Source organism: Talpa europaea, assembly GCF_964194135.1.
Source record: "Talpa europaea genome assembly, chromosome: 11".
Taxonomy (NCBI): Eukaryota; Metazoa; Chordata; class Mammalia; order Eulipotyphla; family Talpidae; genus Talpa; species Talpa europaea.
This window is the reverse complement of record NC_140078.1, coordinates 50,862,565-51,004,871: the sequence shown is the minus strand read 5'-3', so window position 1 is coordinate 51,004,871 and position 142,307 is coordinate 50,862,565. Positions and strand designations below refer to the sequence as shown.

At 49.0% G+C, this 142,307-nt stretch overlaps 5 protein-coding genes across 9 annotated transcripts; 1 reads left to right on the top strand and 4 right to left on the bottom strand.

Moving 5' to 3' along the window:
- Window positions 1–22,423: 22,423 nt before the first annotated feature.
- Window positions 22,424–29,416, bottom strand: POLM (DNA polymerase mu; the record flags this gene model as incomplete). Its single annotated transcript, XM_084247476.1, has 11 exons — window positions 22,424–22,510; window positions 22,714–22,797; window positions 22,890–23,135; window positions 23,215–23,317; window positions 23,463–23,595; window positions 24,890–25,010; window positions 26,807–26,878; window positions 27,544–27,714; window positions 27,861–27,959; window positions 28,746–28,929; window positions 29,238–29,416. 11 exons carry the CDS (start codon window positions 29,414–29,416, stop codon window positions 22,424–22,426), a joined length of 1,479 nt encoding a protein of 492 aa, XP_084103602.1.
- Window positions 29,417–49,404: 19,988 nt separating this feature from the next.
- AEBP1 (AE binding protein 1) lies at window positions 49,405–59,694 on the top strand (the record flags this gene model as incomplete). 3 transcript variants are annotated; one of them, XM_084248372.1, is made up of 21 exons in its annotated part: window positions 49,405–49,657; window positions 51,235–51,583; window positions 52,431–52,504; window positions 52,631–52,696; window positions 52,882–53,016; window positions 53,096–53,173; window positions 53,917–53,994; window positions 54,272–54,346; window positions 54,431–54,481; window positions 55,165–55,274; window positions 55,351–55,490; window positions 55,778–55,862; window positions 55,959–56,103; window positions 56,203–56,288; window positions 56,598–56,721; window positions 56,991–57,187; window positions 57,345–57,524; window positions 57,728–58,076; window positions 58,158–58,297; window positions 58,456–58,555; window positions 58,861–59,694. In XM_084248372.1, 21 exons carry the CDS (start codon window positions 49,405–49,407, stop codon window positions 59,457–59,459), a joined length of 3,414 nt encoding a protein of 1,137 aa, XP_084104498.1. In that variant the 3' UTR covers window positions 59,460–59,694. The 3 variants fall into 3 exon arrangements, with proteins under 3 accessions (XP_084104498.1, XP_084104497.1, XP_084104496.1); XM_084248371.1 differs by lacking the exon at window positions 52,431–52,504 and having other exon boundaries at window positions 51,235–51,604; window positions 52,590–52,696; XM_084248370.1 differs by lacking the exon at window positions 52,431–52,504 and having other exon boundaries at window positions 51,235–51,641; window positions 52,594–52,696.
- A 191-nt stretch (window positions 59,695–59,885) lies between these two features.
- On the bottom strand, window positions 59,886–66,658 carry POLD2 (DNA polymerase delta 2, accessory subunit; the record flags this gene model as incomplete). Its single annotated transcript, XM_084248252.1, has 10 exons — window positions 59,886–60,077; window positions 60,422–60,523; window positions 60,983–61,110; window positions 61,347–61,504; window positions 61,637–61,717; window positions 61,922–62,120; window positions 62,358–62,472; window positions 62,743–62,866; window positions 63,067–63,184; window positions 66,435–66,658. 10 exons carry the CDS (start codon window positions 66,656–66,658, stop codon window positions 59,929–59,931), a joined length of 1,398 nt encoding a protein of 465 aa, XP_084104378.1. The 3' UTR covers window positions 59,886–59,928.
- A 34,836-nt stretch (window positions 66,659–101,494) lies between these two features.
- On the bottom strand, window positions 101,495–103,595 carry MYL7 (myosin light chain 7; the record flags this gene model as incomplete). The annotated part of the gene is made up of 6 exons (XM_084247342.1): window positions 103,470–103,595; window positions 103,272–103,347; window positions 102,885–102,989; window positions 102,342–102,420; window positions 102,093–102,141; window positions 101,495–101,596 (listed from the first exon to the last, which is right to left on the bottom strand). The coding sequence occupies exons 1-6, from the start codon at window positions 103,503–103,505 to the stop codon at window positions 101,495–101,497; spliced, it is 447 nt and encodes a 148-aa protein (XP_084103468.1). The 5' UTR covers window positions 103,506–103,595.
- A 3,007-nt stretch (window positions 103,596–106,602) lies between these two features.
- Window positions 106,603–141,956, bottom strand: GCK (glucokinase; the record flags this gene model as incomplete). 3 transcript variants are annotated; one of them, XM_084247075.1, is made up of 10 exons in its annotated part: window positions 106,603–106,747; window positions 107,051–107,284; window positions 107,821–107,976; window positions 109,008–109,191; window positions 110,996–111,095; window positions 111,277–111,372; window positions 112,495–112,614; window positions 113,583–113,847; window positions 114,789–114,976; window positions 141,912–141,956. In XM_084247075.1, the coding sequence occupies 10 exons, from the start codon at window positions 141,954–141,956 to the stop codon at window positions 106,603–106,605; spliced, it is 1,533 nt and encodes a 510-aa protein (XP_084103201.1). The 3 variants fall into 3 exon arrangements, with proteins under 3 accessions (XP_084103201.1, XP_084103200.1, XP_084103202.1); XM_084247074.1 differs by having other exon boundaries at window positions 113,583–113,908; window positions 114,814–114,976; XM_084247076.1 differs by having other exon boundaries at window positions 113,583–113,737; window positions 114,814–114,976.
- Between the last annotated feature and the right edge of the window lie 351 nt (window positions 141,957–142,307).

Here is a 142,307-nt window from a genome sequence, read left to right as displayed (position 1 = left end):
AGGTCCTTGAAATTTGGTCATTTCCCAACATATCCATTAGAACATTTGGCTTATGCCAAAAAGTCCTTGAACTTTGGTTCTGTCAAAAATATCCATGCTTAGAAAACACTTCTGGGTTCAAATGGCCCATAATGGATTTAGGTAGATGGACGGGGTTAGAATCTTGCAAGAAGTGGGATTTATATTAACTACATATGCTAAGAAAAGTCCTGCAGTTAGAGAACGGCACAGAGAACAAGAAGTCAAAGATAGGATTGTGCATTAATATGTCACCGGGCATTTGGTTGGATGTAAGTAGGTTATTCAATAGGATAGAGTTTAAAAGGAGGAGCTTGGTGAAGCTGCTATGCAAAGCGACAAACATTGACATAAACACTTTATACTCACTTGTTGGGGACTGAGAGTGTGTGTGTCTCTCCTGCCATGAAGGGACTTGTGTAACAGCCACCATTAGGGAGATAACAGACATATAATTAAGCCCCCAGGGTTAATGGGCTATGTTTGTCTTGAATCAGTTCCTTAAAGTGATATAATCTTGGTAGACCACAAGAATTTCTGCCACTAAAACCTCTGCCACTGGAGAGGTTTTAGTGGCTATGACTCCCATGCTTACCTACCAGCGGACTTGGACTACTACATCCTCAGCTGGTGCCTACCGACATGCTGAGGCTGCCCAGCCGAACCGGGTGCCAGAAACATAAGACATTAATAAGATTTTCCTACCAGTAAACCAGTGACCACTGGTCAAATGGCCACGAAAGAAAAAGTAAATAACCCTTTTTTCTTTTGCCTAGCATTAGGACATATTTATTTGAAAATTTTCAGCAGAATATGGCAGAAATTGTATACTCATAATAAGAAAAGTCAGTGCTACAGTAATATGGTTTTGGTTAATATTTACATTTCTTTAGCCAAGATAGGAGTAATAGATACTGGTGCCCGAAAGAGAGGAGAACCTGCCATGTACAACCCATGTACAGCTAATCAGGATTTGGATGACATTACAATCATTCAAGACAGGTCAGGAAAATAACAGCACAAAAGAGGAAAAGGAAAAACTTGATTAGGTTAAAATGACACATAGAAGAACCAAATGCTACACTATCACAGGTACTTTGTAGAAATAATAGTCATAGTAAAGAGGTCCTGTTAATGTGCCAGAAAGAAACTCATTAAAGAGAGAGGTGGTAAGTAGAGTTCAAAACATATATCAATCTTCAAGCCCACCTTCACTGCATGGAATTGAAATTCGAGAGAAACAGAAAATAACCAGACACAGAGAACCATTTCTCATATGCGATGCGAGTGTGCCAGATGACAAAATAATTCTTATTTACACAACTATGACATTATTTGACATTTAAGTGCCAGTTACCACAATATTCAGTGATGGTACTTTAAAGACCACATCAACACAGTTATTTGCTACACAAGGTATAGTATTGGATTATACTATGTCATTGATTTATGCACTAACAATAAAAAAGTGAGAACACACACACAGGTGTTTAATGTATACACAGATAGAAAGTGCTTGCATTTATTTGCACAGGAAAAAAATCTCAATACTACCCCTTCGTTGTGCATGATAGCTTTTGAGATTGCAAATATAAATGTGATTTGACTGCTCCTTCCAAATGCACAAGTAAAAGGATGCTTATTTCACTTTTCACAATCATTGTGGCAAAAAAAAAATCTTCTTTGGGCCTAACATTTGAGTATATGACAATGAAAAGTAACATCTGTAAGTTCAGGTCGTTAGAATTACTATTTGTGCCTTTGAAGAAGTAAATGAGACTTTTGAATTCTTTGTGGAGAATACAGAAGAAAATTTAGATGGCCTGATGGATTATGTTGAAAGTGTATATCTGTGGAAGGCATGACAGAAGCAGAAGACCAGAAGCTCCAGAATTTCCACAGAAATCTGGAATGTTTACTCATCAGTACGGAACAGCAATAACAGGATGAACAATGCAGTGGAAGGCTGACATAGCAAATTTTAAAAGATAATGAAAGTGTATCATCCTTCAATTTGGAGATTTATCAAAGTGTTAAACAATAAACAGCAAAGCAATGAACCAGTTATCATCCATGTTTTTGGTGGTTACATTCAAATTTAGCCACCAACTTCATGATCATACCAACAAAGCCAATATTATATAAATAAAATTGTTAGTGGGTATACTTAATATAAAGCAAATAATTAAGGTGCTATATACTTAAGAGTAACTGCTCAATCAGAGATTACTATGAATATTTATATGCAAACAAGTTCAACAATCTAGAAGAGGTGGACAAATTCCTAGAACTGTACAATTATCCACAGCTAGATAAAGAAGAAACACAGCACCTAAACAGGCCAATTACAAACACTGAAATTGAAACAGTAATCAAAACCCTCCCCCAAAACAAAAGTCCAGGACCAGACAGTTTCACAAATGAGTTCTATCAAACGTTCAAAGATGAATTAGTGCCTATCCTACAAAAACTCTTTCAAAAAATTGAGAAAGAAGAAATACTACCAAATACATTTTATGAAGCCAACATCACACTACTACCAAAACCAAAGACAGCACAAAAAAGAAAACTACAGGCCAATCTCCCTAATGAACACTGACGAAAAAATCCTCAGTAAAATCCTAGCAAACAGAATCCAACAATGCATCAAAAGGATAATACACCATGACCAAGTGGGTTTTATTCCAGGGGCACAAGGATGGTTCAACTTCTGAAAATCAATTAGTGTAATTCAACACATCAACAAAAAGAAAAATAAAAACCACATGATCATATCAATCGATGCTGAGAAAGCATTTGACAAAGTTCAACATCCATTTATGATAAAGGCCCTCAAAATTCTTGGAATAGAAGGCACATACCTTAACATAATAAAAGCCATATACGCCAAACCCACAGCCAATATTCTCAATGGTGAAAAGCTGAAAGCCTTCCCATTAAAATCTGGAACAAGATAAGGATATCTGCTCTCAGCACTGTCTTTTTTTTTTTTTTAAAGATGTATTTTATTTATTTATGCATACAAAAGCTGGGGTGTAGGCTAGAGGTGCAGGGGGGTGAGAGGATTTAGCAGAGACAGAGTGGGGAACAGAACAGGCAGAGTGACTGAAATACACAGCTGAGGGGAGCAGCGGATGAGACAGGAGAGGTCTGCTGTGCCATGTGCTTAGCTCCCTGGCCAGGGATCAAACTCATGCTGCAGTGGCTGCCCATAGCTTCATAATGCTGAGACTTAACCCCTTGCACCACCAGGGAGGCCCACTCACCACTGCTTTTCAATATAATACTAGAAGTCCTAGCCAAAGCAATAAAGCAAAAGAAAGACACACAAGGAATCCAAATAGGAAAAAAGAAGCAAAACTATCATTATTTGCAGATGATGTAATATATAGAGAGAACCCAAAAAACAGTATGGTACTGGAACAAAAACAGATACACAGACCAATGGAATTGAATTGAAAGCCCAGAAATTAAGCTACACATATATGGACAACTAATCTTTGACCAAGGAGCAATGAATATTTACTGGAACAAGGATACTCTGCTCAATAAATGGTGCTGGGAAAACTGGACCACCACATTCAAAAGAATGAAACTAGAACACTATCTCACACCATACACAAAAACTAACTCAAAATGGATTGAAGAACTGAATGTAATATCTGAAACCATAAAATATGTAGAAGAAAATAAAGGCAAAACACTACATAACATACGTCTCAGAAACATCTTTAAAGACTCATCCCCAAAGCAAAGAAAGTGAAGGAAAAGATAAACAGCTGGGATTACATCAAGCTTCTGCACAGCAAAAGAGACAATAACCAAAACAAAGAGATACCCTACTGGTAGGGAGAAAATATTTGCACACAATAAAACTGACAAGGGACTGGTCACAAAGATCTACAAAGAGCTCACTTGACTCAACAAAAACAAACAATCCAGTAAAAAATTGGCAGTAGAGCTAAACACACGTCTCAAAGAGGAAATGCAAATGGCCAACGGGTACATGAAAAAATGTTCAACATCACTTATAAATAGAGAAATGCAATCAAAATCACAATGAGATACCAACATTGCACCAGTGAGAATGGCACACATTAAAAAAAAAAAAAAAACAGGCAACAACAAATATTGGCAAGGATGCAGAGAAAAAGGAACTCTCCTACACTGCTGGTGGTAGTGCAAACTGGTCCAACCACTACAGAAAGCTGTGTGGAGGTTCCTCAAACTACTGAAAATGGAGCTACCATATGACCCAGCAATTTCACTCCTAGGGATCTACCCAAAGGACACAAAAACATTAATTCAGTTATGTTTATTGGATAAAGAAGATGTAGTATATATACACAATGGAATCAAAAAAGATAAACTCATGGCCATTTGCAGCAACATGGATGGAGCTGGAAGGGATTATGCCCAGTGAAATAAATTAGAAGGAAAAAAAATATATCAGATCGTTTCACTTATAGGAGGAATATAGGGGAGCCAAATAAGGTATCAGGCAAAAAAAAAAAAAAGGACAAAACTAGCAGGCAACTATAAATGGGAAACATTCAGCAGAGGAGGGGGAGGGAGAGGGATTAAAATATTAAAATAAGGGCAGGAAGAGCACAAGAGACTACAGGTGACTTGATGGTGGGAGTTTTATAGGGACAGCACTTGAGAAATCCAACATTGTACAAAAATGAACAATGATGGGGCGGGGGGGAGCTTGCTGCCCCAGCCAGATAAGACACTGGCAAGCAGCTAAGAAAAAGGGACTCACACCTTGGGGCAGAAGCTCAAAGAGCCTCACACCATGCAGCTGAAGAAAAAGGGCCTCACACTGTGGGGCCTAAGACTCAAAGAGCCTCACACCCTGTGGCTGAAGATTTAACATCCCTTTGTTTTTTGTTCTTGGTCATAAAAAGAGAAAAATTTCTCAGAAAGTACATTAGGCAATAAATTATATGTAACAGCATACTGTAAGTAAATGGCATGGAAAATTATCTATTTAAAAATTAGTTATCAAACAATTTGGCCCACTTGACAATGGGAGACAATTTATTGCACATGCCTGACAAGCACTCCAGCACAACGGTTATAGTAAGTCCTCCTTTTGTTTTTTTTAGAAGTTTCTTAAGAAAGTTTTCAAATGAAGTTAATTGTGTTAAGGAGTTTCTAGGTAGGAAAGGTCTGATAGCTGAGTAGCAGCTGGTTTCCGGCTGAAGGCCATCTGAATAGAAGAGTCTTTTGATGCTTAGGCTTTAGCTGATAGGGGTGTACTGGCGGCTATCCACTGTCTTAGGTAATTGTCTAACTGAAATAATGAGTTTTAGTGTAAGGCTTAGTTTTTTATCCATTTACCTTGAAGGTTGCTTTCTTGCGGAAGGCACATAACAACAAAAAGTCTGAGGGATGCACTGATTGTGCTTTGTTTCTATGCACATGATAATGTAATCTCACTGCTTGCTAAAAATGTATAAATAAATGTATCTTCGGCTGAGCCCCTCAGTAGAAGATACTTGCACCTCATCGAGTGTCAGTGTCTCCTCACTACCTCATCCCCTTCCCTTCAGCCCTTAAGGTTTCACCTAGGCCGTCTCATCCTTTCAGGGACTCCTGACACAACATTTTGCTGAGGCTGGTCTTTGGCAAATGATGTAAAATATAATTTTTTTTTTTTTAAAAAAGAGTAACTGCTCATCGTCTTAAAGGTAACTCTGCAGACTTGATAGCAAGGAAGAACAAGAATAAAGGTGATGATTTGGAAATAATTGGCTAGTATTCATTTAATTCTATTTTTGTGTATCTAATGACTAAACAATTCAACTCATTTAATGCATTACAAACACACTCAGTTTTTACTGCAATATTCTTTTGTTATAGAATTCAGAAATAGCAAAAATGTCACTGGGAGAATTAATGAATAAATTGCATCATTATTAACTGATTTAATGTTAAAATTAAATTGTTGAAATTATGAAATGTACTTTTAATGCAGCTAGGCTTCAAAGTAAAAGTAGGTTTTAGAATCCTAAAACCATGTTCTACCATGTTCCTACCCTAAGTAATGGCTGACAGGAAAAGAAGGTGAGTGGTAGGGAGCAAGCTCCTCTACCACTTTATTTCCTCTCCGGCTGGAGGTCTTTGCAGATGCCCCTCTGTACCTGATCTGGGGAGTAGGATTTGTTGGGGGTTCCCCGCTGTGTGGTGCTCAGGCAAGTCCCTGATACCTCCTGTCTGGCTACCAGGCTCTGTCTTTGCAGAGCTGCACCTGGTGGATGGTTCCACTTACCCCGAGAATGGGGATAAGTGGACTTGTCTGAGGTGAGAGCAGGCAGAGAGGGGTCTCCATACCCAGGGCCCCAAGAAGACTGAGATGGGTCCAGAATCAGACTCAAAACTAAGGACTCTGGAGAGTCCTCCCAGCACTTTCCCACTAGGGTGTCTCACGGCCCCACTCCCAAAGGAATCTGACTTCCCGTCATCCCTCACCAGCTATGTGCGAGGGTAGAAAGACATTTATAAGAAAATTAGAGAAAAAATGTATTGTTTTCACCTTATGCTATGTTATGAGTATCCTTGCATTTTGCTGCCTTTTAAATTCCACGCCCAGGTGCCTGTGTGGCAGTCAGCTCCTGGCCTTCCAACTTTCTCCACGCCTAACATATCATGGAAGTTAGCAGAATGGTTTATACAGACGAGTCTGGGGAGGGGGCTGGGATTAAGCTGTTCTGAATGTTTTTCTATCATTTATCTTCCAGACCATATCACCAGAACCCACTGTTTCCTTGCTGTGATTCAACTCAGTAGCCATGTCAGCAGCGAGCTGCCATGCACAGGGCCACAGATTGGGTGGCATAAACAACACCTTCCTTACCACTCTGGAGGTCAGAAGTTTGAGTTGAAGGTGTCAGCCGGGTTGGTTTGTCCTGAGGGTGCTCTGTTAGCTCGTTGATGGTCCTCTTCTATCTCTGTGTTCACCCAACTTCCTTCTCAGGCTCTGTGTCCTCACCTTGTCTTCTAGGGTGCCAGTCATATTGGATCGGGACCCGCTCCAGTGAACCTACTAAATCATAATTACTTCAAGACCGTAACTCCATAGTCACTTTTTAAAGTTCTAATTGGTTACAATGCCAACATTTGAATTGGGGGGACACATTTTAGGCCATAATCCCCCAATGGGGGCTGCTGGTGGAAGGAGCTGCATACAGAAAATTCTACTGTCTACAGCCAGATTCCAAACCAGAAAGGCCGTGGCACTGACATTGCCAACAGTGGCTTCTGATGGGGGCTGCTTCCTGCCACCAGCTGAGCCTCAGGAATTATCATTCTTTTACATTTTCGTAAATCTGATGTCAGGTGATAATAGTAGAGACGATGCATCACAGTGTTCCTTGATTTCTGATCGCCTATTAGTCACCTGATAGCTTTCTCCAGTCACATGAATTTTTCTCCTTCCTGAGTCATCTGCTCAGATGCTTACCTGGTGATCTGTGTTCTCCTTCCCTGGAATCTCCAGACATTTGTCCCTTTGCTGATTCTGGATCTAATAAGGGTCTCAAATGTCCCTTTAAAGAGAGAAAAAAGTAAATTATCTTTCTTTGGAGTCTGTAGGGGGATTCTGTACAGCACCATCTCCAAACTGACGCGGGGGCATTTATTTACCCTAGACCCTTTCCGTCCACAGCAGGAACAGAGCAGGGCCCAATAGCTTAGAGAAAATATCATGCAAGCCTAGCTTGGATGGTTCTCAGTACTGACTTACATGACTGTGACAGGCCATTTGACATCCTTAAGCCTGCTTTCCCATCTCTGTAATAGGATTTTTGATGAGGACCCACTGAATAATGCCTTTTTTTTTGTTTTTGTTTTTGTTTAGCATTAAAATGCTTTTTTGTTGTTTATTAAAGCTAAGATTATAGCTGAATATTCACTTTTTTTCATTTTTTCATTTTATTTTTTTTTACATCATTTTTCATTTTTGCACAATGTATGCATTTTCATCTTGGTTATAGTCCATACAATTCCCACCACCCTTGTTTTGATCCTTCTCCCTTCTCTCCCCCCTGAAGTGTGTCTCTGGTTTATAGTTCCTTGCTGATTTTGATTTTTACTTTATTAGTCTTTTTCCTGGTCCCTTATTTAGGTTTTCTAAATTCCTGCTATGAGTGAGACCATCTGGTATTTTTCTTTTTCTTTCTGGCTTATCTCACTGAGCATGATCCCTTCCAGCTCCATCCATGTTGCTGCAAATGGCATGAGTTTATCTTTTTTGATTGCTGAGTAATATTCCATTGTGTATATGCACATCTTCTTGATCTAGTCATCTATTTTTGGGTATTTGGGTTGTTTCCATAGCTTAGCAATTGTAAATAGTGCTGCTATAAACATAGGGTTGCAGGTGCCCTTTTGAATTAATGTTTCTGTGTCCTTTGGGTAAATACCTAGGAGTGGAATTGCTGGATCATAAGGAAGTTCCATCTTTAGCAGGTTGAGGAATCTCCACACAGCTTTCCCTAGTGGTTGGACCAGTTTGTACTTCCACCAGCAGTGCAGGAGTGTTCCTTTTTCTCCACATCCTTGCCAACATTTGTTGTTGCTAGTTTTTTTTTAGTATGTGCTAGTTTTTTTTTTAGTATCTCACTGGTGTAAGATGGTATCTCATTGTAGTTTTGATTTGCATTTCCCTGATTACAAGTGATGTTGAACTTTTTTTCATATGCCTATTGGCCATTTGCATTTCCTCTTTGGAAAAGTTTCTTTTTAGCTCTTCTGCTAAAAAGAAGTTTCTTTTTAGCTCTTTTTTGACTGGATTATTTACTTTATTTTTGTTGAGTCTCATCAGCTCCTTGTAGATTTTTGTGATCAGTCCTTTATCATTAGTGTTGGGTGCAAAAATTTTCTCCCAATCTGTGGGGTGTCTCTTTGTTTTGGTTACTGTCTCTTTTGCTATACAGAAGCTCTTTACTTTGATGTAGTCCCAGCTGTTTATCTTGGCCTTCACTATCACTGCCTTGGGTGAAGTCTTTAAAGATGTTTCTGAGATGTATGTCTTGTAGTGTTTTACCTATATTTTCTTCTATATATTTTATGGTTTCAGGTCTTATATCCAGTTCTTTTATCCATTTTGAGTTGATTTTTGTGCATGATGAGAGATAGTGATCTAGTTTCATTTTCTTGCATGTGGAGTCCAGTTTTCCCAGCACCATTTATTGAACAAACTGTCTGTGTTCCATTGCATATTCTTTGCTCCTTTGTCAAAGATTAGCTGTTCATATAAGTGTGGCTTTATTTCTGGGCTCTCTATTCCGTTCCATTGATCTGTGTGTCTGTTTTTGTTCCAATACCAAACCGTTTTAATTATTGTGGTTTTGTAGTATAGCTTGAAGTTTGGAAGTATGATACCTCCTTTCTTCTTTGTTTTCATCAGTAGGGCTTTGACTATTCGTGGTTTTTTGTGGTTCTATATGAGTTTCATTAGCATTTGTTCTATTTCGTTGAAGAATGTCATTGAGATTTTATTGGAATAGCATTGAATCTGTAAATTGCTTTTGGTAGGATGGCCATTTTGATAATGTTAATTCTTCCAATCCATGAGCCGGAGATGTCTTTCTATTTCTTTGTGTCTTCTTCTATTTCTTTTAATGGTGTTTTATAGTTTTCTTTGTATAGGTCCTTTACCTCTTTTGTTAAGTTTATTCCCAAGTATTTGATTTTTTTGTTTCAATAATAAAAGGGATGGTTTTCTTGATTTCTTTTTCAGATTTATTGTTTGTGTATAGGAAGGCTACTGATTTTTGCATGTTGATTTTGTATCCTGCTACTTTACTAACCTGATTGATTAGTTTGATTTTTTTTTCCTGGAGTTTTGGGATTCTCTATGTATATTATCATATCACATGATAATAGTGATAGTTTAACTTCTTCCTTCCCTATTTGGATTCCTTGTATTTCTTTCTCTTGTCTTATTGCTCTGGATAGGACTTCCAGTATTATATTGAAAAGCAGTGGAGAGGGCCTCCCTGCTGGTGCAAGGGGTTAAGCACCACACTATGAAGCAATCCACAGCCTCTGCAGCATGAGTTTGATCCCCGGACTGGCCAGGGAGAAACCCACATGGCGAGGCAGACCTCTCCTGTCTCACCCGCTGCTCCCCTCAGCAGTGTATTTCAGCCAATTTGCCTATTTTGTTCCCCACTCTGTCTCTGGTGGATCTTCTCACCCCCTGCATCTCTGGCCTGTACCCAAGCCCTTGAATGCATAAATAAATAAATCCTTAAAAAAAAAGCAGTGGTGAGAGTGGACATCCTTGTCTTGTTCCAGATCTTAATGGAAATGCTTTTAACTTTTCATCATTGAGAATGATATTGTCTATGGGGTTGTCATAAGGCCTTTATGATGTTGAGGTATGTTCCTTGTAGCCTGAGAATTTCAAGGGCCTTTATCATAAATGGGTATTGTACTTTGTCGAAAGCTTTCTCAGCATCTATTGATATTATCACATGGTTTTTATATTTCTTTTTGTTAATGTGTTGTATTACATTGATTGATTTTCAGATGTTGAACCATCCTTGTGTTCCTGTAATAAATCCTACTTGGTCGTGGTGAATTATCTTATGGATACATTGTTGAATTCTGTTAACTAAAATTTTAATGAGAATTTTTGCATCAGTGTTCATTAGCTAGATTGACCTGTAGTTTTCTTTCTTTTGTGTTGTCCTTGTTCAGTTTTCGTATTAGTGTAACATTGGCTTCATAGATCGTGTTTGGTATTATCCCTTCCTTCTCAATTTTTTTGAAAGAGTTTACAAAGGATAGGCACTAGTTCATTTCTGAAAGTTTGGTAGAATTCATTGGTAAATCTATCTGGTCCAGGGCTTTTGTTTTTGGGGAGGGTTTTGATTACCATTTCAATTTCACTGCTTGTAATTGGTCTGCTTAGGTGTTCTAATTCTTCTTTATCTAGCTTTGGGTGATTATAGAGTTGTAGGAATTTGTCCATCACTTCTAGACTGTTGAGATTATTTGCATATAACTGTTCATAGTAGTTTCTGATTATTCTTTTGATTTCTGCTCTGTCTGTTGTGATTTCTCCTCTTTCATTTGTGATCCTATTTATTTGTGCTTTCTCCCGTTTTTCTTTGTGAGCCTGGCTAGGGGTTTGTCTATTTTATTTATTTTTTCAAAGAACCAACTTTTGGTTTCATTGATCTTTTGGATTGCTTTTTTAGTTTCTATTTCATTTATTTCTGCTTTGTTTTTTATTATTTCCTTTCTTCTGCTGGTTTTAGGGTTTTTGTTGTTGTTGTTCTTTTTCAAGTTCTTTTAGATGTTTGATTAGGTTGTTTCTTTGAGTTCTTTCTTATTTCTTTTTTTTTTATAAATTTTATTGTTATATTCCCCATACAATTGCAGCCCCCCCATTCTGACCCCAATCCCTCCCCTCCCGCCCCCGCCCCCCTAAAAGTGTCTCTGGTTCATAGTTTTTTGTTGATTTTGATTTTCACTTTCTTATAGTTATTCATTTTCCTGGTCCCTTATTTAAGTTTTCTAGATTCCTGCTATGAGTGAGACCATCCGGTATTTTTCTTTTTCTTTTTGGCTTATTTCGCTGAGCATGATCCCTTCCAGCGCCATCCATGTTGCTGCAAATTGCATGTGTTTATCTTTTTTGAATGCTGAGTAATATTCCATGGTATATATGTACCACATCTTCTTGATCCAGTCATCTATTTTTGGGCATTTGGGTTGTTTCCAAAGCTTAGCTATTGTAAACAGTGCTGCTATAAACATAGGGGTGCAGGTGTTCTTTGGAATTGATGTTTCTGTGTCCTTTGGGTAAATACCTAGGAGTGGAATTGCTGGATCATATGGCAGCTCTATGTTTAGTAGGTCCAGAAATCTCCACACAGCTCTCCACAGTGGTTGGACCAGTTTGCACTCCCACCAACAGTGCAGAAGAGTTCCTTTTTCTCCACACCCTCGCCAGCATTTGTTGTTGCTAGTTTTTTTAATATGTGCCATTCTCACTGGTGTAAGATGGTATCTCATGGTAGTTTTGATTTGCATTTCCCTGATGGCAAGTGATGTTGAACATTTTTTCATATGCCTGTTGGCCATTTGCATTTCCTCTTCAGAGAAGTTTCTTTTTAGCTCTTCTGCCCATTTTTTGACTGGATTATTTTCTTTGTTGTTGTTGAGTCTCATCAGCTCTTTGCAGATTTTTGTGATCAGTCCTTTATCATTAGTGTTGGGTGCAAAAATGTTCTCCCAGTTGGTGGGGTTTCTCTTTGTTTTTGTTATTGTCTCTTTTGCTGTGCAGAAGCTCTTTAATTTGATGTAGTCCCAGCTGTTTATCTTTGCCTTCACTATCACTGCTTTGGGTGATGTGTCTGTAAAGATGTCTTTGATGTGCAGATCACGTAGTGTTTCGCCTATATTTCCTTCTATATATTTTATGGTTTCAGGTCTTATGTCTAGTTCTTTAATCCATTTTGAGTTGATTTTTGTGTATGGTGTGAGGTAGTGGTCAAGCTTCATTCTTTTGCATGTAGCGACCCAGTTTTCCCAGCACCATTTATTGAACAAACTTTCTTTGCTCCAATGCATAGTCTTTGCTCCTTTGTCAAAGATTAGTTGACCATAAATCTGTGGGTTTATTTCTGGATTTTCTATTCGATTCCATTGGTCTGTATGTCTGTTCTTGTTCCAATACCATGCAGTTTTGATGATTATGGCTTTGTAGTATAGTTTGAAGTCTGGGAGTGTAATGCCTCCATTCCCTTCTTTTTTTTTCAGGAGAGCTTTGGCTATTCGGGGTTTTTTGTGATTCCATATGAATTTCATCAATAATTGTTCTATTTCTTTGAAGAATGACATTGAAATTTTGATAGGAATAGCATTGAATCTGTATATTGCTTTTGGAAGGATGGCCATTTTAATAATGTTTATTCTTCCAATCCACGAGCAGGGGATGTCTCTCCATTTCTTTGTGTCTTCTTCTATTTCTTTTAACAGTGTTTTATAGTTTTCTTTGTATAGGTCCTTTACCTCTTTTGTTAGATTTATTCCCAAATATTTGATTTTTTTTGTTTCAATAACAAAAGGGATGGTTTTTTTGATTTCTTCTTCTTCAGATTTATTGTTTGTGTATAGGAAGGCTACTGACTTTTGCATGTTGATTTTGTATCCTGCCACTTTACTGAACTGATTGATGAGTTGAATTAGCTTTTCTGTGGAGTTTTTGGGGTTCTCTATGTATAATATCATATCGTCTGCAAATAGTGATAGTTTGACTTCTTCTTTTCCTATTTGGATTCCTTGGATGTCTTTCTCTTGTCTTATTGCCCTGGCTAGGACTTCCAGTATTATATTGAAAAGCAGTGGTGAGAGTGGACATCCTTGTCTTGTTCCAGATCTTAATGGAATTGCTTTCAGCTTTTCACCATTGAGAATGATACTGGCTGTTGGCTTGTCATAGATGGCCTTTATGATGTTGAGGTATGTTCCTTGTATCCCAAGAATTTCAAGGGCTTTTATCATGAATGGGTGTTGCACTTTGTCGAAAGCTTTCTCAGCATCTATTGATATTATCATATGGTTTTTATATTTCTTTTTGTTGATGTGTTGAATAACGTTGATTGATTTTCGGATGTTAAACCATCCTTGTGCCCCTGGAATGAATCCTACTTGGTCGTGGTGAATTATCTTATGGATACATTGTTGGATTCTGATGGCTAAAATTTTATTGAGGATTTTTGCATCAGTGTTCATTAGGGAGATTGGCCTGTAGTTTTCCTTTTTTGTGTTGTCCTTGTTCGGTTTTGGTATTAGTGTAATGTTGGCTTCATAGAACGTGTTTGGTATTGTCCCTTCCTTCTCAATTTTTTGGAAGAGTTTGTGAAGGATAGGCACTAATTCGTCTCTGAATGTTTGGTAGAATTCATTTGTAAATCCATCAGGTCCTGGGCTTTTGTTTTTGGGGAGGTTTTTGATTACCATTTCAATTTCGCTAATTGTAATTGGTCTGTTTAGGTGTTCTATTTCTTCTTTATCTAGCTTTGGGTGATTGTAGAGTTGTAGGAATTTGTCCATCTCCTCTAGATTATTAAACTTGTTTCCATATAACTGTTCATAGTAGTTACTGATTATTCTTTTGATTTCTGCTGTGTCCGTTGTGATTTCTCCTCTTTCATTGATGATCCTGTTTATTTGTGCTTTCTCCCTTTTTTCCTTTGTGAGCCTGGCTAGGGGTTTGTCTATTTTATTGATTTTTTTCAAAGAACCAGCTCTTGGTTTCATTGATCTTTTGGATTGTTTTTTTAGTTTCAATTTCATTTATTTCTGCTTTGGTTTTTATTATTTCTTTTCTTCTACTGGTTTTGGGGTTTTTTGTTGTTCTTTTTCTAGATCTTTGAGCTTCGAGATTAGGTTGTTTCTTTGCGTTCTTTCTTGTTTCTTGATGTGAGCTTCTATTGCTATATATTTTCCTCTTATTACTGCTTTTGCTGCATCCCATACATTTAGGATATTGGTGTCCTCATTGTCGTTCAATTCAAAAAATTTTTTAATTTCCTCTTTGATCTCCTCATTAGTCCAGTGGTCTTCCAGTAGTGTGGTTTTTAATCTCCATGAGGTAGGAAAGTTCCTTGCCTTCTTTTTATGGTTTATTTCTAGTTTGATGCCTTCATGGTCAGAAAAGATGGTTGATATGATTTCAATCTTGGTGTATCTGTTGATGTTTGTCTTGTGCCCCAGTATGTGATCGATCCTGGAGAATGATCCGTGTGCGCTTGAGAAAAATGTGTACTCCGTTTTTTTGGGGTTTAGTGTTCTATAGATGTCTGTTAAGCCCAATTGCTCTAGGTCCTTATTTAGAGCTTTGGTTTCTTTACTTATTTTTTGTCTTGTTGATCTATCCATTGTTGATAGTGGTGTGTTGAAGTCTCCCACTACGTATGTGTTTTCTCTGATGTCTGTTTTCAGAGAGGACAACAGTTGTCTGATATATTTTGGTGCTCCTTCGTTTGGTGAGTATATGTTAATGAGTGTTATTTCTTCTTGAAGTATTGTCCCCTTGATCATAATGTAGTGACCATTGGGGTCTCTTTTTATCTTTTTGAGTTTGAAATCTGTTTTATCTGATATAAGTATAGCTGTTCCTGCTTTCTTTTTTGGTCCATTTGCTTGTAGGATTGTTTTCCATCCTTTAACTTTGAGCCTATTTTTATCTTTTGTAGCTAAATGTGTTTCCTGGAGACAGCAAAAGGTTGGGTTTTGTTTCTTAATCCAGGCTGCAACTCTGTGTCTTTTTATTGAAGAGTTTAGTCCATTTAGAGTTAATATTGATATGTTAACATCTGTATTTGCCATTGTGTTTGTCTTTCCTTTGATTTTATTTATTTATTCTTTTAATAACTTTTTGGCCTTCTTTCATTGTTATTCGTCCCTCTGAGGTTCTGGCTTTAGGACTCCTTGTAGTATTTTTTGGAGTGGGGGTTTAGTTGCAATGAAATTCTGGAGTTTCTGTTTGTCTGGGAAGGTCCATATTCTTTCTTCAAAGAGGAAGGAGAGCTTTGCGGGATAGAGTATTCTTGGTTGGCATCTATTTTCTTGGAGTCTGTTGACTATGTCCCTCCACTCTCTCCTTGCCCGTAGTGTTTCTTCGGAGAAGTCTGATGTCAGCCTGATTGGCTTTCCTTTGAATGTTATCTGTTTCTTCCCTCTTGCCAGCTTCATTATTTTTTCCTTGTCCTGGATTCTTGGGAGCTTTACTATTATGTGTCTTGCTGTATTTTTTCTTTTGTCGTGGAAGTTTGGTGTTCTTCTTGCTTCTTGTATATCAATTTTCAGCTCCTTCTTCACATTTGGGAAGTTCTCTTCAATTATCTCTTTGAATATTTTCTCTGTTCCTACTTCTCTCTCCTCTCCTTCTGGTATTCCTATAACTCTTATATTTCCTTTCCTCATGGAGTCAGATAGTTCCCGAAGTCTTTCTTCATTCTTTTTCCTTCGTACTTCTCTTTCCTTTTCTGTTTTGGTTCTTTTTATTTCTGTGTCTTCAAGAGCACTTATTCGTTCTTCCATTTCATCAATTCTGCTTTCATTGCTTTTCCCAGAATTCTTTAGTTCTTCCACTAATTCTTTGATCTCCTGCATTTCTTTTACTTCCCTCTTTAGGGACTCAATTTCATTCTTCTGATCGTTGATTATTTTTCCTTTATCATCGTTTTCCTTTATGACTTCTATCAGTTTTTTAATCATGGCAATTTTAAATTCTCTTTCTGGAAGGCTCAGAAGTTCTTCCACGTTACTGTCGTTGCAATCTGGGGGCTGGTTTTCTTTTTGTGGTGTGCTTTTTCTCTGGAGATTTGCTAGGTTGCGTGTGGTTCTTCTCCTCCCTACTGTCTGTTTTCTAATTTGCCGTATGCGTTGGGACACTGTGTTGTTGGGACTAGCCGGCATCTTGGGTGGGCTTCTCTTCTCCCCTCTGGTTCCTCCAGGAGTCATCTGTCAGTTTCAAGCAGTCTTTATTGGAGAAAGGTCCCTGTCCTAAAATGTCGATGTGGGGACACATTCCCCTGTGCGCCTGGTCTGCCCCGGCGGTGGGTTCCTGCTCCCCCTCTGGGCTTGGACTGCAGGCCAGAGGGGGTCTGGCGTGGCCGAACTTCCCCCGCTCACCTCTGGCTCCTGAGGAAGCCTTCTGCAGGTAGTCTTTACTGAAGAAATGTCCCTGTTCTAAAATGGTGATGTGGGACATGCTCCCTGCGCGTCCGGTGTCAGGCACACTCTTCTGCGTGCCTGGTCTGCCCTGGCTGTGGGTGCTCGCTCTCCCTGTGGGCTCAGACTACTTGTTCGGAAGGGGCCGGGTGTGGGCTAACTCCCCAGCTGGCCACTAGCTCCTTCAGGAGCCTGTGCTGGCTACAAGTCGCTAGGTGGCGCCAAAGATCTCTCCTAGAGCCCTTGGGGAGCTGATTTTCCACCCCGTGGGTCAGGGAGCAAAGCGGGGATGGTAGGGTACACCTCAACGGCTTTGGGGGTGCTGTGTCTGCCTTGTGCCCCACCGTCGTGGGGAATCCACGCCCCTAATTTCGTGCCCGGGGTCTCAGTTCCAAAGCCCTCAGTTCCAGGACGCGGGCTGTAGCCCAGTTCAGTGGCGCGGGAATGGCGCCTTTTGCACCGCTCCCGTGCCTGGGCGCCTGGTTCCTGCTTACTCAGGGAGGGACCTTCACCTCAGTGAGGACCTTCGCGCGTCTCCCCGCAAGCCTAGGTCGTCTCCCAAGCCTAGGTCGCAGGCGCGGGGACCTGGGCAGCCGCGATCCTGGTCTGCACTTGCTTTTCAAGCGCGCCGAGCGCGCCACTTTCCGCGCAAGCTTACCGGCAGCCCGGGCTGTGTGCGCGTCTCCCGGGGTCTTTGTTCTTCTCTAATGGCGCCCGGAGCCGTTTGCTCACCGCCGCGGCGAATCCTGCAGGGTTCGCCTCAGCTCCCGTTCACGGGGTGTGGTGGCTGCAATAGTTCCTTTCCACTCACAGTCCCGCTTGCTGCGTCGTTTGTTCTTGGTGGCCGTTTTGGTTTGTTGTTTTCCTCCTCTCTGCCGGTCGGAGAGTGCCGCCTCTGTGGGCGGGGGAGGGGAGCAGGGTTCTGCGCTTCCCTCCCTTCTAGTCCTCTTTTATGGCCACTTTCTTCTTCGGGTAGTTTGCTGGAGTCACCCGTTTATCTTCCGTGTCCCAGTTCTCACTGGGACCTGCCGCTTTTCCTCCCTATTGACTTTTTTTAATGGGAGATCTTACTCGCAGCGTCTCCTCGCCGCCATGTTGCTCAGTTCTTTCTTATTTCTTGATGTAAACATGTATTGCTATATATTTTCCTCTTATCACTGCTTTTGCTGCATCCCATACATTTAGGAAATTGGTGTCCTCCTTGTCATTCAACTCAAAGTATTTTTTAATTTCTTCTTTGATCTCCTCATTAGTCCAGTGGTCTTCCAGTGGTGTGGGTTTTGATCTCCATGATGTAGGAGAGTTCCTTGACTTCTTTTTATGGTTTATTTCTAGTTTGATGCCTTCATAGTCAGAGAAGATAGTTGGTGTGACTTCAATCTGGTGTATCTGTTGATGTTTACCTTGTGTCCCAGTATGTGATCAGTCCTGGAGAATGATCCATGTATGCTTGAGAAAAATGTGTACTCAGATTTTTTTGGGTTTAGTGTTCTATAGATGTCTGTTAAGCCCATGAGCTCTAGATCCTTATTTAGGGCTTTAGTGTCCTTACTTATTTTTTGTCTCATTGATCTATCCATTGTTGATAGTGGTGTGCTGAAGTCTCCTATTACATAGGACTTGTTCAGGGTGGGCACTCCTGTCCCTCTTCTTGGACATGTCCCCAAGGGGCTGGGTGTTCCTGGGTGAGCTCCAGACCCTGATCCTCCCAGCGGTTCATGGCGATGCCACTGACATGTCCCTCCTGTCCTATTCACTGTGAAGATGAGTCCACCGTGAATGTGGGTGAGGTCTGCTCCTTGTTGGCCCTGTAGGCAGTCATAACTGAGAAGCCAGAGGACCCCAAGGTATCAGCCTTCTTGGGTAGAAACATGTCTGATGTCACCACCTTCCTGTTCACATACCTGCCCCTCAATCCCACCCAAAATGTCCTAGAAAAATTAATCCCTAGGTGAGTGCCCACTCCCTCCTTGGCACAGTGACTCCGGCCACTGCAGCAGGTCTTGGGAAGGTAACTCCACATCTCTGAGCCTCCATTTTCTCCTTTGAAGTGGGGAATTCAAGGATAAACCTCATAAGGATCTTGTGAAGATAATGGGATAAACTAAGGCAGGTGTTTCCCTGGGGCCTCACCTGCAGAAAAGGCTGCTGGACATGCTGTGGTTGTTCATGTTTATTTTCCTCTCCCCCGTCAAAAGCCCTCTGTGTTTGGCCTGCAGTGCTTATTTTAAAAGCACATGGAAAGTCACCTGCTTTTAACTTGTTCAGAAGATCGGAAATTCTGTCTAGCTAGTCCAGGTACTTATTCTTGGTGTAGCGAAAGTAAGGCTTTCTGGGAGCAAGAGAGGAGCTAGTGAAATGCCCTCTCCCTCCCCCACCAGTTTTGGGTCTTGTATATCATCCTGTGCTGGGTGCTCAGTGGATGGAGAACAAAACCCAGAGGCCCCCACAAGGTTCATGCCATGTTCTCAGCTTCCTGAGCTTCAGTTCTGCCCAGTGGGGACTACAGGCACACATGGAGGTGTGGCAGGGCTGGGTAATACTGTTTACCCCAGGAGCTGTTCAGCAAGTTGGTGCCCTACAACCCACCATGATTCCATCTGGTCCCAATGGGACAATAGGGGCAGTGAATACCTGGTGCCCACTACCTGTGCTGCCATCACCCCCTTCAATGTTGTCAACTGTCATTACCACCTGCCTTGGCATCCTGAGCATGATGGCCTGCGACAAGGCCAAGGTGGTAAAGCACTGGGTCCGGTGCTTTTCCTTCTCCCCCACTTTCATTTTATCTGATTGGCGGATGGGAGAGGGAAAAAAAAAAAAAACCTCTCAACTTTTAGCAGTCAATATCTTAATTACCAGACTAATTTTGGATTTTCATAAGCCCAATGATATATGATGAAACCTCAGGCCCTGGTAGCATCCCCAAATAGCCATCAGTTTCCATTTCAAAGATTCACTATTGCCTTGGCCAGCCTCCAACTGGTTTCTTCAGCCCCAGAATAGCAAATAAGACTCTGCCCTATTCCAGCTTGGATTGACATTCTCTGCAGCAGATTTATTATAGCTTACAAAGCAGTTCTGTTAAAACAGTTCTATTAAAACCTCCAAAGCACATGACCATGGATAGGGTGTTTTTCCTGTTACTCTAAGCATCAGGGTGCGCACTGTAGTGGAGTCTCAGAATTCTGGAAAGCATGTTTGAAATAACTCAAATTTACTGCTCATCTCCTAGAACTGACTCTAGATTCCTGGAAAGACCCTGTTACCCAGACCATCAAATCCCAGATCAGGGCCAAAAGATGATGATCTCATCACTCCCCAAACCAAAAGACAGACCCGAGTCAAACCTGACCCTGTGCATGACCAATTTAAAGTAAAACAGATTTAAACTTTTGAGCTGCTGCCAGCTCTGTTTCTGTATTGGACAGTTTGTATACTGCACCTCCCCAACCAAAGTCTCTCCTCCCATCCTTGGTCCCTGATCATTTCTCTGTGTGACTTGTAGATACACTCCCTCCACTGTCACCCTAATGGATCCAAACGTAGACAGCACTGTAATTCCCAACAGTGAAGGTAAATATCCCAAAATATTGGGCCACAGAGCTGTTTCACAGGGAGAAAAATGCATCTGTCCCCCTAGGAAACTGAACCAGTCTAAGATTTTCCTAAAACCCACCCTCTGTCCAATTGCCCGATGGACAGTTCCACCTTGAATATTGACTGACCCACAGGAAGAGTGAGACTGGGCAGCTCACGCTGCTCAGGTACAGTGGCTGTTGGATCCAGCTTCAGGGAATACGCTTATTACAAAATGAAATTACTGTTAATTGATAAGACTGGAATAGATTTTCCTAAAGGCATATTCTCTTTTATTGTGGAAATCTATCCTCTTCTTTAAAAAACTAAATCTGGTATGTGACAATACAGCTTATTGATACATAAAACACCAGAAACTTAAATCCACCATCCAATAGTTATCAAGAGAAGAGAGCTTTACACATTTCTGGTAAATCTGTGACTTGCTACGGAAACTGAAATTTTATCAAATTTATATATTACTCTCTGGATTAAAGACTTAAATGAACATCCTAAAACCCCAGGGCGAGAGCTCCCTGACATTTGGTTGGGCAATGATTTTTCAGATATGTCAGCAAAAGCACAGGCAACAAAAGCAAATATAAATAAGTGGGACTACAAAATAAGCTTTTCTACATTTTTTGAGGTTATCATCTAAAAGCATTCAAATATTTTTGAGAAACTTGGGCTCACAGAGAATGTATCTACACACCCCGGGAGTTCTGGTAACCCTGCCAGTGTTTTTCTGCCCAATCATGAGCTCCATCTGCCCCTCCCAGGACGCAGAGATTTCCAGCAAATGCCATATTGGTTCTGTACTCTTGATTGGTTATGCTAACAAACCTGTTGTAATTATTACCAGTTACAAACTTTAGCTAAAAGGACTTTTTTCTTGCAGGGTACGTTTACCATTTAAAACATACAAAACATTACCCTACTTTCCTGATAGCAATCCCGGTATAATCACTTATAAAACGTAACTATAATAAAAAATAGAAAAACTCTTTAAAATTGTACATTGGAAGTGTCCATTTTATTACACATTAAATAAAAAAATATTTTTTAATATGGTAAGTGGTTAGGGAAGTCTTGACCTGACAAGGAGACCTTGAGTTGAAAAAGTAATTCAGGTAGATGGTACTTAAAGGGTAAAGGCTCTAAACTGGAGTATGCCTGAGGATTGAAGGAACAGGGGACACCATGAGAAAGGTGTCACTGAGATACACCCCCTCAGTGAGGGGGTGAGACGCCCACTGATCTTGTGGATGTCTGGGGCAATTTAAGTGAGAAGCAGTGAGACAGGAATGCCTCTGGCTCAGTCATGAGAAGCAGGAGGCACGGGGCTTGAGAGAGGAAGCATGTAGGAGATGGGGGGTGGTGGGATGAAATGCCAGGGTCCAGAGGGATTTACTGCGCAAGCAGGTGCAAGGTGGGGGGGGGGGGGAATCACTGGAGACTTTGAGCAGGAAAGATATCACATGACCATGACCTGCTTAAAGTCTTCTGAGAGCAGACAGGAAGCCTAGTTGGAGGATGTGGGGCTAACCAGGCAGGGGGTAGTTGATCCCAACTCCCTACCCCTGGATCCTTTCCAGATACTACAGCACATGCTTTAGTACCTCCACAGTAGACTTCAGCGGGCAGTAACACCCCTCCACCTCTCCATTCTTAGGCCCGTGGCTGGAAGCTGAGAATCAGGCATTGCACAGCACTCACTGTCCATCATGACCTCAGGCTCTCTGACAACTCCACAAAGGCCTCCTCTGCACAAGGAGGAGCCTGAGCCATCTGGCCCAGGTTGTACCTAGATAACGCCCCACAGCGGATGGGGTGGCACACCCAGACAGGCTCTGCTCAAGGAGCAGGGCCAGGCACCAGACTCCTGTCCCCCAAGCCAGCAGCACATTCAGAAAACAGCTCAGTTTGTTCCATGGGCTCATTTCATTACATCTTGGAGTAGGGGTGGGTGGGGGAGGAGTCTACACAGGAGGGGCTCCCACTGGAAAGGTGAGGACTTGGGGCATCTTCTACCTGGAGACATTTGGTGGCCACAGGTATTCAAAGGGTCTGGCACACCAAATGTCCCTCCTCGAAGAGTGGAAGTGGGAACCATCAGACAGAATCAGGCATTTCTCTGCTCTGGGGGAAGGTACTCAAGGCCCAGGTATCTGAAGATGTCTTCCTCTGAGGCCGCGTGGAAAAGGGTCTTCTGCAATTGGAGTGGGGATGTTAATGCCCTGGAGCGATCCCCACCACTGCCAGGCTTCCTGAGAAAGCCAGGACAGGAGGCTAGAGGCAGGCAGGGTGCACCTCAAAGGGCTGGGATTGGGTACCAAAATCAAGATTTGGGCCTTGTGGGTTCCAGACTGGAGGGGGCAGGGAAACAGGCATTTTCTCCTCCAGTCAACACACCTGCTCTGGGTCAAACAGTCCATGGCTGTTCAGCCACAGTCCCCTCTCCTTCCGGCTGAAGCGGCGGAGTTCGCGTTCGAAATGCTGCGGGAAAAAGTAGCTTTGTCAGCAAGGCTGGCCAACCCTGAACTCAGGACCAGCCCAAAGCACAGGGCAGCCCAAAGCACGCTCCCTACCCTGGAGCCAGTCCAGCCGAGTAGAGCAAAGGGGAACTGACTGATGGGGGCGACCACCAGGTCTACCCGCACAGCCTTCCAGGAGGCGCAAGGCCTCTGGGACCCCTCCACAGCAGCCCCCAAGGGTTGTGGCAGGCGGAAAATGCAGAAGCTTCTCTCAAAGGCATCCATGGTGTGCTTCTGCTGGGCCAGCCAGGTGCGGTCTTCACACTGACTGCGTTGGTGCTGGTGGTACAGGATCAGCCCCTGGGGGGAGAGCAGGTGTGACCAGGCACCATACATGGGGCTAGGAGGGCAGTGCTCTATGGAGAGGATGGCTCCTCACCTGCTCCTTCAGGCTGAGCAGCACTCTGGCCAGCAGCCCCACCTCCTGACCCTCCTGGGGGTGGGTGATGAGGAAGTCCACGTCGTGGCCCTGCAACTTCCCCCTGAGGGGGACAGTCTGACTCCAGGACTCAACTCGAGGATGCAGCCTTCACCATCATCCCAGTCCCTTCAGTGAGGGAAAGCCCACCTCAGTGGCCACAACTCAGGTGGCTTCACTGGGGTGGGCCTGGAGTCAAGCTCCCTTACCTCCGGAATCCACCAGCCAGAGTGACGGTGGCCCCAGGAAGGGCCTCACTCACGGCAGCCTCCACCAGCTGCTGCAGGGCCTCCACATCAAGTCGCTGAACTAGGGTGCTCAGGTCCTGGAGGTGCTGCAGTCCTGTGAGCAGTGCATTTTTCCTGACCCTCAAAGCCCACCCTCTCTCTCCAGTCGCTTCTTTCCTTCTTAATATTATACTTTTATTTTGAGATCATTGTGGATTCACACCCAGTTGCAATAATAGAAATGCCCTGTACCTCTACCCATCTGCAATGGTAAATTCTTGCAGAACTATCATAATCAGACCAGGACACTGACACTCATGATACACACTATCCTTTCAGTGCCTAGGTTTTCCCATCCATAAAGGGGAACCAGGAGGTGATGAGGCGGCATGAAGATGACTGTCATGTAGGAACACCTCACTTTACCCAAATCAGCCTGCCCGCCTGTCAGAGAGGAGTCATTGTCCTTCCACATGCAGTTAGGAGAGGTTTAATGTGGGGTGGAACAGCAACGGGGAGTAAGGAACAGCTAGCTCTCACATGAGGGCCCTGGTGACCCATCACTTCCACACCTTGGGGAGATGTGATCAAGTGGAACCAGTGGGCGCCACACACATCATGCTCCATTAGCTACACAGCTCTGTGGGTCTCATTTCCTGCTGACTGGCAGGTGGCCCTCCTAGGACCCCCAGGTGGCCTCCCCTCCCCCAGCTCCAGGGAAGATGTTTAAAAGACTGAGTGCCAGGCCCTCAACCACATGGAGAGAACAGAGTATCTGCTTAACACCTGCTACTTGCTAGCTTCATGTGGAGAAACTTACAGAAATCCCATACTTCACAGAAAACGCAGCTGACACTTCAGAAGTTAGGTCTCAGGGTCAAAGTCACCTACCTAGTAAGTGACACAATGGTACTCAAATCCAGGTCTAACAACTTCTTAAGTTCATGTTTTTCCACTAGACTGTATCACAGCCCATTAGCAGGCTCCTCACTGAGCCTCTCCTACCACACCAGGACCCCATGCCATTGGTCAGCAGGCCAGGCCACAGGTGCTGTGCACCAAGCAGGGTATCCAAACCCAGGCTACTCAGAATTCCCCTATCCTCCCTGAGTCGGGATCAGAAACCTATGCTTGATCCATGTGTGCCACCGCAGCTATGTGGCCAACACCATTCACTGAGAAAGGGCTACAATGAGTCCTGACACCCCCTCCCCAGATCTCCACCCCAGATAGTCTACCATAAAGGGATGCCTGCCGGCCACTGGGATGCCTGCCTGCCACCAGGATCTGGGTGCACTGATCTTGTTCCCAGCCGTCCAGTAAGTCATCAGCACCAGCTTCCATGTCTTGGGAGACTTTTAGGCCAAAGTGCTATGGGAGGCCCAGGGCTTTACCCGCTGAGAGATCACCTGCTTTTTGGAGCTTGTTCAGTCTCTCGTGTTGCTCTTGAAGGTCATCTAGGGTCCGCAGACCTTCCTGGTACCACCGGTCAGCAGTCCTTATCCCGACCCCGAAAATCTGAGTGAAGAGCTGTTGGGAGGATGAGTAAGGTCAGAACTAAGCTCTTAGCACAGATGCAGATACAGACCCTGATTTGAGTTCCACACAGCACAGCTGCTGCATTTCACAGGTGACCTCAAGTCACGATGTGGCCCAGAGGGCCCACCAGCATCCACACTCACCTTTTTCAAGTTTAAGCAACCTGACCAAGCCCACCCAAGGCACACAGTAAATGTCCAGACAGGATTCAAGCCCCCAAGTCTGGCACACACAGCCCACCCTCATGGGAGTGGAGGGGGAGGGGTGGGGAGGAAACCCCTCAAGATACTTCCCGTCTCTGGCCTTGATCAACTCCTCTAGAGAGTCTCCCCCGTGATTCTAACATTACCAAAATAGTCATCCTAACAAAGAATCTCAATCCACTGGAAAAACCATGTCTCTCCCACCTAACAGCAGCTGGAACTTATTACTGTGGTTGTTCTTGACAAACAGCAAAAACAACAGGCACTTAACAATTACAGGGTTGTTTTAGCAGGAGTTTGAGCCAGTGAAAGTCTGGAACTGCTGGGGCTCGTTCCAGGCTCCAACATAGCAGGTGTTACCAGCTGGCCTAGGTCAGTACAGATGTCCAGATGAGTGGAAGTCACGCTGCTGGAGCTACCTCTCATAGGGAGGCTGGCAAATCTCAGAGGGCCTCCCATACCAGGTAAGTGGCTGACCTGGCCTAACAAGTCACCTGTTTCTTCCTTGACTACAACTCATTGGTCGGGGTAGGCACTTGCCCTCAGCCACTCAGAACTCCTCTGCAGGGATTTTTTAATTGAAACAGAAGGTCAGGGCTCTTACAGTGGCTGGACTGCAACGAAGCCATGTCTCAGCTGGCAGAGGTGGCCAGCACGCAGAGAGGCAGGGAGGAAGAACAGCCTGGCAGTACTCGGGTGCCCAGGCCCTGTTTCCTGCAGACCAGCTGCAGTCCTGCCTTTTATGGGGCTGTGCAGGCCCATCCTTTCCAATGAAGAGAATGCTAAGAATAACCTAATCATATTGTTCATAAAAAACATCTTCTAATGATTAACATACTTCGTGGCTTGAATATCTTGTGAGGGCTCTGCCACCCTCAGCACTTCGCTGCTCACAACTGCCTGTGTCCCGCCCCTGGACCTGCCCTTTCCTTGCTCTCTGTCTACCTGAGCCTCTTCCTACACACACAGCTCCTATCTTTCCTTAAAACCCTCTCAGTTGATTCTCAACATTCGAGGCAACCTCCCACAGTAACAATGACACACCCCAACAGGGAGACCCCACTGCTCGACTCATCACTGGTCTGACAACCTCCAGCCACAGAACCAGGGTGTCCAAGCACTGTGGCCAAGGCGTCACATTCCATCAGATGAGAAGTATGAACAGGGAAGGTGCACTGTGGAGACAGGCAGGGCAACACCCTAATGGTGGAGACAGTGCAAGGGTGAGTAGATGTGCAAATTTAATCAACCTCATGGCACCAAGGGAAAGGCCATGTTTTGTTCAGTATGCTCCATTTGAGTGTTTAAGGGGCTAGAGCCTATTATACTTGAGAATATTCCATCAAAAATAATGCAATACAAACAGATTGTACTGAGTGATCTAGAAAATGTCACGTCAAAACAAGCTTCCCTTGCCAGTCCCCTTCTGCCGCCTTGTACGTGTCAGTGCCAGCTGCCACCTCCTCATTAAGACCTTATCTGGGCTGGTGAGCCCTAGTGCCCGCCAGCACATGCAGGCGTGGTGCGGACATCTGGGGGAAGGCTGGGGGCTGAGTGCCTCTGCTAAGTCCGCCGGCTATGCACCTTCATGGTCTGGTACCGCTCTGAGAACCGGACTCTCTCCACCTCTTCGCAGACCCCATGTTCCAGCAGCTCCTGTGGGAGGAAACAAAGCAAAACTCCAGGACTGCCTGGACAGAACAAAGCACTGGCGGCCCAGCGACCAGCAGACCCTCACAACTTGGAAGATGGCATTGTGGTACCAGAAGCCGGCAGAACTTGGAAAGGCAGACTGCGTCCATGAAGGTGACCACAGCCTCAAAGCCCTTTGAACTTGGGGGAACATGGGCCATCTCTCAGAGGAATAACCAGCACAGGGCACATGAACAACTGCTTTTCAAAATACATGTGATGAATCAAAGCCTACCTTGGATTCAAAAGTCTCCTTGACATTATGTATTCTCCCCATGGTAAGTGCACATAAAGGAAAACTTAACAATCTAGGTCCTCACATATGTTGTATCTTTCACAAAACAGGCGTTCAAACTTCCACTATCTGGGCATCAGGGCCGATGCCAACAATGCCAGCTACCAGCTCTGTCAGGGCCCTGGCAGCTCCCCTCCTTGAGTCTTCTCACCAGTCTAAGGCAGGCGGCTGGGCCCCAACTTACATATTAAAAATCTGAGAGTGGATAATCACTTGCCCTGACCTGGGAACCAGCCCCCACATCTGTCTGTCCATCTGTCTGCCTGCCTCTGAAGTTGGACTCCTCGCCATGCTCCCGGGATGCACTCTTCTTCTAGATGGTGTTACCACCTACCTGGATGACCCGGCAGGAATGTTCTCCAAAGTGAGGTAGCCCCCGCAGCTGACTCGGAGCTGTGACTGGGCAGGGAAGGGCCTTGAGCACCGAGGCTGCTCTGTAGAAGGAGAGGCAGCGGCCCTCACTGCCTTCAAAGCTGGCCGCCTCTGCCAGTGTCTCCAGAGCTTCCTGCAGGGAGCAGTTTGTGGTAAGGGGCAGTGTGGATGGGGCAAGCAGCCCCAACCCTCTTAGCTGTCACAAGCTTTTGCCCAACACAGGACAGGAAAATGCTCACAAGAGGGTCCTGGCCGCACATCAAGGAACCTTCAACTCACCGTGAGGCTGGTATTGTGGTGTGTGAGGGGTGTGGGACGCTGGCAGGCATATGGCAGCATCCACGCTGGGCTTGGCAGTTCCTTCCTGGGCACGGCCACCTGGAGAGGGGCAATGTATAGGTGGTTTTGCAGGGCCAGCAGGGGAGTGAGGCAATCCCCAAAACCTCTCCTCTCCTGGGTCACTTGCGGAGAGCAGAGGGAACCCACTCAGAGGGCAAAACCCCTGGACACCCAGTGCAGAGGCAGTGCTGCCCTGCAGAGGAGGGTGTTGTCCAGCAGAGGGGGCAGGGGTAGGTTATTCAGAGCAGACACCTGTAGTGATGCCACCTGCTGGTCCTCCTGGAGCACTTATCCTGCCCCTGCAGCTAGTGCATGTGCCCCACCTCCTGAGACCCCCTCAAGCAAGTGGATAAGAAGAGCTTGTCATCCTTGCTTCACAGACAAGGACACGGAGGCCTTAGAATCATAATGCCTCACGATTCACAAGCAGAGCCAGGATTTGAATGTGGGCACCCGGTTTTGAGTCCAGGCTCCAGTTCAGCTCACTCAGGAAGCACTGAGGTGGGGCAGAGATAGTGAAACCCACAGCACCCCCAAGGACAACCTCCTGTTGGCCCTTAGGTCATCATCTCATTTGGGGATCAGTTTCATCTAGTTGGTGATCAAGAAAGGTCTAATGATATTAAAAGTGGGGCTAAGAAATCGCACCAATGATGACAGCAGAAGCTGGGTTAGCCTGTTTTCCCAAGGCCCCATGTAGTCTGGGCAAAGCCTTCGCTCTTCATCTGAAGGCCAGGGCCCTGTGGCCTCGTCGCCTATCCCAGCTGAGCGACAGCTGCACTGGGGCTTTCACTGGCCCCAAGACAAATCCTCAGCAGGGCTCACCTCCAGGCGGTGGCGGCCCTCCACAGGCACAGGCTGCCCGGCAGCCATGCTCTCCGTGAACCAGCTGATGTCCAGCAGCTCTGGGCCGACGGCCCCCGGGGGAGCGGCGGGCGCCCTGCCCCGCAGCCAGCAGGCGGCCTCCTCCGCCGAGGTCTGCTCCATCACTACGTGTGTCACCTCCGAGCTGGCAGAGGGGGGCCAAGGGTGGATCGGAGCCCCGTGCAGGCCTGCCGCGCTCCCTGCTTCACTCCGCACCGCCCGGCCTTGCTCTCGCCGGCCCCTCCGCGAGGGGCGCGCAGTTCACCTTCACAGGTGCCCTACAGACGCCCCCAGGCCCCCTCCGGGGAGACGCCCTCCTCCATCGCGCGCCCCGGCTCTGTTTCCCTCTCCAGCCGCCGCGGCGCAACACCCGGTGCACCCCGTCCCCAGGCCCTCCCCCGCCCGCCGCAGAGGCAGGCGCCCCGGGCCGCGAGCCCCGCGGCCGCCGCGCACCCGTAGGCGTCCAGGACGCGGAAGCCCTTGGAGAGCGCGAGGCGCGCGAGGAAGGCGCGGCGGCTGCGGCCCATGCGCCGCTCGGCCAGGTAGATGGCGACGCCCGGGAAGCGAGCCGCGGGGCCGGCGGCCGCGGGGGCTGGGGCCCCGGCCCGCGCTCGCCGCGGGGTCGGGAGCATCCGGCCCGGAGCCGGGGCCGGCGGGATCGGCCGCGGCCGCGGGGAGCAGCGGAGGCCGGAAGGCGGCGGGCGGGCGGGCGGCGGGCGGCGGGCGGCGGGGGCGGGCGGCGGGGGCGGGCGGCGGGGGCGGGCGGCGGGGGCGGGCGGCGCCCGGCGGCGTGGAGAGGGCGGGCCCGCCGCGCGCCAATGAGGCCTCTCGGCGGCCCGGGGCGCCGCAGGTGGCCCCGGCGGGTTCAGGGCCCGGCGCGTGGGCGCCCGAGACGCCGCCTCTGCGCAAAGACGAACGGCCGCCCCCGGCCCCGCGCAAAGTCCCCCCGGCCTCCCGGGGCCACCTGAGACCCCGAGCGGGGGCGGCGAGGCCGGGGGGGCGGGGGGCGGGGGGCGGCCGCGGCCTAGGACGGGGTAGACGGCGGAGGCCTCGGTGCCCCGAGAGGGTGGGGGTGGGGTCGAGCGGTGCCCGCGGGGGTGGAGCGACCGGGCCGAGCGGACCGGGTCTGCAGCTCCCCCGCGGGCGCCGGGCGCGGGTCCTTGCCGCCCTTCGGGCCCCTCGGGACCGACCCAGCCTCTCCTTCCCAAAGCCGAGGTGGGAACCTGGCGGGAGCCGTGTCCTGACCGGCCTCCTCGAACAGCCTGGCGAGAGTTTTCAGTTGAATGGCATTTGGACAACTGGCCGGCCATTTGGAAAAATAGAAGTGGCTTTCCTCCCGCGCTCCTTAACACCAATGTGAAGTCCAAATGGGTCCAACATTCAAATCGAAACACGAAACAAAAAACGTATGGGCGGGGGAGGGGGGCGGAATCTATAAATGTTCTTAAAATTAAGAGGCGAACCAGAGGGAAGTAGGTACTGATTGACCCAGCAGGTTCTTTTCCAATATTGGAATTATGTTGATTCTGCGGTTCAGGCTGGGCAAGTTGACATCCTGACAGTGAGTGTTCCTTCCTGCAGTCTCTCTTCTCAAGCAGCAGGCTTTGGAATATTTTTGTGACAGCAGTAAACCCCTGCTCAGAATAACAGATGGGGCAGGCCAGCTGTGACCGTGTCCCCCTCCTCCCTTATCTCCCCCTCCGTCCCTTCTCTGTGTGCAGGCTCTGCACCAGTACACGGGGCTGAGGGAGGCGGGTGCCCCCCCCCCCCCACTAACTCCAAGAGTTTGGAATCTCCTAGACCCCAGGACTTCCACGGCAGGCAGCCAGGAGGCCTGGGTGCTAGTCCCTTTCCCCCCCCCAAGTGCCTTCTCCTCTTGCCAGCAGAGGAAGGTGAGCTTGCAAGGCTTCTGTAAGGAGTCAGAGTCTATTCCCCACCCGTGGGCCCTGGCTTTCTTCAAGTACCTGGACATTCTGAGCTCTCTTCAGGAGCTCTGCCTTGACCTTCTCAGAGCTGTCTATCCCTGTGTGAACATAGTGGGAAAATGACCCCTGCCTTGGTCTAGCAAAGGAGAGAGCAAAACTATCTGCATACACTTGATGTAAGAAGATGCTCCTCCCTGTTCTGTGAAGCAGTCATGCAAAAATGTACTGCCAGTGGGTAACCCGCCTTTCCAACCCACAGACATAACCAAGGAGCTGGATAAAGGTTTAAACAATGGGCACCAAACCTTTCCTCTCCACAGTGCATTTCCTTAGAAATCAGGGAAGTGAATAAAACCCCCGGCATGTGCCATCTTCTGGGCATAGATCACATCAATATATCTTTATCTCAAAATAACTTAGAAGCAGAAGGCCCTATTCTCTCCCCTTCCCCCCAAGAATAATTACATTTTTATGTCAATGATTCGCTGCCTAGCTATATAAACTATACTGGTGATAGTTGAGCCAATTCTTAGAGTGAAAACTGTCAAATTCTTCCCTGGGTTTGAATCTTACCTTGCTTATCTAAAATACGCTCTGTCTAACAATCATTGAGACTTATTTCAGTTAATACCCTTAAACCACATCCTTTGTGTCAGGCCAGGGCACCTGGGTTCTCTTGTCGGGAGGCAGAAGCAGCTTCACACAATGGGTGATCTGGCCAAGGACCTGCCCAAATAGTTTACTAGTCAGTCTGAGTTCTTCACCCGTGCGCACAATTGCAAGGCTACTCAGGCTCAGAGAACTTTATTTAACAAACCAGGGAAAATAAAGAGTTACTGAGGCCACAAATGGCCGTTTACCTCACCCGAAGCTGTGTCCAGTGTTTTCAAGTCCTTAACAAAAACCAGCTAAGATGGTGTCTTCCTACCACTGAGGACACGGAGCTCCTCTCCCAAACAATAGGTCACATGCCCAAGATGGCATCTTCCTGCCACTGCGGACCTGGAGCACATGACATCCAGACTATAGGCCGGGATCCAACTCACGAAGACAACAGAAGACACAACAGGAGATGTTCCCAGAGCTGCCGTGATGCCCCAGCACAGCACAAGACAAGTGACACTCAAAATAGCAGCTGCAGCGGCCAACGGACCCGACCCGACAAACAGCCACACTCACAGCTCAGAGAGGCATCCGGCTCCTGGTCTTCGCTTCTCTGCCAGGCTGTAACAGCAGCAACACCGGGACAGTTTCAGTTACTCTGCTAATTGCAAAGCTTCCAAACTTTTCCTCTCTGAGGTTGGCTGCTGGAAGCCTTCACCTTCAGAGGCCCTCGACAGCCTTCTGGAAGACCCGCGCGGTGGAGACTAAAATCGCTGAGCATGAGATCACTGAAGATCCAAAAATGCTGAATCCCGAACAAGAATAATCAGCAGCTGCTTCTGCAGTCCCTTATATTTCTTATCAGTTGTTCCACCCCAAAATGCTATACTTTTTGGCATTTTCCCTGGGGCTGTCTAGCCTCACCAGCAACCCCCTCCATGGGTACCACCTGTAACAGTCTTTGGCTTCATCCACTGGTTCCAGTCACACCTGAACGTTTTAAAGCACTGGCAACACTGAGGAACACAGGCCCTTCCACAAGCCCAAGGTTTTGTGAGGGGGGAGGGTGCCCACTGAGTGAAGCTGGGTACCGCTGGTAAGGCATTGTTGGGTGGTGTGAGGCTCTCCTCCCCTCCATGGACCCCCTGACCAGTGTTGAGCCTGCTGGGAAGTAGAGGACTCAGTCCTATTTCCAGTAAGCCTGGTTTGGGGTTCCAAGACATAAATCTCCAGCCTCCTACTCCCCACTCCGAAATCCCCCACCCCCGCCACCACCCAACAGAGAGCTCGCACAGATGACCTCCTAGCTGGACCAGCTCAGTTGAAGTCTGCCTCCTGCTCTACACTGTGGCTCTCTCATGCTGTGTTTTGGATTAGCTTTATGCAGATGTATGAGCTTGCATTTTTCCAAGATGAATCTCATCTAGCTATTTCCTGTTCCCACTTCCAGCTCAGAGAGGTCCCCAGGGGGTGATTTTGTCAGTCCTCATGGCTTTTGCAAAACCTCCCCATGGAGCTCCTACTTTGAAGTACTCTGCAGTGCTGTTTATGCCTTGTCCTTGGCCTGTGGAGTGAGGACTCAGCCCTGGTTTAGACTTGGCCCTCCTGTCTTGATTCCCTCTCCTGCAGGCAGCTTGCCTGCTGCAGCATCAGGAAATCATGCGGTCAGACTGCTGATGCTGCTGGGCTGGAGCTCCTGAGGGCTGCTGGCCTGAGGCTCAGACCTCTAGTGCTGGCCCTGGGCCTTCCTGAGCTAGTCACCACATTTCTGTGGGTTTGGGTTACCTGGTGTACCAGTGCGCTCAGGCTGACATAACAAAGTACCACAGACCAGGCAGTTTAAACAACAGAAACTTCCAGCTCTGGAAGACAGGGTAGATTTCATTCTCAGGCCTCTTCTTTTGACTTGTAGGCCATGCCATCTCTCTATGCTCACATGATCTCTTTGTGCACTTATGGAGAGGGAGAGGAGAGAGAGAGGGCAGGAGGGAGAAAGAGAAGGAGGGAGAAAGAGGGAAAGAGAGAGGAGAAGAGACGGGGGGAGGGGACACCATTCGACCTGCTACTCTGAGTTCATGGCTCTGACCAGGCCTCAGCTCTGGACTTCCCTGATGGGCTCTGTAGACATGGGATGGGTGGTCAGCCTTCCCTGATCTGAAAATATCCATCAGAGTTTCTGACAGGAGTAGAAGTGCTAATGTCAGGGGCTGTGCTTGCCAAGGACCTAGCAGGCTATGTAACAAAAAGAGATGCTTTATGTTTGAGAAATCATATTGCCTTTTAAGGAGGAGGTGGGTCCATTTGCTTGTTGGATGGTGTCTTTGTCTATTTGGGCAGCTCTAACAAATATCACAGACAGGGTGGCTTGTACACAATAGACATTTCTATCTCACATTTCTGGAGACTGGAAGTGCAAGATCAGGGTGCAGGCAGGCTCCCTGGGGGGAGGGCCTGCTTCTGCATTAAGACTTCTTGCTGTGAACTCACATGGTGGAAGATGAGACATTGCTCCTATTTTATCAGGCCACTAACCCCAGCCAGGAGGGCATCACCCTCACAATCTAAATACCTTCCAAAGATCCTGCCTCCTAACACCATCATATCAGGCATCACATTCCAACATGTAAATTTGGGGGAACACAAGCAGATGGGCTGTGCATAAGAGGTGGGGGAACTGGAGACCTGGGGCAGGATCTGGAGTGGGAAGTCTGGGCCAAGGGATAGAAAAGAGTCCCAGATCCCTCTCACTAGAGGTTTGGCCTAAGAATTATGGAAAATGGTGTCCTTCAAACAAAGACTGTCTGGATTGATCACTCCAGTCCTGGCTCAATGTGGTTGGAAATGGGAGCGGGAGGAACTAAGGGGTCCTGAAGTCTTGCCAGAAGAGGGGTGTTTGCTGATCCAAACTCCAATGCCAGTTGACAAAATTGTCTACTCTTTCTACCACAAATTATTATTGCTTTATTGGGGCAGAATATAACATTATTGCATTCCTGAATGAATAGATCCATTATACTTGCATTTAGGCATTTTTCCGTATACTACTGTTATCATTGAAATAAAGATACAACCAGGGAGAGTTTCAGTTTATTGGCATCAAGGACAGCCCTGGATTGGAAAGTTTGGCCAAATGCCTGAGGTTATCCACTGTTCATGGACAGTGGCCCATGGGTAGAGGGTTTGAGAGGTCACACAGAGAGACAGCAGGCTGTCCCAGGACATGGGGCAAGGTCAGAATTTTTCCTTCACTGGAGGAAGGCAGGGGTGGGGGGGGGGTGAAGCCTCAGGAGGGGGTCCATGGTCAGGGTTCCATGCAGGTAGAAAGGGACAGGCTTAGGTTCAATTGGGTTGGGGAATCCTGGTCAGTTCAGCTGTGAAGTTTAGGAAGGGCTTGTATAAGCCAGCTATTGTGCTATGTATTTATTACATCACATTTCTGTTCTCTTCCCAATTGTATGGAATTGGCGCTGCTGTCATTTCCCCCGTCTTACACATTGAGAAACTGAAGTTTAGATTTTCTTCCAAGGTTACTTGTGCATATAAGAGGCACAGCTATGATTTATATGTTGACTGTTTGGCTTCAGAGCTGTCTGCTCAGCCAGTTAGTTGTGTTGTGGGCCAAGCTCTGTTGTAAGATCGGGGGTACAGCATGCAAAACATACAGAAATCTCTGCCTTCATTACAATGTTGTGGTGGCAAGGCAAACAGACAACAATTAAATAAAGAAAACATATTGTGCATATATGGGTGTAATCAGCATATTGTCCAAGTGTGTCCTCCCTGCTCGTCCTTGCCGAGTGTGCCTCTGATGCTTTCCTCAACCAGATCCCCAGTGGGAATAGGGATGGGGTCTCACAGAGGAAGCAGTGAGCTGCTGCTGTGCATCTGTCAAGGAAGAGCAAGGGACTGGCACAGAGTGAACAGGAGAGGGGCAGAAAGGCCTGAAAAGACTTCGACTTGCACCCTAAAGAGAGGAGGGGTGGTGAGCAAAGCTGGGATGTGGTTGCACACGGTCTTCTCAAGACCATTTGATGCAGGGCAGCAAGGGCACTGGCCAAGGACAGTGCCCAAATAGTTTACCAGTCACTGTCTGAGTTCTTCACTTACATGCACAATTGCAAAACTACTCAGGTTTAGTGAACTGTAATGGGATTTATTTAACAAACAAGGGAAAACGAAGAGTCACTGAGGCCACCAATGGCTATTTACCTCACCTGAAGTAGTGTCCAGTGTTTTAAAGTCCTATCCTGAACAAAAGGCCACACTCCCAAGATGGCATCTCCCACAATTTGAGGGCGTGAAACACATGGCAGCGAGACTATAGGCTGGGACCCAACTCACGAAGATAGCAGAAGACACAACCGGAGATGCTCACCGGAGCTGCCGAGATGCCCCAGCACAGCGCCAGACAAGCTACATGGGAAACAGCAGCATCAGCAACTGAAAATATGACCCTACAACAGCCCATACTTATGCAGCTCAGCAAGGCACCCCGCTCCTGGTCTTCACCTTCTCGTCCAAGCTGTTACAGCAGCAAAGCTGGGAGTAGTTCAGACTATCAGCTACCTGCAAAGCCTCCGAACTTTTCTTCTCTGAGGTTGGCTGCTGGAAGCCTCTCCATGTCCTTCAGAGGACCATAACAACCCTCTGGTAGATAGGCATAGTGGGGACAGAAATGGCTGACCCCAAAACTGCTAAAGATCCAAAAATGCTGAAATCCCCAAAACACTGAATCATCCCCAGAGATGCTGAATCCTGGAGGCTGCTTCTGCAGTCCCTTATATTTCCTATCAGCCTCCACCCCACTGATAGTATCTCTCAGGGGGCTATTCATCCTCACCTGCGCCACTCCAGGGGGCACCACCTGTAACAGCCTCTGGCTTCAGCCCCTGGTTATACTGCTTGTTGTTGCCTGAAAAGCAGACTAAGAGGCAGGGGCTGGACTGGGAGAGTCCTCTGAGAGGCTGCCCCTCTCATCCAGGGATGGGAACCAGACCAGAGGAGGCTTGTGAGTGAATGAACAAGACAGGTCAGCATGTCAGAACTGGCTGTCAAAGAAAAAGGAGTTGTTCTAGCCACAGAAGCCTGGGGCTGCCATGTCCTGAGCTGGGCCATCCTTGGGGAGCTCAGAAGTGTGGCTTCAAATAGGAAAAGAGACCCCCTAGAAACCAAGGGAGGAAGTGAGGGTACAAATGTGGCAGGCACACAGGAATTGGGGATCTGGGGGCAATAATTAGGAGTTCATCAGGGGGAAAGGAGATCATCCAGGAAGGATGTAGAGATAGGCAAGCACCGAGCCAGGTTTTCCCCCAATGTCGAGGATGGAGACTCTCCTCCAGGGCAGGGGGATGTCCTAGAAACAGTGGCAATGCTTTGAAAGAAGAAGGTGTCAACAATTGTATCAGATGCCTAAGGGGTCACCTACTATGAAGTCTGAGGAGGTACCGGTCCCCAGAGGCTTACGCTCGCAGAGGCTGGTGTGCGTGGATTCAGTCCTGCCTTCATCTCTTCCAGCTTCCCTTCACCCTCCACCCTTCTCAAGGGGATGCTTGGCCTGTCAGTCGTTATTTTCACCAATTACCAACCTCAGCACGTTTCCTCAGTTGTCAAAGGGAGTGGTAAGGGTTGTCCTGTGCAGTGCTGTTGTGCAAACTAAATGTAAACTGACACATTTAAGAAACAGATCAATCAATCACAGTGCATGGGCCTTATTTGAATCCTGATTCAAATAAACTTTAAAAAATGTATGAGGGGAAGTATGCGCTTTAATACTGGATAATAAAGGAATTGCAGTTTAAAGTGATAAGAGGGTTATATTAAACAGAGAAAGAGGCAAAGTGACAGACAGTCCTTTCCTTCAGAAATACCTAATAAAATATTTCTGGTGAAATCACATGATGTCTGGAATATGCTTCAAATTTATATTAAGACAGAGTTAAGGGTGGAATGCTGGTTGTCAGTATCATTATTAATATTAAAAACTAAGGCCCCATTCCTTGCCCAACAGACAAGTTTGAGAGGCTTGAATAGATGAAGGAAATTGATAAGGTTGCTGTGGGAACCAGGCCCTAAGGCTGATTTTGACCATGAATGCGGAAGCAGGGCCAGAGCACATTCTGTGTCAAAGGTTTACGCCCAAGACCAGACCTCCCAGCAAATAACTGGCCCCATCTGGCACCCCAAGTAAGAAAGTACATGAAAACAGAGTATAATAGAGAGCCTCAAATCCTTCTTCCAGCGCAGACCTCTCCCATCTCTCCCCCAGCTCCCTTACGGGAAATTTCAATAAATCCGCTCTGTTCTCCCCTCTGTCTCTGGTAAATTCTTTCACTCCTGTGCCTCCAGCCTCACCCCGATATTTCTCCCCACAACACAAGGAAATGAGATAGGCTGTGAGTTGATAACTCAGATGCCGGTGATGTCCAGGAGGCTCAGTGAGTCGTTTCTCTACTTCTGCATATGTTTGAATTTTAATAATAAAATTAAGAAAATGCACACATATATCAGCTCACTGAAGCTCAGGACATTCCTGTCAGTTGATGACATCCATGTTCTCCTCTTGCGGGACAAGAGATGAAGACATTAGAGGTCAAGTGTGTGCAGTTAGTAATAGCAGTGTTGGGATGCTGTCTTGGAAAAACACTCCTGTGTTCTCTTTGCTCTCGCACATATTGACACCAGATGTATTGGTTTTCCACACCAAGCGATTCTTCAACACTAGCTACAAACCAACTCAGTTTTGACACTGCCTGAAGTTAGTGCAGACCTTACAGGTTAGGGCCCCCGTCTTTCCCACCCCAAACCTCAGATGCCAAACTGGAGCCCAGGAGAACCTGTGCTTCTCACTGACTGGCTCTACACTGGGGTTCTGACAATCTCCTCCTCAAATTTGATAATTTGCAGGACACCTGACAGGACCAGGAAAATAGTTTACTTACTACATTACTAGATTATTACAAAGGGTTTTAAAGGCTACGAATGAGCAGTTAAATGAAGAGTTATATAGGGCATGTCCAGTGCACCCTACGTGGACTGAGTGCCACTCTCCCCGCCTGTTGTTGTGTTCACCATCCAGAAGCTCCCTATACCCCATGCTGCTGAGATTTTTACCGAGGCTTCATTAGCTAGGCATGATCCGTCACTAACTCAATCTCCAAACTTTCACCCCTCCCAGGAGGGTGGGAGTCAGGGTGAACGTTCCCAGTTCCTAATACAGGTTTGATCTTTCTAGTGACCAGCCCCACCCAGGAGCCACCAGGCACCACTCAGAGTTGCTTCATTAGAACAAAACAAAGTCGTTTTACCCAGGAAATTCCAAGGGATTTAGGAGCTCATTCAGGAACTGGGGTCAAATACTAGAACAAAAGATGTTTCTAGTGTTGTTATCACTAGAAAGGAAATTACAAGGGATTTAGGAGCCCAGCGTCAGCAGCCTGGGGTAGAGACCAATGGATGTTTTTACTTTTATTTCATGAATGTGGCCCAGGGTGCCTGTAACTGTCACAGAGTCACAGATCTCCTCCTCTGCGTCCCTGAATGGTTGCTGGCTCTCGGAGAGGTGAGAGGGTCTAAAACTTAAAGAAACATCATATTTATTTTGTTGTTTTGCCTATTGTGTCTTCTAATTGTTCTACAGTGAGTGTGTACCACTTGCATAATAAACAACTGAAATAAGTACTTGATAGACCCAAGGTCACCAGTCAAAACTTAGGCCAGGTGGGGATGCTGAGCTGGTTTCTACTGCCAGCTTGGGCCCAGGGGAGGAGGTGGAGCGGAATGGGAGAGCCACTGGCCACCCTGAGACTTCCTAGCCCCATCCCAGATGGCCCACAGCTGGCAGAATTCTAGACCCGAAAGTAGGGTTGCCAGACCGCCCTGGATCCAGCCTGGCCCTGCATTGGGGCTGCACACAGTCCTGCGAGCCCAAGAGCACAAACTTGTTTTGGGACATGAGTGAAATCTCAAAGGGGTCTGGGTAGGGTGGGGGTCACTGTCCCACTGCCCTCACACACTCCCTGGCTATATCTGCCCTTTACCTCACCCATCGGTCACTCCCAAATCTATACTGCCCTGTTCACATGTTTCAGTTGTGACTGTCTGCAGAGTGAGGACCCACAAGCACTGCCCCTCCCACACACACACACGGGCTCTTCTGAGACCTCCACCCTCTGGTTCACAAGCAGTACCCTGCCTGGCCCCACCCTTCTGTGTCCACTAGGCTACACGAAGCCCACTGGCTAGAACCCAAGTACAAGTTGGCTACAGGGCCTGCTGACCTACCCAGGCTTCCGCTGTCCATGGCCTTCTGCCCTCACACTGCCCAACCTTCTGAAACCCCTCCGGTAGTTCCTGTACAGGAGGGTCCATCTGGGCCTTGACCAGAGAGAAGGCTCCCAGGGGCCGGGCACCCCCTGTGTGGACTTGGGTCTGGCCATACCTGTACATGGAGTCGGTCTGAATGCTTTCTGACTGGGCACATTGTCCTGGCACTTGCTACCCTCATGCTACCCTCGGCAAGTGCTTTTTTAACAGGAGATGCCCCTCTGAGCATGGTGTACTCGTGCAGTCTGAGGCTAGCCTGGCGAACTCACACATCCCATGGGAGACCCTGAGAGCTGACCTTGGGTGCACGTGGGATAATGAGTTCCCAGAACGCAAGTCTTTGGGGTTCTACACAGAGCCTGACCGCACTCTTTGGGACAGTGTTTGTGCACAGGACTATGAGTGATTTAAAGGGGGGTAGGGGCCAAAGCCTATGATGGGGGAGGAGGGGCTCGAGTGGTCTGGACTTGGATGAAACACATGTTAGAAAGACCCCTGTCTTGGAAGTGGGAGAAGATGAAAAGGAACCATCCCAGAAGTCTGGCTACCTTAATCTCGTCCAGGAGGAGTTATGGTGGCCCTGGGTGGGCCCTGTGGCCTGGTGAGAGTGCCAGGTGCCAGGTGCAGGAAGACATGCCAGGGCTGAAAAAGTAGAAAAATGAGTGTGAACAGTTCCTTTGAGAAATTTGTTTTTTAAGAGGTAGGTAGAGATATAAAGACCACAGCTCTACAGCCATTTTGCAAAGCAGTCTGGATGGAACTGGTGCCATGCTGTGACAGCTAGGGACAGCTTCATAGTGCTGCGACTTAACCCCTTGCACCAGCAGGGAGGCCCCTCTTGGCTAATTTTCATCTTCACATTCACAGTCAAGACCTGCATTGATTATTATGGCCCCTTCAGAGATGACCCAGTGCCATGCTCCCCAGTGCCAGGACCAACCAGCGTCCTCTGTACAGAGAGCTTGTTCCAGAACTTTGCCTGTTGTCTCACGATCCTGTTAAGGTATTTATCCTGTATTTAGCCATTAACAGATATTTCCACTAGTGCTCCAGCAGGGCCTCCGTGTGCCAGGCACTACTCTCAGCACCAGGAATGCAGTAGTTAGTATCACAGCCCTGACTTTATAAAGCTAGTATTGCTGGTGGAAAAACAGAGAACAGGAAAAATGAATGTTAACTATTGTTAAGTAACCAGTCCCCTAACTCAGCAGAATAAGATAATTGCATTTATTAGCTCATGTGTCTGTCCAAGCAGCCCTGCCATTCTGTGAGCCTGGCCTGACTCACGTGTCCCACCAGCAGGAGCAATGGTGGTCTTAGATGGTCTCGGCTTTACCCCTTGTCCTCCAGCAGCCTGGCTTAGTTATTCTTTCATAGTTTGGGGGGTGGGAGGACACTGCAAGTGCTTTCTCAAGCCTCTCCTTGCTTCTGTCCCATTGGCCAAACAGTCACATGGTCAGGCCTTTAGTCAGTGTGAGGGGCCTACAAAGTTATAGGGCAAAGGGGGAAGTATGTGGGTAATATGGGGCCATCTGTCTGAAATGAAGCAGGGGACTGGGAAGGATAGTTTTGGTAGATACGGGCAGGACAGGAGTTTTACACAGGCTGGTAGGGAAAGTCTCAGTTAGAAGGTGGCTTTAGGGAAAGGCCTGGAGGTAGTGACATCTGAGGAAGGGGCACTATAGGCAGAAAAGCAAATGTCCCCTGAGACTAGATATTCCACTAAAATCAGGAACATATTGCATTCACCTAGGTGGGCCAGACGACTTAACATAACAGGCACTTAACATAACACCTCACTCTCTGAAGTCCCCATGGACAGAATTGGATATCCCAGACCTGTCCCCTCCAAAATCACAGCACACCCCAGGGTGGGAAAGTATGTCCTGGGCTGGGGCTGGTGCTGGAGCACGTGCTAATTTATAAGGCTGGCGTCCTGTTTCCCAAGAGTCATCAGGTCCTATTCTGGCTCCCAGGCAGGTCAGCTGGTGCAGTTGTGTTTATGCCGCGTGGCAGACCTCCCCTGCCAAATAGCTGATTGGAATCAGCATAGGCTGGAGTCCAGAAGCCTGGTCTGCGTCCTTTCTGGGACATGGGGATCCAGAGAGCTGGACCCAAGAGCCCCATGGGAAGCTGAATTCTAGGGGTGTGGAGAGGCCTGGTGGACAGTGACATCTTGACTACACACACACACACACACACACACACACACTCTGAGGGACTGACTCACACCGTTATAGAGGCTTGTGAAATCCCATGATCTGCTGTCTGCCAACTGGAGGCCCAAGAAAGCCAGTGGCAGAGTTTAGCTCAATCCTGAGAGCTAGCCACCATCCAAGGGAGGGAGAATAGCTGTCCCAGCTCAAACAGAGCAGATTTGCCCTTTTCTGGTCCCATGTATATGTAATCACCTGCTTTTCTTAGTCCACTGATTCAGATCAGTGACTCTCTTCTGGAAACACCCTCACAGGCATGCTATTAGCTTAGTCCAATCAGGAGACACAGAAAATTAGCCATCCTGAAAATGTGCAAAATTAGGGGATCTGGACACAGTTTGTGGGTTCTTCACCAGTGCATACACAATGGTAAGACATGGCTCAATCTCAGGGTACAACAGGGTTTATTTACAAAGGGAGAGTGAGATAAGAAAAGACTTCCTAAGGCCACAGATGGCCAGCTGTCCTACCCCCGGGTAGTGTCCACTGTGTCCAGTAGTCCAAACCAAAAGCTGCTTATGCAAGACAGTGTTGACCCTCCAATGAGCCTGGAACTGGTGGTATACTGGTAAGCGGTGGACCAGGATCCAGCCAACCTGTGGCAGCCGGGCAGTTGTACCACTGAGGCTATCCCCCTTCAGCATCATTCCTGAAACCGAAAGTCAATTCTCCTGAATCTTTTTCCAAGCCGAGTCAAACCTTCCCAAAACAAGTCAATCCGCTCCTAAGTCTCTGCTTAAATCCTCCTTCAGGGCAACTGCCTTTCAAATATGATGGGTCCATTTTTCAAACTGGATGTTTCCAAGACTTAAGGGTGCTGGTGCAAGCTTGCGCCTAATTGTCAGGGGGAGACCAGACTTGGCTCATTTTCAAAACCAGCTCAGGATTCAAAACATAAACCCTGATAGTATCCATTCTGCCCTGCACCCTCTTACCTAAGCTCTGCTGTATCTGAATGGCTCTGGCCAGGTTCCCTGACCTCATGTCTCCAAACCTACCATGGGTCTTTTTCTCTTTTTCCTAAAACCCAGACATGGTTGCACCCAAACAAGGCTGTACCAGACATGCTTGATCCAGGGGCCTGCTGGCCATCGGACCTGACTACCATGGCATGGTCCAGCCTGATGTGGCTCAGCTGGGGGCCCTGGTGCGTTCAGAAAACCCAGAGCCACGAGGCTACTGGTGGGTTTCTGCTCTCGGTAGTCAAATGGTCCCCAGTGACAGCACTTAGTGACTTCCCTACACTGCCAACACCAGGAGGTTTTTAATCTTTGAGAATTTGGTATAGGAAAAGTAGTACTAGTATATTTTCATGCTTTTTAGTGAGGGCAACATTTTTGTCTGTTTCTTGACCACTCACATTTCTTCTTTTGTTAATTGCCTGATTATACCACATTGTTCACTGTAAAAAGTGGAAACAAAGTCAAACCATTGCCTCTGAGGCCTTCAGATGTAAAGAACTTTCTCTAATAGCTCCCCTATGTCTACGACATATTATATTTCAGACACAGGTTTTCAAGTTTATCTCAACGAGTCCTTGTACCATCACACGAGTAGTCGTAGTGTCATTATCATTACACCCCTTTGCGCTGTCACCTCAAAAAGGCAACCAGCTAGTAAAGCCTGATTGCTTGGTTACAAGGTTCCTTGGAAGCAAACAACAGAAGAAACGGGCAGATCAGTGAGTTGAGACAGTCAACTTCTGACTGCTCTCTCTCACCCCACCCCTTTATGCCCTCTGAGGTACAGCCCTCAGTGCTGCTGGACGAGGAAACACTGGGAGAATGTGAGGTGTTATGGGTTCTTCAGTTTTCTGACCTGTAAGTGCTATGTACTCTCCCAACTTCATTTAAACAGGGATCTGAACATTAGTGGTGACAATACGGAGGAGAGAGACCAGGCTCCAGAGAAGCCGTAGGCCAGGGCTATCTCTTCTGATGCCCACCTTCTCACAGAGGGCTTGTAGATCCTTTTCCAGGGTTTTTTTCACCTTTTAATTCCATATTCAGTATATTTTGTTTTTCATTTTCAATATATTTTGAACAGAAGGCTGAAACTTTTATTGAACTAAAGCTCTATCCTTTCTACAGTTTGTTTAGAAAGGCTTACCTATGAAGAAAATAAACAGATTCCTGTTTTCTTTTAATACTTTGAGTTCTCTTTTAAAACCTACATCTTCAACCTATTGGGAATTCATTTAGATGAAGGTATGAGGTAGTGTTGAACATTCTTTTTTCTACCATACAACGTTTTGGATGCTCCTTTCCCCTCAGACTGCACAATGGGCTGATTGTCACACCACGTTGCCACGCGCCCTTTCCCAGATCTGGGGCTGCAGAATTACTCACAGTGCTGGAAGTCTGCCTCCACCCCCGCAGCACCCCCTTGGCTGCGGTGACCCCCTAGTATTCCCAAGGGCTGGGCCCTGTGGTAAGTGGAAAGAATTTGGCAAACTCTGCTCGCTCAGCAATCCAGGCCTGGGGAGTTGGGTGGGGGTGGGGGGCCAGAGGGGTATGGAAAATCACAAACGATTTTCAAGTTTTCAGAAACCAAGAAAATTGTTTCGCCAGTTGTGTGTATGGCTAGACACTGTCTGGGGTGATCTCAGATCCCATGACTCTGGGAACCACACTCTTTACAGGCTCCAGCAGTCTCACCCCATTGGTAACCTCCAAACTGCAGGCAAGGATGCCTTTCTGGAGGCCTCTCCCAAGAGGGAGGAACACAGGAAAGAGGAGGGCCTGGGTCTTTTTCCTTTGGTTCTTACAGGCAGACCTGGGAGTCCAGGAGATCAGGAGAAGCTGGTGCCTGATCCAGGGGCCTGCCGGCCACAGCTTCCAGGGACTTCAGTTAGATTTTCCCCACCCCTCCAACATCACCCCCCCAGTCATCCCAGACAGCTGGGCTGTGGAGGAAGGCCCCTTAAAAAGACCTGCTCAGGCCTCTGTCAGTATCTCTGACCCACCTCTCCCCACATCTGAGCTATTGCCTCTGACATCCTGGGTGCCCTGAAGAGCCTTCTCCTGGCCTCCCAGGCTCTGTTGCTCCTGCTTTCCCTGGTCCTGGAGTCCTCAAGTCACCCTAAGTAGAACTCGGGCTCACTGGCCCTGTTAGCAGGGGAGGCACCAGGGTGGCTCCTAGTGATGCTCAGGCCTCAGGGGGAGGAACTGGTACCCCTTTCACCCCTTGGTCCTGTGGAGACTGAAGAACCCAGATGGAAAAGAGCATCGAGTCCAAGTTCAGAAAGTCTGGCCTGGACCTTCCCCCTCACTGACATGCTGTGACCCCCGCTCATCACTGACATGCTGTGACCCCCGCTCATCACTTCTCAGTCTCAGCTTCCTCACTTAGAGACAGGGCAGGGTAATGCACGCCCTCAGTAAGCATCAATCACACGTGCAACCTTAAATACAGGCGACAGGCAGGAAGGGTCAGAGCCTAGGGACAGTCTCCTGTTGGCAGGACACCCTTTCCCTTTCTCACAGGGCTGGACCCCACTTCACAGGGGGTCAGTACCCTCCTCTAGGCCACTGTGGGTTCTCTGGTTGGGGGGGCAGGCAGTCACTGACTTGCTTCCCCACCCCCACCTCACCCCCACCACTCACCAGATGAATGCCTTTAGAGGAATATACATCCATGAAGTCTAGGCCTTGCTCAGGGCAGCATCTTGTTAAAAGCTTCACTCATAAAGAACAACCAGTGAGCCAATTAGGCACAGTCAGAGACACGCACCCACAGAGGGATAGATTGCCCGGGGACACACAGGTGAGGGGCCTGGTGCCGTGGAGGGCGTAGGGGGAGGAGAGGAACTAGAAGGTAGAAGGTGGTGAGATCACAGACTTTCTGGAGTAAGGCAGTCTCCTGCTGAGAAGGTTGCTGGAGCTGGCAAGATACATGGGGACTTCTTTTCAGGCACCCAGGAAGCTGAGATGTGGTGCCCCTGGATGCAGGGATTCCTACTAAAACCTTTAGAATAGACACGTTCTCTGAAAAGCCCAGATGTGTGGCTCTTCTCTAGACAGGCCAGCAAAGTCTCCAGGACACAGAACTCTGGCCTCCTCCTTAAGCCTTTGGTGCTGTGAAGAGGGAGTGCTTAAATCCATCTCCAGCTCTGTCTCTCCAGTTTATGGGGAGGTACTATCACCGCATTTGAATGGTGGGAACCCTGAGGTCCAGTGGGGAGGGGGAAGTGGGAGAGCCCAAGGTCACCAGTGAGCTCATGGCAGGGACTGACCCTTAAGCCTCCCAATGTCCAGGCCAGTGTTACCTTGAGACATGTTGCAACACAGATGCTATCCCTGCTTGATCAAGAAGGTTGTCTGAATGACAGACCTTGCTACCAGGGGTGGACAGCCCTCCATGATCATCTAGCCCCCGTCACTTATAGCCTGAGAGACCCCAGTTATTAAGGGTCACAACTTTATGACTGGCTTATGGGATGGGTGGAAGAAAGTAGGAAACTCCTCTCCCTCCTGTCCCAGGCTCACCCTGGGGTTTCTTTCTCAACGTGGGGAATGAAACTATGGCATCTGAAGGCATGAACAAGTCAAGCCTTATCTAAATCAAAGTTTTGATTTCTCATTCTCTATACAGCATCTTCCCTCCTCATCCCTGTGGGACTGACCCCACCATAATGGGACAAGGGTAAGTTCCTCACCTTCCCATTCCTGCTCAATCTCCTCACCACCTCCCTATGTAGGACCTTTGGCCACTGCCCCCTGCTGGGGGCAGGGACACAGGTGTAACTGAAAGGGGAAAGTGCTAAGTGCCCCAGGTGACAGCTTTGCCTACATGTGCCCCTGCCTTCCACTGCACCTTTGTGGCCTTTACACTGCCTGTTCTTCATAGGCTGGCTTCCTTGCTAAATTTTCTGGTGCTCCTTTTCCTGACTCCAGGTGAGGGCAACCCTTTCATCTCTCTTTCCTGGTGACCTCCCACCATGGCAGACCATCCACCTTCCTAGAAAGTTCTCTCTAGATGGATCTCAGAGGTGTGCTTATTGCCCAAGAGCTACTCAGGACAGAACCCCATTGGAATCGGGGATGAGACACAGGCACACCCCTCCCTCTGCCCCACAGGCCTTGCTGTCACACTGCTGCAGGACAGCTCCACTCAGCCTTTGGGCTCCCCAAAGAAATCTAGTTCCCACTCTGTGGGGTAGGCCCTCCCATCTTCCTTCTGCCCAGCAAGCCCAGTCCTGCTGAAGCCTCTTGGCAGATCCTTATTGGGAGGAAAGGAAAGACCTAGCTTACCCCTAGGAAGCTGGAGGTGGGGTTGTGGTAGGGAGCCCCAGTGTGTCGAGCAGACTCCCTGGACTAGCTCATGAGAGCACTTGGACATGGATACAAATACCCTGCCTGGTGGCAGGGGGCACTAGACCCTGGAAAGGAAGTGACAGACACAAGAGGCTGCAAGTCTCCCACCCTTTGATGCCCATCCTGGGCTGGGATGCTGTTTGGGGGTGTTCAATTTAGATGCTGTGCTCCTGGCAGGCCCTGGCTGCTTCTCTCACTCAAGCAGAGCCCAGGATCCAGGCCTAAGGCATTTCTGGATATGGGTCTTAGAGAAAGCTAAGTGGGGTCTGGCCCCATCCACTAAGGAGCAAATAATGGCTGGCGTGGACAATACCTGCCCATACCCGAAAACTAGAGATCCTGACCCCCTGGTCCTCCCTGGGACTCAGCTCCCCATGAGGCCTTTACTTATGTTCCCACTGGTGACTACGTGAAGAAAGGTTCTTTCTATTCTTTTTAATTTTTTTTAATGACTTTTATTTTCCCTGGCAGAGGATGCTGGGTCCAAATCTGATCCATGTGTGAACCAGCTGATTTTGGAAGCCTTTCCAAGGGAAGTGACACTCCACAGTCTCCGCTCAGCCTTGGGCCTTCCTACTTAACAGCACTCTCAACTGGGGGCAACAGAGCAAAGACAAGGTTTCAAGAATGATGATTCAGAAGCTTGAAGAGGACATTTATGGGAAAAAGCTGGCTCTATCCCTAATGCCACCAGGACCAGCTTAGACAAATAACAGGGAGAGGAAGGCTCAGGGGACCAGGAAGTCTGACTGGGGTGGGATTAAGAGCTTATGTGGGTGGACTTGGCTCTGAGGCAATGAAAAGAGCTGGGAGCTGGTGGGTAGCGAGTGCTGAAATCACACTAGGCACAGAACAGGCAGGCCCCATTGGATGGCCAGGAGGGGCAGAGCTGGAATTTGGGACCAGCTCTTGACACAGCCCCAATGCCTTTTTAAGTATGTAGACAGACACGTAAGCAGTGAGAAGCTAAGGGGGGTACTCTGCAAGGACAGAGGAGAGGAAGCAAAGCCGTGCTGCTCCCAGACCCAGCAGCCCACACAGTGCTCCCTGTCTGCTAAAGGCCTGGCCACGCACCCTACCTCCTTTCCCTATTTCCTTTAAACTCAAGGCCCAAATTCTGCCTGTCAGTCATCCCAGGCAAGGGTTCACAGGAGCTGCCCTAAAAATCTTCCCTTGATCTTACCTGGGCTGCTGCCTCCCACCCTTTGCTTGAGTCCTGGTTTGGCATCCCCCTTATGTTAGTGGGGGTGCAGGGATAGGCAAGACACACCTTGAACTTATATGAAAATCACTGAGTCCCCTTTTGGCACATTCCTATGAGTTATACACACAATTTAATGCAATGTGAAAGCACTCCAGCTGTGCGCTGGCCAAACGTGGTCTTGTGTACTGGGACTTGGGAGGTTTCTTGGACATCTGAACGAAAGCTGGTGACAATTCACACATTTGCTTGGCCAAGGCTCCAGGGAAGGAAGAGTGGGTTGGCCAGGTGCCCTCAGGGGCCTTCTGCTGTCCCCAAGATGGGGAGGGTCCCTGAGGTTCAAAGTTGCCGGTGATTTGGCTCTCCTATCAGGGGTCCTGGGCACCTCCAGAGGGGTGGGTGGCAGTTTCGCTTCCAGGGACTCCCATCCTCAGGACTCCTACGCCCTCCCACATTACTTCCCCTCAGGCCCTAGGCGCCCATCCCCTGCACCCCAACCCGCAGAATCTACTTCCTAGGCACAGGCTTCTCCCCAGGACGCCGCCCGCAGTTCCCGCTTTGGGAAGTGCCAAGCGCACGGCAACGTGAAGGGTTACTCCCCCTCCTACCCCGCCACCAGCCCCGAAGTCCACACCCAGCTCCAACTCCTCCTCCCCCGGGGGTGGGGTTGGGGGGAGCCGGCTCCGGAAACCCCCGCGCCCCTGCTGCTGCAGCCGCTGGCGCTTCGGAGAGGGCGGTCCGCTCTGGAGCGCGCCACTCAGGTCTGGAGCTCGAGCTGCCGCCGGCGCCTGGGAATCCCCCCCCCCCCCCGAACTCCTCTGAGACCCCATCGACTTCGGAGCCACAGCCCGGCCCCGAGCTCCCCGCGCTCCACCCGGGACCCGCCAGCCTGCCCCTCTCCCGAGCCCCTCGCCGACCCCCGGAACCCCGGCCTCACCGGAGCCCCTCCCCGCCTCGCCCCTCCCTCCCCCTTCCTCTCCCGCTCCTCCCGCCCCTCCCCCGGAGCCCCCGGAGTCGGCCCCCGCGCGAGCTCCGGCCATGGGGACCGTGCGCGGGGCCCCGGTGCTCGGCTGTCTGCTGGCTCTGCTGGCTCTGTTCCCCGAGGGGCACCCACAGACTGTGCTGACAGACGACGAGATCGAGGAGTTCCTCGAGGGTTTCCTGTCAGAGCTGGAGCCGGAGGCCCGGGAGGACGACGTGGAGGCTCCGCCAGCCCCAGAGCCCACACTGGGCAATCGCAAAGCCCAGACTGGGGGCAAGCCAGGGCCACGTCTGGGGATGGCCAGAGAGGGTAAGAGCCCTGAGCAGGGGTGCCCCAAGCATGATGGGGGGCTCACTCACGGGTGCCTTGCACCTTAGGTGAGTATGGAGGCCTCAGCAAGGTTTGGCCACTGTCCAGTCTTCCCAGTGAGGAGTGACTCTGTAAGGCATTCGAGCCCAGATGTTTGGCCAGAAACTACCAAACAGAGGTCCATGCCACCGGTAGCCTTTGGGTCTGGAGGCACATCCAGCAAGTCCACTGCCCTTGGCTTGGGTTGGCCCTGGCCTCCGGCCCGGCCCCCAGACCCGCAGAAGAATGAGGCTTGAGCCAACAGGGTGGGTTGCTTCTTCCTCTCCAGGTCTGTGCCACAGCCCTGTGACCTACTGGGGCCACTCAACCAGTGTGTGGCACACGCCAACTATGTGCACACTGCTGCCAGAGTCCCAACCTCAGGCCTTCTCTGGAAGGGTTCCCCAGCACCCTCCTGCCTGGTCATCTACTCTAGGAGCAAGAGGCAGCTGAGGGGGGTGCAGAGGACCCCTCCCTGAAAGGTTTCCAGGTAGCAATGGATAGCGGGCAGTCCCTGGTTATCATGAGCGTTAAATGAGGTGATGCGTCACCAAGGCATTCAGCTCAGGGCCTCTTACATAATCAGTTGCCCATAAATCTTAGCTGTTTATCCTTCTGGAGGGTGGCAAGGGTCTTGTTGATCTCTGTCTCCCAGGGACTCCAAAGCACCAACCATCATTCCTGAGGCCAGCAGGACCCACCACCACCTCCCTCTACCTCTACCGTCCTCTGCCCATCCCCTGGCTTTCTTGGGCTCGTGGATGCTGCTGTGGCAGCCCTGTTTCTCCTGGCTGTCTGCATTTTGTAAATTCTCTTGGTTTCAACTTTGTGGACTCTACCGCCCATTAAATTCTCAACAGCATTTGCTCAGAGTCCTGGAGGACTCCCACTTTAAGCCAGCCCCTGGCCTGCTTTCTCCCTCAGACTCTGAGATGGGCAAGCAGATGTAGCTCCTGCCTGCCCCTCTGCCCACTGTGAGACCCCAGGGTCCCTTATTGATCCCACCCTGGACCCTTTTCTTCTTGATAGTGAACCATTTCTTGAAGTTTCTCTTGCCACTGCAGGTAGCTTCAGGGAGACTCCAGGGCCCATGCCCTTTACTTTGTATGGTAGTTGACAGGGATGAGAGGGCCTCCCCCTTGGATTGGGTGCTCTCCCGGGCTGGAGGGCTTTGCCACCTGTCTGCTCTTTCCATGCCCGGCAGACAATTGCTGTCCATGACTGCAGAGAGGGCATGCAGTGAAGGATTGGTCTCAGGGGGTCTTCATTGAGGTTTTGGCAGATGGGAGGGTAAAGGCTTAGTCCCTGGGACCTGAGCCACTCAGGCCAAGACGTGGTGGTGACAGCATAGATTGCAGACAGAAATCCTTTCCCTGCTACAAGGCAAATGACTTAACGTCTCAGTTTCCTTATGTGGGAAATGTGAGACTAACAAGAGCCCACATTGTCAGCCTCTTGGGGGTGGGGCTTGGGGTGGGGGCACATGGGGCATGAAGTGGGCTCTCCACGAGCTTGACCTAAATCTGCATCTTGGTTAGCACCTCCAGAAAAGGCTAAAGACAAAGGAAAGAAAGGGAAGAAAGACAAAGGCCCCAAGTCCACCAAGCAGTCCCTGGAGGGGGCCCCCAAGCCACCCAAGAAGCCCAAGGAGAAGCCACCCAAGGCCACCAAGAAGCCCAAGGAGAAGCCACCCAAGGCCACCAAGAAGCCCAAGGAGAAGCCACCCAAGGCCACCAAGAAGCCCAAGGAGAAGCCACCCAAGGAGAAGCCACCCAAGGCCACCAAAAGGCCCCTGGTTAAGAGGCCCCCCACTCAGACCCCCCCAGAAAATCCACTGAGGCCACTCCCTAGTCCCCGTCTTGAGGAGCTGCCCCAGGAGGGAGGTATGTGCCTTACTCTTCTGGAGTTGTGGGCCTCTAGCCTGCTGGGCTATGGGAAGGAAGCGGTGAGGGCAGGTCCCTGCTTCCTGCAGACCCTCAGTGCCCCCAGGACCTCACTATTGTCATGAATTTGGCGACTCAGTTGGGGCTACCTCAGTGCCACAGCCTCCTCTGGGCATGGGTGGGCTTCATCAGTGGGTCTTTTATTTTTATTTTTTTTAAGAATTTTTTTGGGTAAGGTTTATTTATTTATTTATTTATACAAGCACTGGGTACAGTCAGAAGCGTGGGAGGGTGAGAGAATTCACCGGAACCAGAGCGGGGAGCAGAACAGGCAGAAGGACCGAAGTACACTGCTGAGGGGAGCAGCGGGCGGCAGGAGAGGTCTGCGCGCTGTGTGGGACCCTCCTCCGGTGGCCGGGGAGCAGCCGGGGATCAAACTGGCCCTGCAGAGGCTGCGGGCAGCTTCGCAGCCCAGTGCTCAACCGCTGCGCCACCGGGGAGGCCCCATCAGTCGGTCTTGCTCTCCACTTCTGGGATCTATCCCTGGGCCCCACCCAGAACCTATGTGTTGCTTAACTTAGAGCCTGTAGGGTGCCCTTCAGCTGGGACAAAGTTGTATCAGGGCCTCCCAGACAGCAAGGCCTGGGCTCCCTAGAAGGCTGTCCTGCTCTCTGGACCCAGGGAGACCAGCCAGGTGCTGGGAGCCAGAGCAGCCCAGGACCCTGGGAGTGAGCTGTGGTTTTGAGGTATCACAGGGCCCAGATCTTGTAGAGGCTTTATGTGTAGCTGACGTGAGATGTCAGAGACTCTCTCTGATGTGAAGGACTTAGTCTCTCATGTGGATAGGGCAGACTCTTGTCTGGGGTTTGTGTTGCAGATCCCTGGCAGGGTCCAGGAGGAGAGACTGATGTGGAGCACCAGCCTGGTGAGTGAGCATCATCCACCTGGCCTCAGGGGACCAACCAGCCTGGCTTTCTGGGTTTCCAGGGTTGCCTGGGTGGGGGCATCAGTGAGTATCTTCAACAAGGTGGCCATGATTATTTCCCTCCAGAGCCGGAGACCGAACTGCCCACACTGGACTACAATGACCACATAGAGAGGGAAGACTATGAGGACTGTGAGTAGGACCCCACCATGCGGGGGCACTGCCTGGTCCCACCTGCCCCATCTGGATCTGGATCCCTGATGGGCCACCCAGAGGCACCCCCCCCCCCCAGCCTCCCCTCCCCTTCCCCCAAAATCCCCCTCACCCTCACAGGAGGCGACTTGGCCCAGCTCAGCTCAGACCCTCCTCCCTCTCAGTTGAGTACATCCGCCGCCAGAAGCAACCCAGGCCGCCCCCCAGGAGGAGGAGGCCTGAGAGGATCTGGCCTGAGCGTCCTGAGGAGAAAGCTGAGTCCCCGAGGCTGGAGGTCGAGACACCAGAGGAGAGGATTGGTAGGATGGGGGCAGACAGGGAGAGGAGGGGTGCCAGGCACAGGAGCTCTGAGCCCACACCTGCCTCCCACCCCCACAGAGCCACCTATGAAGCCGATGCCCGCCCCGCTGCCCCCCAGTTATGAAGATGGCTATGTGATCCCAGACTATGACAACAGTGAGTGCTCAGGGCCCTGCCCAACACATCCAGGGCCGGCCCCGACCACTCTGTAACTTCAACTTGCTGGTAGTCACCTAGCTACCCCCAAGTGTCCCGCACATGCCCACCCTCATCTGATCTCCTCCCTTCAGGCTGGCCCTTACCCCCTACCTTCCTGGTTCCTGACTTTGTTCTCCCCCAAGGGTATCCTAGGGCATGTTGCCCTTTCTCCCTGCCCGTGGGCTCCCTGCCAGCTTGCTTCCTGGGATTCCCACCCCTTCAAGGCTGGCACCTTCCTTCCCCCCCGCCTCTGCATATCCTATTCTCCCTTCCTAAGCTTCAGCCCTGAGCAGGTTCTTGCCCTTTCCCTGCCCCCCCCCCCAACCCCAAGACTACCTCCCCCCTAGCCACAGTTGCCGGCTGTCACTCAAGGCCTGTTCTGTGCCCAAATCCCACTCTCGGTCCGTCCAGCTTTGTCCCACCTCTCCCAGACCAGACTCTCCTGGTGGGCTAGACTGGTGACTTCCCCCAGGGTCTTGATCATTCCACCTGGGTCCAGGTGGCCTCCCCCTCCTCCCAAAGGACCCCACCGTCTTGGCCTGTTTGAATTTTTCAGGGCCCACCCCATCCCACTTCCTTGTCTTGCTCTCTCCCTTCCGCCCGTCCTACCCGCTGGCTCCTGTGACTCCTGGAGCTCCAGTTCACAGTGTGAGTCTGGGAGCAGCCTTGGGCCACCTCAGCAGGGCTCTCCCTCCCTGCAGTGGACTATTACTTCCGGCCTCCGCCGCCCCAGAAGCCAAACCCTGAGCTGGAGACAGATGAAGAGAAGGAGGAGCTGAGTGAGTGAAACCAGGCTGTTCCCACCCCTGGCCCCAACACACTGCGAACCTGAGCCCCCACCTGCCTGCCTCCATCTTGGCCTGATCCCAAACTCATATGCTCCCAGATCAGACCTGTACCCCCAACTGTCTCCAGTTCAGCAGACCTGCAAACCACCTGCCCCCGGCTCAGACTCCTACCCCCGCAGGCCTCCCAGTTCAGCTTGATGCCCATTTCCACATGTTCCTGAAAATTCAGAGCTAACCTGACAGGCTCTTCCCATCTTCCGCCCTTCAGAGAAACCCAGAAAGGAGAGCAGTCCCAGAGAGAAGGAAGACAAATGGTCTGCGGGAAAGGGCAAGGACCACAAAGGTGTGCACTGGGGCTTGGGGCTGGGCCCACACGGAGAGCAGCCAGACTCCTGGAGCACTGACTGACTCCCTTTGTTGCTCCTAGGGCCCCGAAAGGGAGAGGAGCTGGAGGAGTGGATGCCAAGAGAGAAAATCAGTGAGTGAGGGGCCCAGGTGTGCGTGCGTGTTGGGGTGGCCTTAGGGGTGGGGGCTGGAGGTATGTGTGGCAGCTGGGGTGTGAGTGGGAGCTGGGCTAGGGGATGGGGTGGTGGCTGGAATAGGAGGTGGGTTGGGAGTGGGGCTGCGCAGTGTATGTGGAGCTGTGGGGGGCTGTGGGATGTATGTAGGGGCTCCGGGGTGGGTGTGGGACTGGAGGTGTGCTTGTGGGTGCTGGGGGTGGGTGTGAGGGCTGTGTAGCAGCAGGCTGTTGGTACTGGAGCGAGTCACCAACATGGATCCCAAACCCGAATCTCCTGATGATTCCTCCAGGACCCTTTCCTGCTTTTGAATTCTTGTGGCTCAGAAGGGAGGCTCCTGGGTGTGTCTTTGCCTTGCACTAACAAGACAGCCGTGCAGATGGCATTAATGTAGATGATACTTGTGTCTCACTGGGTCTTGGGTGGCTGTTCAGTGTCCCTATGGTTCCTTGGAGCTTGGCGTCATCGGTCCATTCTCCAAATGGAAAAGCTGAAGCCCACGTTGGGGAAGCCACGCAGGGGCAGAGCTGCCCTGACTGGAAACCGCTGATGTGAGGGGTGGGCTTTGGGCTCCTTGGTTCTGGGTTTGGTGGAAGGAGGGATGGAGTCAGTGGGCCACCAGCCTGGGATGCCATGTCCCCAGAGTGTCCCCCCATCGGGATGGAGTCACACCGCATTGAGGACAACCAGATCCGGGCCTCCTCCATGCTGCGCCATGGCCTGGGGGCACAGCGTGGCCGTCTCAACATGCAGGTGGGTGTCATAACAGGCTCATCTCCCAGCTGGGCAGGGCTTGTCCACTAGCTCAGCCTCCTTGCTGCCCGGACAGGCTGGTGCCAATGAGGATGACTACTACGATGGGGCATGGTGTGCCGAGGATGACTCTCGTACCCAGTGGATTGAGGTGGACACCAGAAGGACCACCAAGTTCACAGGTGTCATCACTCAGGGCCGGGACTCCACTATCCAGTACGTTCACCAGGTTCATGGGCATTTGGTAGGGGGGCAGGTGGTCCTAGGCATGGCTCTAAGACTCCCCAGATCCCCAACCCTGGTCCCTGGCCATGTTCCCAGCTTGCTCTCCATGTGCAGATGGGCCAGTGGGCACGGGAACTGTTCCTGACCTCCAGGCCAGGCACGCCATACCCCTGCTAGCCTTCAAGTCTTGGACCCAGAAGAGGGGGTCTGAGTCGACTGAAGGCCTGGGACCTGGGGCAGGGAGACCAGTCTTGTCCTGATCATCCTCTACTCCCCAGTGACGACTTTGTGACCTCCTTCTTCGTGGGCTTCAGCAACGACAGCCAGACATGGGTGATGTACACCAATGGCTACGAGGAAATGGTGGGTACCCAAGCCCTCAATTCTTAGCCCACTGTCTGGGCCACAGGTGGGCTCTCAGCTGGGGTGGGGATGGTCCTGAGGCCTGCCTTTCCCCAGACCTTCCATGGGAATGTGGATAAGGACACGCCCGTGCTGAGTGAGCTCCCGGAGCCAGTGGTGGCCCGCTTCATCCGCATCTACCCGATCACCTGGAATGGCAGCCTGTGCATGCGCCTGGAGGTGCTTGGGTGTCCTGTGACTCGTGAGTGCAGGGGAGCTGGCAGGGGCTCCAAGGGGTGGCTGGGGTGACTGGGGAGGGTAGGTGGCCAGCTTAGGACCCTATCTGCCCACCCCTCTGCAGCTGTCCATAGCTACTATGCACAAAACGAGGTGGTGACAACTGATGACCTGGACTTCCGGCACCACAGTTACAAGGACATGCGCCAGGTGGGGCACTAGTCCCGGATATGAGGTTCCTGTCCAGGGACAGGGCTCAGGGCTAACGGTATCTTGTGTGAGCACTCCCTCTCACATCCAAGACACAGCTGGGTGAAAGGGTTGGCCATCTCTCATTTAAGAAGGAACCCCCACAGCCTTTCCCTTCAGAGTTAGTGCCTAGAGGTTGCTCCTGGGGCCTGGGATCACCTGCAGGGGCCACTCCTACCATAGAGGTCTTCCCCATAAAGACCAGTTCACAGGGGTGGACTAGGGACAGCGGGGTGGGCTGTGTAACTCGGTGTCCTCTCCTACACCCAGCTGATGAAGATAGTAAATGAAGAGTGCCCCACCATCACCAGAACATACAGCCTGGGGAAGAGCTCACGTGGGCTCAAGATCTATGCCATGGAGATCTCTGACAACCCTGGGGATCATGAACTGGGTGAGGGTCCCCATATCATCCTGAAGGCATATCTCCCTCACATGGATTAGAGGCCAGTCTGTTGCTATAGGTGGACCTGACCCTTGATATTCCCAGATCACCAAACCCTGGCTGTCCTTGGAGATCCTCTGGGGGTCCACTATGCCTGACTGGGCCTCACAAGTCTCAGTCGCTCCCTAGTCTCTGGGGCACGAGGCCTGTTTAGGTCCTTCCTCCAATCCCCCAGGCCTCAGGAGGCTGGTTGGTTGCTGAGGCTCCTGCCCTTGCAGGTGAGCCTGAGTTCCGCTACACAGCTGGGATCCACGGCAATGAGGTACTGGGTCGTGAGCTGCTGCTGCTGCTCATGCAATACCTATGCCGTGAGTACCGCGACGGGAACCCCCGGGTGCGCAGCCTGGTGCATGACACACGCATCCACCTGGTGCCCTCACTGAACCCTGATGGTTATGAGGTGGCAGCACAGATGGTAAGTGGGCAGGACAAGAGTTTGGGTTAGGGTCAGCATGGATGTGTTGAGGCGGGGCTGGGACCCTGGGGTGGACCTTGGCTGGGCAAGGGGACAGGGCTGGGGGGGCTCTGGGGCACATAAGAGATGCTGATGCTAACCCCATTGGTTCCCCCAGGGCTCAGAGTTTGGGAACTGGGCGCTGGGACTTTGGACTGAGGAGGGCTTTGACATCTATGAGGACTTCCCTGATCTCAACTCTGTGCTGTGGGGAGCTGAGGAGAGGAAATTGGTCCCCTATCGGGTGCCCAACAACAACTTGCCCATCCCTGAACGTTACCTCTCTCCAGATGCCACGGTGAGGCTGCAGCCTGGCCAGTAGAGCCTGGGGGAAGAGCCTAGGATCTGGGGTCCCAGAGCTTCAGACTTGGGGGCCCAGGTGCTGAGCCTGCAGGGATTTGGAGGGACAGAGGGGGCATGAGAACTCAGGGGTCCGGAATGTCGATGGAGGGTGCTGGAGGCTGTGGCCAATACCTCATGCTGTGGGCATCTCACCTCCAGGTGTCCACAGAGGTCCGGGCCATCATTGCCTGGATGGAGAAGAACCCCTTTGTGCTGGGAGCAAATCTGAATGGTGGGGAGCGGCTAGTATCCTACCCCTATGACATGGCCCACACACCGAGTCAGGAACAGCTACTGGCTGCAGCCCTGGCAGCTGCCCAGGGAGATGAGGAGGAGGTATCCGAGGCCCAGGAGACCCCAGATCACGCCATCTTCCGCTGGCTGGCCATCTCCTATGCTTCTGCGCACCTCACCATGACAGAGCCCTACCGGGGCGGGTGCCAAGCACAGGACTACACCAGTGGCATGGGCATCGTCAACGGGGCCAAATGGAACCCCCGATCTGGGAGTGAGTTGGTTGGAAGGGGCTGTGGTGGGGTGTTTGGTACAAGGTATGGGGTGACCGCAACACCATATCTGCCCTGTTCAGCTATCAATGACTTCAGTTACCTGCACACCAACTGCCTGGAGCTCTCCATGTATCTGGGCTGTGACAAGTTCCCTCATGAGAGTGAGCTACCCCGAGAGTGGGAGAACAACAAGGAAGCACTGCTCACCTTCATGGAGCAGGTAGGGGTCTGGAAACATAGGGGCTGGCGGAGGGGAGAGATCACTGAGGGGCTGGGGTAGGGCCCTGGGGGCCCACTGGCCCAGAGAGGCTGGATGAAATGGAAGCAGTGGGCCATCTGGGGTCTCCGTGTAGACAGAGGCCTTCTCTCTTCCTGCAGGTTCACCGCGGCATCAAGGGGGTTGTGACAGATGAGCAGGGCATCCCTATTGCCAATGCCACCATCTCCGTGAGTGGCATTAACCACGGGGTGAAGACAGGTAACTTGCGTGCATACCTCTGCCCTGCCTTCCCAAGGTGGAGGAGCAAATCCGTGTGGTCTTGATGAGGCAGGTGCAGCTCCTCTGACCCCTCCCAGAGGGTCTGCCTCAGGCACAGGGAGACTCGGAAAGGGCTGGAGGGGGGCCTGGAAGGAGTGGGGATCTCAGAGAACTGGGGTGGTGGGGACTCAGAGGAGGACCCAAGGGGGAGCTGGGGGAGCTCAGAGGAGAGCTGAATGTACTGGGGGGGATGCAGAAGGGCCAAGGGATCTGAGAAGAGTGCTGGGACCTGTCCTCCCTCGTAGCGAGCGGTGGCGATTACTGGCGTATCCTGAACCCGGGTGAGTACCGCGTGACGGTGCAAGCAGAGGGCTACACCACGAGTGCCAAAACTTGCAACGTGGACTACGACATCGGGGCCACCCAGTGCAACTTCATTCTGGCTCGCTCCAACTGGAAGCGCATCCGGGAGATTCTGGCCATGAATGGGAACCGGCCCATCCTGCGCATTGACCCATCTCGTCCCATGACCCCCCAGCAGCAGCGCATGCAGCGTCGGCGCCTGCAGTACCGACTGAGAATGCGTGAGAGACTCCGTAACCTCAATGCCACCGCAGGACCAGTCACCCCTTCAACAGTGCCCCCCACGCCCTCCCTTGCACCCTCCCCTATCTCAAGCACCACCCTGACACCCTGGCACTTTGAACCAGAGACCACAACTAACTGGGAAGAGTTGGAGACCGAGACTTACACAGAGGTGGTGACGGAGTTTGGGACAACAGAGCTGGGGCCAGAGGAGGAGGAGGGGCAGGCGGGGGAGGAGGTGGGGGAGGAGATGGTCACAGGCCCAGAGTTCCCCTACACCACTGTTGAGACCTACACAGTGAACTTTGGGGACTTCTGAGAGTAGGTCAGCCAATGACCGGGTCAGCGTCATCTAGGCCAACCCAGCAGCTCTATCGAAGGTGCCTCTGGCATGGGCCCAGCCAGGGTGGGGCAAGGATGTAACCAAGACCTAGAATCAGGAGTCACTCAGGCTCCCGCTCCGTTCACCACCCTTACAGAAGATGGGCTGCTGACCTGGGTGATGGCAGGTTTAGCAAGTCCAGGGGGCAGACTTCTTAACCACCTGCCCAGGTTGCACCAATAAACCAAGCTTGTGGCAGATGTGTTGCAGACTGCTCGTTCTAATCTGCCTGGGGAACAGGGAGTGGGAAGAAAAGGCACATTTACATGGGCTTCCTCCACAGGAGTTCCTTAGCCCAAGAACTCAGCATCAAGTAATAGGCTTTATTTACAAAGCAAAAACTTCCACAGTGCTGATGTTACAGAGAAGGAATAGCCAGGGCTCTCTGTCCGAGACAGCCTTGGAGTTAGGGGCCCAGATCCAGGTCATCCTCTGCCCCGAAGCCTGAGAAGCTGATGGGCTGGCAGGTCAGGCTGCGCAGGTTCACGAGGCAGGCAGTCTGTGTGGCACTGAAGTCTGGGACAGCCACCAGCAGCACGGTCTGGTCCTCAGGACCTGTAAAGCAGCCACCTTAGGTTCTGCATAAGCCTTCAAGCGCTCAAAGGGAAGTCACCGAATGTAAATAGATACCCTGCATCAGCACCAGCTGACAACACACATTCCTATGGACAGAAGGGGAAAGGGCTGACACACCATAAAGGTCATAGTCTAAAGCCCAGTGACCAGCACTGAACTCTGATGGCACCACAGGGGCATGTATGACTCAGTTCCTTCCCGGGCACGCACAGCTGGGCCTCAGGCAGACCCAGGGCAACTCCACAGTGTAAGTTTCCTTCTTGGAATCTTGTCCCCACCTGAGAGTGAGTCCCCAGGCCCAGGATCCCCAGAAAACAACTTGCCTTGAATGATCTTGGAGCCAAAGCTGGGGGTGTTGCCACAGAAGTAGACATGCGGACACTCCGGAAAGACAAATGGGTCCATTTTGTAGAAGGGGTAACAACCTGGAGAAGAAGGGGCAATAGCTGAGAGCGGGCCTTCTCACCTCAGCACAAGGGGACATTGGGGTGGGGGTGGGGAGGTTCCCAGATAGGAAATGGAGCATCCACCCTCAAGCTCTAGCTGCCCTGCCAGTTGTAACAACAGTTGGAGGGGCAAGTCAGTGTGCCCCTGCGGCCTCAGCCCTTCTGAGTTGGGACTGCAACAGGGTGCAGTGCTCTGACCAGCTCAGGAGCTCATTATGCTCCCATGGCCTTCAGCTCTAAGCAGGGCCTTGACCAGAGATGGAAGTAAGATTCCACGTAGCTTCCAGAATAATCATTGAGTTTTGGGACTTTTCTTTAAGTAGGTCAAGGTAAGGCTGGTGAGTGCAAGTCTATGCTGCAAACCCTCCAAGGATCAAGTGTTCCTGTCAGGCCTTCCCTGGCCTTCCAGCCCAACCCTGTGTGGCCGAGTCCTGTTACCAAGGGTGTCTGGGGCCGTGGGGCTGATGTGACGGACTCGCAGGGTCCACTCCAGAATCTCTAAGTGGTCTTCCATGCTGCTATACCGGAAAATGTCACTCACATTCTGTCCTGATGTCCCCAAAAATCTGCAAGGCAAGGCTCAGCTGACCCGCATGGAGGTGGGATAGGGGTTACCATTTACACTCCTCCCATTAAGGCCAGCCCTGAGCTCACCTGGTGCTCTCAATGGGGGTTTTCAAGACAACTTTGAGAAAGAGCCCAACTCCAGGTATGCCCTTCACAACCCGGAACCACCCCCCCTGCCGCCAACATTGGTGTGCCTAAGGCAAAGGGGTCAGACCAGGGTGTGGTTACTGGCTACCTGACTCCATCAATGGTGGCCTGGTATGGGTTGGTAACCAGCTGGAGCGTGGAGTAGGCCGTGGCCAGTGGGAACATGCAGGGGTGCAGTGGTTGCTGGGGGAGCGTGTAGTTGGTTGGGTCAAATTCGCCTGGCATCACGTCCACAGGTACCGAGGCCTGGAGGGCACAGGAGCAGGTGAATTCACACGCCCAGTACCCTCCACATGTACCCCAGCCCACCTTCCTTTCCCGGGTGTGCCTTCCCAAAGGCCCCAATCCCAATTGCCTGCTGGCTCCCCAGCTCCTCACACTCAATTGCAGAAGGATCTCATCCAACATCTTGACAGCCTCCACGCTGGCTGCTTGGGTTTTCTTGGTTAGATACTTCGCCTGAAAGTAGACCCAAGTTGCCTGGCTAAAAGCAGAGTAAAGCCCCACCTACAAGTTTTGGGCTACTCCCCACAGCCCTCAAAAAACAGGGCTTGTGTACAGGTTGGAAGTTCCAGCATCACCGCAGGGCACTTCCCACTTGACCTGAGAGACCCCAGCTCTCTGCGGGGAAGGAGGGCTGAATGAGAGCAGGCAAGCACCTACCTTGTTGATAGAGTCCCTACTTTGGGTGCTGTGGCTGAGCAGGTTCCCAGCGAGTATGACCCGGGAGACCCGGGCAGCACTGCATTGCTCCCCTTCATCCCCAAGCTGCCCGGTCACTATGTCCACCAGCAGCTGAGTGCCCAACAGACTCTCGCCACCGCCTCCACCTAGGCCCAGACCAGACACCAACAGCACAAACCTGCAAGAGAAGTTGGGATCCTCCTGAGTGCCAAGAAAGGCAGCGGCCCCTAAGGCAGGCCATGTGGTGCCACTAGTGGAGCTCTATCACTGTAATGGGTGAGCAGGGGACAAGGAGCCCAGCACCTGCACTTCCCAGGGACCGCTGCCCTCCACCCAATGGGTGAGCAGGGGACAAGGAGCCCAGCACCTGCACTTCCCAGGGACCGCTGCCCTCCACCCAATGCCAATATCTCACCGGTCTGAGTCAAGGGTTGGTGAGGGCTTCTGAGGAGCAAGCTCTGCAAAGCAGTGGTCCTCCACCAGGAACTTTCCATCATCTCTCACAGAGCCGAGCACAGCCAGGACCGTCCCTGGGGAGTAGCAGTGTCAGGCCCCAGGAGGGGAGCCAGTGGGCCTGCCTCCTCTTCCCAGTCACCCAGTGGGCAAGTCCAGTCAGCTTCTCTGCTTTGCCAACAAATTCTCACTTAGGACTCAGACCGAGCCTCTGCTTCCTGGGGCCACTGCCTTTGAGTGGAGGCAGGGAGACATGACCCCCTACCTGGGTCTCACCACTGCCTGACCCGAAACCCGTAGCTCCAAAAATGCCCAAGTGCGCCAGCACCCCCCACTCTGCCCCTTACCTGTGACCAGCTTTGACACATCAATGGTGCCTTCCAGTTTGATGCGTTGCAATTCATCTTCCAAGACCAGTTCATCATCTGGGTGGATGTATTTGCTTCGAGGAGGCTGGGGGAGCAGGTTGTGCTAGAATTTGGAGATGGGAGGTAGTTTTGGGACCAGAGCCTACCAAGGCTCCCTTGCTGTATCAGCGAGATGGCAGTGCAGCCCCTATGCCCCCTTGGGCAGAGGCCTGGCCACGATCCCATAGGTCCATGGCAGGTGACTCCATTGGTCTCCCCAGGAAAGTGTTCTGGGGGTAGCCCATGTGAGCAAGCCAGGCTTACCTCCTCGCTGACCTCCCGCAGGATGGAGGGCTGGAGCTGCATGGCCTTGAAGAGAGTCCCCACCACACAGCACTTCTCCCCAGGCTGCAGCTCACACAGTTTCTTTATTTGGATTCCACTGCCTGAGACATGAGGGTCATGAACTCAGAGACCAGGCAGTCCTCCCAGGATCCCTTACGGGGCAGGTAACAGGCCTCAAGAGCACTGCAGTCCTGGGCCCTGGCCTTTGCTAGGAGGCAAAGGACATCAAGTGCAAGGACTACCCAGATTAAAGGATCACTGTCCCAGGAGGACAGAAGGATCTGGATGTGGCTGGCCCTGCATACTCAGTGTTCCTCTGAAAGAGGCAGACACACAGGGAAGATCACGTGCAAATACAGCAGACTGGAGGGCACAAACCCAGGGACACCAGGGCTGTCACCAGAAGGTGGAAGAGGCAAGGAAAGAGTCTCCCCTAGAACCTTTGGAGGGAGCACAGCCCTGTTGACACCTGGATTTTGCACTCCTAGCCTCCAGAACTAGGAGAGAATAAATCTAAGTCACCCAGTTTATGGCTTTGTTTGTTACAGCCATAAAACTGAGTATCACCTCGTTTATAATTAAATTATAATACTGATTCTTAGAAAGAGGATGCCAAATCTCAACAGAGCCCTGCCCTAAAAATACTATTCTTTAAGAGTTGGATTCTTCCACCAGATCCCCCCAAATGCCTCATCCTCTGAAAACAAAGTTATCCCAAAATCAAACTTCATATCTACCCTCTCCTGGCCCCTGTGGAGTCAGTCAGCCCTGATCACCAGAACACCTGGATCCTGGGAAACAACACAGCCTCAGGAATGTGCAGGAAGGCACTGGGGAGACGCCTTGTCTGCAGCGGTCACTCAGGGGGCAGGGAAGGTGTACAAGTCCCAGGAGGCCCAGAAATCTGTCAGTACAGACGCCATGCCTGGAGAAAACAGTGTCAGTAGGCAATGGGATAACATGCATGCCTAACCAGCCCCTTCCTTAGCCTTGCTGGCTGAAGCAAGAGCCCTTCCTGCCCTGGAATAACTGAGAACATTCCACAGAGTTACACCCTGGGGAGTAGAAGGGAATAATTCAAAACAAAATAAGGAGGGAGCCTGCTCCATAAAAATGTCAGATACCAATGGAAACAACAGATCCCAAAGCCCTTACTCAGCCCCAGGTAGCTTGTGCCAAACACTGCAAGGAACTCATCCACTAACAACATGCCAGAACAAACATTAGCTCTCCTCCATATGGCTGAGGAAACTGAGGCACAGAGAGATTAAGTAACAAGTTCAGGTTTATACAGCTGGGATCCAACGTATGTGCCTGAGCACTAGGTGGAACATCTGTCTACCCAGACAGTGTGCAGGTTCCAGGCCAGGCACCAATCTCGAGAACACTGAGCTTAGAGCCTCCCTCTCTCTCCTTCATTGAATTTACAGCCTTGCGGGGAGAAATAACCGCAGTGAACGAGCGATCAGACACATCACAAGTGCCATGAACAAATGGGAACTGAGGCAGAAAATATGAGGAAGGCCCTGATGGTTGGGGTGGCATCTAGAAGCACATGACCCTTAATATGAGGTCATGAGGCAAGACTGGGGAAAGAGTGTGCCAGGTGAAGGAAAAGCAAGAAAGGCTTGGTGAGTTCAGGAAGAACAGGAGTGGAGAAGGAATTCTGAGACAGGCTCTGGTGAGGAGCCCAGCCTCATGGAGAAGCCATAAGGAGGTGTTGTGGGTGAAGCCAGCATTAATCACCAGGCCGAAGAATTAAAGTTGCTGCTGCCTGCCCTTGCTCCAAGTCAAGGCCCTGACCATCTTGGACCACTGAATCACATGGGTCTGAATTCCAGACCTCAATCTTAGCAGAATAAAATGGCTATTTATGTCACCGGGGAGCCTGGTCAGCAGCCACAGTACCTGGAAGCGAAATATAGTACCAGAGAGGAATAATGCAGAAAAGAACCCAAGATGTCGCACAAGCACCACTGGAGGAGGGCACCCAGGGGACTTAGCGGGCATTGAGGATAAAGGACACTGGACATCAGAAGAGACCCTCATTATATGGCAGAGGAAATGCAAGAAACACTTTTGCCAAAGTTAAAAAAAAAAAACAAACAGAAAATGTCCCTCATGAATATGATGATCTAGCTAGGAGACTTCAGTCAAGTGTTCTCATGGCTGCCTGTAATAAAACAAGAGCCAATCCAGCCTTCTTGGTGTGACGGGATAAGCCTAAGCACCAGGGCTTCCCAAAGCTTTCCGTATGACTCCAATGTGCAACCAGGGCTGAGACCTACTAAACCTGGTACCAGAGGCAATAAAAATGAGTAAGACATGGTCTCTCCTGCAAAAATTTCAATTTAAAAATGTGACAGATGAATTTAAAACTTATATGGAAAGTCACTTAAAAAAAAAAAAAAAGATTTATTTATGCACTAGGGTGTAGTCCAGAGGTGCGGGGGTGAGAGGATTCACCAGAGACAGAGTGGGAAGCAGAACAGGCAGATCAAGTGAAATACACTGCTGAGGGGAGCCGCGGTGTGGGGGGGGGGGGCGAGACAGGAGAGGTCTGCTGCGCCATGTGGGTAGCTCCCTGGACAGCAGGGGATCGAAATCCTGCTGCAGAGGCTGAGGATAGCTTCACTGTGCAATATTTAACTCTTTGAGCCTGGGAGGCCCAGAAAGCCACTTTTATAGCTAGTAAGAATGGGGTAATATAGCCAGCATAACTCAAAAGTTGAAAATGGGGGTCCTGCTTCATCTACATGATTAACTTAACTGCAAGAGATCACTAAGAAATGGGAAAAAAAGAAAAAGGTTTGCATTGCCCAGGCCACTTAATGAGGAAAGACCAAAGAGCCCAAGGAACTGACACTCATGCCCAACAAACAGGGGAGGCCAGGAGGATAAGAGACTCACATCAGTGTCCACAAGGGCAGTCCCCTCAAGAGTGGAGTGGTTGTTTCCACTTGGCCTCAACTTCTGGTGGCTGGCACCTGGCCTGCCACACTGAGGTACTTGCTAGCCACAGCATGAACAAACACGAATAAACACACTGGTGATAAGGAAAAACATTTTTCTATGCCAGTGAAATAATCCCTGTCACCCCCAGAAGCAAGTCCTACCTCCATCCACACTCTGGACTAAACCTAACTTTAAATCCACAATCCCCTAATTTAATCCTTATAAGTACTTGAAGAAGAAACTGAGGTATCAAGAGACTAATTTTCCCAAGGTAACTGGGAAGTAGGAAAAGGTAAAGATTCCATTTCTCATACTTCTTGGAAAAACCCCAAATGCATTCTGGGATGGGAGGTCGAGGGGGAGTAGGGGAAGCACTCCCCTAAACCTGTCACTTACCCCAGTGCTGCTTGGCCCGGCTCACCAGGTAGGGTCTCATTTGGATGAGGCGGGTGGCATAAATGTGGGCATACTGCCGGCTAAAGGTGCGCTCCCCCAGTCGGAAGGGCTGCGAGGAGTTGGTGTAAGTTGCCACAGGAACCCGAGCAAAAGTGGCATTGTTGGCTGACGGTGGGGACAGCAGAGTGTGGGCCCTCTGTGCGGCCTGCTCGGAAAACATGGTGGTGCTTCTTGTGTCCAGAACCCTGTGGCCAGGCCAGGGAGGTGGTGGTCACTGTGAGGACACAAATGTATTCTTTTAACACCTGCCCACCCCACAGCAGTGTCTTTCCTCGTGTGCCTATCTGAACCCAACTGACCACACTGTACACATAGGGCACTAGGAAAGCAGGGGACGAGCTGCAGCCCACACCACCTGGAAGTCAAAACCACACTGGAAATCTGCGGTGCTGGATACCAATGTCTTGCCATAATCCTCATGCAAAAAGGGAGAAAAAGAAAAGCAAGGTGTGCTTCTCTCACCATAGCCTTCTCCTATCTGACTCAGTTGCCCACTGACAGCTCCACACCTCCTACCTGGGTCTCAATTTCACACCCCCTAAATGGAATTCCTCATCTGGCCCCATGTAGCTCCCAGCACCAGCTCCATCTCAGGATGGAAGCCAGCCTTATTATTCCATAAGTCTACCTTTTAAAAACGAGCCTATGATTACATCATAAAAATAAAGCATATCGTAAATCAGTCACTCTTCCACTCAAAACTCTCCAACGGTCCCCCATCTCACTGAATACAAATAGCTCACTGACGACAAACTGGAGTCCCTACAATGGCCTGTAAGATCTGCCCTCATTGTGCCCCACCACACCATACACGCGCTGGCTCACTAGCTCCTGTAATTATTTCATCTCCTCCTGTAATTATCTGACTTTTAACTGCACCTTTCCCCATGCCTGCTTCTCCAATTTTTATTTTTCATAGCATTTACCTTCCAACAAAAGGCATACTTGAAGTTTACTGTCTTCCTCGTAGCGGCACCCCAGCTGCAGAATGCTGAGGCTGCCTGCGGTGGGAGCCCAGCGAGTGCGCCGTGGGCCCATCCACAGGGGTTCAGGGTCAGCGGGCGAGGGTCAGTGCCCTGGGGGCGGGGGGAGGGCAGCGATTCCCTTACACACGTGATGGAATGCTAGCAGCTTGCAGGTAACGTGTTAAATAAGATCCGCGCTGAAGCAGGCGTCTCCTCCTTCCTTCACCTCTCAGCACTGCTGTTAGCAGGTCAGATCTCCCAGGTGGGGCGGATCCCGTTTCTATCCCACAACAGCGGGTCGGGACGCGACTCACTGGCGCCCAAAGTGCAGTGGGGGAGGCCCTCGGCTGTGCCCCGCGCTCCGGGCAAGCTCGGTGACCAGTTTAGGCTCCGCAAGACGCCGCCCCACCCGCAGCTCCCAGCCCCGACCGCCGCGACCCCAGAACCCACGCACCTACCTCCGAGCCGCTCGGTCCTCGGCCGCATCCCGCCAACCTGGGCCCCCAGCATCCCGCCAATCCGCGCGCCTCGCCCCGCCCATCGCCGCCCTTCACCAATCCGCGCGCTCATCGCCCACGGCCACATTCCGCCAATCGCCGCGCTCTTCGCTCCGTCCATCACAACGTGGCCCGCCCACCGCCACGCGCCACGTCCCGCGCATCCCTGCGCGCCGCCCCGCCCATGGCCGCGCGTCCCGCCGGTGCGCGCTGCGCTGAGGCGGAGCCACGCCCCCGCTCTGGGCTGCTGGGGAGGGGTCGGCGGCCCTGCGGACCCTGGTTTGTGCTTGAGAGCCAGGGAGCGCGGGCTGCCGACTTACTCTGACGCTGCGGTCGCCTGGCGTCCCGGGTAGTTGGCGCATCTCGCATTCCTCCAGGGCCGGCTAGGGCGCCTGGCTTGGCGGTGGACGCTGGTGCGGGGCGCACGGCGGGGGACTGACGCGGAAGGCGGCCCTGCCCGGGGAAGGGGAAGCCCGGCGGGAGCGCAGAGCCGGGAGCAGGGCTGGGCGCTGGGGTCCAGACCGCGGTGGTCTTACGTTTAGTCGTTGCGCCCTGGAAGGGGTCCCCACAGGACCATGGCCCTGCCCAACCTCCACCCACTCTCTTGGGGATCCTCCCTCCCTGTCATAACCCACACTCCTTCCTAGCACGCTTTGCGGGTGCCGACCCCGGCTCGGGACGCCGCTGTCACTTCTCCACTAAGTCGCAGAAGCCCCAAGCGGTCCGGAGTGGTCCTTCCCCAGGCAGCTTTCCTCTGCCCCGCCCCAGCCTCAGGATTGTATCTGGGTCGTCCTGTAACCAAAATGGCTCTGCTCGTTCACATGTTTCCTAAAGCTGGGTCTGGCATCCACAACAAAGTGCGTAATAAGATTAGGACACCAAAAACCCATGCTACCAACTTGCCTGTATTTTAAGTTCTTCATATAATCCTCAAATAACTCTTTGAAAGCAGCTATACTCCCATTTTATGGGTGAGGAAACTGAGGTAGAGAGAGGTCACACAGCTAGTAGCAGCTAGAATTCACACCATGGCATGCTGACTTATTAGCCTGTAAAGTTTAGTGTGCTGTGTCTCCACATGAACAAGTACCCCCCTCAAGGTCAGCTGAAACATACAAGTAATTAGTCACCACACTGCCCCTGCCATTTATTAAGGTATTTGTTTAACATCTGTGCAGTACAGACTGAATTGGGTAAGTCTGCCCAGAGCCTGCCACATGGTAGACTCCCACTTCAGTCTATATTTGTTGAATGAATACTTGGGGGTGGGAGGGCAGGCAGTGTGTTAAATGTCTTATGAACAATAAGTAAACCTGAGGCTGTGTCAGGCACACAGATGGAGCAAATGACAGCATCTGGGACAGACAACCTAAACAACAGTCATAGTAGGAGTAATAGTGGCTGCTGGAGGGCAGGCAGAGTCAACAGGGTATACTGCCATGTGGTGCAGGCACTGCTGCATGCTAACACATTACCCTTCCCTAACACCCCTTTCACCCCCTTACTGTCTAAAAGGATGGAAAGGCTAAATGCTGACTTTCCGGGGCCTCCCTGGCAGTCAAGCATGGCGATGAGTCAGTTCTGGCAGACACAAGGGGAAGTCTGGCGGTGATGGAGGTTTGGACTTCTGAAAATCTGCTTTTGTAATAAGGGAGGGGTGCAGCCTGCTGTCCCTCCTTTCTGTCTTGAATACAGTAGGTGGCAGTGTCCTGCATCCATGGGAAGATCCCAGAGATGCCAACTCAAAAACTGTAACCTCTGGACCAATTGCTGACTTTTTATATTATGGTAAAACATGTTTAGTTTACTTAGATTTTTCTGGGTTTTCTCAATGTGAAACCAAAGATGTTCTCTAATGAAACATGTAGATAATATAAAAGGGCAAAATGGTGTGCCTGAAGACTTAACAGAAGTGGTGCCCATTGGGATAGAGCCTTTAAAATAGGCACATGTTTGCACTGAAAGGAAAGACTGGATGAGAGTCCTTACAGGGAGAGGGCCTTCTATGATGCTATTTTTATTTTAATAAAAATTTATTATGGTAAAATAGTAGTAGCGTCTTCTATATAGAAGTGTTAGCAATCTGACCCAACTCAGGGCTCAACTGTTCTGTATTGTGAGCCTTATATTCAAGCCATTAGTCCTAGTTTTATGCCCTCATATCTGTAATTCTCCCAAAATGTATCCTCTGTCCTGGATGCTTGTTCTCGCACCCCCTTATCTAATGCAGTAGTGTGTCTTAGGAACCCAAGTAATAACTGTAGGTGTGTCTGCCCACAGCCACTCCTCCCTCTTGTGGGTGGTACTGCATCTTTTCTAATTTTTTTTAGGAATTTATAAATATATATATATATATACATATATTTTTACATCATTGTTCCTTTTTGTACAATGTATGCTTGTATGCTTTCTCCTTTTAGGTGTCTTCCCCGTAAAATTCCCACCACCAATTCACCTGTGAACCATCACCATAGTCCCTGGTGCTCTTCTCTTCCTTGTTTTGGGTGGGCCCTCTTCCTCCCCTTCCTTGCAGAATGTCTCTGCTTTGTGGTTGCTTGCTAATTTTATCTTTTTTAAGTTGTTATTATTGTTACATATTTTTTCCTGGTCCCTTATTTGGTTCCCCTTTATTCCTCCTATAAGTGAAACCATCCAATATTTTTTTTCCTCGTGGCTTATTTCACTGAGCATAATCCCTTCTAGCCCCATCCATGTTGCTGCAAATGTCATGAGTTTATCTTTTTGATTACTGAATAGTATTCCATTGTGTTTATATACCACATCTTCTTGATCCATTCATCTATTTTTGGGCATTTGGGTTGTTTCCATCTTACCTATTGTAAATAGTGCTGCAATAAACATAGGGATACAGGTATCCTTTTGAAATAATGTTTTTGTGTCCTTTGGATAGATTCCTAGGAGTGGAATCGCTGGGTCATATGGTAGCTCCATTTTTAGTGGACCGAGGAACCTCCTGACAGCTTTCCATAGTGGTTGGACCAGTTTGTACTCCCACCAGCAGTGTAGGAGAGTTCCTTTGTCTCCACATCTTTGCCAATATTTGTAGTTGCCTGTTTTTTTTTTTTAATGTGCGCCATTCTCACTGGTGTAATGTGGTTTCTCATTGTGATTTTGATTTGCATTTCCCTGATTATAAGTGATGTTGAACATTTTTTCATACCTGTTGGCCATTTGCATTTCCTCTTTGGAGAAGTGTCTGTTTAGCTCTTCTGCCCATTTTTTCTTTTTTACAGGATTGTTTACTTTGTTTTTGTTGAGTCATGTGAGCTTTTTGTAGATCTTTGTGATCAGTCCCTTATCAGCTTTATTGGGTGCAAAAATTTTCTCCCAATCAGTAGGGTATTTCTTTGTTTTGGTTGGTGTCTCTTTTGCTGTACAGAAGCTTTTTAGTTTGATGTAATCCCAGCTGTTTATCTTTTCCTTCACTTTCTTGGTTTGGGAGATGAGTCTTTAAAGATGTTACTGAGATGTATGTCTTTAGTGTTTTACCTATATTTTCTTCTATATATTTTATGTATTCAGACCTTATGTTCAGTTCTTTTATCCATTTTGAGCTGGTTTCTGTGCATGGTGTGAGGTAGTAGTCTAGCTTCACTCTTTTGCACTTAGCAGTCCAGTTTTCCCAGCACCATTTATTGAAACTGTCCTTGTTCCATTGTATATTCTTTGCTCCTTTGTCAAAGATTAGTTGTTCATAAATATGTGGGTTTATTTCTGGGTTTTCTATTCGATTCCATTGGTCTGTGTATCTGTTTTTGTTTCAGTACCATGCAGTTTTAGTTATTATGGCTTTGTAGTATAGTTTGAAGTCTGGGCGTTTGATAGCTCCAGTCCCCTTCCTTTTAGTCAGGAGAGCTTTGGCTAATCGAGGTTTTTTGTGGCTCCATGTGAATTTTTTTTCTGTTTTTTATTTTTTATTTTAACATTTATCATTTTTTAAATTTTTTAAGCAATATTTGTTTCCCCCACCCCCTCAGATTGAGTCCCCATAGAATTTCCTTCCCCAAGGCACCCATGCACCATCACCACAGTCCCCTGTGCTCCACCTTCCCTCCCTCTGATCCCTCTCCCTCCTTTTCCCCTGCAGTATGTCTCTGGTTTATAATTGTCTGTTTTTGCTTTGTTGTGTTTTATACTGTTATTATTATTTTTTTTTACACTGGTGTCTTGTTTGGTTCCCCTTTATTCCTGTTATAAGTGAAACCATCTGATATTTTTCTTTTTCCTTCTGGCTTATTTCACTGAGCATAATTCCTTCTAGCTCCATCCACGTTGCTGCAAATGGTGCTGCAGGGGGCCTTGTTGCCCCAGCCAGATAAGACACTGGCAAATAGCTAAGCTGAAGGGCCTCACACCATGGGGCTGAAGTTAAAGGGCCTCACACCATGGGGCTGAAGATTCCTTGTGCCTCACACCATGGGGCTGATGATCTAACATCCCTTCGTTTTTTGTTCTTGGTCATAAAAAGAGAAAAATTTATCAGAAAGTACATTAGGCAATAAATTATATGCATCAGTATACTGCAAATAAACGGCATGGAAAATTATCTTTTTAGAAATTAGTTATTAAACAATTTGGCCCACTTGACAATGGGAGACAATTTATTGTATGTATCTGACAAGCAATCCAGCACAACAATTATAGTAAATCCTTCTTTTGCTTTTTCAGAAGTTTCCTTTTTTTAAAAGAAGTTTCTTAGGGAAGTTTTTAAATGAAGTTAACTGTGTTAAGAAGTTTCTAGGTAAAAAAGTTCTGATAGCTGAGAAGCAGCTGGTCTCCAGCTAAAGGCCATATGAATAGAAGAGTCTTTTGATGCTTAGGCTTTAGCTGATAGGGATGTACTGGCGGCTATCAATTGTCTTAGGTAATTGTCTAGCTGAAATAATAAGTTTTAGTGTTAGGTTTGGTTTTTTATCTATTAACCTTGAAGGCTACCATCTAGCTGAGACCCATAGGAGCCAGTAGTCCATGGGAATAAAATACACTAATTGTTTCTGCTTTGCACATGATGATGTAATTTTTCTGATTACTAAAAATGAATAAATAAAGACCTGCTGAGTCTCTCGGCAGAAGAGATTTGCACCCCATCCAGTTTCAGTGTCTCCTCAGTCCCCTTCCCTTAAGCCCCTAACATGTCGCCTAGGCCGTCTCATCCTTTCAGGAACCCCTGACACGACATTTTGCCGGAGGCTGGTCCCCTGCAGAATGGCATGGGTTTATCTTTTTGATTGCTGAATAATATTCCATTGTGTATATATACCACATCTTCTTGAGCCAGTCATCTATTTTTGGGCATTTGGGTTGTTTCCAGGTTTTACGTATTCTAAATAGTGCTGCAATAAACATAGGGGTACAGGTGCTCTTTTGAATGTTTTTGTGTCCTTTGGGTAGATCCCTAGTAGTAGAATTACCAGATCATATGGTAGCTCCATTTTTAGTAGACTGAGGAAACTCCAGACAGCTTTCCACAGTGGTTGGACAAGTTTTCACTCCCACCAGCAATGTAGGAGAGTTCCTTTTTCACCACATCCTCGCCAACATTTGTTGTTGCTTGGTTTTTTTTTTTTTTTTTTTTTTGATATGTGCCATTCTTACTGGTGTAAGGTGGTATCTCAGTGTGGTTTTGATTTGCATTTCCCTGATTATAAGGGATGTTGAACATTTTTTTCATATGCCTGTTGGCTGTTTGCATTTCCTCTTTGCATTCCATATGAATTTCATCAATATTTGTTCTATTTCTTTGACGAATTGAAATTTTTATCAGAATTGTGAATCTGTAGGATGGACATTTGATAATGTTAATACTTCCAATCCAAGGGCAAAGAATGTCATTCCATTTCTTTGTGTCTCCTTCTATTTCTTTTAACAATGTTTTGGATGCTTTGTATGGGTCCTTCACCTCTTTTCTTAGGTTTATTCCCAAGTATTTGATTTTTTTTTGTTTCAATTATAAAAGGGATGATTTTCTTAATTTCTTCTTCTTCAGACTGATTGTATATAGGAAGACTACTGATTTTTTGTGTTGATTTTGTATCCTGCTATTTTACTAAACTGGCCTATAATTTTAATTGGTTTTTCTGTGGAGTTTTTAAGATTCTCTGTATACTTGCCATCATTACTTTTAACAAAGTTCACTTAGAGTTTGTCCAACCCCTTTCAGTTGGTTTGATACTCCTTTCGTGATGCTGATAATCAATTTTTAACCTCAGACATTTTTTTGGTTTTGCTAGTTTTTTACTTTTTGTTTGTTTTATTTTAATTTGGAGGGATTAGTTTTCATCTCCCATCTTCCATATGCGCACATGTTCTACTCACCCTCCACCAAACCACTGGTGCCAATATCCCACTTGTCTCCTCCCCCATTCCCTTCTCCCTCTGCCTGTACCCTCTAGTAACCATTCTTTCCCTGAATTCAAGATTTATTCCTACTGTATTTTGCCTGTGTGTGTTCTTTGGTTATTTATATCCCACAGATGAGTAAAACCATCAGATATCTTTCACTCTGACTTACTTCACTTAATGATCACGTCAAGGTCCATCCATTTTTTCCCAAATGCCACAATTTCATCTTTTTCACAGCTGTGTGTTATTCCATTGAGTATATTTCCACAATTTTTTTACCCATTCATCTGTTGAAGGACAGTAAGTTTGGTTCTATGACTTGGCAATTGTGGACAGTGCTGCTATATACATAGGAGTAGATAAATCTTTCCATATTGAAGTTTGCACATTATTTGGATAATACCTAAGAGGTATTGCTGGATCATATAGAATTTCCATTTTTATTTCTTTAAGAAATCTCCATACTGGATAGCAGCTCTCTCTCTCCTTTTTAAAGATTTGTTTATTTATGCATACAAGAACTGGGGTACAGACCAGAGGTGCGGTGGGGGGGGGGTGAGAGGATTCACCAGAGACAGAGTGGGGAGCAGAGCAGGGGGTTCTACTGAAATACACTACTGAGGGGAGCAGCGGGCAAGTCAGGAGCAGTGGGCAAGTCTGCTGCGCCATGTGGGTAGCTCCCTGGCCGGGGATGGAACTCATGATGCAGCGGTCGTGGAAAGCTTCATAGGTTGTGTCTTAACCCCTTGAGCCACCAGGGAGGCTCCTGGACAGCAGCTCTCTTGCTATGCAGGTGTTTCACTTCACCAACCTTCTCCTTTTGCAAAGCTGCAGAGGCAGCTATGGGGTTGAGTCCCCCCAAACATCTCTGTGGTAGATGTCCTGTAGTGTATCTCTGTTTTCTTTCAAGTGCTTTATGGTTTTGGTTCTTATATCCAGATCTTTTCATCTATTTTGATTAATTTTTGTGTATGTAGTTAAGTATGAATCATGTTTCATTTTTTTTTTTTGCAAGTAGCTATCCATGTTTCCCATCACCATTTATTAAAGAGGCTATCTTTTCTTCATTGTATGGCCATAGCTCCTTTGTCAAAGATTAATTGTCCATATTGGTATGAGGTGAAATGGCTAGACACCTGTGGCCTAAGAAACCCTTTGCTTCCCATTTGTTAAATAAAACCCATTTTTGTTGTTTCCTGAGCCTCAGTGGTCTTGCAATTGTGCACGCAGGTAAAATCCCACAGTGACCTGTCCTCTATTGGGCACTGTCCTTGGATGGCTATAGCATCCCTATAGCCCTGTTTCATTTGCATGTCTCCATTTTTTTGTTGGAAACCAGACATTTTAGATACTATTCCATAGCATTTCTGGATACTGGTTTCCATCCCATTGGGTATTGTTATTGTTACTTGCTTGCTTGTTTAGTGATCTGTTAGATTATTTTAGTGACACATCCTCCTTCTACCCCAGTGTAAGGTAAGGAAAAATGTCAGGCTTTTCTGCCCTCCTGCCATCAGGATAGATGATGGATCCTTGTGGTCGTGAATGCATGCCTGATGGTGGGCACCTATAATAGGGTGTGGGCATAGGTAGATGGGATTCACCTGGGCTGAGACTGGCTTTTAAGGTCGGCGTCACGGGATGCCAGCAGAAGCCAAGAAGCTGAGAACGAACAGAAGCTGAGGCCTGCCAGCCTACCGGCCCCCCAGCACCCCTGCCTGCTGTGTACCTGGTAATCCCAATAAAAGGCCTGCAAAAAACCACTGAGGACTCTGACTCCTCTTTTACCCGGTCTGCTGGATCCTAGAAAACCTGCACTGGGTCCATTCCTGCCTTTACACCCAGCCTCTGACTTTTCTCCTCAGAAAGGTGCAGCAGTGGGTGTTCCTGGATGGACCTACCTGGAATAGCTGTGGTACTGGCAAGGCTCTTTTCCTCTTTTTCTAACCAGCTGTTAAAGTTCATGAATTGCCAACCAATTGCTCTATTGTTCTCAGCAGTGTTCTGGGCCAAAAGTTATACTATAGATGATCTAATCAAATTCTGGATCCTTTTGGAGTCCAGCAGAATTATGGCAGAATGAATATGTGGAGGTTGCTTCCTCCACATACTCCATAACCCAATTGCAGCAGAGCAAAGTCAACAACCCCTGGAACATAAGCAGATAACTATCATATACATCAGGAGCAATGGTTCAGCAGGAAGGGGCAGGAAAAACTGTAATTGAGCTGTTTGCTGTGATAAGAGGGCAGTATAACACCCAAGAGGGAGAGGCAGCTATTGTACAGCACCTCTACACTATAGATTACTTAGGGTTATACACACACATTGTAACTTTGGATGTCTCACAATGCACTGCAGAAAGGGATGAACAGAGTTGACATGCAGGACAAAGAGTGCAATATAGAAATACGGCCTCAGAGTGACAATTAATGGCTTGCATCTGAAACCCCAAATTTAAAACAATTGGAGTCTTAACTAGAGTGGAGTGCCAGCTCAGGTCACCTATGTCTCCTCATAGGAGAGGTTACTATTTGCGGCCTGAAGGTGTGACATTAGAAACACCTGCTCTACTCCTACCCAGAGCCAAAACAAATCCAATAGTAGGATGCTCTTAATAATCAGAGCATAAGCACCTGGGCCTTAATAGTAGCAGTAGCAGCAGGGTAAGGTTCTGTACTTGAAAAGCAAATAGTAGCCTGTAGCTTTGTCTCAACCATAATCATCACCTAGGTTTGCATGACACTGAACCATTGCCTAGAGGTTGAGGTTTCCATGAGATAAATTGAGACATTTTGGCCAAACCTTGGTCTCCAGGAGGGAATCACTGTGTATTCCTACAAATAAAGGTAGATATCGGGGCCTCCCCAGTGGCGCAGCAGTTGAGCGCTGGCCTGCGAAGCTGCCCACAGCCTCTGCAGCACCAGTTCGATCAACGGCCACCAGGCAAGGGTCCCACATGGCACGCAGACCTCTTCTGCCGCCCACTGCTCCCCTCAACAGTGTACCTCGTCACTCTGCCTGTTCTGCTCCCCGCTCTGGCTCTGGTGAATTCTCTCACCCTCCCGTGCTTCTGACTGTATCCAGTACTTGTATAAATAAATAAATCTTTAAAAAAAAAAAAGTGGATATCTGCAGCACATTAGGGAGCTTGAACCCTTCATGTTCACTGGAGGCATATTTTTTTCAGTATCCTACTGCACCGGTTCCTTTATACTAATTACCCTTTCCTGGCACCAGTGCCCCCTTGTGTGAACAGGTGGACACACATTAAAAGAATATATACCTAATATATACCTAAAGACTCTGGGTGAAAAAACCTAGGAGTATACCCAGTTTCTTATAGGAGGAGTATAAAACTAATGTGCAAAGCTAAGAAAACTCCCTCATAAGCTCCATAAAAACTAAAAATGAAGAGACAGAAGAACTTATAAATGCTGCAACCAAAAAACCCTGAGAGTCTCAACCCAGCAGAACTGTAGGAGTTTCAGGTAACAGTTAAAACTATACTTGCTTAATTAGGAAAAAAACAATGGATGATGAAAAATAGAAACAGAATGGAGACTGAGAAAACATGAGGCTGTTACAAATTAGAACCAATGTAACTAAAAAAAAATTACTATCATCAATTAAAAATACAATGGAGGGCCTCAACAACAGAGCAAGTAACAGAATTAGTGAGCTTGAAAGCACAATGTCAGAGAAAACACAAACAGAAATACAAAGAGAAAAAAAGAATAAAAATAAATAAAAACAGTGTAAGACACTTCGGGATAACCTAAAGAGAAATAATATCTGTATCATAGGGGCCCTAGAAGGGGAAGAGAAGAGAAAGCTTAGAAAATTTAAAGAAATAATTACTGAAAACCATCTCAACCTGGGGAAAAAGCCAGACATCCTGATCCAAGAGTCCCAAAGTATTCCAACAAAATAATACCAGATGATAGATTTCATAATGACGGATCCTTACGGTCCTGAATGCATGCCTGATGGCAGGCACCGGGAGTAGGGTGTGGGTATATGTAGATGGGATTCACCTGGGCTGAGAGACTGGGCTTATAAGGGCAGCGTCACAGGGATGCCAGCAGACTAGAGAAGAACCACAAGGAGAGCAGAGAGCAAAAGCAGAATGAATGAAACAGCAGAGAAAAAGGCCATGAGAGAATGCCAGAGCCCAGAGAGAGTGAAGACTTGCTGGGGGCTGGGAGGCCTGCCAGCCCTATGGCCCCCCGCCTGCTGTGTGCCTGGTAAATCCCAATAAAAGCCTGAAAAGCCACTGAGGGCTCTAGGACTTTCTCTTCTTACCCTGTCTGCTCGGATCATAGAGAACCTGCTCTGTGCGCATTCCTGACCCCTACAACTGTCCAATAGGTCACACAAATAGTCCACCATATACTAACCTCAGCAGAACCTTCAAACAAAAATCAATAGAAGTAGCACGTAAGACAGTGGAAATGGAAATGAAACAAAACAGATGCCAAAAATTAAAAAACAATGACAAAACTAAAAAAAAAAAATTAATAAGAAAGCAGCAACAAGCACTTATCTCAATAATCACCTTAAATGAAAATGGCTTGAATTAATCAGAAAAAAAATACAAAGTGGTTGAGTAGGTTTCAAAGCAAAATCCCACCTTCTGCTTTTTACAAGAAACCCTTTTTTCCAACAAAGGCAACCACAAATGTAGACTTCAACTGGAATACAATCCTATAAGCAAATGGCAATCAAAAGAAGTCACCAACAGGGCCCCCCCTGGTGGCGCAGGTGGTTGAGCGCCGTGCTGTGAAGCTGTCCGCAGCCTCCGCAGTGTGGGTTCGTTCCCAGCCAGTGGAGAGGGTCCCACATGGTGCAGCAGACCTCTCCTGTCTCGCCCGCTGCTCCCCTCAGTAGCGTATTTCGTCAGTCTGCCTGTTCTGTTCCTTGCTCTGAATCCTCTCACCCTCCTGCGCAATTGGCTTATACCCCGGTTCTTGTATAAATAAATAAATAAATCTTTAAAAAAAGAAAGTCACCAACAGCTATTTTTGCATCAGATCAAGTAGATTTTCAATTAAAATAGCAATGAGAAGTAAATATGGTATGGACATTACATTATGGTTAAGGGCCTATATAACAAGAAGAAATAACAAGTATGTTAATATACCAAATGATGGTATGCATATATATCAAATGATGGAACAACAGATACCTAAGACAATTATTAATAGAACCAGAGAAATATATTGACAACACTACAAAAATACTAAGGGATTTAAATTTTCCACTTATAACTATGGACAAATCTGTAAGTTAAAGAATAAGAAAGGAAATGATAGCCTTATCCACTGCATACATTTTTTTAAAGTGCACATGGAATATATTCAAGAATATGTTGGGGCATAAGTCAGTTGTCAATATAACCACAAAGATCGAAATCATACCAAGTACTCTTTCTTAATGGAATGCCATTAATCTAGAAATCAACTATTAATAAAAGTAAAAAACAAATGCATAGAGACCAAACAATATGCTGCTTAATAACTGTAGGATTAAAAAGAAATCAAAGCAGAAATGAAAAAGTATTTTTAGACCAATGAAAAGGCATATACAACCTATCAGAATTTGGGGGATATAGCAAAAGAGATCTTAAGAGGGAAGATGTTTGCAATACAGGCCAACATGAAGCAGCAAGATAAATCCTAAATAAAAATTTAATATTAAACCTAAAGAACTTGAAGAAGAGGCACAAAGAAGACATAAAGTTAGCAGGACTGAAATAATAAAATAGCAGACATAAATGAAGTACAGATCACAAAGGTCATACAAATGACAAATGGTTTTTGGAAGTTAAAATTTATAAACTTCTAGCTAGGTTAACAGAGAAAAAGAGAAATCATTAATAAACAGAATCAGAAATTAAAGAGAAATCACCACAGATGGCATAGAAATACAAAGGATCATGAAAGATTACTATGAACAACTATGGCAATAAACTGACTACCTTGAGGATATGTACAAATTCCTAGAACAATATAGTTTACCAAGACTAAACCAGGAAGAAAAGAATTACATAAGCTGACTACAATTGTGGAAATTGGAACAGCTATCAAAAATCTGCCCCAAATCAAAAGCCCAGGGCCAGATGGTTTTACAAATGAATTTTATCAAACCTTTAAATAAGAACTTACACCTATCCTGTTCAAAATATTTTTTAACATACAAGAAGAAATGCTCCCTAATACATATTGTGATGCTAATATTACCTTAATATTACCCAAAAGCAGAAAAAGATATCACAAGAAAACTACAGAATGATATCCCTGATGAGTATTAATGCAAAATCTTCAACTAAATACTAGCAAACCAAGTTCAACAATATACAGTAGAAGGATATACACCATGATTAAGTGCAATTTATCGCAGGGATGTAAGGGTGGTTTAATATATAAACATCAATCAAAACAATTTATTTTATCAACAAAAGTAAATGTAAAAATTATATAAGTTTTAGATACAGAGAAAACATTGGAAGATTCAGCAACATTTATGATTAAAAACTCTAAACAAAATGGGAATAGAATAACCTGTTTTAAAATAACAAAGGTCAGGGGCCTCCCTGGTGGTGCTAGGGATTAAGATGCAGTACTATGAAGCTATCCACAGCCACTGTAGCATGATCCCAGCCAGGGAGGTGACTCACATGGCGCAGCAGACCTCTCCTGTCTCGCCCACTGCTCCCTTCAGTAGTGTATTTCAGTATATCTGCCTGTTCTTCTCCCTACTCTGTCTTGGTGAATCCTCTCAGCCCCTGCACCTGTGGCCTGTACCCCAGCTCTTGTATGCATAAATAAATCTTTAAAAAATAAAATAATAAAAGTTATATATTACCAACCTACAGCCAAGGATTCCCTTTAAGATCAGGTACAAGACTACGATGCCTACTGTTGCCACTTCTGTCTAATTTAGTGTTAGAGGTTCTAGCTACAGCAATCAAACAACAAAGTAAAAAGAATCCAGATTGGAAAAGAAGTGAAGCTATCCTTTTTTGAGGGATATTATCATACATGTAGAAAATCCTAAAGCTGTTACCAAAAAAGCTAGTAGAAACAATAGCTGCAATGAAATCTGCAAAGTTACAAAATCAACATACAAATATCTGTTGCATTTTTATTTACAATCAATGAGAACAAAAAGAAATTAAGAAAATAATTTCATATCCAATTACTTCAAAAATAACCAGATGCCTAGGAATTAATGTAACCAAGGAGGTGAAGGATTTATGCAATGAAAATTATAAGATTTTATTAAAGGCTTTAGATCATGACATAAGGAAATAAATGGACATTCCATGCTCGTGGATGGGCAGACTCAATTATAGTCAAAATGACTCTTCTACCAAAGTCAATACATAAATTTAATGTAATCCCCATCAAAATACCAACAATATTCTTCAAAGAAATTGAGCAAAATATGAAAATACATATGGAACCACTATTATCCTTGAATAGCAAAAGCAATCAAGGAAAAAGGAGAGAAATGGAGGCATCTTGTTACTAAATGTACTATACAGAAGCAACAATGAAAATAATATGGTATTAGCAAAAAAATACATACATCAAACAATGGAACAGAATCAAAAGTCCAGAAATAAATCCGCCTACATATCAATATTTAATTCACGATAAAAGCCCAGGACCATGCAATGGTGACAGGACAGTCTCTTAATAAATGATGCTAGGAGAACTGGACAATCACATATAAGTGAATGAAGCTGGATTACTCTCTAACTCCATGCACAAAAATAAATTCAAAATGGATCCAAGGCTTAAATATAAGACCTCCAACAATAAATATGTATAAGAAAACATTAGCAATATATTTCATGACATCATTGATAAAGATGTCTTTGGAGACTCAACCCTTATAGCAAGGGAAATAAAAGCAAAAATAAACAAGTGAAATTACATCAAATTAAAAAGCTTTTATACTGTGAAAGAAAAGATTAAAAGACATACTACTGACTATAACTGATAAAGGATTAATAGCCTATATATATATATTTTAAAGATTTATTTATTTATTTATACAAGAACCAGGGTACAGGCCAGATGTGCGGAGGGTGAAAGGATTCACCAGAGACAGAGAGGGGAACAGAACAGGCAGAATGATGAAATACACTGTTGAAGGGAGCAGCAGGCGAGACAGGAAAGGTCTGCCGTGCCGTGTGGGACCCTCTTCAGCCAACTGGGATCGAACCTGCGCTGCAGAGACTATGGACAGCTTCACAGCACGGCACTCAACTGCCTGCGCCACCAGGGGAGGCCCAATAGCCAAGATATATTTAAAAACATACACAATTTAACAACAACAACAAAAAACCCAACAAGTGAGCAGCAGATCTGAACAGACAATTCACCAAAGAGGATATCCAGGGCCAAAAATATATGAAAAAATGTTCATCATCACTTTTAATAATGGAGATACAGGTCAAAACCACAATTAGTTATCTCATGCCCTTGAGAATGGCACATATTTAAAAGACACCCTCCCTCCCCCCCAACAACGAGTGCTGGAGAGGATGTAGTGAAAGAGGAACACTGTTATACTATTGGTGGGAATGTTAACTAGTTCAGCTATTTTGGGATGTGATCTGGATTTAACTTAAAAAAAGCTAAAAATGGAAATACTATATGACCCAGCTATCCCTCTTGGCCATATATCCAAAGAACTTGAGACCATCAACCTCAAAAAAGTATATTCTTCAATGTTTATTACAACATGATTTACAGCAGGTAGGTGTATGGTAAGTGTAAAAGTATCAGGCTTTTCTGCCCTCCAGCCATTAGGATTGATGATGGATCTGCGGTCCTGAAAGCATGCCTGATGGTGAGCACCTGGAGTAGGGTGTGGGCCTACGTAAGTAGATAGACCTGTGCTGAGAGACTGCGCTCCTAGGGACGGTGTCATGGGGGTGCAGTAGAGCAGAGAGCAGGAGAACCAAGAGAAGCAGAGCGAGAGTGAAATAGAGTGAAAGAGAAGCAGAGACCACCAGAGAACGCCGCAGAGCCCAAAAAGAATGAAGACTTGCTGGAGGCTGGGAGGCCTGCCAGCCTCCCGGACCCCCAGCACCCCTGCCTGCTGTGTACCCAGTAAAATCCCAATAAAAGCCTGCAAAAGCCACTGAGGGCTCCAGGACTCCTTCACCCATCTGCTCAGCTCATAGAGAACCTGCACTGTGCCCTTCCTGCCAATACCGTAGGACATGAAACAATCTCCATGCCCGCTGATAGAGGACTGGGTCAAGGTGCTATGGAATAGCCGCACAGTGGAATACAATTCAGTCAGAGGGAAAGATGAAATGTTGCCATTTACAGCAAAATAGGAGTTCGAGGAAATTATGTATAGCAAAGCAAGTCAGAATTACAAAGACATATTTTAGAATTTACATAGAAAACAATTTTAAAAAGTTAAATACATATAAAAAATAGATGCTAATAAACAAAGTGAGAATTCTGAGGTTAAGAGGGAGGAGAGGGCCTCCCGGTGGCGCAGCGGTTGAACGCTGGGTTGCGAAGCTGCCCGCAGCCTCTGCAGCACTGGTTCGATCCCCGGCTGCTCCCCGGCCACCGGAGGAGGGTCTCACATGGCGCGCAGACCTCTCCTGCCGCCCGCTGCTCCCCTCAGCAGTGTACTGGTCCTTGTGCCTGGCTCTGCTCCCCGCTCTGGCTCTGGTGAATTCTCTCACCCTCCCGCGCTTCTGACTGTACCCAGTGCTTGTATAAATAAATAAATAAATCTTAAAAAAAAAAAAAGAGGGAGGAGAGAGGGAAAAAGGGGCAAAAGAGATGGTGGTGGATAAAACAAAATTAAAATTCTGGATTTTTTAAAAGATTTATTTATGCATACAAGAGCTGGGGTACAGGCCAGAGGTGTGGGCGCGAGAGGATTCACCAGAGACAGAGTGGGGACAGAACAGGTAGATTGACTGAAGTACACTGCTGAGGGGAGCAGCGGGTGAGTCAGGAGAGGTCTGCAGCGCCGTGTGGGTAGCTCCCTGGCTGGGGATTAAACTCGGGCTGCAGTGGCTGCTGACAGCTTCATAGTGCTTTCTTAACCCCTTGTGCCACCAGGGAGGGCCCCTAAAATTCTGGATTTTTTAAAGACAGTTTCTAGGGTCAGTGTTTGGTGTTTGTTCTTATCCCAATGGGGCTCTTCCCACATGTCTCATTTCCAAGTTCTCTCCTGTAAACTACTCAGCCTGCAGGCTAGGCTTTCCTATTTCCACGTGTCTTTCACTATTCTTGAGAAGTTCATGTTTCCCCATGCTCTGTTGCAAATGATAACATTTATTGTGGGCAGCTGTGAGTGGGGACTGAAGATGAGGCTTTTTGGGTAAGTTCAGTGACAGGCACTTGGTCATGTTTTTCTGGGGGCAGTTGTTGTAACTATCTGTGTAAAATGCAACAACGGTAACCATGTCCTCTCTCATATTTCCTCCTTCATGACTTTGGAACTCAGCAGTGTAAATAGACATTGTAGAAGTCAAGCAAACAAAACCAGTAAATATTTGAGCACTATATGAAGATTTTCAATTTCTTATTGGTATAGGGAAAGATTGAATTTCTTGACAATCATCCTTGAGTTTCTAAATGATTTTTCCCCATGACCTAATGATAAATTTGTAAATTCGTGTGAAGTGAACGTTATTGTCATTGTCTCAAAAAAAATCAATGTACATGTATAGTGTGAAATAGGAACAAAACTGGATATAGAGGTAGACTAGAGGTGCTTGGCTTCCCCCCAAACTTAGGAGAATCGCTTAGATGACACATTAGGCTTGTGTGAGATTGACTGGTTTAAACCGAGCTGTGTGGAAGGGTATTCACGATGGGTGACACAGCAGCCAGGGGCCTCCCAGGAGCCACAGGGGAGCAAAACCAAGAGGGTGGGGTTGTAGAAGTGTGGATGAACCAGGGCTGGTGAGCTTGAGGGGGAGGGTCCTTATGAGAGAATCCTGGGAGGTAAGGTGGGGCCTCCAACGTTCAGACAGTATACTGGGATTCATTATTTGATCAAGAAAAGCCTGGCTCACACAAGTGGGCATGGGACCAAGATGATGGGCATCCTCACAGTTGTGAGACAGTGTGCTTTGCTGGGACCGAGTTTTGAAATGACCCCCGGGCCCTGAAGTTGAGCTATCATTCAGTGGTGGATGAAAGGCAGCTAAATCAGTTATGATGACTTACATGAGAGGAAGTTGATTAGTTGGATTGATCAGGGACACATAGAATTATGGGAGGTTGGAGAACCAGGTCTGGGAGCAGAGAGAAACTATAGGAGGGCAAGAAACTGGGAGTACAGCAATCTGTTCTATCTGGAATTCTCTGATCCAATACCAATTCTGGGACTGATGGTCCCTAGAGTTCTCTCTGCCCTTAGATTACCAACTCTTGAATCAGAGTCCAGGAGAAGTGCTCCAGCTGACTTGCCAAGAGCCAACTGCTTGCTGTGTAGCTAAGTTCTGGCTCCTCTGTGGGGTTGGTTACAGGGAGCTATCCCCCACTGAATCCACATGCAGTAACTCCCCATGACAATCAGAGCTGCGGGAAAGAGTACTAGCACTGGGTTAATAAACTAGCCCCATTGACTGGAAAGCACCTTCCTGCACAGTGGAAACAGTGTGAGCACCCATAGAGAGGGTCCCCAGAGCCAGGCCAGCAGGTAGAATCTGCTGTGGAAGTCCCTGTGGAGCTGGCATGGATGAGAGCAAGGTATGGCCAACTTGGAGAGTCAGACCCAGACAGGTACAAGGCAGGCTGAGGTCAGGGAGCAAGGAGGCCTGGGTCCACTTCCCAGAACCAGGCCTGAGGTTGAGACCTGGGTCTTGATCACAAGTCACAGAAAACAACTGGAAGCAACATTTCGATCCAGCCCTGTGGGACCGTGAGTGGGAAGGGCAGTCCCTTTCCTGGCCGTTGCATGACCTCTGACCTATACCTTTTCTCCCCTCCACTCTCCTACCCCTCTCGCCCCTTCATACCTGCTGCCTCTATTCTGTGTCCCTCTGGGAGCAAATGCCACCTATGGCCCAAGTTAGGTAACGCCATTTCCCAAGGCTGTCGCTGATGTCCCTGCAGACGTTGCAGGGAAAGAAATGGGTGAAGCCCCCTGTGGGAACATGGGTGGCTCCGAGTTGGTTGTGGGGAGCAGTGAAGGGGCTAGTTTGGGTGCCTCTGCAGGCCCTGGGGCAGTACAGGGAGGGGAGCAGTAGGAGGGGAGAAGGAGGAAGCAGAGTTAAGAAGGATGGTAGAGGTGTTGCTGACGGCAAAGCAGGCCAGGCAGGAGTGATAAGGTCCTATTTTGGAGCTATGTGGCTCTGTGTGTCAGTGACACGTCCCTGTGGAGATCTTCCACAGACAGCACAGAGGGCCTTTGGGAAGGGCAGGGGTGTGATAAGTTGGCAGATAGGCTGAGAAAAGTTGCAGATTCCTGAGGTGGTGGAGATCAGGACACTGCATTGCAGAGACAGTTGGGGGTCCAGATGGCAGGGATCTTTCCTCTCTTGCAGCCACAGCTGCCCTCCTAACCCTTTTCTCCAGAGGGCCCGGAACCGGCTGAAGGTCTTCAATTCACTACCCAAAGAGAAATCACAGGGCACAAACTGCTTCAGGCAACAGACTCTAAGAACCCACAGGGTCTGCAAAGTCACCTGGTCTCAGTCCCCAGAAGTCTGGAGATTCTTCATTTCACCCTCATTATTCACCGGAAATTCCCTGTGCATCCACTATGCACCAGGCTTGGTGCTAGGGATGGGGTAAGACATTCTCTGACATTGTGGTACTCACAGGAAGTTGTGGTGCCAATGCTACTGTGTGTAGTCACCATAGAATAAGATGATGTACCACTTACCTATTGCTGCAAAACAAACCATCCAGCTTTATTACCTTAAAGCAACAGTGTTTCTTATTTCTCCTGGTGCTGTCTGATGCCAGGGAGCTTTGTCTTTCCTTGCCTGAGCTTGCATGTGGCCATTTGACTGGGACTAGGGGCCCATCACTCTCATTCCCAAGTGTCCAGCCTCAGGTGAGATGAAAAAGTCCCTCTCTCTCTCCATGTGATCTTTTATCCTGGCTTTGTCTCTGCTTGGTGACCTCTGGGTTCCAAGAATGTGAGGGAAGAGCCTCAAAAGCTGCTGGAGGCTAACAAACCACCAGGATGGAGAAACCGGTTCAACTTTCTGATAGGAGCAGCTCCACAAACTTGGCAAACTGAACTCCTTAGCTCTCACGTGATTTTCCTGCAGTGGCGTGCAGGGCTACAGGGGCTCTGCCATCTCAAGATGGGTGGCAGCTCCTCTGGTCTCGCTGAAACAGGGCTAGATCAGGGCAATAGCTGGTCAAAAGGACAGGTGGAGGACAGGTCACTTTAGGTCCTTCACCGCACACTCAATTGCAAGATCACTCACGCTCAGGGAACAACAACAATGGGATTTATTAAACAGGGGAAACAGTTAAGGCCACAAGTGGCCGCCTACCTCACCCCAGATAGTATCCATAGCATCCAAAAATCCTAAACAAAAACTGCTCATCCAAGATGTTGTCAGTGAGGGTGTGGAGCTCATGGCACACCGGCAAGCAGCAGGCCAGGATCCAACTCATCACAGCTGGAGGTGCCCATAGGCAGGGCCTTTGGTATGACACAGCAGCAGCCCACAGCAACAGTCTGAAGGTCGGAATGGACAGCACTGGATGCTGGACCAGACAGCAGCAGAGGTAGCAGCACTAAGAAGGGATCAACAGGTCTCAGGGGTGACCAAGACACAGAATGCTGGTCACTGGCCCGTGCTGGACAGGTCGGTCACCTGGTAACTAGCATGACAGCTCTTTGTGACTTCTCTGCAAAGCATCTCAGCTTCTCGGCTTCCTTTGGAGGTTGGCTGCTGGATGTGCCTAAGGCACCCTGTCTGAGCAAGTCAGAGCCATCCATACTGTCCCAGCCAAGTCCAAGCTAATCTGAGCAAATCTCAGAGAATGCAGGAGTGCGGGAGTGCAGTGGCAGGATGACACAGTGCAGGATCTCTATGATTCCAGCAGACAGGTGAAGGAGGAGTCCTGGAGCCCTCAGTGGCTTTTGCAGGCTTTTATTGGGATTTTATTGGGTATACAGCAGGCGGGGGTGCTGGGATGGGCCAGAAGGAAGGCAGGCCTCTTAGCCCATGGCAAGTCTTCACTCTCACTGGGCTCTCTGGCATTCTCTCGTGGCCTTGTTCTCCTCGTGGTTCTACTGTTCCATTCTCTTGGCTCTATCTGCTGGAAACTCCGCTGGCGTCCCTGTGCCTGGCATCACCCCAGTCTTAGCCCAGGTGAATCCCACCTACATATGCCCACACCCTACTCCAGGTGCCCGCCATCAGGCGTGCATTCAGGACCGCAGGATTAATCATTAATCCTAATGGCAGGAGGGCAGAAAAGCCTGATACTTTTTTACCTTACCCTACAGGCCTGCCCAAGAGAGTGTGGCAGGCCAGCAGCCACACGAGAGTCCAGAACTCGTGTCCCTCCCACCTTATAAACTCTTTTCATTATCCCCCACAAACAAGTCTGATTGAGCCAGTTTCAATCCTATGGCTGATTGGACCATAGCACCAATCAGCTCAGAGCCCATACCTGATCGGTCCCTTCTATGCTCCAGGCACCAAATCCAGACCTTTTACTGCCTGCAGCTGGAGGGAGCCTGTAGGGTAAGGTAAAAGGTATCAGCCTTTTCAGCCCTCCCGCCATCAGGATAGATGAGGGAACCCTGTGATGCTGAATGCATGCCTGATGGTGGGCACCTGAAGTGGGCACACCTGCGCTGAGACTGTGCTTTTTTTTAAGGGCGGCGTCATGGGGACGCCAGTAGAAGCAGCAGAAGCCAAAAGAGAAGCAGGGAAGAAGCAGAAAAGCAGCAGCAGAAGCAGAGAATGCCAGAGAGCCCAGATAGAGTGAGGATTTGCTGGGGGCTGGGAGGTCTGCCAGCCTCCCGGCCCCCCAGCACTCCTGCCTGCCATGTACCCGCTAAATCCCAATAAAAGATCTGCAAAAAACCGCTGAGGACTGACTCCTCCTTTACCCGGTCTGCATGGGATCAGAAAACCTGCACTGTGTCCTGTCTAGCCTTTACAGAGCCACAGGGAAGCTGCATGCCCTAGGGGGGCATGCTAGGGGAACCACTGCCATGTGCCATCCCTGCTGGTCTCTACCAGCAGCCTGAGCCCCAGAGGGGCCACTGGTGGTAGGTGGGAAGATGGCTGCCTCCCGCTGCCTCTTGCTCTGCCTGCAAGCAGTACTATGGGGCCAAGCACTAGAGCCCCAAGAGGGGTCTCCTGTTTAATTGACACACTTCCCTTTTCAGCTGGTAAATTGTCAGGGTACCTGCATTGACAGCACTCAAAGAGTGGGGTACTAGCCCACTGTAGGGGCAGGAATGGACACAGGGTAGGTTTTCTAGGATCCAGCAGACTGGATAAAGGAGGAGTGTAAAGGCAGGAACGGACACAGGGCAGGTTCTCTGATCCCATGCAGATCGGGTAAAGGAGGAGTCAGTCCTCAGTGGTTTTTTGCAGGTCTTTTTATTTGCGGTTCACCAGGCATATGGCAGGCTGGGAGGCTGGCAGGCCTCCCAGCCCCCAGCAAGTCTTTACTCTATATGGGCTCTCTGGCGTTCGTTCTGCTGCTTCTCGGCTTCTCTTTCGGCTTCTGCTTCGGCTTCGGCTTCTGCTGCTGCTGCTGGCGTCCCCGTGACGCCGCCCTTAAAAAGCACAGTCTTAACTCAGCTGAATCCCATCTACCTATGCCCATACCCTATTCCAGGTGCCCCCCATCAGGCATGCATTCAGGACAAGGATCCATCATCTATCCTGATGGTGGAAGGGCAGAAAAGCCTGACATTTTCTTTACCTTACAAGGAGTCAGAGCCCTCAGTGGTTTTGTAGGTTTTTATTGGGATTACCAGGTACATGGCAGGCAGGGGTACTGGGGGGGCTGGGAGGACTGCCAGCCTCCCAGGTCAAAACTCTATGGGCTCTCCGGCATTCTCTCGGCTTATGCGGCTTATGCTTCTCTTGCTTCTCTCTCAGCTTCTCTTCGGCTTCTACTGGCGTCCCCGTGATGCCGCCCTTAAAAGCCTAGTCTTAGCCCAGGTGAATCCCATCTACCTATGCCCACACCCTACTCCAGGTGCCCGCCATCAGGCATGCATTCAGGACCGCAAGGATCCATCATCTATCCTGATGGCGGGAGGGCAGAAAAGTCTGACATTTTTCCTTACCCTACACCTACCTCAATCCATCTGCACATCTGTAAAGGCAGGAATGGACACTGAGCAGGTTTTCTATGATCCCATGCAGACGGAGTAAAGGAGGAGAGAGTCCTGGAGACCTCGGTGGCTTTTGCAGGTCTTTTATTTAGATTTACCAGGCATATGGCAGGCAGGGGTGCTGGGGGGCCGGGAGGTTGGCTGGCAGTCCTCCCAGCCCCCAGCAAACCCTCACTCTATCTGGGCTCTCTGGCGTTCTCTCTGCTTTTCTTCTCTCAGCTTCCATTCATTCTTGGCTTCTGCTGGCGTCCCCATGACGCCGCCCTTATAAACTCAGTCTCTCAGCCCAGGTGGGAGGGCAGAAAAGCCTGATACTTTTTCCTTACCCTACAACATCCCTCCATCTGCATGTTGAATCAGAAAAACAAAATCAAGTGCTGCTGGGCAGTATACATGCGCCCTGTGGTGCATGGGGCTGGCTTTGGGCTGACCTCAGCAGAGGAGGCTGGGAGGGTATGGGTGAATGCAGTCAGAAGGTATATAATTCAAACCTTTTTATTTTCAGTCCCTGTAGGTGTGTAGGGCATGGAGACCTCCATGCACAAGGGCTCTGTGTGCTGCAGGCTCCAGGGCCATGCAGAGAGGAGACTCAGACCCACGGCCTCTGCGCCTTGGGCTCTGCTCCGGGGTCAGTCTGCAAAGAGGCCCATAGCACACTCCGCCACCTGCAGCGTGACCTTCCACACGTGACTAAACCACTTGGTGCCTCAGTTTTCCTACCTGTGAGGTGGGGATAATGGTCATACTACACTGTTAGGACTCGAGTCTAATGTCAATATAGTGAGCATCGGCCAGAGTCTCTTAGAAACTGACTTAAAATGAAATAGCATTGAAAGATGAGACCAGGTCCTAGAGTAACATCCCTTTGTTCAACTTTGGCTGGGATTCCTTTGATCTCATCAATATTATAAAGAAACTACATTGAATAAAATGATGTCATCCGAGGACCTACTGTATTAAAAAGCCTCAAATAATAGGGCTTTGATAAGATAGAAATTGATTTTTCTTCATGTAAAATACAAATGGGAGGTCTGTGAGGATGTCAGCAAGACAGTGGCAGTGTGAAGATGCCTCCACTAGATACTCACAACTAAATTGCTATAAACAAAGCCAAAAAACCTTGAGGGGAAAACAGAGGACCACAGCTGTAGGGTAAATGGAAGTTGTCAGGTTTTTTCTGCCTTCCCGCCATTAGCATCAATGATTGACATCTGCAGTCTTGCATGTGGCACCTGGAGTGTGGTGTGGGTGTGTGTGGGTGGGCGCCTGAGCTCGAAGACAGAGTATAGGACACACAGAGGCGCGGCAGCAGAGGAAGTGACAGGGGACTGTGCAGCAGTAGAAACCAGCAAGAGACCAGGAGAGAAGGCCAGAGCCCAGAAAGAGTAAAGATTCGCTGGGGTTGGGAGGCCTGCCAGACTCCTGGCCCTCCAGGCCTCCTTGTCTGCCCTGCACCTGGTTGCCTCACTACAAATAGTGTAAAAAGATCATTAAATGCCTGAAAAAGCCATTGAGGGCTCCAGGACTCCTTTACCCATCTGCCTGGATCCATAGAGAACCTGCTCCGTGCCTTGCTGTCACTACAACAGCATACACAAGAGCAGTGGCCTGGTGTGGTCCAGCAGACAGGGGTAGGAAAACTTTCAGTGGGTTTTGTAGTGATACTTGGCCAGTGCAATTATGAGAGGGAAGGGGCAGCTGCTGGGCAGAACCCATGATAGATGTTGATTTGGGCACATGCCAATATCATGGACTCCTGAAACCCAACACTGCATTGGAAAAGGGAGTGTGTGAGTGAGCACCCAGGAGGAAGAATGCACTGTTGGAGAGCTGCAGGAGTACCGACAGAGCAAGAGGGAGGACCATAGATTTGAGCCAGAAGCTCTCAATATAGAACAGTTGGAGCCAAATCAGTAGGGAGAAACAGGTCAGAGCACCTGTGTCTCATCAGAATAGGCTACTCCCCTAAGCCAAGACTGGGATATTCAAAACACCTGCCACCCCTCAACCCAGTGCTGAAACCAAAATAAATACTTAGACAAACTAAAGCTCAAGCACTATCAACAACAGGAGAAAATACCCAGGATAAGACTCTGTGCTGCAATAGAAAAGAACTCCAGACTTGTGACCCCATATCAACTACCATCTGTTCCCAGTGCTGCATCTAGCATTTAAAAATAGCCTAGAGTAGAAGTGGACACAAGGCTATAATGAAAAGGAAAATGTCAGGCTGACCTGTTATGATTAGCTGAAGTTGGGACATAGCCTGTAAACTGAAAATTATAGGAAACAACTGATAAGCCAAGGTTACACCCACCCTGATTTATGCATTCCCAGATGACTGTACCCCTTGCTTTAGTCAATAAATACTCTATAACCTAGTTGCTCAGGGCTCAGACTTTGGCGAGAGATCCCCCTGGGCCTGCCAGTATAAAGCCCACCAGCGTAAATAAAGAACTTCCCTCCTCCTCTCTGAGTGATGCCTGCTTCCCTGACGAAGTTCTGCTGCAACAATAAGAGAAACTAAGACTGAGTCACCAGCCAAGAGGAGGGGGCCACTCGGGATCCCCACCACACCACTCTGGCATACACAGCACAGTAGAAAGTTTTAATTCTTGTGTTTACTGCAAGAGACCCTTCAGTGACCGACTGCCCTGATCCTCTGATACCAACTATCCCTTACTGGCAGCAGCACTCAGATTATTTCAACGGATGCAAAGACAATAGTCTGGAAATCTATGCCTATCACAACCCATAAAAAATTAACATTGAGGAGACAAAGAACACACCACAAATACTGGATCAGAAGCCCTGACTTAGTAGAACCACAGGACATGACACAAGAGGAGTTCAAGGTAACACTTCTACCAACACTAATGGAACTCAAAAAACAATGGATGATATAAAACTACAACAGAATAAATCAAAGAAAATATGAAGCAGCTACAATTAGAAATAATGAAGTTAAAAAACACTGTAGCTGATTTTAAAAATACATTTGTAGGCCTCAACAGTAGACAAGCATAAGCATATGAGAGAATTAATGAGCTCAAAAACACAATATTGGAGAACACAGAAATAGAACAACATATAGAAGAATAAAAAATGAAAATAGTGTAAGAGCCTTTTGGGATAACTTAAAGAGAAATACCATTCCTATCATGGGGGTCCCAAAGGAAAAGAGAAAGAAAAAAGGCACAGAAAATTTATTTAAAGAAATAATCACTGAAAACCATATCAATCTGGGTAAAGAACCTGACATTGTGATTCAACAGGCCCAAGGGGTTCCAGACAAAATTATATCAGGCAGACACACATCAAGATACATTATAATAAAGCTGTTTAAAACCAATGACAAGGACAGAATATTAAAAATATCAAGAGAAAAAAGAGAACACCAACCAGAATGTCAGCAGAGCTTTCAGAAGAAACATCACAAACATGAAGGATCTGGAAAGAGATGTTCAAAGTACTTAAAAAAAAAAAAAAAAAAGACTTCCAAGCTAGAATTCTCTTCCTAGCAAGATTAACAGTCAAGATAGAAGACGAGTAAGGGGGTTCCCTGGTGGCTCAAGGGGTTAAGTGTCAGCACTACAAAGCTATCTGCAGCCACTGAAGCATGAGTTCAATCCCTGGCCAGGGAGCTAACCCACATGGTGCAGCAGACCTCTCCTGTCTCTCCCACTGCTCCCCTCAGCAGTGTACTTCAGTAGATCTGCCTGTTCTGCTCCCCACTCTATCTGGTGAATCCTCTCATGGCCTGCACCCCAGCTCTTATATGCATAAATAAATAAATAAATAAATAAATAAGGAGCTTCACTGGAAAAGCAAAAACTAAGGGCAACAAATGAGAACAGACTATTCACTAAATATCCAGAAGCCAAGACATATGAAAAAATGTTCATCGTTGCTTCTAATGAGAGATCAAGATTAAAACTGCAATGAGATACTATTTCATACCTGTGAGCATATCACATATTAAAAAGTTCTCTAGCAATGAGTTCTGGAGAGGATTCGTAGAAGAGACCCTATTACACTTTTGGTTGGAATGTAAACTGGTGCGACCATTATGAAAAGCAATCTGGATTTACTTTGAAAAGCTAAAAATTGAACAGTACAACCCAGCAATCCCACTCTTGGGTATCAACCCAAAGATTATAAAAGAGTCAACACAAAGGCCATATGTTCCACAATGTTCACAGCAGCATTATTTACAATAGCTAGGACATGGAAGCAGCCTTAATGTCCACCAGCCATGTATGGGCAATTGAATCAAGAAGATGCGGTATATCCACACCATGGAGTATTATATAGCCACAGAAAAGGAAGAAATGCAGTCATTCTCTAAAAACTGGAGGGAATTTGAGAGAATTATGTGTAGCAAAGTAAGTCAGAACAATAAAAACCAATACTGGACATTTACATAGAAGGCAATTTGATAACATAAATCACTTAATAGTTTCAATAACCCAATAAAAAATGGAAAAAGAGCTAATTAGTCACTTCTCCAAAGAAGACAAGCAGATGGCTAACAGGCACTTGAAAAAATGCTCATCACTTATCATCAGGGAAATGCAAATTAAAACCACAATGAACTACCACCTCACACCTGTGAGAATGGCCCATATTTAAAAAAAAAAAACCCAGAAACAAATAGTGCTGGTGAGGATGTGGAGGAAAAATAACCCTTTAAGACTATTGGGGGTGGGGGTGGGGGACTGTGCACTGGTCCAGACTCTATGGAAAATAGAAAGGAGGTTTCTCAAAATATTAAAAGTGGATCTGACATATGGCCCAGCAATTCCATGCCTAGGGATCTACCTGAAGATTACAAAAACACTAATTTCAAGGACATATGCACGCCGGGGCATTGCAGCATCATTTATAATAGCCAAACCATGGAAACTACCGGCTATTCAGAAACTGATGAATGGATCAGGAAGATGTGGTATAAATACACAATAGAATACTGCTCAGCTATTTAAAAAGATAAACTCTTGCCATTTGTGATGACATGGTTGGAACTGGAGGAGATTATGCTATGTAAAATAAGTCAGACAGGGCCTCCCAGGTGGCGCAGCAGTTGAGCCCTGGGCTGTGAAGCTTCCCGGGGCCTAGGCAGCACCGGTTTGATTACCAGCTGGCCAGCGAGGGTCCCACATGGTGCACAGACCCCTCCTGCCGCCTGCTCAGGAGTGTACTCCTGAGTGTATTCAGGAGTGTACTTCGTCAGTCTGCCTGCTCTGCTCTCCCCTCTGGCTCTGGTGAATTCTCTCACCCTCCCGTGCTTCTGACTGTACCCAGTGTATAAATAAATAAACAAATCTTTAAAAAAAAAAGTCAGAGAAAAATATGAGATGGTGTCACTTATATGTGGAATATAGAGAAAGCAAACAAAGGGTGAGATAAAGGCAAACAAATAACATACCCTAGAAATCTGACTGTAGAACTGAGCGAGGGAGGGAGGGTAAAGGCCAAGAACAAAGCGGAGAGTGAGACAGTGAACTATGGTGGAGGACTGGTGGGTGCACTGGCAGTGGGTGTGGTACAGACTCAACACCTGAAGGGGGAGATCTGATACCTCTAAACACGAACAACCTCGTAAACTAACATTACCTTGATAAAAATTAAAATTTTCTTGTAACCACATTCAGGATGTAAAAAGAAATTGGTGAAATTAATTTTGTGATATTTTTATTCAACTCAATATTTTCAAAATAACATCATTTCAACAGGTACTCAATGTCCAAATTATTAACAATCATTCTTTTCTGTATGAAGTCTTCAAAATATTGTGTGCACTCTTTCCCTGTAGTACATCCCAACTCACACTCGCTGCATCTCAAGTGTTCGGTGACCACAGTGGAAACCATCTTGGACAGTACAGGCCTAAGCCATGAACTTCTCCCTTACCCTCTGTTTCCCTCTTTCATCTCTCAGATACACACATATTCTGCGTTTAGTTTCCTCAAGACTGACAGCAAACAGGCAGTTTGGGGGCAGAAAGGACCAACTTGACTGAAGCCAAGTGAACCTGGGGGCAGAAGGGGCCAACATGGTTGGTCGATCCTCATCCATGTGCTTATGATTGCAGGACAAGATTCAATATAGATACATGGATAGAAACAACAATAGCAGGGTTTATTCGCAGGGAGGCCAAAATTAGGAGACTAGGAAAGGGAGAGAGAAAATTAGAGGCCTGCAGTGGCCACTGCAGTCAGTTCTATTGTTAATGGCACAAAGGAAACTTGGACACCAGGGCTGAGCAAGAAGCAAGTTTAATGCACTAGTGCTGACTCAGCAGATTCACATCCCAAGGCTGAGCCACGTCTGTAGGAAGTCAGGGACTTATATACACTTTCAGTTTATTTTTTTTAATATTTATTTATTTATGCATATAAGAACTGGGGTAAGGCCAGAGATGTAGGGGGTGAGAGGATTCACCAGAGACAGAGTGGGGAACAGAACAGGCAGACTAACTGAAATACACTGCTGAGGGGAACATTGGCGAGTCAGGAGAAATCTGCAGCACCATGTGGACTCTCCCTGGCCAGGTAGTGGCTGCAGACAGCTTCACAGGTTGTGCCTCAACCCCTTGCTCCACCAGGGAGGCCCTACACTTTCAGTTTCTACAAGGTTCCGGGTGGGTTTGCATTGGCAGCTCTACAAGGTCATATATGACATGGCTACATACCAAGAAGTGAGTCTTATAGTTGTATACCAAGGAGTGAGTAAAGGGGCAGTAGTCATGGGACCCCTCAGGTCCAGTCAGTCTGCTTCATGGAGGTACGTACATGGTCTAACATGAAGCAAGATTAAAACAAGGATAAGTTGCATACCAGGAACTGAGCAAAAGGTTGTTACTAAGCTCCCCAGGCTGCTTATCTCGGGTCACCATGCTTTGCTATCTTACATGTGGAATATAGAGAAACCAAACAAAGGGTGAGATAAAGGCAAACTAATAACATACCCTAGTGTCTGTGTTGCAGAGTCTGTGCCAAAAGTATGTGAAAGAGGGTGGCCAGCCTGCGGGTGATAGCCAGGGACCAGGATGTGGGAGTGTGGGGGAGTGGGCTGTAGGGTGTGAAGAGGTGGGAGTGGACACAGCTGGTGGGAGGCCACAGCTGGTGGGAGGGCAGAGCTGTGGTGCCCAGAAGCAGTGCCAGAGCTAGAGGAGCACTGAGAGGACCCAGACGTGTCACCCCTCTGGCCTTATTTCCTCGCTCTTTAGAGCGGTCACAGCAGGGCTGGCTGTCCCTGGGCACCAAGGTCCAGACCAGGCCCAGTACATTGCCTGTGTGACCAGGACACCATTATACACCATTATAACTCCTGGTCCAGTTGCACTGTCACTTACTGGCTTTGGCCTCAGCAGAGGCCTGCATCCACTTCGCAGGCCTGCTTGCTGCCGCTGGACTGTCTGGCTCCCCTACACCCTTCTCAGTGCCTGTGAGAAGGCACTCACAGGCATTGTGCCTCCCCCTCAGTGTCTAGCCAACCAGGCACAGTCCCTAGTTCAGCTGTGCCTGACAGACTCTGAGCATCAGCCTGGCTTGCTCCTGACTCCCTCCCACAGACTCAGGGCAGAAGCCCTGGGGCTGGCTGGAGCTCAGCTCATCCAGCTGCAGCAGGATCTGGCACCTCAGCCCCAAGTGGTGCTGCCAGGCACCCATCAATAGAAACCCCCTCCTGAGTGGAGGCTGTTGGGAGCTGGGGGGGAGCAGCGGGAACCTGAACACTTTAAAAATAGGAGCAGCATACTCACTCACTCCCTTGGTTCCCGCTTTCCTATCCACACCGATGGCTTCTGATCAAGGCTGTCTCTGGCCCCTCAGATCTGCTGCTCTGGTGCTACCTGCCTTTGCTGCCTCCTCAGCACCCCTCTCCGTGGAGCTGCCTCCAACCTGTGCTGCCTCACGTGCCTCCTGTGATCACCGCTGTCTCTGGCCTTCGCTACTGGTCAGGATCGCCGCCTGCCTCCCATCTGCCCTGCCTCAGCAGGATACCTGCGATCACCACCAGGTGCCAACACCACTGTCTCCACACCCATCACCTCTGCCTCCTGGGATGCCATTAGCCTTAGCAACTGTAGTGGCAGGACTGGACACAGTGCAGGTTTTCTAGGATCCCATGCAGACCAGGTAAAGGAGGAGTCAGAGTCCTCAGTGGTTTTTTGCAGGTCTTTTATTGGGGTTCAGTCGGTACGTGGCAGGCAGGGGTGCTGGGGGGCCAGGAGGCTGGCAGTGCTCCCAGCCCCCAGCAAATCCTCACTCTATCTGGGCTCTCCGGTGATCTCTGCTTCTTCCTATGGCTCTGCTTCTGTCTCGGCTTCTCTTTCAGCTTCATCTTGGCGTCCCCATGACGCCACCCTTAAAAAGCACAGTCTTAGCGCAGGTGTACCCACTTCAGGTGCCCGCCATCAGGCATGCATTCAGGATCACAGGGTTCCCTCATCTATCCTGATGGCGGGAGGGCAGAAAAGCCTGATACCTTTTACCTTACCCTGCAGCAACCTACCTCCAAACGCCGCATCAGAGGGCAGCCATCTTTTTCCGCCTGCAGCTTTTAGTTTGGACTCCGCAACATGGGCACTAATTGAGGCAGGACAGCCAGCCACACGCTACCTTAAAAACTCCTCTCTCTCTCTCATCTCTCCCAATTTTTGCCTCCCTGTAAAAAATAAACTTGCCTTTGTTGTCTCCATGTGGCTGTATTTGAGTCATGTCCCTTGAAAGTAAGCACATGGGGGAGGACCCATCAACTGGGTCATTCTCCCAGGTTTACTTGGTATCACATGGACCAGCACCTGGTAAGAGGGAAGAGAGGAAGCTCCCAACGCAGGGACAGTCAAACCGACGCTGGCCACCGAGAGAGCAAGAGAGTCCACCCCAATCACACTCTTGCTCTGCTCCTAACCACGCCTCTCACTTTTTTATAAAGCAAGATTTTATAAAGCAAATAAAATAGCATTTTCTTTTCCCCTTGAAAGTGATTATCTTATAAAAAAAACTTAAGTGTAATTAAGTTTAAGGACTATCAGGTAGCTATGGAACATGATTAAAAACCACAATTTCTCTAAGTAGTAACTTAGAAATTTTTCTAAATTGTGGTAATTAGGATATAAAATTTTTCATTTAAAGATGACTAGATCAAGAAGATGTGTATTTATACACAATGGACTATTACTCAGCAATCAAAAAAGATAAATTCATGCCACTCGCAGCAACATGGATGGAGCTAGAAGGGATTATGCTCAGTGAAATAAGCCAGAAGGAAAAAGAAAAATATCGGATGGTTTCACTTATAACAGGAATAGAGGGGAACCCAATAAGACATCAGTGTAAAAAAAAATAATAGCAAAACAAAACACAACAAAACAAAACCAGACAATTATAAACTAGAGACATCCTGCAGGGGAGGAGGAGGGAGAGGGATGAGAGGGAGGGAGGGAGGAGCACAGGGGACTGAGGTGATGGTGCACGGGTGCCTTGGGGAAGGAAATTTTATGGGGACTATGGCGGGGGGAGTAAATATTGTTTAAAAAGGAACAAAGATGCAAAAAATAAATAATTAAAAAAATAAAGTAATATTTCATTTTATACGAAGAAAGGAATGTAGGTCTCTTCCCTGGCCTCAACTGGAAGGGGTTTGGAATATGAGTTCTCCCTTTTCTGCTAACTGTGAAGGCATAAATTCTTTCTCTGTTTTGTTTTAGTTGGTTTATAATCACCACACAATAGAACCTCTTGACCTGGGTGACAGTTGCCTTTTGTGATCACTAAAAAATAATAGAAGATGCTATGATAACTCAAAATCACTAGTTTCAAAGCAGTCACTAAATCTGACAAGCCCCAGATAAAAATAAGAACTGAGCACCTCTCAGGGAAAAATGCCTGCCCTGGGGCTGGCCTTTATAGGAAGGGAATGTAGTCAGCTCCCTTCTTGCTTATCTCTTCCCACCTCCCCAGCTGGGGGCATCTGATCATAGCAAGACTCAAAGGGAGGGGGGAAGGCCACAGAGAGCTCTTAACTCTTCCACAGCAGGGCTTTGTGTGCTCTGGTCTGGGGGAGCCATCTCTCCCCTCCCCCTCCTTACTCTCCCCCTCTGTGGGCCTCTGGAGCGTCCCTTGATGCCCCTCCAGTACCCTTGATGGGAGCATGCCCCATGTCCCTCCTCCAGCCCCTGGTTTCTGCAAATGAGGTGCCAGATGGGACACTTACACTCCTCTCCCCACTCTCCGCCCCCTCACCTTTTCACTATTCAGGATGCAAGAAGCGTTCCTGAGAGGTCTGAGGGAAATCTGCACGTATTATCGTCCTTTGGGGTCATGGCCACTTGCTTATATTGCCAAGGTGAAGTTTGTATATGTTTTTCAACAGGTTCCTCAGTGCCGGAACACTGCAGTGCGTACAGAGAGGTGCCCCTGAGTCTATTTGCAGCAATAGGTGTGGCTTGGATCCTAGCAGGGCAGAGCTCCAGGGCCACAGCCCATCCGTTGGGCTGCTGGTAGTGTTTGCTGAACAACCTTAGGCCCATGTGGCCCCTGCCAGGCCCGTTGGAGGAGGGTGTAAATCCCACCATACCCTTTTCCTAGAGGTGCGGCCACAGGGGGATGCCCACTCTCTCAGCTTCTTTGTAAACTGAGCATATCGTGGTGTACACATCACGAGCAGAGTGGGGTGCATCAGGGTGTGCTCATTCTCACTGCGACCCCTGCATTGGTGCCTCAGATCCCCTTGGCTGGCCCCCACCCCATCTGTCACATACAGGCCAACACTGCAGGTTTAGTCAGGCAACAGCATTTATTGAGGTGCCCCAAGGGCCCGGCCTCCTGCTCACTCCTCTTTCTCATCCCCGTGGGTGATGATGTAGCACAGGGACTTGTAGTCGATGTTCCCCGCCAGGTCCATGGGCGTCAGGGCAAACATCTGCTCCACCTGGGGAGGTGCTGGTGAGAAGCTGCTCCCCAACTCAGCAGAGCCAGGGAGACTGGGGGGCTGACCTGAGGAAGACCCTCCACCCTGTGCTCTGGGTGGGCTTTGGCCCTAGCCTTTTTAACCTCAGACTCAACACTCAGACTTAATGCTTTTTTGTTGTCTGACTTTGGGCAGACTGGGGAGAGGGGTGGGCCATGAAGGGGGCTATGGGACAAAGGGGCAACCCTGGCCATGGGCCACCCCCGCCCCAACATGTATGAAACCTCTTCCAAAAAGCCAAATGTGCCCCTGCATTCTCACCCCTGGGTCTCTGCACACAGCTCTCCCAGTCTGGCTTTTTTGACATTTTCTGACTCCACATCCTTGTTCTTCCCCCTTCTGCTTCTCAACAGAGATGGAACCTCCCCCAGGAGGCTCTAAGTCCATAAGGGCAGTGGGTCACCAAGGCCACCCCAGTGCAAGGTGAAGACCCTGAGAAGGGGCTGGGAATCCTCACCTCGGCCAGAGAGAACTTGTCTGCCTGGGTCAGGAGCAGCTGCTTGAACCTGGGTGAAGTAGGGAGAGCCTCGGGTGAGTAGCCACGTGGGGAGCAGGGAGATGGGGGGATGAATCACCCCTGGTCCAGGTGGTCACCTCTCAAAGAATAGAGAGGGCCCCAAAATACAGGCAGTCACCCTCATAAGGAGCCTCACACCCCTACCTCTGGCATGGTGCCCCTCCCCTCATCCCAGCCAGTCCTACTTACTCATCCTTGTTCACTACCCCCTGGCCACTGGGGTCAAACATACGGAAGGCGCTCAGGATGGCTTCCTCAGGGTCTGTCCCTGGGAGGCCAAGAGAACCAAGTAAACCCCCATACCCCCAGTCTCCCCAGCCCCATCCAGGAAGGACCCAGGGTACAGGGTCTATATCCCAGGAAAGGTAGGGAGGGGGATTCTCAATACAAAATGTCCCTCAGAGTTCAAAGAAACAAAGATTAGCAATCCTCCTGAGGTGCAGGACTGGCCAGGAAACTAGGATTTGTGACTTGGGCAGGGAGGCAGAGGCCTATTTCCCAACCCAGAGTCAGGACCAGGAGTGACAGTACCCATGATGTGCAGGGGTGGGACTATGCCTCTGGAAGGGCAAGAGGTCTGGGTAGGATCCTGGTGGAGTCCAGGAGTGGTCTAGAAGGGGTTCAAATGGGATCCAGGCAGGGTCCAGGTGGGCTTAGGTGGAGTTCAGTGGGGTCCGGATGGGGTTCAAGCTCACTGTCCAACCAGGGGAATCCAGACCTGCCTAGGCTCACCATTGAGCTTCTCCCCAAAGAGCGTGAGGAAGACAGTGAAGTTGATGGGGCCCTTCCCCTCCTGCAGCATGGCATCCAGCTCCTCATCCGGGACACTCACCTTCCCTGGTCAAGTGGGGCATTAGATAGGCACAGAGACCCTGGGCGCCCCACGAGGGTCCAGACTCCCCTGTCCCTTTCCCAGACCCAGGGTAGAGAGTCAGAGGCAGTTCTAGGGGAGGTGAGGCAGAAGGAATGTGTGACAAGCAGGGGGAGGGAGATGTGAGGAGACAATATGAGAGGTAGAGGGAGGTGTGAGCAGCAAAAGAAAGTGATGGTGGGCCTATCTCTGGGGACTCCCGCTAGCCCAGCAGCTGGGCAGGCAGGGTGGGCAGTGGGGGTACTCACCGAGCTGGGAGTAGGTCTCCCGCAGATCTGACTTACAGATAATGCCATCACGGTTCTGGTCGATGCAGCTAAAGGCCTGCGAGGTGGGAATCTCTAGTTGCGCGCAGCCCCCTGCCTCAGGGAAGGTGGAGTAGGAGGTGGGGGAGTCCAAGGTAGAGGGGGAAGCAAGGATTGGACTATTGGGGGTGGGACACTCACTTCCTTGAACTCCTGGATCTGGGCTTGCTCGAACATCGAGAAGACGTTGGAAGAGCCTCGTTGGGTCTGCTTGGTAGCTGCAGCCTTGCCCCGCGTTCCCGTCTTTCTGCTGGCCTGCAACACTGTGGGTGGGGAGGGGTCCTCTCCCTGGGTCCCCAAAGGCTCCCCTCCATACACACTCCCTCAGCATTCCCAGGAGAGCCTGGGTCCTTTTCCTGGAAGTCAGTCCTCTGGGCCCAGTGCAAGCACAGAAATGTCTGTCTCTGCTTCTCGAGCCCAGAGGACTGTACCCGGGAGGCCGCTGGCTTTGTAGCCCCTGGAACTCACCATCCTTCCTCTGTGGCAGCCTGGTTGCCCACAACCTCCAGACCCCCTTTATGTCCCAGCCTTATCACCTGGAAGACCAAATAAGGAGTGGAGGAGAGGACAGGCCCAAACTTGGCAGTCCCTGCCTGGGCTGGGGGAGGACAGGGCCCCAGGCAAATTCCAGACACATTCTTGGTGACCTTCAAGGCCCTGATGTGTTATATCTGGTGTCCACCGTCCCAGTAGGACTGCTGTGATGTCTCCCAAGAGCTGAGCAGGCTTAAAGCTCTCACCAGTCTAGGTGCTGAATGAGGAGTACCTGCTAACTGCCTCCCACCTCACTCTTCTCCTGCAGGTCCAGCCCAGAACCGGCCCAGTTCAAAAGGACAGCTGGGGGAGGGCTGGTCCCAGACTTGGGAAGGCAGCGAGTGATAATGAGGATGATCTCTGGCCTGAGACCCCTCTGGCCTGAGACCCCCCCCCAGGGATTTCCAGAGGTTTTGAAGATGCTCAGCATTGACCTCTGGCTTATCTGACCAAGGCCAGAAGGCAGCCCTGAGCTGACTGTGATCCCAGCAGAACCTGTGGGTGATGCTTCTAGAGCATAGAGCACTGCCTGGATCCCAAGCATCCCCTTGGGTCCCATGAAAGTGGGCCATGATTCCCTCAGTGGGGCTCAGGTACAGAGTGAGTGGGCTGGGTACCCTCTACTGCACCAGAGAGGTAGCCCTCTGGCTCATTAAGGGCCCAGAGTACAGGGGGCTGTGACGCAGGGGGCTTCTGGAGCAGAAGTGCCACTGGCTGCCCCTGAACCTGGAATAGGAGTAGGTTGTGGTGGCCTTGAACCTGGCTCTGCAAGGCTGCTCTGTCCTACTGCCCCTCTGCCTGGGGGACTGAGTCTGCCCCTGGGGAGAGGCAGCTGGCAGAGGAGGTATTCTCAGCCATCAGACCCAAAGCCCCTTCTATATAATGAGGAAGTATTTTATGACACCTCCTTATTCTGCTAAAATGAAATTCATAGACTATGACCCACCTACATAGAGAATTTCTAAAAATCAATACAATTCCCTAAAGGAAAAACAGGCAATAATTTACATTAAAATGAAATTCAGTGCATAAATGCTGGAACATGAGTACATTAGGACTGACAATGAAGTGATCAGATGCTCACTCATGATGAGTGAGAGTCAGAGAGTGAAAATGCTCAGATGCAAGTCCACATGAGAAATGCCAGAAAATGAGATAACATCTGGGGTGGGGTGGGGGCGTGGAGGAGGGTAACTGTCCAAAATCACATCTTTGGACGAAGTTCAGAATGAAACAAAGCATTCATTCCTGATTTGCTGGGTAGTTTCTCATTGAAAAGTAAGTGAATGTTAAAATCATGAATATGTGTTTTTATGTAACTGGGTTAAAGTGTAAGTTGGCATTAGGCCCTAGGCTTGGCTAACACTAACTCCAGATCTCAGAAATCACTGTGATGCCTTATGTCCTGACTGCCTCCCCTGTCACTGTCAACAACCCAGTGAGCATTGAGACCCCCTGCTGAGACCTACATGCAGCACCACCAGGATCCCAGAAATGTGCCCTGGCCTCCCACCCCATCCTGGGGCTCTCCAGGACATCAAAGTTGCTGAACAATAAGAGACCATGTATTCACATACCACATCTTACAAGTGGGCGGGCAGGGTCTTTGGAAAATCCAGTACCTCTGACGGCCCCAATCCCCAAATGCCACCCCATTGCTGTTTCTACAGTTACTCTTCACACTCCCCCACAGAGCCCACTGGAGGGGACAGGAAATTCTAAGTTGTGCTTAGGTTTTTACAGAGTATCCATGCCTATATATTGTCCCACAGCCCTTGGACACAGATGCCAAAGAATGATGGACAAGGCCATGTTCTAAACTTTTAATTAAAAAAAACATACACACAGTCCCAGGTTGGGCATTGAGAGAGTGGTATGGCACGTGGAGGCTGGTGAGAGGAGAGCAGGCCAAGATGGTCTCTTAGGGTGTGCTGCTTGGGCTTCTGTGTAGTGTCATGGGAGTGGAGGACTCCATCTCTGAGGGGCTTGCAGACCTGCATGGGGTGGGGGTTGGGAGCTCCTGGGTGACGGTGGGATTCTGGAGGCTCTATCTCTTGTACTCCCTGTGAGGGTTCATCACAGAACTACAAACTACTCAAGAATGGCAGTGTGAGAGGGACCTTGGGGTACCCACAGCCTCCAGAGTGGAGCTGGTCTCACTCATTTCCCCCAGGAGCCCTGATCACAGGTAAAAACAATGACCAGGCCTGAATGGATGGCCAGCAGCCCACAGGCCCCTGTGGAGCCCAAGTCTGGGTCTGACCAGGTCACCGGGGCTGCCTGCCCATATGGGCTGAGTTCCCAGGGAAGTCAGGCCACAGCAGGGTCCAGAGGGCACCTCCATCCCAATTGTGGTTGAACCAGGGGGAAAGCCCCAAGACATAGGGAGTGCAGAAATGAAATATAGTCCTGAGCTATTCCCTCTAGGTAGTTGATTGTAGCAACATAAGTTCAGGGACTATGGGCATCTCCATTCCTGCTCATATCAGCTTTCAACCCAGGGCTCTTAGCGGTCCCACCAACTGACTGTGAAAGAAGAGGCCTGCTGGGGTGCTCCACATTCCCAGGGGGTGAGAGCTTTCCCCATCTTCTGGGGTGGCATCTGGGATGGGAGATGTCCAAGGTCCTTATAAGAGGCTTCTTGATCGGTCCAAGCTGGGAGCACCTGTGGGGAGCATTCTCCCCTGGAGCCCGGGTCCAGTGGCTGCGCAGTCTCCTCCTTGCCCAAGGGCCTCTGTTCTCACTGCCCCAGCATGCAGGCCTTCTTACAAGCCACCGCGGAGACCAGGGCTGCACCCCGGCCACTGCCCTCCTCCGACTCGATGAAGGTGATTTCGCAGCTGGGAGTCAGCCTGCGCACGCTGGCATGGAACCGCTCCTTGAAGCTGAGCAGAAGGGACGGAAGCAGGGCGTCTGTCCCAGACAGCCTCACCCCTGCCGCCCTCCAGAGCTGTTACAGGCATGCGGAACACAGCGGTAAGGGTAAGCCTAGGGGACCATTCCCCCATCCCCAAATACCCCTAAGAGGGACTAGGAGAAAAGAATTGTGAGCCCAAAAGGCCTTGGGTGAACATCCATTCTGGTCTTCATTACATAGGTGGAGACTAAGGACTGTCCTCTGCCCTCAGGGCACGCACGCACGCACAATTGGGGTGCTGATCCTGGGCGGGGTGGGGCAGATGGCTCACCTGGGATGCAGCTTGTACACGGAGCCGTCCACCCCTACGGTGATGCGCATCACGTCCTCGCTGCGACTCTCTCGCATGCGGTTAATGACTCCTGCCAGTCCTGCGGCGCACATGTGCGCGGCGCGAGTGGACACGCTCTCGCAGGCCCGGCGCACTATGTCACAGTCAGTGGCGGAGGGCCTCAGTCCCAGTGTGCTCAGGATGTTGTAGATCTGCTTCCGGTCTCCTGAGTCACTGCGGGCCAGGGATGGAGGAGGGAGGGCATTGCTAATGGATCACTCACATATACACCCCCAAGTCCCCCCCTCCCCCCACAGAAACAACCCTGGAGCTGACCTCTTGGCTGCCTCTTTGCTTCCCCCTGCCCACCTCACCCAGGTAAAGCACTTGGGGCTGGGGATCCCGAGGAGAGCAGGTCCGATTCCGTCAGGAACTAGCGGTAACCTATGGCTCTCTGTAGCCTACTTGAATGGGACTCTACTTGAATGGGACTACACGGCCATGTCTCAGGGCTATTTAATGGCCCCATGGCGACATCCATGGTGGTGGAGAGGTACCAGGTGCCCCACCCCAGGACTTCACCTCTCCTGGGGCTCCCTTCCCCCTGTCTGCCCTCCCTGGGGCAGGACCCTCCAGCCCTGTCCACTCCTGTCCATTCCTGAGCCCAGTCTCCTACATCACTGTCCATCCGGAGCCCCTGCCCCCAGGCGGTCAACTGTACCCACACCCCTGGCCCCCAGCTGCTGCCCTGTCCCGCTCCCCCCTCGCACCTCTCCACCTGCGATACAAAGCGTGTCTCGAAGGCACCTCGTGTTCGCAGCTGCTCTGAGGCCTCCCCATGGAAGAGCAGGTTCTCATCCACGAGCTTCAGCAGCACCAACCGCACCAGCTCGCCCATATACTTGCCCCCGATGAGCTTCTCAAACCTGGACAGGAGTGCTGGGTTTATCCTCAGCAGTGCAGAAGGACCTCTGGGAGGTCCCCATTCCCAGGCACCACCATCCCTCATCCAGGTCACAAGGAAGCCAAAGTAAGAGCAGCGGCAAACCAGAGTTCCCAACGTTTCCTCATTTACCAGTTCAGGTTAGGAACCAGGGTGGGAGTATGCGGTAAGTTGATGGACCTCTGAGGCCGCTGGCGCTCAGCTGCACTGAGCTCCTGGCAAATAACTTTCTGCCTTGGACCTCCCACAGCCTTGTGATGGGGTGCAGTTCTCCTTGCTCACTTACAGTTGGGGAAACTAAGGCTCAGAGTGCCTAATGACTAGCCTGGCGTGCACCTCTGCCGCCTGGCCAAGGCTCCTAGACCCAGCTTTCCCTGTCTCCACAGAGCTATAGAACTCTTGGTGCCAGAAATCCGGGAACCTCTATTCCCATCTGGTAGTGCAGGAATGCCGCTGCCCTAGCATAGGTTATGAGAGTCAGAGATGGAGCTAAGGAGAGAATTAGCATGTGCCTGGCAGGCAGTAGTTTCTTAGTAAAGGAGCCATGATTCCAGACAAGCTGTTATGCAAACCTGCAGCATTCCACAAGGTACTGAAATCCGGCCTTCTGTGAACAAGGAGATATCTATATCTATACATACAGGTATGCGCGCGCGCACACACACACACACACACACACACACACAGAAACACACTTTGGGCAACTGTTCTAAGTTCAACCCACTTGATGCTGCTGGGAGTGCCTCAGAGCCATCGGTATAGACAGCAGCCACCTGCTGAAAGTGGCGAGGTCCCAGTTTATCCACCCACATGAAAACCAAATCCCCAATCCCTCACTGTTCCAGATCACAGAGAGGCACAACACGTGTGTGCTGAAGGAAGAGAGCAGTTACAGCACTTTACAGAGGGATCATCAGCTTGCTTTTCCCCGGAGCTGTTAAAAACAAGCCCATTATCTGCGAGCCCCCGTCTGCCTGGCTGAGCAGAGCCATGCCAGGAAGAGGCAGTCCTTACAGCTGCTGGCCTGGGTTCAGGGAGTTCTCATCCACCACCCGGTCATATTCCAACAGGAACTCGTCCAGCTCGCCGGAGTCTCCAAAGGCTCCCCACTCAGTGTTGACGCACATTCGGCCCTCGTCTCCTTCCACCAGCTCTACGTTCTGCATCTCCTCCATGTAGCAGGCATTACAGCCCGTGCCTGTAGGGAAGGCAGCATCAGGCCCCATCTGGGTCCCTCCTGGGGCCGGGGATGCCCTTCCTGGGAACCCACCTCTCTTGGGTGCCACCCCCCAGGCCCTGCAGGAAGCCCTTGTGACCTTGTCTTCCCAACTTCCTAGAGCCCTCCACACCCACCACTGTCTGGGTCTCCTGCGTTGCCTGGAGAAATGGAAAAGGGGTTCTCCCAGGGGCTAAAAGACCTGGGTTTACCGTGTAACCTAAGGTGGATGAGCCCACCTCTCTGGGCTGTTCCTCTTCCCTAAGAGGGGTTGGTAACACCTTCTCCTCCCATTACCTGGATAGTTGGAAGGATTGAGGGAAACGTGTCAAAGTGTTTTGTCAATTAGAGATGGGTGTGGGATATTATGGATTTACATTCACTGTGTAGCACCCTTGTTTTGGGGTACTTTCCAAGCCTGTGTTTGAGCTTCTCTGTCCCAGACCCTATTTGGGGGGCACCCAGAGGTGAGTAAGGCACTGTGTGAGCCTTTCAGAGCATCACACAGGTAACTGCAGGCAGAATCTGCCGTTGATAAGGTTTCATGCAAAGTGAAAGCAGGAGTCTTTTTGTTCATAAATTATTAAGAGTTTGAAATTTCCACTGTGACGGCAGCATATCGATCTGACTGACTGTAAGAGTATGACCACTGCTCTTGAAGGATTGGGAACAGCAGTTCAAGGCTGGCCAGTGGAGCTGCCTTGTTGGAAGTGGGGCCTGATGATACCAGGTCTTCCATTGAGTGTATATGGGGGGGTGGGGGGGACAGAAATCCAGACTTTGATGTGATTTCTCCCAACTTTCAGATCTCGGTAATTCACATTCACATGTTTTTAAGTACAGAGCAGAGTAATCAAGAGTGTCAGCCTACAGGCTACCCTCTCCCATCTCTGCTCCAGAAGGGCTGTGCCTGAGGCAAGCAACTTCAGAAGTCAGGTGCAGGTGTCTTGGGGAACCACGACGCCCCAACCTGGCTGGCCCAGGCAACTCTGGAGTAGAGCGCCAGGGAGCATGACCAGAGCTCCTGCAGCTTCTGCTTAGGTGGTGAACTTAAAGACAACTTTCATCTAAAAGGTGAGACAGAAAGAACAAGAGGAGAGACAAAGCAAGGTCAGGCTACAGCTTAGTGTGTGTGTAATTGCAGATGAGTTCCCAAGGATATTAGTATCTAATCACTCAGGGATGGTCCCAAAGGCACATCAAAACAATTTCCAGTCTGACTTTCTGGTAACTAGTGCCCAGAAAAATATCCCCACACTCATGTCCTCAGAGGAATATCGATCTGGCAAGATTGTTTCTCAGCAAATACTCAGCCCAAGGCTGGTGCAGGAGGCCTACTGGGATCCGAGTTGCTTTCAGCTTGGACAGGGCAGTCAGCTGCCTTGGGCATTGGGAAGGCCATTCAGGGAGGGATGATTCCACTTTTGCTAATCTTCCACTTGGATAAATCTATCCAGTTTGGTCAATTTACCAGATAAGGTGTTTTAATTAAATCCTGATGGGCCAGGTGGATGTGCAAATGGTGTACCATCTGATGCAGTGACTTCAGAGTGTTAAAATGCTTCTACCAGTAAATAGCAGCTGCATTCAGGACACTCCCCTGCCCTCCCCAAGACCCCCCTGGGCTTCAGTACCTTTGGGGTCAGTGCTTGGCACACAGGCCTGCTCAACCATTACTGATTGCTACATACTTTGGCCCTCACCCCTCCAGACCCAAGGCAGGGGAGCCTTGGCACCGTCTTTTGTGGTGACAGAGGCCCCTGGAAAGGACAGGATGTGTCCTTACCCACAATCATGCCAACTTCACACCGATGGTCTTCGTAGTAGCAGGAGATCATTGTGGCCACAGTGTCATTCACCATTGCCACCACGTCCATCTCAAAGTCCTACCAAGAATCACAAAAGCAGTAATGACAGGACTGGGCTTCCAGCTCAGCTTGCCTTGGGCTGGTGCGGCCAGGCAAACAAGGTCAACACTTCTCTCTGGGGGGATGCCCAGAAGGACCCCCTCCACTATCCTGCCCTCAAGGGAGGGCAGCCATGGGGTAGGCAAGGGTGCCACCTTACCCCTCTCCTTTTGATGGCATCTCGCAGGAGCCCCACAATGTTGTTCCCTTCTGCTCCCGAAGCCTTGAAGCCCTTAGTCCAGTTGAGAAGGATGCCCTGTGGGAAGAGGAGGGCCTCAGTGACTGCCGATGAGTGCTGGGGGCCAAGGGCCAAGGGTTAGGGAGTGAATCTGAACCACAAGGAGCTGCATCCCACTTTACAGTTGAGGAAACTGAGGGTTAAAAGAGCAACAAACCTTTAAGTAGTAGAGAGAAAATTCTCCACAAATACCTCACATTTCTATAGGGCTGGGTCCCAGTCAATTTAAGAATGTTTGTATAGGGAAGCCCAGGGATGCCATCTAAGATTAAGGATGAGGTCAGGAGGGGAGCAGTCTTGTGCAAGAGGAGTTCCCCGCCTGTAGCTCATAACTTGTGGTCAGTCCTCTGTGTGCTGCGGAAAACCAATGAGAAGTGGGTCTCACTGCTGCCCCTGCTGTGAACACTGAGCTGGTTTTCTCTCTGACCCAGAATTCTCACGTGCCACGTACACATGCACAATTGGCATATGTGTCTCTGTGAGTAACTTATATGCCTATACAGGTATGTGTGTATAACTGACATGTATATGCCGCATTCACAGTAGTGCGTATTTAAAATGGACACGTGTATGTGTGAATGTACATTGTATATGTGCAGAGTTGACACATACATGTGTAGTTGTGAAGTTGAGATGGGTATAATTGACATGTGTGCATACATGCATATATAACTTATGGGTGTGGCAGTGTGCATATACATGTGTTTGTGTGTAACTGTGGCAGGCTAACATGCCAGCTCACAGGTAGGCTACAGCATCTGCTCCTTCATGTTTCTTTCTGCACCATGGTGGCTGGCAAGGTGCTGACCCACGGGCATGCTGGAGCCTACCTTCCTTGGCTTGAGCGGCAACACTTCCACGTCCTGCTCTTGGCGAGTTGCTAAACCTCAGCTTCCTAATCTGTTACAGGGGTGGTAAAAGTGTCCCGTAGGGTTGTGGGGGAGGCTTAAGGCAAATGGTAAGAATCAACTAATACTGTGATTATTTCCCAAAGTCTCACAGAATGTATGTGATGGAGCCATAATTGAAACCAAGGCTCTTTGCCAACATGGGGGCTGTGTTTGAAGGCACGGCGGCCTTCCCTGGGGTGCACATTCAGTCTGTCCCCCCACCTCCCTGCTGCTCCTCCACCTGGCCTGCCTTGTCAATGTCTTCATGTCTCACTGGAAAGGAGAATGTGAAGCCCAAGGGCAGCTTCTTGTGCTTCAACTGATGCTTGTCCAGGAAGTCAGAGATGCACTCGGAGATGTAGTCAAAAAGCTGGAAGACACAAACAAGATGGCCACCCCACTGCAGAGGCCGCTGAGCTCTGGCTTTCATCCCCAGGCCCTGCCTGATCAACACTGGGGCCAGAGTCCTGCTGACGGCCCCTGGGACAGGATGACACAGGATGTGGCTGCCCATAGCCCAGCTGTGCTGTCTGCCTGGCCTCCCTAGCTGGCCCCCGAGACGTTGGGCAGAGATACATTCCTGGCCATAACCGACATTTCTGTCTCCTTTACCCAGAGGGTTCTTGGCTGCCTCCAGGTATCCTAGTTGGCCTGTCCAGCCCCCTCCCCAATCACATGGGCCTGTCCAAGAACTACTAAGTACCTTGCTGATTAACCTCGTTCCCTTCTGGATGTTGGGGCTCAGTGAGGTACCCATACCATCCCTGCTGCCTTTACTCATGCCGGTCCCACCACACACAGGGATGCCATGAGCAGCAGCTGCCACAGAATTCCTGCCTTGAAACCCTGCCCTTGAGGCTGACCTCATGCCTGGCAGTAGTGAGGGCTTTGCTCTACCAGCCTCTCCCTGGGACTCATTCTGCTCCTGAGCCCCATCCTGAGTCAGCGTGGCCTTGCTGCTGGGCCATGATCACAGCCACTGCAGGTGGTGTCTGTGCTGGCAGAGGGCAGTGGAGTGACAGCGGGCAACTAGACCAGTGTGTTCTCTCATTTGCTCTGGCAGGTTTCTGATCCTTCTGGGAAACCCAGCAAGGGTGTGACCTGCTGGGGTCTTGCCTGGGGGAGTCTTCTACTTGGATCCTTCAGCTGTCTTTCTGGACCCTCTGAGGCTGAACTTTCTGCCCAAAACACCTCCCCCTCACCTCCCCCCACCAAATCCCTGTGAGCAGGTGGTTTCTCCTACCAGGACTAACTGAACTCTGAGATCCTGGGTGGTCTTGACCCAAGCCCCAGGCCTCTGGCCCCTGAGACCCCTGGTCCCCAGCCCAAGCTGCTCACCATCTCGGCTGTGCCCGTCATGGCGTCCTCGGGGATGGAGTACATCTGGTGCTTGGTTTTCACACTCCACTGTCCCGCCTCGCCCTCCCCCACCTTCACCAGCATCACCCTGAAGTTGGTGCCGCCCAGGTCCAGGGAGAGAAAGTCCCCGACTTCTGCAGCCACAGGAAGAAGCACATCAGCCTCATGGGCACTGCCCAGCAGGAACCCCCCAAGATCAGGGAGAAGAGGAGGGGTAGTTACAGGTGGGGAAGTAGCAGCAGAGCTGGACAAATGGGCTGCCAGAATAAGCTGTGGGAGGGTCGAAGATGAGCCAGAGAAGTCAGCTGAATTCCCTACCTTGGACTGAAGTCACCCTGAGCACAGGGCCCAACTGAAGGCCTAGTGATTCACCACCCTCTTTAATAAAAGATGGAAGAGTAGCACCCTTACTACCTTCACTCTTTTGGGGTCTAAGTTTCCAGGTGTTCCTACAGGATCAGCATGAACAGCAACAAGCCACCACCGCCCCAATCCAGCTACAGAGCCATGTCATTTGACATAGAAAGTCCAACCCTCCCTTATTATGCTTAAATCTCCAACCCACAGCTGAACATGGGGTGCATGTAGCAGCTACGATGAATAGCTGCCTGCCTGCCCCTTCTTAGAAATACCCAAACTTTCCTGGCAACTCAATATATGTTGTTCTCCCTTTTATTACAATTTTTTTATTATAAAATTTAAAAATCTCTACAAATCAGGGTATTGGGCCCAAAGATCACTTCACTCCTCACTTGCACAACCCAATAAGCTCCTTCTACATACAACTTCAATTGATGTTTTTGGATTCCCATTGGACAAGGGCAAGGACCCTGGGTGTTCTGCCCAACTGATTACACTAGAGAAATGGCCTGGACTCACAATGAAGCTGGGGGTCTCCCAAGTGACCATGGGGAACCAATTTCTTATTGTAAGGTAAAACATCCAGATTTCCTGAGGTTGGGGTGAACCTGAAGACCGCAGGAAAAGGCCAGCAGAACTGAGCATGCAAACCAGCTCCCTGCAAGACCCCGCATATTGGGATTTCAGTACTGGGCTGGAGGGAGCCCGTCCCAGTGCTGCTGGGGACAGAGGAGCTCTTTGGAAGGGGCTGGGACGCCTCTCACTGCTGGGGCCTGAGGGCAGCTGTCTCTGGGTGAGAACTGCCGCTTCCCAAGTGGACCGCACCCCGGCCCTGCTCGGAAGGCTGTACCTGAGCCTTCTGGGGTGGAGCGCACGTAGGTGGGCAGCATCTTCACACTGGCCTCCTCGTGGGTCTCCAGTCTCAGGCCTCGGTCCATTTCCTTCTGCATCCGTCTCATCACCTTTTTCAAGTCTTCTTCTTGCAGCTGAAACTCTGCCAGGATGTGCTCCGCCTGCACAGGGAGGGGGATGTGAGCTGCTGGGTGGGAGAGGGCCCCCCAGCATGGGGAGGGGGGCCTCAGTGTGGGGCCCTCAGCATGCACATCCACATACACTGAGTGTCAACTTTTGCCCTCTGACCCTGGGTCTGGGACGATCTATCACTCCAAACTACTACAGATAAACTAGCAAAAATTTGAACTGCTGAGTTCTAAGACTAGGTCCTAAATAAATGCAGTCTGGGGTATGTTGGGGGTTGGGGCAAGGGCAACATGGTGCCTCCCTTTGCCCCTCAGATCCCTACCTACCAAGGAGAGGAGGAAGGGATCCCTACCCCACCAAGGTAAGGTGGGGGAGACAGGGACAGGAAGAGCCAGTCTGGCTTGCGATGGGTAGTGGGCATTACTGTCCCACACCCCGCTCTTCTATTTCTAGGAAGTTATGCTAAGGAAATAATAGGTTATGCTAAGGAAATAATAGGTTAGTGGGCACAGATGTGCATCGGGGACAGGCGAGGCAGCATTAATTAGAGGAGAAGCTGGTTGGTGGGAGGTGTCTGGTTGATTAAAGCACCCCACACTTAATATCTAATCCAGGGAAATGACAAAGGGATGGGAGCATTGGCTAAGTCACTCTGCAGCTCACAGGGCCAGGACGGTCCCTATGCTTTGTTGAGAAGGTTCTGGGTAAGCTCCCAAAGCTTCACTGCCCCATTTCCATATGATGGGCTGGGCAAGGGCGTCTCATTTTTTTCTAAGGATTTATTTATTCATGCATACAGGAACTGGGACACAGGCCAGAGGTTCAGTGGGGGGTGAGAGTGTTCACCAGAGACAGAGCAGGGAGCAGAACAGGCAGATCTACTGATGTACACTGCTGAGTGGAGCAGCAGGCTAGTTAGGAGGGGTCGCTACTTGGCTGGGGATCGAACTCTTGCTGCAGTGGCTGGTAATAGCTTAATAGTGCTGTCTTTAACCCCTGCGCCACCAGGGAGGCCCCATCTCCTTAAATACCTCTTAGGACGCAGCTACTGGCTCCTCCTCGGGAGCATGAGGTTGGGTGGTGGACGGAGTTGCCTGTGCCTGGTTTCCAGAGATCCCCATGCTCTGCCCCTAGGTGGATGGTGTGACTGCTCCGCCCCCTTTGCTCAATAGTGGAGAAAAGTCACTTTGATTTACTGGTTTACTGGCAGAAAGAAAAGGAAAGATTCTCTGAACAGAGTCATGGGTCAACACTTCTCTAAAATTCACTCTCTCATCTGCAGCCTTTCACGTAAGCTCAGGGGAGCAATTCCAGTCAAGAGGCCACCCAATTCCAGTCAAGAGGCCACCCAGCCGTTTGTCCCTTTTCCCTCAGCTTCCAGAGGCAACTATTTGCTCAGAAGAGCACTTCAAAGGAAGCAGCCCCTCCTCAGGCCCAGCGGGCAGCTTGGAAGGGGGTTAAACTATCCCATCCTCTTTTGTTGGTATTTGGTTTCAAGTAGGGCATGGCCAATGACAGGTAAAGGGCCAATGACAGGAGCCTGACTGTAGTAGAGGGGGCCTCCTGGCAAGGCCAGTGCCCCTCTAACTCTGCGGACATGGCTGTTAAGAATGTAGTAAATCTGCCTCCCCGGTGGCACAGCAGGTTAAGGCCAGCACTGTGAAGCTGTCCGCAGCCTCTGCAGTGCAGGTTCAATTCCCGGTTGGCCAGGGAGATACCCACATGGCACGGCAGACCTCTCCTGTCTCACCTGTTGCTCCCCTCAGGAGTGTTTTAGATCTGCCTGCCTGTTCTGCTCCCCAGTCTGTCTCTGGTGAATTCTCTCACCCTCCCATGCCTCTGGCCTGTACCCCAGCTCCTGTATAAATAAATAAATCTTAAAAAAAAGAATGTGATAAGTAACACTGTACTTGTTATTTTGCAACTGAGGAGACAAGGCTGAAAGGAAACACTGTTAGCATATGTGTGAGATAATACAAAATGAATGAGGAACTCTGCTACCAATTCCTGGTCCTAAATTCTGGAAACTTTTAAAATTTCCTAAGTGACAAGAGCACTAGGAGCATTTTTGTTCTAATATTTAGTCCTTGACCTCAGTTCCTGACAGAGGGCTCCAGAAACCTCTGAAATTTCACAGGCGATAGGAGAGTCTTTTAAAGGGGTGACTGTGGGTGGGCTCCTGGGTGGGGGCTGGTTACCAGAAAGACCCAGCCAGGATTAGAAGCTTGGAATTTCCAACCCTGCCCCTCCCCCATTCTCTTGAGAAGGAAGAGGGACTAAAAATGGAGCCAATGATCAGTCTGTGAGCTGCTCTAGCAAATGAGGGACAGTGGTATGCTATGGGGGATGCCAGGCCACAGGCCCTCACACTGCATCCTGCCCAAAACAGGCACTGCGGGACCCTACAAGCACCACCACTGTCCACAGGGTCCACTGTGGGGACCCTCCCACTCCCTCCCGTGTGCCCATTCACTAGTCCCTGTATGTGCCTATGGGGCAGAGGGGTGGGTTGCAGGAAGTTTCCCCTGCTGTGATCCAGCACTTTAGGTGGCCACAGGCAGACACAGGCCTCAAACAGGCCTCACCTATAGGGGTCACTTCTCAATGTGGGGAGCTCAAGCCCCTTCCTCAGGGTACATCAAGGCCAGCAGATGGTACATTTTGTCAAATGCAACATGAGGGGAGGGTGCTTTGATTTGCCTGGTGCCCAACACCCCAGGATGTGAGTATGGGCCAGGGTGGGTGGGGTTCCAGAAGGTCAGAGAAAGTATCAGGTGTAGGTCTTGCTGGGGGCAGCTCTGGTTCTCCCTTATGATTAAATCCTTATGCTTCCATCGCCCCAGCACACAGTACTTTATTATCTCCTTTTCTTACAGATGAGGAAACTGGACAAAGAGGCACACTTTCCCAGGCCCACAGTCAGAGGGCTCAGAGATGGAGCTTGAACCCCTGAGCCCACCTCCAGACCCCTCTGGGCTGCTTCCTGCCCTGTGCAGGGCCCAGCCCTCAGCCCTTCCTGGAGCCCAAACCCTGCCTACAGAAGTCTCTCGCACAAGTGTCCTGGGCATCCACAAGCAGCTTAAAGGACTTCCCTGAAAAAGCCAGCAGAGGAACCTGAGAAGCAGCCCGTCTCCCTCCCCCTCCCCCCACCCCGCCCCCCACCCCCAGAACAAACAAAGCACAGACAAGTCTCCCTCTCCCAGGAGGTCACAAGACACATTAATGGGGCTCACAGCTACACCCAAACACAGGGAGTTTCCTGCCTGAGCAACTCCCCATGCTCCAGGCAGGGTCACTGCTGCCCTTTGGCACTGGTTGGTTTGTTTTGTTTTTTTTTTTTTTTTTTTTTTGGTGTAGAAGAATGGGGTGTAGGCCAGAGATGTGGGGGTGAGAGGATTCACCAGAGACAGAGTGGGGAGCAGAACAAGCAAACTGACTAAAGTACACTGCCGAGGGAGCAGTGGGTGAGTCAGAAGAGGTCTGCTGTGCCATGTGGGTAGCTCCCTGGCCGGGGGGTCACACTCAGGCTGTAGTTGTGCTAGTGCTGAGACTTAACCCCTAGGCCACCAGGGAAGGCCCCTGACCCTGTCTTACCAGCAATTGCCCACAGCATTCTGCGTGGGACACTGGAGAACAGACCAGACCCTCCCCTTCAGGGAGGAGCAGAAAATAATGACATATTAATAGTGACTCGTTAGTGGACTGGTGGAAGGAAATGAAGCAGGGAGGAGACTGGAAGGGAACTGCTGTTTCACAGGAAATGGGAAGGATACCTTCACTGACAAGATGCCTGGAACACAGACCTCAGGGCCCAGGCTTTATCAAGGGATGAGAAGCCAACAGGCACTGCCCTGGGCACCATGTGGGATGCATCAAGAGGCAGAATGGAAGTAGGGGCATCAGGCTGTCCCAACAACCCAGGTGGGGTGAGGAGTGCTGAGTCTAGATTTAGTCTATAGGTAGGGCAATAACATTTGCTGACAGATTGAGGTGTGAGGGAGAAGAAGAGGGGGGCTCCACAGGTTTGGTCTGAGCAAACAGGAAGAGTGGTCCCGTTCTCAATATGGGATGCATTTGGGTGGGAAAATGAGTTTGAGATGTTGACAAGAAGAGATCGGCACTAAGTAGTTGTTGGGTGTGTGAGGCCAAAGCAAAAAAGATAGTCTGACTGGAGATTTTTTAAGTCTGGAAGCCATCAGCATGTGGACAGTATACAGACCAAACTCATCGGGTATACAGGTTGGGAGCAAAGCAAGAGAGGCTGTGCTGGTTGGGCAGCAACATGGGGGGCTGGGTTTTCAGGACTCAGCTTTTATATGGCACTTTTATATGGCCTTTTATATGGCACTCAGAACTTTAGGACTGTATCCTCAAGAGCCAGGAAAGAAGACAGGACACCCATTGAGCAAATGAGAACTGCAGGTGCTTCCCACACAGCATAATGTGGGGAAAGGCTCCCACATAGAGCTGGGAGCCCCGGAGAGCTAGGAAATGAGGGCCCCCTGACTGGAGCATTGCCCAGAGCTTCTGCTTGGAGAACACTCAGCAGGTGACTGCTAAACTCCTTACCCACTGCCATGTGGCTTGGAGGGGTCAGAAGGTAAAGGAGGCCTGCATGGGGTCAGAGGTGACAAAGGCCACTGGGACAGGATCATGGGGTGGTACCCTATGCCCCCTGCATGTTGGAGATGGGTAGGTGGTGGAATTTGGGGCCCAGAAGTTCTAGAGAGGCAGCAAATTGATCTATTCACTTTCTAGTCCTTAGATAGTGGGGCAGGAAAGCCTATGAAGAGCCTGGTAGTCAGGGAAGGAGCTACTGAGAGGACTGGCCTGCGCAGGCCCTGGAGTCCAGGCTTGGTCTTGGGCCAAGGGATCTCTGGCAGATTTTCACCTGAGGAAAAGGGCTGCTTCGTGTTTCATGCAATCTGGGCTGGGCGGCACTTGGTCAGAGAGAAGCAGGTTGGTAACAGAGGCAGACCCCTCTGAAAGCAGAGCATAACGGGCACAGGACATGGAAGCTGGGACCTCCAGGGACCCTCCATCCTCCCCTGCCCCCTGTAGCCTGCTGCTTACAGGCACCCAGGCCTTTAGCCAGTCAGGCTGCGTGGTTGGCACTGGGTGCAGCACGCGATCTCATTAGCCCAAATGAGGACCAGGTTCAGGCTAGAGGGAAAGTGTATGTGATGGGAGGGAAAAAGAGTATGGAAACAGGTGGAGGTGGGCACAGCTCCGATGGCTCAGTGACATCCTTCCAGATAAAAATTTCTTGTTTTAGTCAGGAATCTTTAACTGAAAATTGACAAACCTGCCTCAAAAGGTAAGGAGCACGTGCCATTCTTGGGTTTGGGGCCTGCAAAGACCAGGTGAGTGCTCCTTTACATGCATGGCGCCAGAAAATGTCCTCACCCCCACCCAGTTGCCTACCCTACTAACTCTACTTGGTCAATCCAGAAGAAAATTTGTCATGTCCCAAACAGACCAGCACCTGCTGAGCACTGCTGAAGTTAGCAGGAGCTCCCAAAGGGGCAGAGTGCAGGGCAGTGGCTTGACAGAACACCAGGCTTTCCTGCCAGTGGCCAGTATGGCCACCTCCAAGGAAGCCCTGGACACGTTGATTTCTTCTCCAATGTAGAATAAAAATGATTTCATCAGCCCCAGGTGTGACAGGTCACTGACTTACCAGATCCTGGTTCTGAGTCACTGTTTATGCTTGGAGGAAGAGGACTCATCCCCCAGTTTAAATGGCGGGGGTGGGGATGGGAGGGTGGGGGGGTGGGATGGGGCTCAAGAACCAGCCAGGTTAAGAAGCAGCTGCACTTCAACAATAGGGAATCAATTAAATAAACTGTGCTACATTTATATGTAGTCATTAAAAATTACAAGATTGATCTACTTCTATTGATATGGACAGATGTCCAGGACATCTTGTTTAAAGAGAATGTGATGGTTACCTTCCAAGAGGTGCCCTGCCTTCTGGTGTTCACCCCCTTATATCATCACTGCCCATGCTGAGCAGTCTAGCCTGTCTAACTAGTAGGACATTGCCGAAATTATAGGTTGGACTTTTGAGGCTAGACCATCAAAGACATTATGGAGTCTTCCCTCTGAGGGAAGACAGATCCCCCCACACTTCTGGCCTGGGTCCTATGGGGAGGTCGACAAGGAAAAACTGGAACCTCCTGGCAGATGGGCAGTCCTAGCCTGGCAGGCTTGTGAATGAGCCACCTTGGCAGCAGACACACTAACCTCCGCGGGGCCTGCAGGTGACACAGCCCCAGCAGATACCTTGTCTGCAGCCTCAGAGGGACACCAAGCCAGGGTCACCACTGAGCTTCTCCTGGATTCCTAAGGTTTTATGTTCTAAGCCACTAGTTTTGAGGTAATTTTTTACACAGCAATAGATGATTAATACAGAGGTAAAAAAAGTTATAAAACACAGTATGATCCATTTACTTATGTATAATATACACAAAGTGGTAAGAGCAATTATCCTGACAGTAGAAATGAGTGACTTTAATTTACTTTCTTTTTCATCTGTATTTCCTACATTTTTCTGCAATAAATGTGCATTAGTGGAGCAACAGTTAAAAATAAGTTAAAATTGGTGCCTCCCTGGTGGCGCAAGGGGTTAAGACGCAATCTGTGACGCTATCCACAGCCATCGCAAATCCCCAGATGGCCAGAGGGCTGCCCACCTGGCTCAGCAGACCTCTCCTGACTCGCCCACTGCTCACCTCAGCAGTGTATTTCAGTCAGTCTGCCTGTTCTGTTCCCCAGTCTGTCCCTGGTGAATCCTCTCACCCCCCACACTTCCGGCCTGTGTCCCAGTTCTTGTATGCATAATAAAGTAAATCTTTAAAAAAATAAGTTAAAATTTAAAAAAGCAAAATCAAGTAAAAAGGAAAAAGGTTGAATTTCATCTGCTATTTTTGCATAGAGGCCCAGACCTGGAAGGATGGGGGCTCACAGTTAAATGGGTCAAGTTGTACATCCTGTATTCCACTAGGAAGGAAAGTGAGGCCAGGGAACAAAGGAGACAGACCACCAGCTCCTCCCTCAAGGGCCCATGCCCTGACTGTCCTCAGCACCAGCTGGCACCAAGGTGGCAATTGCTGCACTTATGCAACTTGGGCTGAAGGTCAGCAGTGTGTTGCAAATGTTTTCTTAAGCCAGGAGGACTAGAGACCTGCTGTGCCCTTGTGGCCTCCTGTAAGGGACCTGGTGGTGGGAGCGGGTCAGGCAGCACAACCAGGAGGAGAGGCAAGGGAGAGAAGAGCCAAGAGACAACAGAGTGTATGGGGGTCACAAAAACACAGCTCATTATCTGTGTATCCAATGCCTCTACATGCCAGCCGCTATGCCAGATACTTTATTTTATTATTATTTTTAAAGATTTATTTATTTATTTATACAAGCACTGGATACAGTCAGAAGCGCAGGAGGGTGAGAAAATTCACTGGGAGCCAGAGCGGGGAGCAGAGCAGGGAACAGAGCAGGCAGAAGGACCGAAGTACACTGCTGAGAGGTGTGCATGGCAGGAGAGGTCTGCGCAGGTCTGTGCGCCATGTGGGACCCTCCTCTGGTGGCCCGGGGAGCAGCCGGGGGTCGAATAGGCGCTGCAGAGGCTGAGGGCAGCTTCGCAACCCAGCGCTCAACCGCTGCGCCACAGGGGAGGCCCTATGCCAGATACTTTATGTGGGTCACAACTGCCCTCTGAGCTCAGGGCTCTCACTTTATATGTGGGGAAACCAAAACTCATGGAATTAAAGGGCCGCTAAGACACCACAGCCCAGAAGTGACTTGGCAGGAGTCATCCCCAGGTCGGCCTGACTCCAGGAGCACTGACAGTTTAGTCTTCCTGAAGAGATGGGGAAGGGAGTGTTTTTTGAGACCCAGCAGATGCTGGGGGTCAGGAAAGAGTCTCTGAAGCTGTCTCCATGCTGGAGATGTGCAGAGTCCCAGCTTCCACAAGTAGGGGTGGGAGCAGCGTCAGCCACCAGGGCCTGCTCTGTCTGGTGTTTGCCTCTGACAGAGGTGAGGCAGGAGGGCTGGGGCTGCGTGTCAAGGGGTGACATCTAGAAGCCATGGCTTTGGAAGGATAGGGGCAGAGTATGGATGAGGGAACAGGGAGTATTCCTGACCTGCACATTGACTGGAAGGGGAAGGAAAGAGGGGTACATTCAGGATCCCATGCAGGGGATAACACTGCGGCAATGTATGAGGATGGGGTAGCCAGCTGCAGTGCATTTACTCACTGGAGGACTTGGGAAAGTCCCTTAATGATTCTTGGTCACATTTTTCCCATCACTAATGTGGAGGTGACATTTTACCTGCTTCACAAGGCCATTGAGAGGATCCACTGGAATAATGCAAATAAGACTCTTGGCAATACAAATTATTCAATAACTTGTAGCTAGCTATTTTTGCTATGAAAGAGTGCTTTAGCACCTGGTTTAGAGGTTAGCATCTAGGTGGTACCTGCCTGTTTCATTACAACACCCTGAAAATAATCAACAGGCACAGAGGTGGGAGTTTGACTTTAGACAGGCTATAGCCCCAGAGCTTTGGGTGGCCTACAATGCAGATGACACAGCCTCTCTGATGCTAGAGTTGCTATAAATCAAGGCTTATTGTCTGGAAAGAAAATTACTAGGGGATGACATCCCAGAAAGTGGAATAGGAAGCTCCAGGGGTTAGTTCTTCTACCAAAACAACCATTTAACTATGGGGAAAAGATCAAAATAAACTATTTTGAAACTTGGGTATCTGATTGGACATTTACAGAAAACAAGGGGTTGTATGATGAAAGAAGAAACTCCGGGTGGGTTGTACGTGAACAGTTTGCATGAACCAGCTACCATCCTCATTCCAAGCCATAGCCATGGGGATGGTGCCCATGTTCCTAAAACAGCTGACTGGTGCACAGTGGGTTGTACATTTTGGTTGATCTATTGGGCCGGAAAACTCAGCATAGAGCTTGCCTTTGTTTCTTACTAGAAACATGGAGACCATAAGAGAGTGGAATGATATAAGACTATAAAATTCTTAGAAGAAATCATAGGGCCAAAATATTCAGGAGCTTGAATTTTGAAATGCTTTTTCCTAAAAGCACAAGCAACAGAAGAAAAAGTAGATAATTTGGACTTCATCAAAATTTTAAAAATTGTACATAAAAGCCACCATCAAGAATATGTAAAAGACAATCACAGGATGGGAGAAGATATTGCAAATAATTTATCTGATAAGGGCTTAATATAAAGAACTTCTAAACCCAACAACAAAACAACAAATAACCCAATATAAAAATATATAGTACCCAATAACATAGTTGTCATGAAAGAGATGCAAATCAAAAGTGCAATGAGATACACCTTCAAAGCTACTAGGATGGTTGCATTTAAAAAAAAAAACACCCAGAAAATAACAAGTATTGTTATATTATTCACAGTAACCCAAGGCAGAAATGATCTAATTTTCCATGAACAGATAAATGGATAAAGAAAATGTAGTATACGCATACACTGGAGTATTATTCAACTATTAAAAGGGAGTTCTGACACACTACAACTGGGTGAAGCTTAAAAACATTATCCTAAGTGAAATAAGTCAGGCACAAAAGAACAAATGTGGTCTGATTCCACTCTTATAAAATACCAAAATAGGCAAATTCATAGGTACAGAAAGTAACATAGTGGCTTCCACGGAGACGAGGAGGGGAGGAAGCTTATTAGAAGCTTATTAGAAGCTCAGTAACTGAGCTAAATAAAAAGTTTTAGAAAGCAGGTGACGAAAACATAGTGGCAAGGTGGTGATAGTTACACAATACTGTAAATGTAGTTAATGCTGACTGGTCCGTTTTAAAAAGTGGTTAAGCCTAAAAGTTTATGTTTTACATATTTGACCCCAATAACAACAAGAGAATGACTGACAGAATTATTCGCTGGACATAGAATTCTTCACTGAGGAGGTTTTTCACTTCCCCAAATGGAAGGACCACCCAGTGGGCACACTTCCACATTTGTTCATTCACCCATTCAACAATATTTGCCAGCAGGTGCGTTGCACAGTTCTAGACCCTGTGCAAATAGATGCATCCTACAGTCAAAGTTAGGGAAGATAACCACTTCCAGAAGCTGCCCAAATTAGAGATAGGCCTGAAAAAGGTGTAGGAAGTTCCATTCAGTCATCTCAGCAAACACAGGGACTCAGCCTTGTGGGAAAGATGAACTCGATCGTAGCCTTCTCGTTGTGACTTGGGCTGTCAGGTGACTCAGAGCCCCTGCCACTGAGTTAAGAAGGGGATAGAGACTAAGAAGAAAGAAATGAAGTAGATAGAAAAACCATGTCAAGGAGAGAGCTTTGGCTGAGCTGAAGCCACTACTTGCCTGTGAGCAATAGATGAGGCATCTAAGTTTTTTGAGGAGTTGTATTGATTGCCAAGCCCCATAAGCAAAGCCTGAGAAAGCCTGAAATTGTTCAACCCCTAAAATAATATTCCAAATGCTATCAGAGGGAAGCTGTGAAATGGTATTACTCTTGGAAGGTGGTGTCTCCCACAGTGGGCCTGAGGCTGTGTGGAGGGAAGACGGGGCCTGGGCCCGCCAGAGCATCATCTTCCCAGTTCCTGCTGGGTGAGATTTCACTGTCACTACAGATGCAATTTCTGTTTTCCCTTCTTCTCTTTCCAAATGGGAGTTCTTGTTACAGACACCCTGTCCACAGTCCCCTATGAACAATGAGTGAGAAGGACAGACAGGTAACTCAGCTTTGGTGCACAACCGATGGGCTCGCAAGCAGCATTGCTGATGCCTGGCAGAGTTGCGTGAGCAGGGAAAGCATAGGATCTTGGGCATCATCTTTGGGGAGGGGTGAGCATATGTTCAAACTGTGTGTGAGTGTGTGGTGGCTGGAGGACAAGGTGTGGCAGAATTTGCCAGCAGTGGGCCAAAATTCACATCCTGTTTCCCCATTGAGATAATAATGCCCAGTGTATTCCTGGCCAGTTGTACTCTATTCCTTTAGTTTGAGTTGTAATCCTTGGAATTTGTAATCCTTGTAATCCTTGGAAATGGCACCTGCCATTTCCAGGGCCAGGCTTTAAGAAGAAAGTGACTCTCCCAAGTTTCTCTCCTTCCTGTGGGCTACACGCCGGTGATGATGAGGCTTTGGGATGTGGGTGGAGCCGTGAAATACAAGATGCCTGGAATCTTAAATTACTATATGGAGAAACTCTGAGCCAGCTGACACTTACATTTGACTGTTAGATAAGTGAAAAACACAGTTCTACTACGTAGACCCATTTCATGTTTTGGCATATTGGTCACAGCAATTAATTTGCCCTAATTAACACTCAGAATGATAGCATAAAGACCAAAAATAGAAGTGTGTGGGTGTGGGTGTGGGGGGTGGTTGGATCATTCACCTATTTAACATTTATTAAGTACTTAATTTGTGCTCAGTCATGCAGTTGACTGGTTTTCAGTTCCCAAGGAGTTCATAATCTAGCAGAAGAGACAAACAAACAACTAATGCAGACTGATATCGGCAACGTTACAGAGTTTGGGGGAAGCAAGGAAGAGACTTGGGGGGGCGGTTTCTGGAAGCATCAGATAAGGTTTCTCAAGTCTCCTTCCTGCAGCGCTTGTTGTGTGAGTAGGAAGGAACTGATCAAGAAGAGAAGGATGTTCCAGAAAGAGGGCCAGCAGGACAACTTCAGAGCGATTTGGAAAAACAGAAATTCGGAGTGGCTTGAACTTAATGTGCACAGAGGGCATGCCCAGCAAATGGGCTATTGTAAAGGGCAGTTAGGCTAAAGAGGAAATCTTAATTGGGTTCAAGACCCTTTATTTGAGTAATCAAGAGTATACTGAATATAAAAAGTATGGATAAAAGCCAAAGCTATATTCACATCCTTAAAGACATTTATGAAAAAATAAATGGAAAATCAATGAGCAAAGCATTCCTTTCAAGATGCTGAAAAACCCAACATGCAAATGATAAAGTAAACCTAAGAAAATTCAAATAAAGGAATCAATAATCATGAAAGCAGAATTAAGTTACATGAAAAACACACCAACAAAAACAGCAGTTATCTTGACTAGCAACTCCCAAACCCAGATCTTTCAAAAGACCTACAAAATAGCAAACACTTGGTCTAACCAAAGTTAAAAGAAAACCCAACAGGCAATTTTGGGAGTAAGAAAATGACATAATCATAGATTACAGGAGCTTGAAAAGCCTTATAAGAACTACATAGAAGAATTTCTTCAATAAATTGTAAAAATCTAGAGAAAATGAATGATTTTCAAGATAATATCAATTAGCAAAATTGACTGGGGAAGACATGGAAATACTTGATCAGCTGGATAAAATGGAAGAAATATTAATAGATGTCAGACTCCTCTTCCCTTAACAAGAATACCAATCCTAGCTAGATTTTTTTTGTATTTTTTTTAAAGATTTATTTATTTATGCCTACAGGACTGGGGTACAGGACAGAGGTGCCAGGGGTGGGGGGTGGGGGTGAGAGGATTCACCAGAGACAGAGTGGGAAGCAGAACAGGCAGATCTACTGAAATACACTGCTGAGGGGAGCAGCAGGCAAGTCAGGAAAGGTCTGCTGCGCCATGTGGGTAGCTCCTTGGCTGGCCAGAGATGGAACTCGTGCTGCAGAAGCTGGGGATACCTTCATAGTGCTGTGCTTAACCCCTTGCACCACCAGGGAGGCCCCCTAGCCAGTTCTACTTAAAATGTGGAGTGAACATGTAACTTCTGGCCCTGGCAAGTCTTAACAAATGCTTTAAGAGACATTAAGTAGACGAAACAGTCTTGTTCCACAGCAATGAGAGCTCCCCATTCTGTGCACAGTGTGGTCCCAAGAGACCAGAACCATTTGGACACTCCACAGAACATTACATTGTTTCCTTATATTAATAACATGAACCTAGTTGATCTATTGGGCAAGAAGGGGCCAGGTACCATGAATGTCCTAGTGAGATGCATACACTCTAGAAAAACATTCAGAAATCTGACCTATCAGTGACACTTTTAGGCATCCAGTGGTCTGGAATGCAGGATATTGCTTAAAGTAAGGAACAAATGATTATACCCTGTTTCTCACAAGGAAACTTGCATGACTCTTAATAGAACACTTCGGGTTTTGGAGGAGGCATGTTCCATACTTGACACTACTACTCCAGCCTGTTTATTGTATGAAGCAGAAAACTGATAGTGTAAGTGAAGCCAGAGAAAGAAAGGGCTCCGTATCTGGTCCACAATCAACTCCGAACCTTGGGTCTGTGGAATGTGTAAACTCCAAGAGGGGAGTCACAGACCAGAACCCCAGGTTCTGGACCAAGGTCAGGCCATCTGCAGCAGAAAGCCAAATACCACTTGCAGCTCCTGGCATGACACTCCTGGACCCTCATAGAGCACCTGAATGACCACGTAGCCAGAACTTTCTATGAGCTGGTGCTGTCAGACCCATTAAATCATCTACTCAGGCAGGCCCAGCAACCATCCACCAGAAGATTTCGGAAGCGGTGTGTCTGCAATCAAGCTCACAGGCTTGAGCAGGTGGGGATCACAGGTCAGCTAGGAACAGGTGACCCAGACCTGCCTGTCACCTACTGCTCTTGTACTGCTACCCCTGGCACACATGGAGGCTCGTGGTGGGGGCTTTCCTTTGCACAGCTGCCAGAAATGGGCCAATGCCCACCATACTTGGTTCATGAATGGGTCACTTTGGTGTGTTGATGTAAACTGAAGATGGATTTTTACTGCACTACAGTCCCCGGGGGTGGCCTCAAAGACAAGTGAGGAGAAATCTCTCACTAGTCAGAATTTAGAGCAGTGAACCCAGTTATTCACTTTCGTGGAGAGAAAATGGTAAAGATATACACAGAACTGTTGGCAGTAGAGAACAGTTCAACTGTTCAGCATCCCATAAAGAGCAAGATAAGAGGACTGGGACAAGGAATGGGAAGGGAAAGAGGTGCCGCGGTGAATCTATGTGCGTGGGCACACGTGAGGAGTCAATGACAGTCAGCTGCCACTGCTACAGAAGAGGCAATAAATAGCCAAGTGGGTGGGGCAACCTCCAACATCAGTCCAGTGCTTGCATAGGTGTCCTCATAAGCAAATAGCCATTGTAGCCAAGATGGAAGCTATGCCTGTGCCCCAAAGCACAGGACTCCTCTCCCCAAAGCTGACCTAGTCAAATCTATGACCTGCCAGTGTTAGGGACCAATGCCAACCCCCTGGTAAGATTCCATTCCTCTCCAGGAGACCCATCGCTAATATCTGGTGATAAAATGACTGCATTGGACCCTTTCCACTCTGGAAGAGGTGACTCATCATGATCAGGAATGACATATATTCCAAGTACAGATTAGCCTTTCCTACCTTCAGTGTCTCAGTCGGTCCCACTAACCAAGAAATCACAGAATATTGCATCTACTATTTGTGTTCCCCACAACATCACCTCTGATAACAGACCCACTTTTGACAAGGAGGCTTGGCCATTAGCGCATGACCATTCAACCCAGTCCTCCCACCTGAGCTGCCAGCCTGCAGGATTGGGGGAACAGCTTGTGGAAGGCACAGCTGAGCTGTTTGAGGATGGCACCATTTGAAAAGGGATCAATAGCCACTGCATGAGGCTGTGTCCCTAGAAGGTAAAACATATGGATGTGGGAAACAAAGTGCCTTTATCACTACCGACCACACAGCTGGGGACTTTGCTCTTCCTGTACCCACACTTCAGGTCTTGTAGGTCCTGGTTCTCTGAGGAGGGGGACACTTCCACCAGGGGATGCAGGAGGAGTCCCACTAAACTGAAGCTACAATTGGCTCTCTGTGCTTCTTATGCCCATAGCCAGAGAGGCAGAGAAAAGCGGAACGATGCTGGCATAAGGAGAACAGTGTGGCCAGGTGGCAGTTAGCCCATGACACAGAGACAGGACTGCTGCTACAGAATAAAGCAGGAAAGCACATGATTTGCACACAGATGATCCACTGGGGTGTCACTTGGTACTCCTGTGTAAATAGACAGTTTAGAGCAGCCACTGCCTGACAAGAAAAGGTTGGGTTCAGTCATGGTCACTCCATGAGGTGAGCCACTCAGTAATGCAGTCCAAAGGGGAAGGGCTCTAGAAAGGATGGGATGGGGAGAGGGTGAGGATCATTTATAGTCTGTAGAACTGTAGAAGTAGGAACTGTAGTTCATCTAACTCAACAGCCAGTTGTAAGTTCTAGAATCTTGGAAACGCTGAGCCTGGAAGCCTGGATGGAGTGAACTTAGTGTGAGAGGCAGGTAGATCCAGGTTACGCACAGGATGGGCTTTAGGGCACATCACTGATACCCTGCCCTATGGGGCTGGCACACCAGATCGCAGCTGCGTTGAGTGGTGGTTGCTAACTGCTCACTCACAGCTGCACCCTTCTCCTGAGAGTTTCCTGGAAATGCCTGGAAGATTGTCCCTTTGCCTGTGGACCTCAGTCAGTTAGGTCTGGGGCTATTCTGTGAAAGGTTGGCCTCTTCCCTCAAGGAAGGGCAGCTCTCTGACGCTCTTCCCACTTCAGAGCACCCCAAGGGCTCAGACTGAGGTTTGTTCAAGTCTGGTTTCTTCCCGTCTCCTATTCTGTTCCCTTCCTTACAGATTCTGCTCAGAGCACTCCCTCAATAAACCACTGTCTCAGGCCTCCCCGGTGGCGCAGCGGTTGAACGCTGGGTTGCGAGACTGCCCGCAGCCTTTGCAGTGCTGGTTCGATCCCTGGCCAGCGGGTGAGGGTCCCACAGACCCTCCTGCTCAGACCTCTCCTGCCATGCCCGCTGCTCCCCTTAGCAGTGTACTTCTTCATTCTGTCTGCTCTGCTCTCTGCTCTGACACTGGTGAATTCTCTCGCCCTCCCGCGCTTCTGACTGTACCCAGTGCTTGTATAAATAAATAAAGAATCTTTAAAAATAAATAAATAAATAAACCACTGTCTCAAGAACCCCAATTTCAGGTTCAATGACTTGGGAACTTGACCTAAAACAGACACAAAATGTATTTTCATTTCATAAGGCACTAGGCCCTGCAGCAGGGCACATGACACATGTTGACAATGAACATGAAACATGCCTCTTGGGAGAACAGCTGAGACAGGACACCCATTCCTTTCCCTAGGACTCAACTCCCTTGAGATGAGCCTCACACCAAGTCCTCTAGTCAAAGCCCAGAGGAGCAGAGAATCCTACATCTTTACCTCCGTGCAACTCCCTTTCCCTAATTGCTTATTAGCAGGCCTTAGGGTCACTGGTGTCTGCAGCAAAGATCCCACTGGGAAGGATAAATACCTAGGTCTTACAAGGTGGCACATGTAAATATGTTAGAGTAATAACATATTTCTCTCCCATTTTGCCTCACCAGATAAACTCTCCCATTTCGTTATTCACCATCTAGGCTTAACAACCTTGTTTTCAGATGTCAAGGAAAACACTGTGCTGAGATAATAACACTGTAATTGCTGATACAACCGCAAGGGGCGCCAACCTAAATTTTCCCCCAAATCTCCAACCATTAAGGCATCAGGGGAAAAAACCTAATTATAATAAAGTAAAAATCAAAATCAACAGGCAACTATAAACCAGAGACATTCTGTGGCGGGGCGGGGGCGGGCAGGGAGAAGGGAGTAGGATTAAAACAGGGGTGGGAAGAGCACAGGGGACCATGGTGACAGTTCACGGGTGAATGGGTGGTGGGAATTTCACAGGGACTATAGCCAAGATGAAAATGCATACATTGTACAAAGATGAAAAATGATGTAAAAAATATTTAAAAAATCTCCAAACACTTGAGTCACAAGGTTAAGATGTTAACCTTGCCCACCCTCCCCCCATCCCCCCCACCCCACCCCCACCTCACCCCCGCTTTCCTCCTTACTCCCTGGGACTCTGGATCAATATTCCAGCCCACTCATCTGCTGCCATCCTCCATTTGCTGACCAATTAAACTACTTTCCTTCTCAAACCATTTCCTTTTATTGGCCAAGTGAAACCAAGACTGCCATTCGGTATCAAATATGACATCAAGTTATATGCACATATGCAAAGACCTGATAAGGACTCATAAGAATAATTTGTGTCATTCTAGCCTCGTCTGCTTTTCCTTTCTTCTCTTTTTAAAATAAAGAATTTTAAATATAGACAAAAGTATAATAGACCCCAGTGCATTTCCATCACTCAATATCATCAATGACCATATTCAGTCATTCTTATATATTTTTATAAACTTTCTTTTTTAGAACTAGGATTCCTACATCTGTAGAACAGGGGACTTCTGTAACCACTGTTTTTCCAGCTCTCCCATTAGACTCGAACAACCTACAAAGACCCAGGAATAGTTGTGTTTGCTATGGTATTCCTAGAGTCCATTGAATGACATGAATTCATCCATTCGTTTATTCATTCAGCAACACTGGCTGAGGACCTACTATGTACCCACAGTGACTAAGAGGCCTACATGTATTCATAATTGTTTAGGAATAGGAGAATTCAAATGTTCAAACCACAGCACAAAGGAAGAAGCACCCAGGTCTGCATAGGGAGGGCCCAACACCCCAGTCCTGAATGCTCTGCTCTCCTCCATCTATGTCCACCCCTTAGGTATTCCTAGTAATTCCATGGCCCATCTATTATGTTGATGGCACTATCCCTGACCTCTCCACACCAAACCACAACACCAACTACCTTCTTGACAAGCCCATTTGGGGAAACAACTATTTTCCTGCTTTCCTCTGTGGTAGGTTTGTTTCTTTGCACACAGCATCTATTCTTACCCCCATCCTGTCCTCTAGAACCATGGAAAGGCTTGTGGAAGGAAGTCTGAATGTGAGCTGGGGTCTACACCAGAATGCATTTCTGTGATATTTGAAAGGTCTGTGAAAGGTGACCGCTAAGCTTTGACCAACACAACTGCTTGCAGTGCCTGGACTCATGACCTAGTCTCATGAACTGAAGATGGCAAGACAGAGGCAGCAGGAAGCAGTTTTCTGCTAGTATGGTCTCCAGGTCTCCCTGTGCATTATAGGGAGTGGCAGTGAAGGCCAAGACTGCAATACTCCTGCCTGTGCTCCCTCACCCTTCTGGATATCTTTACAAGCACCCACTTCCTGTACCCTATCCTTTCTGCTTGGAATTTTTAGAGTGGGTCTGGTTTCTCCCTACATAACCCTAACCCCACCATCCCCAACAACATCTTTACAACTTGATCATGGGAATGGCCTCTAGGTTTTCTGTTTCCATTCTTGCCTTCAGAGTAATCTTTGAAAAGCATAAATTGAGTGATATAACTCCCTGATCAAATACCTACTAAGTTCAGGGCTAGAAGACCAGGAGGCTAAGAAACCAGAACATTCCAGAGACCAGGAGATTTGGGAGACTCAGGACATGAAGAGGCTGGATGGATGACCCAGGAGGCCAGGAAACTGAGGAGGCCAGATGACCGGGATATCCAGGATACCAGGGAGACTTGGAGGCTTGGAGATCCAGGGAACACCCAAGAGACTAGATCTGTAAGCAGTGGCTGAAGTCTTAGACTATTACATGTGGTGTCTCTTGGAGGATAGATAACCCCAGGGAAAATGTTAAAAAGTGGGGTGGAGCGACTGATAAGTAATATAAGTGACTGTAAAAGGGGGCTTGAGAGGAGGTTTTTGTCGTGATTTAATGTTTTAAGAGCCAGTCTTTGTAATTTAGTACTTGGGGTTTGTGGATTTGGGCCCCACCATGTCAATTTTTGGGAAGGCTGTTGTGGCCTGGTGGAGAAGACCGAGACCTGGGAGCCAAGCGTCTTACTGAGTTGTAGCCTGGCAGAGAAGGGGAAGACCTGGGAGCCAGGCATTTTATTTAGTTGTGGCCTGGCAAAAAAGGCGAACACCCGGAGTCAGGCATCTTGTTGAGATTGTAAGTGTGGCCACTTGTAGGGTCATTTGGCCACTATTATTTTGAGTATTGTATGTTTGGTGTTGTGTTGAGGCATTTCAACAGTTTATGGAGCATCACCTGTTGTATTGCTGTTTTTGTGAGTTGGAACCTGGCCTATAGTCTGGCTGCTGCGTGTCCACAGTGGCAGAAAAACACCATCTTAAACATGTGGCCTATTGTTGGGAAGAGGAGTTCTGTGTCCTCAGTGGCAAAAAGATGCCATTTTAACTGCTTTTGTACAGAACTGAGTAACTCTGGACACGGCTTTGGCTAAGGTAAAGGCCATTTTCTGCCTCAATAACCTTTTTTCCCCTGGTTTGTTAAATAAATCCCATTGTTGTTGTTCCCTGAGCCTGAGTAGTCTTAAAATTGTGCCCACGGGTGAAAAACTCAGACAGTGACTGGTAAATTATTTAGAGAGTATCCTTGGCCAGTTTTAGTGTCCCTTGCTGCCCTGCATCAGATCCAGGAGACAAGGAGACCCAGGAGATGCTAGAGAACAGGATGCCCTGGAGGCCAAGAAATTGAGGAGGCGAGGACACCAGAAGGCTAGGAGATGGGAGACCCAGAATGCTGGCGTCTGAGATGGGCAGTGTCTCACCTGTTTCCACCCCTCCCTCTGTTTCCTGTTCTCTCTTCTAATCTCTCCCAAGTCTGCTCCCAAACTATAAGGAGAATCTACTCCTAAAAGAAAAGTCCCCAAGGACAGGTAGTCAAAGTGTGAGGTGGTAGGGATTGTGCTCATCACTGAGATGGGCCTTCAAGGTGAGAGTGGGCAGATGTATTAGTCCTTGAGACCTGTGAAATATGAACTTACATGGCAAAAGGTCTTGGCATATGTGATTATTAAGTGAAGATTGCGTTCTGGGGGCTTGTCCTGGATTATCAAGCAGGCCGAATGTTATCACAAAGGTCCTTAGAAGAAGGAAGAGGGAGCATTTTCTCCTCAGAGAAAATGTGAGGAGAGAGCAGAGGTTGGTAGGATGCAGGTGCCAACTTTAAAGATGGAGGAAGAGGCTATAAGCCAAGGAATGCAAGATGTCTCCAGGCCGAAAAGAGCAAGAAATGGATTTTCCCTGAGAATCTCCAGAAAGAATCAGTCCTGCCAACTGGTTGATTTTAGCCCCATGAGATCCATTTCAGACCTCTGACTTCTAGAACTGTAGGTGCTAACTTAAGTCACTAGGTTTATGGTAATTTCTTTCAGCAGCTGTGAGGAACCCTGCAGATAGGGACAGACATTTACCTTTTTTTTTTTTTTTAAAGATTTATTTACTTATTTATACAAGCACTGGGTATAGTCAGAAGCACGGGAGGGTGAGAGAATTCACCAGAGCCAGAGCGGGGAGCAGAGCAGGCAGAAGGACCTAAGTACACTGCTGAGGGGAGCAGCAGGCGGCAGAAGAGGTCTGCGCGCCATGTGGGACCCTCGCCCAGTGGCTGGGGATTGAACCGGTGCTGCAGAGGCTGCGGGCAGCTTCGCAGCTGAACGCTCAACCACTGCACCACCGCGGAGGCCCCAGGCATTTACCTTTTTTTAATTTTTACTTACTTACTTTATTTTTTTTTTTGTGGTACCCTCGCCGGCGGCCGTGGAACGACCCGGCACTGCAGAGGCTGCAGGCAGCCTCGTAGCCCAGCACTCAACCGCTGCGCCACCAGGGGAGGCCCTGCATAAACCTTTTTATCCCATAGTTGCCAGATGCATAAAAGTATCCATGTGGATAAAGATGAGTCTGAATAATTGTGCTTCCTAGACATGCTAGAAGTGTTGAGCAGTTCCCTGGGGTAGGCGAGAGTTCACCCAGCTCCAGGCCTCCCCAGCTGATCCCAGTACCTCACCAGTGTCTCGCTGCCTCAGATCTGGGGGACGCCACCTCAGTGCAGCTGGGGCTTACATTCCCAAAGTGGCTTGTACCTGCTGAAGTACAGGAACCAGTGGGTGAGACCCCTAGTACCACGAAGCATCAACTAGGAGTGTCAGGCCCTCACATCCACCTCTCCATCCCCTTTATACTCTCGGCCCCTTACTTCTGTTTGCCCACTCCCTTCTACTCTTAGCCTCTTGCCTCATCTTCCTTCCAGTGGACAGGGCCCAGGCCAGGAGCAGGTGTCAGGAGGAAGCCAGGCAGCACAATGGCATCTTCAGAAAGATGCTAGTGCTGTCACTACTCAGCTCAGTCCTGATGACTTGGATTTTATTTGGAAGTCTGTAGACACGATTCCCAAAAAGATCAAGTTTGAATTTCATGCATAAGGTGCTTCTGACCTTCTGCACAAGGTTAAGGCCAGGCTGTGTGAACCCAGAAGATCACTTGCAAAGCTCCCTGTTTTGGCACATAAACCTTACTTTGCCAAGGAGTCTCAGGGAGGGGCATCTGACACCACTCCCTGAGGATTTACTTGCAACACAAGTTTTTGGGCCATGGAGATGGAATTTCGTGGTGCTCAAGGATCCCTCTATCATCACCCACTCTGCTGACCCCAGAAGATGTATAGGTGACCTGTGAAGACCCAGTAGGTTGCAGATAGCAACTCAGGATTGGGGTGTGGCCTCTTTCTAGCATAGAAGCAGTGAGTATACCACAGAACAGGCTGGATCTCAGGAGGAGAGAAGGTTGGCTCCCACTTGCAGGTGTGCCAGAAACCACCCTTAGCATTGCCACTGAGTGTTCAATAAACCCTCCCTCAGGCAAATTGAAGCTCAGTTACTGGAAATTCAGCATCCTGCTTGCTAATATGTGTTCACACTGTTGATATAGTTTCTAAGTAATTACAAAGTGATGCATAGATCAGTGGTTGTATGTGATTGTATGTGTGTGTGCATGCGTGCATGCTTGTACATGCAGACACATCATTAGGGAAACACCCACCCTTCATTTCTAATTAACTGAAATTACTATCCTAAAGTGGGTGAGCTATTGTATAGCCCACAGTCTCATGAGCTATTTTAACAATCATCTGTGATTTTGTTGACATTTGGTAAGTGGACCAGAACAGAACATGCTGCTGAGACCACAAGCTAGGGAAGCTGCAGGCCTCTTCTAGAACCCCATCCCTTACCCTTTTGCAAAATTGGCTTGTAGTGTCCTTATCATGACCTCCTGGGGGGGGGGCGCTAAAGAATTCATTGTATATTTCCAGTATATTTCAGGTACTTTTCAGATTTTCACAGAGAGCCCAAGCCCAGAAAATGGGAATTTATTAGACCTGACCAACCAAAGGAAAGAAAAATTAATGAGGAAAACAAGGCAAATAAGAAACGGAGATAACTGGGTCCCAGATGAAGAACCTCTTGTCTTTGAAGTGGTCTCCATGGAGCTCAGTCTCTTGCTCTTTTGCTTTAAATAAGCCATAGTGCTCCCACTGACAGTTGGTGTCTAGAGTTCCCATCGCATTCTGGAATGCGACACCTAAGGGTCCAGCAGGGTGCACTAACAGGTGGACAATTATTAACACCCCACATTCCTGAGAGTTTTAGCTGCTGGTGGGACCCCAGCACCCAGCACAGTGTCTGCACATGCTGTCAAGTGTTTTCTGAGCTGCCCCTGGGAGACCCCTGCAGGAGGGTCAGAGTCCAGGAACACCAGCCTCAAGTTTGCCCTTGGAACAATAGTTAGGACCTTCTGGCAGCGATGACCAAAGGAAGCATGAGCGAAAGGGGCTTCCTCTGGGCCAGGAATTCAACTTGTGCAGAAAGGAGCAACCATGACCCACAGAGACAGATGTGTACACTTTACTGAAAGGCAAAACAGCTCTGAGCCAGTGGGAAGTTATCCAATTCTGGAACAGAAGTTTCCTCTCTCCCCAAGCCAAAGCACTGACAGCACCTTTATGAAACTTGGCTAAGGATTCTACTTCCCTGAAAAAGGTGAGGCAGGTAGGAGATGGTACAATAAGATATCTAAAGTCAGGGGCCTCCCACTCTGTCTCTGGTGAATTCTCTCACCCTCCCGCACATCCGGCCTGTACCCCGGTTCTTGTATACATGAATAAATAAATCTTTAAAAAAAAAAAAGGAGAGAGAAAAAAAAAAACCTTAAAAAAAAAGATACCTAAGGTCAGAAGGCTAACAGGGTGATTCTTAAAAGCAGAAGTAAAGAAATGGATCCTTATCCACCAGCCTTGGTGGACATCCAAGAGTTTACCCCAAGGCTGAGGAGAGTAGGGGCCCACAGAGTGAGTGGCAGCAAGAAGACTTACAGTCTGGGGGGGGGACATGCATAGCAGGAGGGGGACCCATTTCCCTAAGGTGGGTGATGTGGAAGGGTGCAGCCCCCGTTGCTATCACGCCCCCATCTCTCCTCCAAGATAATGGAGGGGTCTCTTCTCAATGGGCACCCAAATGAGAAAAGAGTGACAGACAGAAGCAGAGAGAGACAGATAGACAGAAAAATAGGAACAGATAGGCAGAAACACACAGAGAAGGAGAAAAAGAAATGGAGAAATAGAGTGAGGGGAGAAAGAGAGAGGAGAGGGAGAAGAAAAGGGAGAGGGAGAGGGAGAGGGAGGGAGGGAGGGAGGAAGAGAGGGAGGGAGGGAGAGAGAACTGTCTCCTGAGAGGGACAAGAAGAATCAACACCCACTCCGTGATAGAGACAGGGAAGATACAGGTGGAGGGGTCAGGGCAGGACTATCTCTCTGTCAGAGGGACTGGGGACAAGGGGAACATGCCTGAACGCCCGCCAAAGCCTGAGACCCAGCCCCCAAATGAGGGCCAGAACCTTCCCTGGAAGGGCCTACCTGTAAGACAATGCTAATGTCTCTTGCCTCACAATGGCTTCGGGGCAGTTCTGCAGAAAGGCAGGAAGGAGGCCAAGAGCATTTTGTTCCTCTCTTCATTGCCATTCTGCCTTCTGGGTCTGAGGCAGGAGGCAGGCTGGGCTCAGCCGGGTTGGGATCTTGTTAAGGCTGTTGCATCTCACTGCTGGGTCTCCTTGGCCTGCTCCTGCCCTTGAGGTGCCTCTGACACCAACGCCTCCACAGGGACATGCTAAGAATTTTAGTGCTCTTTCCGGACCAGAGGCCCAGACACAGGCAGCTGTGTGGCAGCCTCTGCTCTCATCACCTGCCAGACCCCTCATGGATTTCTGCCCTCTAGAGTGGGGACAGTGAGGCTAGGGCATGACCTCAGAGTCAGCAGCTCCTCAGTGAGAGGGGCCCACTAGTGGGCAGGCGCAGCCCAGCCCCACACTAGCCAAAGTCACATCTGATCAACTCAGTGCCCTGCCCATAAGGAGTTTCATCTCCCTACTCAAAGGAGCCCTCTGCACTGGCTCAGCTCCCAGCGCACCTGCTTGGGAGCTACCTGGGGCTTTGATCCTGAACATCTGTCAAGAGATAGCAGCAGGCTGTCTCCACACAGCGGGAGGGGTGGGGGTGTCTCCTGCTGGGGCCCAGAAACAACTGTGACAAGTCCCGCAAGGGAAACTGGGGGGCCTGCCAGAGGGATGCAACATTGTTCCATTTCTGAGCCTCTCCTTCAATGGGGTTGCTGAGGGGTGGGAGGGGGGTGGTGGCGATGAACAGGGACGTATTTTCTCCCAGGCTGGCTCCCTGTTATGCTCTGAATTGTGCCCCCCCCCCAATTTATATGTCAAATCTCTAACCCTCAGAGTGATGATATTGGGAGGTAGGACCTTTGGGAGGTGATTAGGGTTAGAAGAGGTTATGAGGGTGGAGTTCCCATGAGAGGAAGAGCCCAGAATGTGCTACCTCCCTTCCTTTCCCCTCCCTCTCTCATGCCCACCCTCTCTCTCCCCCTTTGGAAACAGTGGGAAGGCAGAGTCAGTAAACAGGGAACAGGGCTCTCACCAGAACCCAACTATCAAACAATGCTGGCACCCTGATCTCAGACTTCCAGTCTCCAGAACTGGTTAAGTTGCTGAATCTGTGGTATTTTGCTATGGCAGCCAGAGCAGACTATAACACCCCAAGTGTCACCTTCCCCGGGTTCATCCTGAAAAGCACTCCCCAAATCTACTCAGCAAAGCTAACTGTATTGCTATCACGCCCCATCTTTCCTGCAGGGCTCTGGGCCAGCAGAGGGGCCACAGATGAGAGAGGAAGTGGAAGCCAGAAACTTCTGAGGGGATTCCCAGGGCTCAGTTTCAGGCCACCCAGAAGTGGCGCCATGGAGAGATGGAGCTTCATGACGGCGGGATGGATCAGTCCTGGTGGAGCACTGGACAGCCTAAGGCTGGAGGGGCACAGGGATGGCAGGAGGAGCAAGCCTCCCCCAGGAAACTCTAGAAACTGTGTAGGAGCTGATATCCACATAGGGAACCCCCTGAAAATGGTGGCCACACGCGCCTGCACAGAGACATGGTAACAGGTGAGAACCAGAGTTAGAATAGTCAGGGGAGAAGTTGGGGAGAGAAACCAGCAGCTTCAGCTCCCACCAAATCAACTAGAGTGCTTTCCTCCTGGAGTCTGCAGTGGATACAGCCAGCTGACCTGTTGGGGACAACTTTAAAGTGTTGCTCACTGCGCTGAGCCAAAGCTGGCTTGGGGGAGGGATAGCAATTCCCAGGGTTTTGTTCATTATAAATCTTTGCATTGATTTTGATTCTATAGAATTTGTATTGCAGTATTTGTCTTAAATGCATATTATTTAACTTAGTGCCCCTCCAAGTATATGCTAGAGGTGGTTTCTCCCTCTATCCTCATTCCTGACAGGGGTGTCAGACACATAAACACAGAGAGAGAGAGAGAAAGAGAAAGAGAGAGAGAGAGATTGGGAGCTAGCACTGGTTTCTGGATTGGGACCAACAGCCCACACCTTGGAATTGAAATGGTTTATCATGTAGAGCACAGAATCCCTGGGACAAAGGGGAAGGGGTGTGGGCCAGCCTGAGTCTGAGAGTGCATGCTCAGCAGTAGGCAGCAGGCTCCTGCATAAGCCAGAGAACGCAGCGAGCTGAGGGATAGCACTGCTAGGCCTTTACTGAGTGATTTGGTATACACATGCACACACATGCACACAAGCGTGTGTGCCAGAGTGCCGTCTCTTCTCAGTTGGAGAAAGTGTTGATTCTCCACAGCAAGCCACAGGCCCCACCTTTCACTGTTGCCAAGCCTTTCTGCTGTGGCTTCTTTCTGCTATGGCTCCTTTCTGCCCAGGCAGCCCCACACAACTCCTCTAGACAGGAATTCTCATCCAAACGCCCAGTGACGTTTGGATTCTCAGTCAAAGCCCCAGTGACGGACACAGAACTCAGTTATAGCCTTGGCCCATCTGGTTGCCTGAGGTTCAGGGACCCCTGGTTTAGGCTGGTTGTTTTCCTCCTAACACCATTAGCTCTGCCAGAAGACCAGGCCAGTATTTATGCTGACCTTGTCATTTCACAGATGAAGGAAAGATGTACGAGGAGGAAAACCCTGGAAAGGGACTAGGCCCTGGGCCTCCTGGTCTTCTCCACTCCAACCCCACTGGTGTGCTCTCCCGTGTGCCCTGACTCAGCCCAGTGTCTTTGCTCACTGCTCTGACAGCAGGGTGCTCATAGGATACATAAATTTTTCTTTTCTTCTTTTTTTCATGTAAAAAAACAGCTGCTCTCTGCTGATTGCCAGGAACAAGGGCCCTCAGTTCCTTAGAAGAGACTCCTGTAGGCACGGTGGGCTGCTGGACCTATCATGATGCCTGTGTTGTCTCAAGGCTAAGCAGCTGGTTCTGCCCATAAGACCCTATGCCCTCAAGCACCTTAGCTGCAGCTCTAACTCCCCAGACTCTCTACCAACAGAGGCCACTTCCCAGACCTAACTTCAAGGTCACAGGGCTGAATCTGAAGCAGTGGGGAGAGGGACCGGTCTGCTAGGAAGACGGATCTTCTGCCAAGAAAGTTAGTGTCCCACAATTCACCTCAGCACCTCTTCCTTAAAGGGCCTATGCATAAAAGCAAATCCTGAGGCACAAATGCTTGCCCCTGATAAACAAACCACCAAACGTTGGGAACACACAATAAACACTTCCTAGAAAACCCAGTGAGGCAGCAAACTACCTTTTCCTTCTTGGCGCTCTCCATCCTGGCTCTGTCATCCAGCATTTGTACAGCAGCCAACCCAGCCCAAGTGAGCTGGGACCCCCTCAGCGTTCCCCAAAAGGTTTCTGAAGCAGCAATATCCCAAGGCTTCTCCCAACCAAGGGTCACAGCCAGCCCAGGGCCTGGGAGACTAAGGTCCACCTTCCAGATGTTTTCTGGCTTGAGATTCAATTACAGTTTCTTCCTTTTCATTGTTCTCCTGAAAGCTGGCAATCCTTCTATTCTGGACCACACCTGGAAACCTTCCCTGCTAAGGACGTGTCAGGCAGGGCGTCGTAGGAGCAGGACCATCGCTGGGTTCTGAGGCGCGTCCTCGGTGTTGGTCAGCCTTCTCTCCAGCTGAGCTGAGCTGTG